Source organism: Pelophylax lessonae, assembly GCF_965119305.1.
Source record: "Pelophylax lessonae genome assembly, chromosome: 11".
NCBI lineage: Eukaryota > Metazoa > Chordata > Amphibia > Anura > Ranidae > Pelophylax > Pelophylax lessonae.
In genome coordinates this window covers 4,010,855-4,155,033 of record NC_138778.1, presented here as the reverse complement: position 1 = coordinate 4,155,033, position 144,179 = coordinate 4,010,855, and the positions used below count along the sequence as shown (strand labels likewise).

The 144,179-nt window shown below is 47.6% G+C and overlaps 6 protein-coding genes across 7 annotated transcripts; 3 read left to right on the top strand and 3 right to left on the bottom strand.

The window, feature by feature from the left end:
* Window positions 1–21,000: 21,000 nt before the first annotated feature.
* On the bottom strand, window positions 21,001–31,683 carry LOC309567299 (Golgi apparatus membrane protein TVP23 homolog B-like). Its single transcript, XM_082272705.1, has 7 exons — window positions 31,601–31,683; window positions 29,329–29,411; window positions 29,010–29,154; window positions 24,746–24,835; window positions 24,328–24,456; window positions 22,685–22,813; window positions 21,001–21,078 (listed from the first exon to the last, which is right to left on the bottom strand). Exons 1-7 carry the CDS (start codon window positions 31,610–31,612, stop codon window positions 21,046–21,048), a joined length of 621 nt encoding a protein of 206 aa, XP_082128831.1. The 5' UTR covers window positions 31,613–31,683; the 3' UTR covers window positions 21,001–21,045.
* Window positions 31,684–38,164: 6,481 nt separating this feature from the next.
* Window positions 38,165–66,651, bottom strand: FBXW10B (F-box and WD repeat domain containing 10B; the record flags this gene model as incomplete). The annotated part of the gene is made up of 13 exons (XM_082272658.1): window positions 38,165–39,054; window positions 41,014–41,214; window positions 43,995–44,284; window positions 44,409–44,567; window positions 47,087–47,229; window positions 49,000–49,148; window positions 49,536–49,657; window positions 50,670–50,873; window positions 55,148–55,257; window positions 57,746–57,865; window positions 60,330–60,457; window positions 62,199–62,378; window positions 66,150–66,651. The coding sequence occupies 13 exons, from the start codon at window positions 66,649–66,651 to the stop codon at window positions 38,177–38,179; spliced, it is 3,186 nt and encodes a 1,061-aa protein (XP_082128784.1). The 3' UTR covers window positions 38,165–38,176.
* An 8,678-nt stretch (window positions 66,652–75,329) lies between these two features.
* On the bottom strand, window positions 75,330–100,613 carry LOC309567287 (cytochrome P450 2H2-like). Of its 2 annotated transcripts, XR_014225931.1 has the most exons (10): window positions 100,387–100,613; window positions 91,978–92,140; window positions 90,625–90,774; window positions 89,332–89,492; window positions 87,459–87,635; window positions 86,143–86,284; window positions 85,134–85,321; window positions 80,156–80,297; window positions 76,546–76,786; window positions 75,330–75,716 (listed from the first exon to the last, which is right to left on the bottom strand). XR_014225931.1 is itself a non-coding variant. In XM_082272689.1 (9 exons), the coding sequence occupies exons 1-9, from the start codon at window positions 100,546–100,548 to the stop codon at window positions 76,608–76,610; spliced, it is 1,464 nt and encodes a 487-aa protein (XP_082128815.1). In that variant the 5' UTR covers window positions 100,549–100,613; the 3' UTR covers window positions 76,519–76,607. The 2 variants fall into 2 exon arrangements, 1 of the variants encoding a protein (XP_082128815.1); XM_082272689.1 differs by lacking the exon at window positions 75,330–75,716 and having other exon boundaries at window positions 76,519–76,786.
* Window positions 100,614–110,334: 9,721 nt separating this feature from the next.
* LOC309566979 (E3 ubiquitin/ISG15 ligase TRIM25-like) lies at window positions 110,335–111,891 on the top strand (the record flags this gene model as incomplete). The annotated part of the gene is made up of 1 exon (XM_082272299.1): window positions 110,335–111,891. The coding sequence occupies one exon, from the start codon at window positions 110,335–110,337 to the stop codon at window positions 111,889–111,891; it is 1,557 nt and encodes a 518-aa protein (XP_082128425.1).
* A 9,857-nt stretch (window positions 111,892–121,748) lies between these two features.
* On the top strand, window positions 121,749–125,309 carry LOC309567283 (E3 ubiquitin/ISG15 ligase TRIM25-like). The gene is made up of 2 exons (XM_082272682.1): window positions 121,749–123,658; window positions 125,165–125,309. Exon 1 carries the CDS (start codon window positions 121,766–121,768, stop codon window positions 123,329–123,331), a length of 1,566 nt encoding a protein of 521 aa, XP_082128808.1. The 5' UTR covers window positions 121,749–121,765; the 3' UTR covers window positions 123,332–123,658; window positions 125,165–125,309.
* A 10,204-nt stretch (window positions 125,310–135,513) lies between these two features.
* LOC309567284 (E3 ubiquitin-protein ligase TRIM39-like) lies at window positions 135,514–137,151 on the top strand. Its single transcript, XM_082272683.1, has one exon. The coding sequence runs from the start codon at window positions 135,547–135,549 to the stop codon at window positions 137,071–137,073; it is 1,527 nt and encodes a 508-aa protein (XP_082128809.1). The 5' UTR covers window positions 135,514–135,546; the 3' UTR covers window positions 137,074–137,151.
* Window positions 137,152–144,179: the final 7,028 nt, after the last annotated feature.

Sequence of the window (144,179 nt, the reverse complement as noted above, 5' to 3'; positions counted from 1 at the left end):
TCCCACTGACACCAATGATGGGGCACTATTCCTTCCACTGACACCAATGATGGGGCACTATTCCTCCCACTGACACCAATGATGGGACACTATTCCTCCCACTGACACCAATGATGGGGCACTATTCCTCCCACTGACACCAATGATGGGGCACTATTCCTCCCACTGACACCAATGATGGGACACTATTCCTCCCACTGATACCAATGATGGGACACTATTCCTCCCACTGACAGCAACGATGGGCACGGTTCCTTCCACTGCCCACTTACACCAATGATTGGGCAGCATTCCTTACACTGACACCAATGATTGGGCAGCATTCCTCACACTGACACCACAGATGGGGCCCCATAATTGGTGTCAGTGAAAAGTATAGTGCTCCATAGTTGGTGTCAGTGGAGGGAATAGTGCTCCATCATTGTCAGTGGATGGAGTGGTGCCCCAAGGGCTGGATAAAGGTGAGCAAAGGGCCGCAGTTTGAAGGCCACTGGTCGAGGGCAAAGCCACTTGGTTGGAGCTCAAGGATGGCTTTGTAATGATAAAAGATTGAGCATTTCTGATACGGTTCTCTATATTTTGACACGGCAGGAACATGCTGGTTTATTTCTAAGATTAGGACGTTCATTTTAGGATTAAAGGGTAAATTAGAAGTTAGGTCAAAGATTTGGGTTTGTTCTCCAGGTTGAAATCGTTTTCTATAATAATTCTTCATTGTGATGAATTCTGCTTGGCTTTGGTCTCACCCAAACTTACCATGCCGGGCTTATGGTGGATCCAAGGAGGATGAAGACACTTTGTATATCATTGACAAGGAGGATGAAGATACTTTGTATATCATTGGCAGCCCCAAGGAGGATGAAGAAACTTTGTATATCATTATAATCCTTGTATTTCATATCCTGTAATAGTAATGAGTTTATTATTATTTTTCCTTCTCTTACATACTTTTTTTTTTTTTCATGAAATCATCAGACGGCGCAGCCTTGAGATCTGTCCGTAGTCACCGGATTGTTATTCCATGAGTAAATGTCATCTAGGTGTGTCCCACACTTCCAAGGGCTCATCCAGGAACCGCTCCCAAATGACGGAAGTCGTTTTCGGAGAAGAGCAAAAAAATGCAGGCCGGCCCCAGGAGAGCAGAAAGTATTCTCTTCCGCTCCGGAGTTCCCTATTTCCGCCCCGGTTTCCAGTGAGGTTTCAGTGACCTTTTCTCCTCGCTCCGTGTCGGCTTGTTTACCCAAAGCACAAGGAGTCGGCTATTGAGAAGCCACTTCAGCAAAAGGCAATCTGTTTCCTGAGCAGGCACTTCAATTTGGAGTCAGTCATCTGTAAATAAAGAACTCTGAATGCTAAAAACCGGACAGATATTGATGTCCATCTTCTCCACCCATGGGTTGAACCATTTGTCCAAACCAAGCAAATATTTTTTTTTTTTTTATATATATATGTGTATATTCCAAAGGAGCTCACACTCTAAAATCCAAAACACTTGCCATGTTTTCTTCCAAAAGTAGGATTCTTGTACTCACTGTAAAATCCTTCTCTTGGAGTTTATTGAGGGACACAGACAAAGTCTTAAGTCTTTGACTTTTGAGTTATACTGCCATCTACAGGGGGATTGGACACTGCCAAACAAATAACTGCAGGCCAGCCCATGTGTCAGGACCCAGGTCTAAACCTGGGACCTCTGCTGTGTCTGGCAAGACCTCATTCTGCTAAGCCACCTGAGATGCTGGACAGAACCTTGTCTGATTTATTGGGCAATCCTGCCTTGTCCCTTGATTCTGCTGATTCTTGAATAGTTTGCTCCTCCCATGAACTTCCTATTTAAGCCATGTTTCTGCACTTCCTGTTTGCCAGATTATTGTGATCTCTCCAGCCCTTATCTTACTCTGTTCACTCCAACTGCTGTCTGTATCGCCACTACCACTCGTTACCAACTTTGGGCTTGTTCCTCGACTATGCTCCAGCTTGATCCCAACCTACAACCACTTGTTTACTGACTATGCTTATTCTTAATCCCTACCTGCTATATCTGCTACTGGACCCCAGCTTGCTCACCTCCTGGTGGGGCGATCCTGAGGATCGCGACCTGGTACTAACACACAGCAAAACCCATCTCCACCATCAGGAGCTCTGGTGAATACCAAGACAAACAGAGGCGCCTCTAAGTGTAGACTTTATGCAACAGGTTTAATGAATAAAATTATGCACTCACGTTAGTAAGCATATATTCATGCCCATAAAACAAGGTTCCAGTGTAGAGAAGTGTACATCATCCGGTCATGGACATCCATCCTGCTGGAGCCGAAATCCTTTCGCCGTGACCGGCTTGTACAGCAAGGTTAGAACCAGGAAGTAGGCTCGGTGTATTTGCTTGACAGCGAGGCTTGGTGGATTGTCGAACCTGGATGATGTCATCTGCATGCGATGCGTTTCCGAGTGTTCTTGCTGCCTGGGGGAGGGCAGCAAGGATACTTGCCGTGAAGAAGGAGCGCGGCTGCCCTCCCCAAGGCAGCAAGCACGCTCGGAAACGCGTCGCATGCAGATGACATCATCCAGGATCGACTATCCACCAAGCCTCGCTGTCAAGCAAATACGCCGAGCCTACTTCCTGGTTCTAACCTTGCCGTACAAGCCGGCCACGGCGAAAGGATTTCGGCTCCAGCAGGACGGATGTCCATGACCGGATGATGTACACTTCTCCACACTGGAACCTTGCTTTATGGGCATGAATATATGCTTACTAACGTGAGTGCATAATTTTATTCATTAACCCTGTTGCATAAAGTCTACACTTAGAGGCGCCTCTGTTTGTCTTTGTTTTAGCCCTGTGGAACCCCTGGCTTTGGTTTCTGGATGGCTGCCCTACATGGTGGACTTTTCTCCCCCTGTGCCATTAATGACTTTTAACTCGATGGACTTTTGGTTCGATATGTGATCAAGCGCCTGTTAACATTGTGTATTTCTGGTGAATACCAGTTAGTGCTTACACGAAGCACCTTGGGTGAGTCCATGTCATCCGCCAGGGTGACCTGCTTGTGTACCTATCCTGCTGGTCGATGGGAGCCTCTCTACTATAGTATAGATACTGGTCTCCGAGCCTGACCCCTAATCACAACACAAGGATATCCCTCCTACGACCACCATGCCTCAGTTCTGCTGCAAAAAGTAGTACCAATAGCATGATCAAAATCAGAGAGGGGTGGAGGGGTGGGACCCGTGTCCCTCAATGGATTTCATGAAAAAGAATACAAAAATCCTTTTTCTTTTCTTGTCCATTCAGGGACCCAAGAAGAATTTAACCTTCATGATGTCCAAAAGCTGTCCAACTGAGTGTTGGGTATCACAGCAAACAATCGCCAACACGCCCAACATGAATTACAGAAAACTGGGGGGTGCCTACAGCTCAGAGCCGCCTGAAAGATCCTACACCCAAAGCTGCCAAGAGATGAAACCCAAAAGTCCACCACCTGGTAGAACTTGGGAACAGAAGATCAGATTGCAAATCTGGGAAATAGAGCCTTGATGCAAAAAGACCAAAAAGCATGCACATATACAATAGAGTTTGCCTTAACAGAATTGGGCGGAACTCCATTCTTGAGAGCATAAGCTTGGATGATGGTTGACCTGAGCCTGGAAGGACGAGAAGCCAGTCATTCTCACAGGCTGAATCCAAGATGGCAAAAAGGGAATCGATCTCCCTGAAAGAAGCGGTGACTAAGAGAGACTCTCACAGCCTGAACCACAGACAATGGAAGGAAATTTCCTTTTGATAAACTGGAACCCGACAGAGAAACAGAAGAGCAATGTCCTGTTTTAGCCTTTCACTTTAAACAACTTAAGGAAAAAAAGAAGTCCTGGGCCTCAACATAACTTTGCCCCTATGCAAAACCAGAAAGGATTCCTTACAGGGTAAGGCGATCAGTTCAGATAACCTCCTCACAAAAAGGTGATACCTACAGGGTCTGGTTTGGATTTTAGGGGGAACCCTATGTGAAGATCAAGAAAAAGAAAAGTGAGATTCCCTAAAAATCCTTACCAGACCTTTATCTGAGCATGGAGCCTGGCAGACCAGGAAAGGAGAGGATGAGCGTGCATTCCCTAATTCTGAACCATACCAGGCGGCCGCATGCCCTCAGAATGGACATGACCATATTAGGTCAATGATGTGACGCGAGAGACCCCCCGCCCTTTTGTTTATACTCAGTCATCTGCTACTAGAGTGGTCTTTCATGGGCAAGCAGGCATTGGGATCAGACATGTTGGTGGGTGTTGGGTTTATTTTTTTTTTTAGGCGGGTGCCATACACTATGAGTGATGTGAATCTGCATCGCTCGACAATGTGATTGACGATGGATTGTATATGGCATATGGTTGGATATTCTCATTTCAAGTACTTAAAATTGTGTAAGTATTTTATTTACTCTTTTCTTTTTTTTCTTTTGTGAATGAGTAGGGGGTACTATGTACCCCTTCTCATTCACATGGGGGCTCCATATCCGGGTGCCCTTTTTTTGTCAAAAAAGGCTTCCAGATTTCAATAAGCCTGTAGACCCACCTAATGCACCAGGATTGTGGGGCAGAGGTAAGGGACTAGTATAGAATTTGAAGGAGACCCCCAAAAAATCCATACCAGACCATTATCTGTACAGTCCCTCCCATTTCCCCCCTGAACCATTCCAAGACACATGCCCTCAACATAGGAAAGGCACCTCGTTGGGAGGAGGAGGTGGTAAATGTTCATTTGTACAAGGTGTCAGGACTCGGATCTAAACCTGCAACCTCTGCTGCGTCTCTTCTTGCTGAGCAATCTGAGATAGTCCTAGGAAGGAACCCCCCCCCCCCCATATTGAGGGCATATGGTCCTGTATGGTTAAGGAGGGAGGAGGGGCACGCTCACCCCATGCCCCCCCCTTCCCCAGTCTGCTAGGCAGCTTGCTTGGATAATGGTCTGGTATTGACTTTTGGAAGGACCCCACACTGTTTTTTTTTTTTTAATTTTCTGTAGGATTTAGTCTTTACATCCATAAAAGACTCAAAAAGGGTCTTTTAGAAAGAAAAAAAAAAAGACCCACAATGTTTTTATTTTGTGGGGTCCCCCTTAAATTTATAGCAGACCTGAAGGGCTTGGAATGAACTATGGAGAGAACCTACAAATGTTTTGTTTACATGGCTGGGAATTCCCGGGCAGTACATGAATGGGGCGGGAGGGCCTTACTGGTGGCCAAGGACATGGCAGATTCCAGGCACCCACCGCTTCCTAAGCAACCACTGACAGCAGAAGGAAGCTGTCATAGTGGGAAAAAACAGTTCTGCTCTTGCCAAATGGGCTGAAAGTCTGATGTTTGGATAGAATCGGGAGCTCATCCTTGTTTCTCAAGGGGTTATTGTCATGGACTTGCAATAGTGTTTGGCAGCTTACCTGCTCCTTCATGTCTGCATTAGAGGCCAGATTCCCCTTCTGGCTCCTTTTTATCTTCTCTCCTTCCTGTTCGGCCCCACCCCAGGCCATCCCAGGAAGTCTATATTAACCAGTGCACTCCAGGTCTGCTTTGCTGTTCAACAGTGTTTGTTAGTTTGTGTTCCTGTCTGCCGTGTGCTTGATCTACCTTTCAGTATACCGACTTTGGCTTGTCTCTGACTACTCCTGTTTGCCTGTGACCCTGACCTTTGGCCTGTCCCTTGGTTACCCTCGTCTGCCTGTTGTCCCGACCTCAGCTTACCCATCACTATCCCTTGTGTCCTGAGTGGCTGCTTCCCCTCTCTCCCTGCGGAGCGTGACCAGGTGGACCCCAGGGGCCGCGACCTGGGCCCAGCTGCAGCCAAGTCCATCCTCACCACTAGAGGCTCTGGTGAACACCTTCTGGGTCTTAGACTCCGCGCCCTGGGGAATTCTGGGTTCGCGTTTCTATCCATCCGCAGCAGTCACTACCTTGCGGTGCACCCCTGCCTCCAACAGGGTGCAGTTGTCACCTGGCCACAGGTGACCTGACAGTTATGTCTATATTTTCGACTTTATGTGTAATTACAGTCAAAACTTTTTTTTGTGAGTAGGGAAGTTTTAGAACCCCTGTAAGACTTTAAATGTTTGTCCACTTTAAGACAAACTATCTGTGTGGCAGCCAACATTTTTCCATTCATGTTATTATTTTACTACAGGAACTGCAATGAAGGGAAAGTTCTGCCCCACTAAGTTGGGTTCTTTTTCTCCTGAGCTGAGAACAGACTTATTTCATTCATAAAGGGGTCTATAGAACGTGTTAACAGTGAGAGGTTTATCTGCATCCAACAGCTTCCGAAGTCTTCTCCCGGGAGGATGCTCACAGCTCCGCTCACATCCTGTACGACCACTCCCTGGGGGGTGAGGAGCGCTTTAACCTTATCTACAGGAAGTGACAACCGTTTCTCGTGCGATCCTTCAATTTCTCCTCCCCGACTTCTCGGAGTCAGCCGGCATGAGCGGGTCATTTGACGAAGGGACAACTCCAGAACCAATTTTTTTTTATTTCCAGGAGACGTGTATACCAATTTACTAAAATTCTTCCCACACTTTCCGAAGTCACCATACTGCAAGATCCCGATCAATTAGAAGGACCTTACTGTCTTTTCTCATTTGTTGTGTCAAATTCTCTGATGCTGTGTAGGGATCAGGGGTGGCCCGTCCATTAGGGGCACAGGGGGCGCCCCCCCCCCCATCCATGCATCCGGACCCCTAATCTACATGCAGGGCACCGAACGCATGGATTCCAATGGGGGATATTTTTTTTTTTGAAGCACATGATTCGAGCCAGAGGCTCTAATTGGCTTTAAAAAAGGGTGGGCTCAGGGAGCAGAGCCCTGAGCCCACCCAGTGACAATAGCGAATGAATATTCTCTATTGCCACACTGATTCTCCTCCTGGCCAATCAGGAAGCGGGTCCTGGGACCCGTTTTACGATTGGCCGATAGAAGCCATCCTATTGGCGGAGAAGGAGGGAGGAGACGCAGGGGAAGCCCGACCAATGAAGGGGGACACGGAGGACACTGAGGGGGAAGCCGCCGCCTCCACATGTCAGTCCAGGGGGAGTGAGCCGACGACCGGGAGGTATGGTGTGCGGTGCGGGCTGGCTGGTGCAGTCCGTGGTCAGGTCCGTCTGCCACCCCCCCAACCCATGGAGCACCAGCCGCCACTGCTAGGGATTCTTCAAATCTGGTATTACCGCAAGGAGATTGGGGGCAGGGAGATGTGTGTTAGGAAGAGGAATTTGGCAGATGGCAGGGGGAAAAAATTGTTCTAGGAGGGGAAATTTGGTGGGTGTGCCAGGAGTGGTGATTTGGGGAGATTTGTGTTGGGGGGGGGGGTGAGGATTTGAGCTAGAAGGGGGGATTTAAGGGGGGGTTTGTGCTAGAAGAGGTTTTATGGTAGATGGGGGGAGGGAATTTGTGCTACGAGGGGACATTTTTTTTAGGGGGTGGAATTTGTGCTAGTAGGGATGATTGGGGGATAGATGTGCTAGGAGGGGGAATTGAGGGGGGGGGGTGGATTTGTGCTAGAAGGGGGGAATGGGGGGAGAATTTGTGCTGGGAGGGGGCTTTGGAGTGGGGGAGAGAGGATTTGTGCTTGGAGGGGAATTTTGAGGAGTAGAGGATCGGGTGCCAGGTGGGATGATTTTTATTTATTTTTGGGGAGGAGGGGGATTTGAGCTGAAGGGCATTTTTCCGAGAGAGAGGTTTTAAACTGGGAGGGTGGATGGGGGGGTCAAGGTTTCTGCTGGGAGGGGGGATTTTAGCAGGGGGGGATGCACTTTGGCATGTTCGCCCTCGGCTCTAAATGACCTTGTCCCGCCACTGCATTGGTCACATGATCAAGAGCCAATCCCATCAGCAACCTATCATTAATAGAGGCTGGGAGTTGTCTAGCACAGCTTGATCAAGGAGGTGGGATCACACATGGACACATGAGGGTGTTAAACCCCGCCCCCCTTTATGCTGCCATACATATGCATTACATGGGTGGCAAGAAGTTACAGTGGTTATAAAACCTTTCATATGCTCAGTGACGTGACTGGCCTCAGGTGATACACAGAGATTAAACAAATCCTATGTAAATTGTACCGGTTTATCTGCAGTCTTCTCTTCACTACATCCGTTCAAAGTCTAGAATTTATAAAGCTTGTATGAGCTTTCAGAAAGCAGGAGGTGGAGAGCTGAAGTTACACACTGTAGAGCTCGGTGAGGAGAGCTCTGAGAGCTGATTGGAGGGAAGGGACACACCCCCCTGTACACAGGAACAGAGGTGAGGCTGTCAATCACAGGCGGTGTGCTGAAGCTCCCTCCCCTGTCACCATTTTTTCTCTTGGTGTTAGGAAAACCTGACAGAAGTGACTCATATCTTGGCCTCATCAGAGCACAGGAGATGGTTCCAGTAATCCATGTCCTTAGTCTGCTTGTCTTCAGCAAACTGTTTGCAGACTTTCTTGTGCATCATCTTTAGAAGAGGCTTCCTTCTGGGATGACAGCCATGCAGACCAATTTGATGCAGTGTGCGGTGTATGGTCTGAGCACTGACAGGCTGACCCCTCCCCCACCCCTTCAACCTCTGCAGCAATGCTGGCAGCACTCATACGTCTATTTCCCAAAGACAACCTCTGGATATGACGCTGAGCACGGCACTCAACTTCTTTGGTGGACCATGGTGAGGCCTGTTCTGAGTGGAACCTGTCCTATTAAACCACTGTATGGTCTTGGCCACCGTGCTGCAGCTCAGTTTTAGGGTCTTAGCAATCTTCTTATAGCCTAGGCCATCTTTATGTAGAGCAGCAATTATTTTTTTCAGATCCTCAGAGAGTTCTTTGCCATGAGGTGTCATGTTGAACTTCCAGTGACCAGTATGAGAGAGTGAGAGCGATAACACCAAATTTAACACACCTGCTCCCTATTCACACCTGAGACCTTGTAACACTTACGAGTCACATGACACCGGGGAGGGAAAATGACTAATTGGGCCCAATTTGGACATTGTCACTTAGGGGTGTACTCACTTTTGTTGCCAGCGGTTTAGACATTAATGGCTGTGTGTTGAGTTATTTTGAGGGGACAGTAAATTTACACTGTTATACAAGCTGTACACTCACTACTTTACATTGTAGCAAAGTCTCATTTCTTCAGTGTTGTCACATGAAAAGATAGAATCAAATATTTACAAAAATGTGAGAGGTGTACTTACTTTTGTGAGATACTGTAACTATGTGTATTAAAAAGGGCGGAGTGTAGTTTCCATCAGAAGTCCCATCTGGTAGAATGACAACGCAGTACAGCTGGGAGACGGGGACAGAGCGTTGTCACTCTATACCATAATAATATGAAACGTCAAGCATATAAAAGTCACATAAAAACAATATTACGCTAAATAATGCAAACGTGCCGAATAAACGTCTGACTACAAATCTGCTTTGTGAAATCTTTTCGTTTCTTGTACTGAAGAGGACATTTGTGTCCAGGAGACAGCAGCCAATTGGCTGTGTGCAGATCCAGGATACCCAGAATCCCTTGCATTCCTCTGCTCGGGGCACAGGATAAAGTGTTTCACTCGCAGTTCCTGTATGAGGCTCCGCCCTTCCAACTGCATGACTTCACCCTGGGCACCGCGAGCGCTGAAATCACTTTCCCATGTCTAACACAATGACCGTCCCAAGACGCCAGTAAAAGCCGGAGCAGCCGACGACTCCGACTCCAACAGTCTGAGCCGCCTGACAACTTCATTTTATTCTTTTTTAAAGCAATGGAGACCTCTGGGCCGACCCCTACATTATACAATCTCCTCTCCTGAAATACTCTGCACTGCTGGAGGACTCTGCTCCTTCCTCTATAACTCTCCTCTCCTGAAATACTCTGCACTGCTGGAGGACTCTGCTCCTCCCTCTATAACTCTCCTCTCCTGAAATACTCTGCACTGCTGGAGGACTCTGCTCCTCCCTCTATAACTCTCCTCTCCTGAAATACTCTGCTCTGCTGGAGGACTCTGCTCCTTCCTCTATAACTCTCCTCTCCTGAAATACTCTGCTCTGCTGGAGGACTCTGCTCCTTCCTCTATAACTCTCCTCTCCTGAAATACTCTGCTCTGCTGGAGGACTCTGCTCCTTCCTCTATAACTCTCCTCTCCTGAAATACTCTGCACTGCTGGAGGACTCTGCTCCTTCCTCTATGACTCTCCTCTCCTGAAATACTCTGCTCTGCTGGAGGACTCTGCTCCTTCCTCTATGACTCTCCTCTCCTGAAATACTCTGCTCTGCTGGAGGACTCTGCTCCTTCCTCTATAACTCTCCTCTCCTGAAATACTCTGCTCTGCTGGAGGACTCTGCTCCTTCCTCTATAACTCTCCTCTCCTGAAATACTCTGCACTGCTGGAGGACTCTGCTCCTTCCTCTATGACTCTCCTCTCCTGAAATACTCTGCACTGCTGGAGGACTCTGCTCCTTCCTCTATGACTCTCCTCTCCTGAAATACTCTGCATCGGTCCCGGGGGTCTCAGATGGAGGAAAGCTGCAGAAGGCAGAGAGTATAAGGTGGTCGGTCCAGCGGCGGGGGAGGGGGACACAATAAAGTGAAGGCATCTCCCACCATTAGAATGATTTTCCCGGAGAAATGAGAATCAGAGTCCTCCCGGAGCCTTTAGACTCCATGACTGTTATTTCCTGCAGTCCCGGGGACTGGTGGACAATCCCGGCACAGAACTCACACATTGCGGGGCGGCGGCCTCTCTCACCGGATCTCCGATTCCCGCAGCTCTGCTTCACATTACGCCTCACCTCCGCCTTTCTCCTAAAAACAAGGAAAGAAAATACTGGAACTAAAGAACATCACTAAAATCTCATCTAATCTTCAACGCTTTCCGGGTGCGTCCATCATTGTCCATCTGCAGCGCTCATTACCATCCCCCCTGGTGATCCTGCCATGACACTTCCTGTTGTCCGGTGACAACGCTCCAAATGGTGGACCTGCGTTGTCACCCTGGCTTCATATGGAGACTACAAGAAGCCGATTCAACATGCATGACAGAGGCCGGGTCCAAAAGGAAACGCACTGAGAAATGTTATTTTATATTTATTTCAGGTTCTTATATAGCGCTGTCAATTCACGCAGCGCTTTACATATACATTGTACATTCACATCAGTCCCTGCCCTCAAAGAGCTTACAATCTAAGGTCCCTAACTCACATACATACACAGTAGGGCCAATTTATACAGGATCCAATTACCCTACCAGCATGTCTTTGGAGTGGGGGAGGAAACCGGAGTACCTGGAGGAAACCCACGCAGGCACAGGGAGAACATGCAAACTCCAGGCAGGTAGTGTCGTGGTTGGGATTCGAACCAGGGACCCCTTTGCTGCTAGGTGAAAGTGCTAACCACTACACCACTGTGCCGCCATCACTGAGTGCACAGACAGGAAGAGGGTGCCGGATATTTCTGCCCCAGCCTGACGCTCCCTGGCTCCGCCCCTTTCATTGATTGGATTTCAGTTCTTCCAATCATGAAGGCTCAGCAGCACATGTGGGGGGTTAGTTATGGCGCTCTGAATGTGGGGAGGAGGGGCGGCTGCCCTGGGCACTGTGGTATCATGTGAGGTCGGGGGGGGGGGGCTTGGGGTGTTCCATGGAGAGTACCTACCAACAATACTGGAAGGGGGGGGGGCATAGGTGTGCGCAGCCCTATTGCAATAAAGCGGTTGTAAACCCTAGAAAAAAAAAAAACCTGCAAGACAAAGGCATAATGGGCTAGTATGCATCGCATACTAGCCCATTATGTGTAACTTACCTTAGAACGAAGCCCCGACACGGACCCCCGGACATCGCTGCGGGCGCTGCCATGATCCCTCGCCGTCTCTTCCTGGTACGTCGGTTTCCGTACCCACTGTAGATAGATACGATAGATAGATAGATACGATAGATAGATAGATAGATAGATAGATAGATAGATAGATAGATAGATAGATAGATAGATAGATAGATAGATAGATAGATAGATAGATAGATAGATAGATAGATAGATAGATAGATAGATAGATAGATAGATAGATAGATAGATAGATAGATAGATAGATAGATAGATAGATAGATAGATAGATAGATAGATAGATAGATAGATAGATAGATAGATAGATAGATAGATAGATAGATAGATAGATAGATAGATAGATAGATAGATAGATAGATAGATAGATAGATAGATAGATAGATAGATAGATAGATAGATAGATAGATAGATAGATAGATAGATAGATAGATAGATAGATAGATAGATAGATAGATAGATAGATAGATAGATAGATAGATAGATAGATAGATAGATAGATAGATAGATAGGATAGATAGAATGTTTGGGGATGTTAAGTACATTTTCTAGCAAAAAAATACTGATTTAAAAACTTGCAAACAAAAAGTAGCAGAAAGGGGCGGGTCTTCTGCTAACTAGCGCTCATAAAGCCTGCGTTCCATAAATTGGAAAAGAAAGCGAAGGTCGCGGTGGATGAGGGCAGTGACAACTATTATTGTATTGATTTGGTTTTGTAGTCGTAGCGCTGTTCTGATTGGTCGGGTATTTCAGGATGTTTTTGTCACACCACATTGTTCAGATTAGGAAGAGATGAGAAGTTATTCTTCCTAATCATTTGCTCTCAGCTAAGAAGATAAAAAATGATCCAGGTCGGGGGGGGGGGGGTTGGGATTGGGGGGCGGTAACAGCAAAGCACGCCGGCCAAATACAATCCTAAAATTCTTTTTTTTTTTTATTTGCTTTTATACTTTTGTGCAAAGTTCAGCAGAATCCAAAGAGAGAACTGTAAATGTGACAGCAGGAAAGAAAAAAAAATGTTGGCCAGTCCACAGTGGGCGATGCAGCAGCCATCTTGAACAAACATCAACAGAGGTACTTTAGCTCCCCCTTGTGTTTACAAACAAGATTGCGAAATCTTACATTTTTAGCCTTGCGCCTCCCCAAAACTGGTTTTATTTATTTTTATTTTTTTTAATTTATGTCAGGTACTTATATAGCGCTGTCAATTTACGCAGCGCTTTACATATACATTGTACATTCACATCACAACATTTTATACATATAAGTTACAGCGATCGATCGCAAGCTTTTCCACCGATTTGTACACTGGAATCTTCTCGCTGGAGATAAGTGAGGTGTTGGGAGCGAATCGCTGACTCCGCGGTCGGTTTCCAGTCTGTGGTGAACAGGAGAATTCCTCGAATTTCTGTGGTTAGATGCACTTTCACCGGTTCCTAGCGGTGTGAGGGTGACATCCAATCCCCTCCGTCATCTCCACGCCCGCTGCGCGCAGGCATGCGTCCGCCAAGATATTTACACCGTACAACCTGCCGCCCCATGTGACCGGCCGCTCTCCATTATTATTATGGTAACCAACGATTTGTAAAAAGAATGCGAGGATTGTTCTGCGCTCCTTCTACTGCACCAAGCGTGTCATTACCGGGCGAGGAGACGCTCCGATAATATGATGTCCATTATGTAGGATAGAATTACAGAAATAAAGGTTACTTTGTATCTTTTTACACTTCTATTGTTATAATGGATAGAGACATTTCATGCACAAAGGGGGGATTTTCCTCTTCAAAAATGTTTTTTGCAATTCGCAAAAAAAAAAAGCTCCTAAAATAACATGCGGTATCATAGAAATATGCGGTATTTATCTCATGAAACCATGCGGTATTTTATATCATAGGATATCCAGGGGAGGAGGATTAGAAGCCCAATCAGTTTTTAGTACTAATACTGCCATCAGTGCTGACCATCAGTGCCACTCATCAATGCCATCAAGGCGGTCCATCAGTGCCCTGATTACCAGTGCCTTAATACTGCCCATCAATGCCACCTATCAGTCCCCACCAGTGCCATCAAAGCAGGCCCATAGGTGCCATCAAAGCGGCCCATCGGTGCCCTGATTATCAGTGCTGCCCATTAGTGCCTACTCATCAGTGCCATCAATGCTGCTAATCAGTGCCATCAATGCTGCCCATCAGTGCCCTGATTAGTGCCTACTTCTCAGTGCCATCAAAGCTGCTCATCAGTGCCTACTCAGCGTCGCCCATCAGTGCCATCAATGCTTCCCACCAGTGCCGCCTACGAGTGCTGTCCAATCCGTGCCATCATTGCTGCACATCAATGCCCTGAATATTAGTGCCTACTCTTCAGTGCCATCAAAGCTGCTCATCAGTGCCTACTCAGTGTCTCCTATCAGTGCACATCAGTGCCATCAATGCTTCCCACCAGTGCTGCCTATGAGTGCTGTCCATCCGTGCCATCAATGCTTCCCACCAGTGCCGCCTATGAGTGCTGTCCATCCGTGCCATCAAAGCTGCCCACCAGCACCGCCTACGAGTGCTGTCCATCCGTACCATCAATGCTGCCCACCAGTGCCACCTACGAGTGCTGTCCATCCATGCCATCAATGCTGCCCACCAGTGCCACCTACGAGTGCTGTCCATCCGTACCATCAATGCTGCCCACCAGTGCCACCTACGAGTGCTGTCCATCCGTACCATCAATGCTGCCCACCAGTGCCACCTACGAGTGCTGTCCATCCGTACCATCAATGCTGCCCACCAGTGCCACCTACGAGTGCTGTCCATCCGTGCCATCAATGCTGCCCATCAGTACCCTGGTGGTCGGGCAAGTGGTTCATTTACAGGTATTTCCTCTCACTTCCTGTTTGGCTATGGGACAGGAAGTAATGGCAAATCTCTGCAATAGTATACAGATGGTGGAAAGAAGAAGAAAAAAAATCTGCCAGGGGATATAACCCCCCCCCCCCCCTGCTCTATCCAAAATGAAAAAAAAAAAAAAAAAGTTTTGCTTATAGTTAACACTTTCATAGTGTTCATGCCATTAAACATGTTCTCACCTTGATTGGCAACACTCACTGCACTGTATCTATGGAGAAGCAGGGTTGTCACCCAAGGCTGCTCTCCTTATCTGAACTATAAGCACCTCCTCTTCTGAATTATAGGGGGGCGCTATAATCCATAGAAAAAAAAAAAAGCCCAGGCTGATACGGTTTAAAAAGGACACTGAATTGTTGGCAGTTATTTTTCTGTATTTGTAGAAAATGTACCGGTGCAGCATTTTTCATTTTCTCCTTGGGCAATAAAAATGCTGTTAGGCTTTCACAAAATGTTTTCTTCCCTTTTGATTGTGAGGTCATCAGTTCTCTACAGTGTCCAGATGCCAGGGGGGATGGAAATCTTTGACATGTCTGGGCACTGCTTATGGCCGCTCGCCGGCTGTGGGACCCGTTGGTGGGCACTGCTTAGGGGCCGTTCACCTTCTGTGGGACCCGTTGGTGGGCACGGCTTAGGGGCCGTTCACCTTCTGTGGGACCCGTTGGTGGGCACGGCTTAGGGGCCGCTCGCCGGCTGTGGGACCCGTTGGTGGGCACGGCTTAGCCGGCTGTGGGACCCGTTGGTGGGCACTGCTTAGGGCCGTGGAACCTGCTGGTGGGCATTGCTTAGGGCTGTTTGCCTTCTGTGGGACCTGGTGGTGGGCACTGCTTAGGGCTGGTTGCTGGCTGTGGGGCCTGTTGCTGGGCATTGCTTAGGGCTGTTCGCTGGCAGGTCAAGACTAGGAGCTGTGTAATCATACCTGCCCACAGAAGGAAGTGCTGACTGCCGATCTCCCTCAGGAAAGTATGGATAGGAAGAAAACACAACAGAGAGCCGTTTCTCCTTCTGGTTACACAAACAGAAGTTAAAAGCAACATGGGGCATAAGGGATCTGCTTGAATTGAGCAGTGCACAGGGCAGGGCAGGGCAGGGCAGAGGCTGCATTTGACCTGCTTTGCACTTCATTTCTTTGTACACAGGGGGGGGGGGGGAGATTTGCTAAAACTGGAGAAGACAGAATCTGGTGAAGCTCTGCATAGAAACCAATCAGCTTCCAGGTTTTCTCAAAGCTTAATTAAACAAGCTGAAATTAGAGTCTCATTGGCTACCATGCAGAGCTGCACCAGATTCGGAGTGCTCCAGTTGGAAGTAAATCCCCCCTCCCCCCAGTGTTTCCAATTGAAGTGTGATTTTTACAAACACATGAGAATGAGCAAATTATAAGAGGTGCCATTTGAGAAGTTCTCTATAAGTTACCTCATCATCCAACCCCTTCTTACTGACTGTATGGACATATGTGGAAGCACAGCAGTGGGATGAAGATCCCTTTCACACCGGCGTTCCATTGGTCCGTTTTCCGGCCTTTTGGCTAAGCTGAAGTGTAGTATCTGTTCTTATCAGTTGGTATGGACCTTGATGGTTAGTATCGGCAGGGGCTGAAATGAACCGGGGCGCCCTGGGCGTAACTGCGGGACCGGGAAGTAGGCCATGTCAGAGAAAGCCGGATGGGTCCGCTGCCTTCTGATTTGAATGGGTCCGCCCCTATCAGTTTGAAGGGAGCGAGAAAGCCAGCTTTTCCGACTGGTTAGTACTGCTCCTGGATGTGATTGGTAAGGAATGGCGGATGGCGGTGGGAGAGCCTTTCCTCCTGGGTTGAATCTGGCCTTGCAAAAGGCTTGTCCCCAGTTGAAGGCAGGTTCTCCCTAAGCTGTCTAAAGTTCTGATGCCTCCTGGTAGGATGGGCTACACTGGGTCTGGCCGGGGGACGAGACCGGAAAAGCCCATGGTGTAAGTGCCCCTGGGGTGGCAGCCCAGGGGTGCCTTAATTCTCACTGGTGAGGGGCAGCTCGCCTTGAGTTTTTCAGCACCTTGGTCACTGCACCATACACACCTTTTTCGCACCTGCCACTTGGGCCAGGCCTTTTGGCTTAGACCAGAGGAATTTTTTTTTTCCGGCCGAAAGGCCTGCCTTTGTATTGCACATCGGCACCTTGCACTTTCTCCACTTCCCTTCCTCCACCTTTTTGTTTGTGTGTGTTTTATTTGGCGTGTGTCACTTCACTATCACTCTTTTTCTTCCTGCACAACAAGTATGGTGTGGGTCTTCGGGCCTACCTTGAAAGTCTTGGGAGGGGGTGGACATGGCCTTCTGGCTTAGTTCGCCCTCTCTCATGGGGTCTCCCTTCGGGGGAGCCCCACCTAGTACTTGGGGTGGGCTGTTTCGGCAGTCCCCCTAGAGAACGGGGTTTGCCTGGTTTCGGCCAGGCAAACCATTGGAAGTGCCTCAGTCCCTGTCAGGAGTCTTGCGCCCCGGGGTATCAAGGTATAGGTCCAACCTCTTCGGAGGCCAGACCAATCGCACACCCTGTGCAGTTTTTGCGTTTTCACGTTTGCGTGTGTGCACTTTTTATGCACCGGGGGTAAGTCTTTTGAGTGTGATTCACACACCACGGGCTTTTAAAAAAATTGGTCCGTTTTTCATCCATCAGTATGTGTATTATTATTATAGAGGATTTATATAGCGCCAACAGTTTGCGCAGCGCTTTACAATGTGAAGGAAGACAATACAGTTCAAAACAGGAGGAACTAGAGGGCCCTGCTCGTTAGAGCTTACAATCTAGAAGGGAGGGTCAAGTGAAACAAAAGGCAATAACCATGGGGGGTGGGTTAATGGAGAAAATGGAGGTATATTTCTTAGGTGTGGGTAGGATAGGCTTCTCTGAAAAGGAGGGTTTTCAGAGATCGCCTAAAAGCTAATAGAGTAGGAGATAATATATATACGAGACCACAGCGTGCCCCCTTTCAATGCCAGAGTGACCACAGCGTGCCCCCTTTCAATGCAAAATGACCAGCGTGCAGAGACTGCCAGAGAGACCAGTGCACTTACTTGCAGTGGCAGGCGGCTTCTCCTCAGTCCCCCGCGTCTCCTCGTGTCCTCCCGCCTCCTCCTCGGCCAATGGCATGGATTCGCCTTTTGGCCAATCTGATTGGCCAGGAGGATCCATGTGACAATAGCGAATTTTCATTCGCTATTGGCACACAAATGGGTGGGCTAGGGCGCAGTGCTCTGCGCCCCGGGTCCACCCTTTTCTGAAGCACATTATAGCTTCAGTGAGTGACCGACAGTCAGCCCTATTGAGGACCCCTGCCTTAGACTTACCGGGGACGGTATTTCTAGGAGCCTTTCAGGACAGCACCTGGGGAGAGCAGAGCTCCACCCAAATTTCCCAGGAAACACTGCAGCCTTTTAAACCCCTCCTTTTCTACCATGCCTTTAGTTAAAGAGTAGCCTGCGACATGCTGGAAAAAAAGAGCACAAACAACAATACCAAGGCACTAAGATATTTTCAAAAAAAAACCCAGGGAGGGTAGCAGCTGCTGTCCTGAAAGGCTCCTAGAAATGCTGTCACCGGTAAGGCTAACTAAGGTCAGGACAGCACCTGGAGAGGATAACCAAGAAACTAACGCTAGGGTGGGTCCACTGCCTGCAGCAACTTCCCACCGAATGCCTGATCTGCAGCTGACAGTAAGTCTAGAGTAGACTATAATGCCGAAGGAAAGTAGAAAAGCTGGACCAGGTAGCTGCCTTGCAGATTTGTTCAGGTGAAGCACCGCCCTTTCAGCCCAGGAAGCTGCCACAGACCTTGTAGAGTGGGCAGCAATACCCTCAGGAGGTTCTACCCCCCTGGGCTATGTAGGCTTCTTTGATTGCCCACCTTCCTAAAGTACTCTTGGAGGCTTTTCCTCCTTTGCGGGATCCCGTGAAGATTATGAAGAGTGCTTTTGATTTCCTGAATTTTTTGGTTTAAGGGTAGATATTGTATCAGGCATCTTCTCACCTCTAAAGTATGGAAGCCACTCCCACTGCTGTCAATCACAGCCAGTGAGCCAATGAGAAGGGGCGGGACCAAGCCACAGCTGTGTTTGAACGGACACACAGAGCAGAGGCTCAGGGGCCCCCCACAACAAGCAGTTTGCTCTTGGGGCACTTGGCCAGAGGGTGGAATCGGGAGCACTGATGGGGAACTGAGAAGAGGAGGATCCGGGCTGCTCTGTGCAAAACCTTTACACGCAGCAGGTAAGAATAACATGTTATTTAATAAAAAAAATTCTGTATTTTCTCAGCGCAACTCATTGTATAGATTTTACTAAAAGTTAGGTAATATATTGCATTAAAAATAATTAGTTTTACTAAAATAATGCTTTTAGTAAAACATTGCGCCAATACCGTGACATAAGAAAATTGTACTTACCGTATATACTCTAGTATAAGCCGAGTTTTTCAGCACATTTTTTTGTGCTGAAAACATCCCACCACAGCTTATACTCAAGTCAAAAAAAAAAATGCCCCCCGGCCAGCCCGACACGCTTTAGATTTAAAAATGGCGCCGACACGTCATTGCGCATGCGCCACGGCCGCTTGGGACAGGCTGTACACGTTCGGCTATTCCTGGGAATAGCTGAACGTATACGAGCTTTCCCAAGCAGCGGCGGCGCATGCGCAATGATGTGTCGGCGCCATTTTTAAATGTAAGGCGCCTCTGGAACAGGTAGGTAAAACAGCCGCACTACCTGCTATTATGCAGGGATACTACAAGGGATGCAGTGCTGCGAGCATGGTACACCTATACCATGCCTGCCGCCCCGCATTCTCCTGTACCATGCCCGCCGCCCCACATTCTCCTGTACCATGCCCGCCGCCCCACATTCTCCTGTACCATGCCCGCCGCCCTGCATTCTCACCCTAGGTTGGTAAAGTGCAATAGTGTATATTAAATAAGCACAAGTGATAAAAAATATAAAATCAATATTACAATTGTGAATAAAACCGTGCATAAATCTTATAAATAACCATTCATCAGATAATAATTAGTAATAAAAATAATGGTGTCCTTTCAATAAATGTCCACAATTCATATAAAGTGCTTCTGTTCAGACTTGATATATAAGGCTCAGATGTTCCTTGTTCCAAATAAATAAGAAGGTTGGGTCTCTTACCAAATGTGGTGGGTCCTGAATGCCTTATGGCACCAGAACAATCAGGCTTAATGAGCCCCCTGGGCTCAAACGGGTCTCCTCAAGATATCCCCTGGGCTTGCAACAGTCCCTCAGGATCCGGTTGTGTGCATAGGAAAAAGAAGAATGCTCCAGATAGTGCAGTATAATAGTGAGTTTATTTATCCTAAATAGGGTTAGCAGCTTCCGACTTCCGGTTCCGGCCTGTGAACCACCCTAACGTAACGTGCCCTCGCTATGCGTTCCAAGCTAACATGTTTCGTCACATCCGGTGACGTCTTTAGAGCTTCTCTGTATTTTGGTCTCTAGACCAAATACTCACCAACACTATTTCACAAATTCATACAGCAGCTGCTATTTCACTAATTTATTTATTTATTAACACTAGATTGCACGATATCACTTTATTCAACCTTTTCCAAAGGCGCGTGGAAATACACTTGTATTTTTTTGCACTATTCTCACCCTAGGCTTACACTCGAGTCAATAATTTTTCCCATTTTTTGGTGGTAAAATTAGGGGCCTCGGCTTATACTCGAGTATATGCGGTACCACCATTTTATTCCCCAGGGGTGTCGGCTTTCAGGAAAATGATGTAAATAAAACTCAAAATGTTGGGTGAATTTTCCTACTGGCCTTTGGCGTCAAGTATCTAAAAACATCCAGAATCATCCAATCAGGTCAGTTCTATTATCAGACATCGAAGCTCCAGCAAACATTTGTAAATAACTTTTTTTTTAATTTTATTTTTAACCTGTTGTCATTGTAATTCATAACTCCTCTATAAATAGATATTTACATTTCTTACCCACAAACCAAAACCATTGCAAAAGGTTTCCCATTTGTTATGGTGGAAATTAAAAAAAAAAAACAAAAAAAAAAAAATAAAAAACCCCCACAGAACGGTCATCTCTAACTGGTGATGTGAAATCTTCAATGGTTCAATTTGTCAGGAGAGCAGCGCCCATCCTCAGCGTGCGGCGGTGCAGAGATTGTGTACCAGTCTATTTTATAGCCAAAATTATGCAGATAAAAAAACAAAAAAGGAGAGTTTCCAACTAAGTAGTGATAACAATGAAAAGAAAAGGAGTCCCCCTTCTGCAGTAAAAATAGAATTTTAGTGTAATTTTCCAAGTGAGGGCTAAGATTCCGCTTCCGTGGTCCTTGAAAATGTCTGAAAAATAAACGCAGAATGACAATGTTAAAAAAAAAAAAAAAAAAACTTTAATATTTGGATCACAAGTCACAATGATGATATTAAAATAAAAAAGGAATTTGTCCTGGCTCTCTCAGAAAGTCCCCTCCCCCACCCTTTATCCCTTCTTGCCACACCCCCTACCTCCAACACTGACGCCTTCCCTATGTCTCTTGTTCCATGGCTCTATTTTCCATTTATAGAAGCTCTTTCACAGCTCTGTGTATAACTTCTGATGGATCTATGAAGTGACATTTGCTAGAACAGGTGTCACCGGAAAGCGAAGGCGCGCGCATTGGGAACCCTCCCGAGGTCTGAAGGCGCACGCACTGGGAACGCTCAGGAGGTCTGAAGGCGCACGCACTGGGAACGCTCCCGAGGTCTGAAGGCGCACGCACTGGGAACGCTCCCGAGGTCTGAAGGCGCACGCACTGGGAACGCTCCGGAGGTCTGAAGGCGCACGCATTGGGAAGGCTCCGAGGTCTGAAGGCGCACGCACTGGGAACGCTCCGGAGGTCTGAAGGCGCACGCACTGGGAACGCTCCGGAGGTCTGAAGGCGCACGCATTGGGAAGGCTCCGAGGTCTGAAGGCGCACGCAGTAGATGACACGGCTCCCCAAATCATCACTGACTGTGGAATATTTAGCATTTGATTTGGAAATCAATGTCCCAGAGTCTGGAGGAGGAATGGAGAGGCACAGAATCCAAGTCACATGAGGTCCGGGGTGAAGTTTCCACAGTCAGTGATGATTTGGGGAGCCGTGTCATCTGCTGGTGTTGGTCCACTGTGTTTTATCAAGTCCAAAGTCAGCGCAGCCCTCTAGCAGGAAATTCTAGAGCTCTTCATGCTTCCCTCTGCTGACCAGCTTTATGGAGATGCTGATTTCATTTTCCAGCAGGACTTGGCACCACCCACACTGCCAAACCTACCAATACCTGGTCACATGATCATGGGATCACTGTGCTTGATTGGCCAGCAAACTCGCCTGACCTAAACCCCATAGAGAATCTGTGGGGTATTGTAAAGAGGAAGATGAGAGACACCAGACCCAACAATGCAGAGGAGCTGAAAGCCGCTATCAAAGCAGCCTGGGCCTCCATAACACCTCAGCAGTGCCACAGGCTGATCGCCTCCATGCCACGCCGCATTGATGCAGTAATTCATGCAAAAGGAGTCCCGACCAAGTATTGAGTGCATCCTATACTGTACATGGACAGACTTCTCACTAAGACAACATTTCTCTATTATAAATCCTTTTTTTTTTTTTTTTTTTTTTTTTAAATATTGATCTTATGTAATATTCTAATTTTCTGAGATACTGTCACTAGCTGGAAGCCATAATCATCAAAATAAAAAGAAAGCAATGCGTGAAATATATCACTGTGTAACACATCTATATAAAATATAGGAGTTTACCTTTTTGAATGGAATTACTGAAATAAATTAACTTTTTGATGATATTCTAATTTTATGAGATGCTCCTGTATGTGTATATATATATATAATGAATTTCCTAGGTTTAAAATGAATCAAATAGTAATGTATACAGAAAAGTATTAGGCTGGGCCCTAGCCTGGCACTTACCTGTCTGAGGAATTGCCCCCCCAGGTAGTTGCTGGCAATACTGGTCAGGTTTTTTGGAGAGCCCACTTTACACTTGATGTAGCCATACAGGTTCGCTCCTTGAAGGGTGACACCCATAATAACAACGGCCTGTAAGAAACAGCAAGAGAATACATGACTGGAAGTACTGCAAGATTCCCAGCTCAAGAGAAGGTCACCTGTGTATAAAAATGGACCTACAGTCATGGCCAAAAACACTGCCCCCCCCCCCCCCTGCATTTCTGTCAGATAACGCACCAATTTTTTTGTTTAACTTATTTTTTTTATTTTTACCTGACGCTATCACAAGGGGTTAATAAACCCTATGTGATAGCATTGGACAGGTGCTCTTTATTGGGACAATATTTAATCACGGAGGAGAGTGAATTATATATTTCTAGATTGTAAGCTCTAATGAGCAGGGCCCTCTAGTTCCTCCTGTTTTGAACTGTATTGTCTTCCCTCACATTGTAAAGCGCTGCGCAAACTGTTGGCGCTATATAAATCCTGTATAATAAAAAGAATAATAATATCTGGCACAGCACTATATTTTTTGATTATTGATTCACTACAGCTGACCGCCGATTGGCTCTTTACTTCAATCTGATCAGCAGTTTTCTCTGGACACAGCAATCAGAGTGCGCCGCCCACTCCCTGCAGCGGGCATGATCATGGCACGCCCGTTATACGACGCCCTCTCAGGGCTAGCCGGCTGCGCTGTAGCAGTCAATCGGCTATAGTGTAGTCGGCAAGTGGTTAAATATCAACACATTTCTGTAACAACTATTATTATATTATTAATAAATAATAACTGACTCTTCATATTAAAACAACGATACTCTGATACCAATGGCGATGAGATAGGCCCCCCCCCCCCATAACAGGGTTGTGTGGGGGTACCCCAGTGTCCTGATTAATATAATTTGCTTATCACAACACATATCATTACACCTTAAATGTGCTCGGAGTCAAATGTCACAATGCTCCCCTGATACCCCTACCCTCAGACGGCTACAGTGCTACGCTACACTTGACCCCCCCTTTTTCCCTCCTACACCATTACCCCTGGTTTTCTAATATCAGAACCGGATCCTAGTGAAATGATTGAAGTGAGTTCACTACTAACTCAGTAATGAGCTCTTACCAAACCGGATGTACTTTTGCCTCAGAAAATGCTTGAGACATATTAGGTGTCAGGTATGTCCTGCCTGGACCCCCCCCAAGCTCGTACTTTCTCCCCTCTCCAGCTTACGCCCAATCTCATTAATCAGCCCATACCCACTATTATCTCACCAGGGGCCTTAACCTACAACCCCTGTGTTCACTATTCATAAAAATCTGACCGGGAGGCAGCGCTCTGCCCTACAAGACTTTGGGTTCTGGGCAGGTCCTGGTAAAAAATGCAGACTATTCCCCCTTCATTGTACTGGATGTCAGCATGCGACCGCTGGCTTAAGTATCTTAGAGAAGAGGCTTCAGGGGATCATTTGAAGATTGGTGAATATTTTTTATTTACCAGGCTCCTTTATTTAAACAGGTGCCAATGATGACATTGTTGAATTTTGGTGGCAGGTTGCCTGTATCACCTAGCTGTACCTGGAGATGCCGGCTTCTCTTTTACTCACCAGCCACTTCACTTTGAATGAGAAGAGGGCGCTGAATGCAAAGATGACCCAAATAATTGGACAAGTGATGAGGCCCAGCCAGAAGATCCTGGACTCTGCGTCGGAGGCGCTCTTCTTTCCCGGGCCTGCCTTTAAAAGGGACACAGCAAGGATTAGTTATGGTGAGATATGCAGATGTACAACTTCCCGTTCTCTTCGCTAAAAAGTAGGGATGGGGTCAGGTGAGTTCGGAAAATACCCGCCAGGAAGCCATCACTGCACACAGCCAATCAGAGGGGGTGAGGCATTTCCCGGCCCGCAGCTGCACATACACACGCTGCCTACGAGTGGCGGTGTGCAGCAATGGCTTCCTGGCGGGTACGTTCCGAACACGCCTGAGCCCTTAATTAGCTATAAGCAGTCAACCAATCAGCCCTACCTTCCTGGATTCGTACACCCAATGGCTCTTCCCATCATCGTCCACCTGGTTCCACCATCGCAGTCCCACCATTAGCCTTCCTGTGATGTTCTACGAGAGGGAAGAGAAGAACAGCTTTAACCACCTTCATACTGGGCCGAATCTGACACTTCTCATAAGAATGTAAGAATTTACTTTTTCAAAAACAGTGGAGTTAGCCCAAATAAATAGATACCCAACATGTCATGCTTTAAAGTTGTACGTGCTCATGGAATGGCGACAAACTGCGGTACCTTGAATTATCCGTAGGCGAAGCTTTAAAAGCCCTTGCAGGTCTCCCATTTACACAGGAGGTCAGGTGCTGGAATTATTGCTTTCGCTCTGATGATTGTGATGATACATCATGTGTGGTGACTGTTTACATATGTGTGCGGGACTGATGTGCGCGTTCGCTACTGCATGCGAGTGAGGGGTGGTGGGGGCGCTTTAAAAAAAATAAAAATGTATCACTTTTATTGCTGTCAAAAGGAACGTAAACATTCCTTTTGACAGCAATAGCAATGACAGGTACTCTTTGGGGAGAGAGATCTGGGGTCTATTAGACCCCCCCTCCCTCTCTCCTTTGGGCTCCAATACACGAGATCAGACTCCGCGTGTAAACAAATGGCGCTTTTCCACTGCATGGAACCGAATGGTTCGGCTCGCTTTTGTGCTTTTCCACTGCATGGTACCGCATGGTATAGTGTAGGAACGGTTCGGTACGGCGGCGCTTTTCCACTGCATAGAACCGAACGGTACGGCTCTCAAAAACAGTACCACCTCGATTGTGGTTCCAAGAGGTACCATACCCGGTACCATATCCCACAATCCTTTGCATGCAGTCACTACTAGCCACTGATTGGTCAGAGAATCGTTGTTATCCCACCCACTTTAGTACTACTTTAGTGGAAAAGCAAACCATACCGTACCGTACCGAACCGTTCCAACACCGTACCATGCGGTACCAGCAGTGGAAAAGCAAACCGGGCCAAGCAGGGCCAAGTAGAGCCGAGCCGGTACTTGCAGTGGAAAAGTGCCAAAAGAGTCGGAACCAGAAGTGACGAAGTGGGATAAACAGCTTCAGTTCCCCTCATTGTGAGGCTTTACATGGATGGCGCCGGCCATATCGTTACTGGGCTTCCCAATCATTCGGGAAAGCCCGGTAATGGCGGTGGCGGGAGGGGGGTGGGGCTACTTTCCGCCACCTGTAAAGGTATTCAGTGGCTGCCAAGCTGCTTGGAATAATTTTACACGAAAAGAACCGACAGCTCAAAAAAAAAAAAAAAAAAAAAACACAGGATCCTTTCCTTCTCCCCAGCAGTGTAAAGTCATTGATTGGCCATTCAGGCACCAAGGGCTGTCACATGAAGTGGGAGGGAAGTGAATGCATTTATTTCTTGCCTGGTTCCTCCTCACGCCCCTGGCTGTACCCCCCACCCCAGTACCCCTCACTGCCGTACCCCCCACCCCAGTACCCCTCACTGCCGTACCCCCCACCCCAGTACCCCTCACTGCCGTACGCCCCACCCCAGTACCCCTCACTGCCGTACCCCCCACCCCAGTACCCCTCACTGTCGTACCCCCCACCCCAGTACCCCTCACTGCCGTACGCCCCACCCCAGTACCCCTCACTGCCTTACCCCCCACCCCAGTACCCCTCACTGCCGTACGCCCCACCCCAGTACCCCTCACTGCCGTACGCCCCACCCCAGTACCCCTCACTGCCGTACCCCCCACCCCAGTACCCCTCACTGCCGTACGCCCCACCCCAGTACCCCTCACTGCCGTACCCCCCACCCCAGTACCCCTCACTGCCGTACCCCCCACCCCAGTACCCCTCACTGCCGTACGCCCCACCCCAGTACCCCTCACTGCCGTACGCCCCACCCCAGTACCCCTCACTGCCGTACCCCCCACTCCAGTACCCCTCACCCCAGTACCCCTCACTGCCGTACGCCCCACCCCAGTACCCCTCACTGCCGTACCCCCCACCCCAGTACCCCTCACTGCCGTACCCCCCACCCCAGTACCCCTCACTGCCGTACGCCCCACCCCAGTACCCCTCACTGCCGTACCCCCCACCCCAGTACCCCTCACTGCCGTACCCCCCACCCCAGTACCCCTCACTGCCGTACGCCCCACCCCAGTACCCCTCACTGCCGTACCCCCCACCCCAGTACCCCTCACTGCCGTACCCCCCACCCCAGTACCCCTCACTGCCGTACGCCCCACCCCAGTACCCCTCACTGCCGTACCCCCCACCCCAGTACCCCTCACTGTCGTACCCCCCACCCCAGTACCCCTCACTGCCGTACCCCCCACCCCAGTACCCCTCACTGCCGTACGCCCCACCCCAGTACCCCTCACTGCCTTACCCCCCACCCCAGTACCCCTCACTGCCGTACCCCCCACCCCAGTACCCCTCACTGCCGTACGCCCCACCCCAGTACCCCTCACTGCCGTACCCCCCACCCCAGTACCCCTCACTGTCGTACCCCCCACCCCAGTACCCCTCACTGTCGTACCCCCCACCCCAGTACCCCTCACTGCCGTACGCCCCACCCCAGTACCCCTCACTGCCTTACCCCCCACCCCAGTACCCCTCACTGCCGTACGCCCCACCCCAGTACCCCTCACTGCCGTACGCCCCACCCCAGTACCCCTCACTGCCGTACCCCCCACCCCAGTACCCCTCACTGCCGTACGCCCCACCCCAGTACCCCTCACTGCCGTACCCCCCACCCCAGTACCCCTCACTGCCGTACCCCCCACCCCAGTACCCCTCACTGCCGTACGCCCCACCCCAGTACCCCTCACTGCCGTACGCCCCACCCCAGTACCCCTCACTGCCGTACCCCCCACTCCAGTACCCCTCACTGCCGTACCCCCCACCCCAGTACCCCTCACTGCCGTACGCCCCACCCCAGTACCCCTCACTGCCGTACCCCCCACCCCAGTACCCCTCACTGCCGTACCCCCCACCCCAGTACCCCTCACTGCCGTACGCCCCACCCCAGTACCCCTCACTGCCGTATCCCCCACCCCAGTACCCCTCACTGCCGTACGCCCCACCCCAGTACCCCTCACTGCCGTACCCCCCACCCCAGTACCCCTCACTGCCGTACCCCCCACCCCAGTACCCCTCACTGCCGTACCCCCCACCCCAGTACCCCTCACTGCCGTACGCCCCACCCCAGTACCCCTCACTGCCGTACGCCCCACCCCAGTACCCCTCACTGCCGTACCCCCCACCCCAGTACCCCTCACTGTCGTACCCCCCACCCCAGTACCCCTCACTGCCGTACGCCCCACCCCAGTACCCCTCACTGCCTTACCCCCCACCCCAGTACCCCTCACTGCCGTACGCCCCACCCCAGTACCCCTCACTGCCGTACGCCCCACCCCAGTACCCCTCACTGTCGTACCCCCCACCCCAGTACCCCTCACTGTCGTACCCCCCACCCCAGTACCCCTCACTGCCGTACGCCCCACCCCAGTACCCCTCACTGCCGTACGCCCCACCCCAGTACCCCTCACTGCCTTACCCCCCACCCCAGTACCCCTCACTGCCGTACGCCCCAGCCAGTACCCCTCACTGCCGTACGCCCCACCCCAGTACCCCTCACTGCCGTACGCCCCACCCCAGTACCCCTCACTGCCGTACCCCCCACCCCAGTACCCCTCACTGCCGTACGCCCCACCCCAGTACCCCTCACTGCCGTATCCCCCACCCCAGTACCCCTCAGTCCTGGTGTAAGTGGTGGGCTGGCATGTCTCAAACATAAAAACTCCTTGTGGGCGTCGGTCTGGAAGAGTGGGCTGGCTGTATTTGCATAGGTAACGCCCAACCGTGATGCTGAGCCTCCATGATTGAAAGAAATGATCCAATGAAAGGGGCGGGCCCGGGGACAGTCAGGCTGGGGAGGAAACCGCAGCTAGATGATGCTGCAGCCAGGAAATGAGGCGGGGTCTATCTGACTTGCTGCAGCTTCTAATGCACATGGTGAGAAGCTCACAGTGTGCGGTGATATCAGAGGAAGTCATTTCTGTCCAGGAGAGGAGCCGCTACACCTGTGCAGGACTGAAGGGAGGGCCGGGGGGAGGAGTTACACTGAAGCTGTTGCTTTTCCCTACTCAGCCATAGGAGGGCTCACTCCAGGCTGGATGTCTTTTATCAGCCAGTTCACCTCCTGTATGTAAGCATCTATGGACGCACAGACGGGTCACTGCGAGCCGCGTCACTCACCTTTACCGCCCAGAAGTCACATGACAGAAGCAGGATGATGGTCACCATACAGGCGATGAAGCTGGAGGAAACCAGTTCACACAGGAGATATACAAAGATGGCGCTCACCCGGAAGAACAGGTGGAAAAATGAAGCCAGGGGGTGCCTAGAAAACAAGAAAAAAAGATTAATAGGTAACGGATCACTAGAAGGCAACTGGTAATGACACTGAGCCCAGGCCATTGTGATGACACACCCCTAGGGGGCGGGCCCATAACGCCCTGGGCTCACAGGAAGTAGGTTGAATGCCAGCACATCTCAGGACTTTCATCACACTTACTTTATTTTCTTTGCTTTCGGCCTCCTCGTGTTTTCATCATCCGCATCGAAGAGAGAGACGTCCTCCGTCTCGTCTATACTGTCCTAGAAAACAGGAGGAGCGGTCACACAAGGAATCGGGGTCCTCCATCAGAGTCTCTCCCCCTTACATCAGTGTCCAGCCCCATTAGAGCCCGTCCCCCTTACCTCCTGCTTCTCTTCCAATTTTAGTGAGTCGCCGCGTATCTTTTTATATCTCCTTTCTCTGAATAGTTTGTTCCTTATGCTCGGGTCACCAGTACAGTATTTGTACATTGATATCATATCCCCCCTCAATCGTCTCTTCTCCAGAGAGAATAGGTTCAGTGCTTGTAGTCTTTCCTCATAGCTGATGTCCTCCATTCCCCTAATTATTTTTGTTGCCCTCCTCTGGACTCTCTCCAGTTCCAGCACATCCTTCCTGAGGACCGGTGCCCAGAACTGGACAGCATACTCCAGATGTGGCCGGACCAGAGTCTTGCAGAGCGGGAGAATAATCTCTTTATTTCTGGAGTGAATCCCCTTTTTTATACATCCCAGTATTCTGTTGGCTTTGCTTGCAGCGGCTTGGCATTGCATGGCACTGCCAAGCCTGTTGTCTACCAGTACCCCCAGGTCCTTTTCCATCCTAGACTCCCCCAGAGGTTCCCCCCCTGGTGAGTAGCTTGCTTTCTGGTTTCTGGCACCCAGGTGCATTACTTTACATTTTTCTACATTAAATCTCATCTGCCATGTAGTTGCCCCCCCCCCCCCCCCATTATTTTGTTCAGGTCTGCTTGTAAGGTTTCCACATCCTGCATAGAAGATATTGGCATGCTTAGTTTAGTATCATCTGCAAATACTGATCCAGATACACCACATCCACAGGCTTTCCTTTATCTAAGTGGCAGCTCACTTCATCGTAGAAGGTTAATAGATTGGTTTGGCAAGAACAATTTTTCATGAATCCATGCTGATTACTACTAATAATACCGTTTTCATTACTAAAGTCTTGTATATAATCCCTTATCATCCCCTCCAATATCTTACATACTATTGATGTTAGGCTGACCGGCCTATAATTCCCCGGGATATATCTCCGCCCCTTTTTTAACCACTTCCTGTAAAGTCACGTCAATATTAGATAATTACAAGTCCCAGCACCCCCGCCCCCCCAGGTACCAGAGGACTACAAGTCCCAGCATCCCCCCCAGATACCAGAGGACTACAAGTCCAAGCATCCCCCCCAGATACCAGAGGACTACAAGTCCAAGCATCCCCCCCCCCCAGATACCAGGACTACAAGTCCCAGCATCCCCCCCAGACACCAGAGGACTACAAGTCCCAGCATCCCCCCCAGACACCAGAGGACTACAAGTCCCAGCATCCCCCCCAGACACCAGAGGACTACAAGTCCAAGCATCCCCCCCAGATACCAGAGGACTACAAGTCCAAGCATCCCCCCCCCCCCAGATACCAGGACTACAAGTCCCAGCATCCCCCCCAGACACCAGAGGACTACAAGTCCCAGCATCCCCCCCAGACACCAGAGGACTACAAGTCCTAGCATTTCTCCCAGATACCAGAGGACTACAAGTCCCAACATTCCCCCCCCCCAGACATCAGAGGACTACAAGTCCCAGCATCCCCCCAGAGGACTACAAGTCCCAGCATCCCCCCCCCCAGACACCAGAGGACTACAAGTGACAGCATCCCCCCCCCCCAGACACCAGAAGACTACAAGTGACAGCATCCCCCCCAGACACCAGAGGACTACAAGTCCCAGCACCCCCCAGACACCAGAAGACTACAAGTCCCAGCACCCCCCCCCCCCCAGACACCAGAAGACTACAAGTGACAGCATCCCCCCCAGACACCAGAGGACTACAAGTCCCAGCATCCCCCCCAGATACCAGAGGACTACAAGTCCCAGCATCCCCCCCAGATACCAGAGGACTACAAGTCCCAGCATCCCCCCCAGATACCAGAGGACTACAAGTACCAGCATTCTCCCAGACACCAGAGGACTACAAGTCCCAGCATCCCCCCACAGGACTACAAGTCCCAGCATCCCCCCACAGGACTACAAGTCCCAGCATCCCCCCACAGGACTACAAGTCCCAGCATCCCCCCCCCCCCCCCAGACACCAGAGGACTACAAGTCCCAGCATCCTCCCAGAGGACTACAAATCCCAGCATTATCCCAGGCTCCAGAGAACTACAAGTCCCAGCATTCCCTCGCAGGGCCCGGTTTTCTCCGGTCTCCCCTCACTCACCTGCCGCATCATATCACCTCACTGCGCAGCTCCTACTTCCGGGACACGACTCACTTCCGGCATCTCCGCACGTCCCCGACTCGTGCACCCGCAGATAGGAGGAGCGTGAAGGCGAGATGTCCATTCCTCCTTCTAGGGGCGGGGCCGCGGGGAAGAGATACCCTCCCACCGTCCTAAATCTCCTCCTACCCTCCGCTCTCTTACACGAGGGGGGCGGGGCCATAAAGATGGATAGGCTGACCGCGGGAGGAGACAAGGTAGGGGCGGGGAATCAATAATAAACAGCAGAAAAGGAGCAAAAGTGGGCGTGCAAAATAAGTTAGTGGGCGTGGAATAGACGGAAAGTGGGCGTGGAATAGGTGCAAAAATTGTATAATTATATTTAACAGGTGGAGCTTCACTCAATCAACAAAGAGATCATTTCTAAGAGTCCCCCCTTTACATCAGAGTCCCCCCTTACATCAGAGTCCCTCCCCATCAGAGTCCCCCTTACATCAGAGTCCCTATCAGATCCCCTCCATATCAGAGTCCCCCCTTACATCAAAGTCCCCCTTACATCAGAGTCTCCATCAGAGCCCCTCCCCATTGGAGTCCCCCTTACATCAGAGTCCTCCCTTATATCAGAGTCCCCATCACCCCATCAGAGTCTTCCTTACATCAGAGTCCCTTCCCATCAGAGTCCCCCTTAAATCAAAGTCTCCATCAGAGCCCCTTCACATCAGAGTTCCCAAAGGAGTCCGACCTTAAATCAGGGTCCCTATCTGAGTCGACTTACTTGAGAGTCCTCCTCATCATCCGCGTACATCAGAATCCCCCTTTAGAGCAGGGTCCCCATCAGAGTTCACTTCGGAGTCACCACTTACATCAGAGCCCCTCCTTACATCTGCTTCCCCATCAGAGTCCTCCCTTACATCAGAGTCCCCCTAGATCACAGTTCCCAACTGAGTCTTCCCTTAAATCAGAGTCCCCATCAGAGTCTATTTATTTGAAAGTCCCCTGCAGAGTGCCCTCTTCCAACAGGGTCCACATCAGAGTTCACTTCAGAGTCCCTCTTACATCAGAGTCCCCCCTAAAATCAGAGTACCTATCACCCCATCAGAGTCCCTCCTTAAATTATGGTCCTTATTAGAGTCCCCCTTACATCAAAGTTCCCAACGGAGTCTTCTCTTAAATTAGGGTCCCCATCAGAGTCCCTCCTTACAACAGGGTCCCCATTAGAGTTCACTTCAGAGTCCCCCTCCCCTTATATCAGAATCCCTATAAGAACCCCCTCATAGGGGTGGGACAATGACACCTCCTCATAGGGGTGGGACAATGACACCTCCTCATAGGGGTGGGACAATGACACCTCCTCATAGGGGTGGGACAATGACACCTCCTCATAGGGATGGGGACAATGACACCTCCTCATAGGGGTGGGACAATGACACCTCCTCATAGGGGTGGGACAATGACACCTCCTCATAGGGGTGGGACAATGACACCTCCTCATAGGGGTGGGGCCATGACACCTCCTCATAGGGGTGGGACAATGACACCTCCTCATAGGGGTGGGACAATGACACCTCCTCATAGGGGTGGGACAATGACACCTCCTCATAGGGGTGGGGCCATGACACCCCCTCATAGGGGTGGGGCCATGACACCTCCTCATAGGGATGGGGACAATGACACCTCCTCATAGGGGTGGGGCCATGACACCTCCTCATAGGGGTGGGGCCATGACACCTCCTCATAGGGGTGGGACAATGACACCTCCTCATAGGGGTGGGGCCATGACACCCCCTCATAGGGGTGGGACAATGACACCTCCTCATAGGGGTGGGACAATGACACCTCCTCATAGGGGTGGGACAATGACACCTCCTCATAGGGATGGGACAATGACACCTCCTCATAGGGGTGGGGCCATGACACCTCCTCATAGGGGTGGGACAATGACACCTCCTCATAGGGGTGGGGCCATGACACCCCCTCATAGGGGTGGGGCCATGACACCTCCTCATAGGGATGGGGACAATGACACCTCCTCATAGGGGTGGGGCCATGACACCTCCTCATAGGGGTGGGGCCATGACACCTCCTCATAGGGGTGGGGCCATGACACCTCCTCATAGGGGTGGGACAATGACACCTCCTCATAGGGGTGGGGCCATGACACCCCCTCATAGGGGTGGGACAATGACACCTCCTCATAGGGGTGGGACAATGACACCTCCTCATAGGGATGGGGACAATGACACCTCCTCATAGGGGTGGGACAATGACACCTCCTCATAGGGGTGGGACAATGACACCTCCTCATAGGGGTGGGACAATGACACCTCCTCATAGGGGTGGGACAATGACACCTCCTCATAGGGGTGGGACAATGACACCTCCTCATAGGGATGGGGACATGACACCCCCTCATAGGGGTGGGACAATGACACCTCCTCATAGGGGTGGGACAATGACACCTCCTCATAGGGGTGGGACAATGACACCTCCTCATAGGGATGGGGACATGACACCTCCTCATAGGGGTGGGGCCATGACACCTCCTCATAGGGGTGGGACAATGACACCTCCTCATAGGGGTGGGGCCATGACACCCCCTCATAGGGGTGGGGCCATGACACCTCCTCATAGGGATGGGGACAATGACACCTCCTCATAGGGGTGGGGCCATGACACCTCCTCATAGGGGTGGGGCCATGACACCTCCTCATAGGGGTGGGGCCATGACACCTCCTCATAGGGGTGGGACAATGACACCTCCTCATAGGGGTGGGGCCATGACACCCCCTCATAGGGGTGGGACAATGACACCTCCTCATAGGGGTGGGGCCCTGACACCCTACATTTATTGTAGAGTCCTCTGAGAGTCATTCAATCCAGAAGACTGAGGGCATCTTGTGGCCAAGAAAAGGCATTGCAGGGGACAGCTCTGGATTTAAAGTGGGAATTTCAAATTTTTTTGGGAACAATTTTTATTAGAACTAAGTTTAGCCCAGCGTTCGCCTTTTAAAGCGACCCGAATATCACAAATGGCTTCAGATTTTCCACATTTTTTTTAAATGAATGTTGCCAAACAGTTCTGCAAGGAGAAATTAAAAGTCATTTTCCCCTCATTTCTAGTGAATGTGAAATTGGCAACTCTGTGGTTCATTTAAATATAGAAAAGAATTCATGCATAGGAAAAAATAACACAACATGCATTTTTATTTTTTTTTTATTCACATTAAAAACAGATTGTGAAACAGGGGAAAACCTAACTATTTTCCAAACCCAACCAGAGCAGGGAATTGTACTACCCCCCCCCTCCCCCATATATGGAGGACTCTTTACATTTAATTTATACATATATATATATATATATATATAATTTTATAATTTTAATTTCCACTGTCATGATAATTAAGATAATTTGTCACCTCAAGAAACGTAGAAAAAAAATTATATATATATATATATATACATACATACAGTATAATATATATATATAGTATATACATATAATGTGTGTGTGCATATACACTGTATGTACACAGTAAATATAATTATTACAGTATGTATAATTTTATATATATATATATATATATATATATATATATATATACCGTATATATAATTATTATTTTAGTATTATGATTTTTACTGTTATGTTATTTAAGAGACATTGTCACCTTGCCCACTCAGGTATTGTGACATAGTCCCTTTAAAGCCCACTTAGGAAAAAAAAAAAGAAAAAAAAATATATTTATATATACAGTACACATTATTTATACATAGTTTTATTTATTTTTCTATATTTTTATTTTTTGCTAGGTGATTGAGGGTGAGCTTTTAAAGAGACCCCGTCACATTTCTATAAATGTCTTTAATTAATATATTATATCTATCAGTGGACAATAACATATATATATATATATAATCAGTGCAATCAAGCAGGAATTTCAATGGTAGAACTAAAGATTATAGAGTTAAATGTATCCGATGTAATCTGTGTGATGAGACATAGGTGGTTATGTATTTCATGGCGGTGTTATAGTGAAATGTTTTACTGGTGCCGCCATCCTTCCCCATTGGGGAGATTTCTCCTCACTTTCTTTCCATAGATTCAAACAGGAAGTGAAGGGAAATGTCTCTCTGACTGCTGCCATTGAAACAGGCGACCCCATCAGCTGATCATTTTAGTTGCCCAGACTTTGAGCTGCATTGCGGCTATCGCTGACTCATTTAAAGGGGAGCACCTCCCCCCCCCCAAGAGGTGCCAAATATGTGGGGGGGGTGGGGGAAGCAGACAAGCGGAACTTCCCCTTTTGGTTGGAGCTCCACTTTAAACTCCGCTGCGGCTGTTGAACTACCGGTGCCACAAAGTTAAAAATTCAGTGCGAAACAGTTGCGAAAAAAAAGGCACAAACTGCAACAAATTATTTATAATGTGACCATAATTCCGCACCCCTTAGGGCTCTTTCACACGGGCGGTCCGATCTGATCCGCCTGTCAGTTTTTTAGGCGGATCTGATCGGATCCTCCATGCAGCTCTATGGGGCAGCGGATGTCAGCGGAGACACCTCCGCTGACATCCACTGCCATCCGTATCCGATCCTGTCCGTGAAATCTGGACGGATTGAAACCCTATTTTTCCATCCGTTCAGGGATTGGATCGGATCGGATGAGAGCGGACAGGCGGTCCGCTCTCATCCGATCCCCCATAGAGAGCAGCGGGGGCTGTGACATCTCCCTCTCCGCACTGCAAGCGGAGACGGAGCTGTCATCCGCCGGCTCAGCGGGGATCGGCGGATCGATCCCCGCTGAGCAGCACGGATCCGCCTACGGAGGCGGACCGTGTGAAAGAGCCCTTACTGCTTGGACCACAAATATGCTTATTCTAGGCACTCAAAATAGATATCATTTAAATTATATGGCGTACAAATTGAGATGTTCAGTCCTTTCACAAATAGGGATTTTCCCATTTCTGATGCATTCCACAGAAACATGTATTGTGGTTCATTGAAGCAAAAATGAGGGGGCCAGACTAGGGCCAGTGGGAGTAGAAAATGTCCTGGCATCCAGTGGGAGTAAACAATGCCCTATCTTTGGTGTCAGTGGAGGAATAGTACCCCATCATTGGTGCCAATAAAATAAATAGTACCCCATCGTTGGTGTCAGTGGGAGGAATTGTGCCCTTTTTCTGGTGTCAGTAAAAGGAATAGTGGCCCATTTTGGGATCAATAGAAAGAAATAGTGTCCCATTGTTGGTGTCAGTAGTAGGAATAGTGGCCCATCGTTGGTGTCAGTGGGAGGAATTCTGCCCCATTGGTGGTATCAGTGGGATGAATAGTGGTCCATTGATGGTATCAAAAGAAGGAATAGTGCCCCATCGTTGGTGTCAATGGAAGGAATGGTGTCCTATTGTTGGTGTCAATGGAAGGGATGGTGCCCCATCGTTGGTGTCAATGGAAGGGATGGTGCCCCATCGTTGGTGTCAATGGAAGGAATTGTGCCCCATCGTTGGTGTCAATGGAAGGGATGGTGCCCCATCGTTGGTGTCAATGGAAGGAATTGTGCCCCTTCGTTGGTGTCAATGGAAAGAATGGTGCCCCATCGTTGGTGTCAATGGAAGGGATGGTGCCCCATCGTTGGTGTCAATGGAAGGAATTGTGCCCCATCGTTGGTGTCAATGGAAGGAATGGTGTCCTATTGTTGGTGTCTGCGAAAGGAATAGTGCCCCATCATTGGTGTAAGATGAAGGAATAGTGCCCCATTGTTGGTGTCAGTAGAAAGAATAGTGCCCCATCATTGTTGTCAGTGGAAGGGCTATTGCCCCATCATTGGTGTCAGTGGGAGGAATAGTGCCCCATCATTGGTGTCAGTGGGAGGAATAGTGCCCCATCATTGGTGTCAGTGGAAGGAATAGTGCCCCATCATTGGTGTCAGTGGGAGGAATAGTGCCCCATCATTGGTATTAGTGAGAGGAATAGTGGCCCATTGTTGGTATCAGTGGGAGGAATAGTGCCCCATTGTTGGTGTCAGTGGGAGGAATAGTGCCCCATTGTTGGTGTCAGTGGGAGGAATAGTGCCCCATTGTTGGTGTCAGTGGGAGGAATAGTGCCCCATCGTTGGTGTCAGTGGGAGGAATAGTGTCCCATCATTGGTGTCAGTAGGAGGAATAGTGCCCCATCATTGGTTTCAATGGAAGGATTCGTGTCCCATTGTTAGTATCAGTGAGATGAATTGTACCCTTTTGATGGTGTCATTGGAGAAATAATGCCCCATTGTCAGTGTCAGCGACAGGGATTATACCCTATTATTGGTGTCAGTGGAGTAACAGTACCCTAAGGGCCAGGTAAGGGCAAGCAAAGAGCTGCATCCAACCCCTTTGGCTGCAGTTTGGAGACCATTGGTCTAAAGCAGGGATCCTCAAACTACGGCCCTCCAGCTGTTGCGGAACTACACATCCCATGAGGCATTGTAAAACTCTGGCATTCACAGACATGACTAGGCATGATGGGAATTGTAGTTCCTGAACAACTGGAGGGCCGTAGTTTGGAGACCATTGGTCTAGAGCCCTGGATATTGAAACCATGGTCATAGATAAACATCCGGCCCAAATTCAGGTGCAGCAATTTTTCCTTCCTTTGTGAAGCCATCGATGTTCTTCCCTTGTATTTTCATCAGCCAGGCCTTCTTGCTCTCCTTGCTTTTCATTGTCTGGGTCAATGCCTCCACTTCTTTATGCTGCAGCATCTTCTGTGCTTGAAACTCCTTCAACTGCTTGACGGTGAGGAGCTGGAACCCTCCCCGCTCTCGGTACGGGTCCACCGATGCAACCTGCGTGGTCACCCCCCGCTTTGGGGCAGCCTTTTTTGGCCGTTGACCCATGATCATTCGTGAAGGCTGGAGGATCTCGGGGCTCGTATACAAGCCAATCTGCTTTGCGGTGGTTTCAATGGCGGAGGTTGACCTTCTCTGCAAAGCCAAACTTCGTTGCTTCTTCCTATAAGTAATACTGGTCTGGGGCCGCACGATGGCCGGGATCGGTATGGTGGACTGAACCCCCGGTCCGTGTATGGACTCATTTCTTTTAAGGCCCAGCTTTCTCATTTCGAAGGCAGTCATGATTTTCCTCATCTCCGATGGGGCAGCGGAAGACTTCAGATACTCCAGAAGGGCGAAAAGGTCAACTTGCTGGCTTTCTTTGGAGTTGACGTTTTGGATGACCACCTTTCTGTCTTCGTTCTTGGACGATGGAGCTCCCCATTCGTCCCGGATCCTTGAGTTGTGCTCCAGGTTGGTCCCAATTTCGTCGGCCTTCTGTAAATTCTGTATGGTGCTAACTTTTAAAAGGATTTGGTTGGGACTCATTGGCGTGTGAGGGCCGCGTCTTTTCATGCGGCGCAGAGTTGCACTCTGGCTGGTGGAAAGGACTGATTTGTGACCAGGGGAACCATAACCCGACTCTCCATCTCCATCTGGAATTAGAAGGAAGATGTATTATTAGTATTGTTATGAGGAGTCGTTCAATGAATGACATTTACGCCAATCAATTTGCATCTGTTCAGGTAAGCTTTACTGAGATTACTCGCGCAAGGACCACATCTCATACAGAGAGAGCATGTGATGGCTTATACATTTTTGATACATCCTTTTATAGTTATTACATTAAAGCCTATGGCGGGCATAGGTCCAAAAACATGGTCATACAAGATTACACAATATTTCATAATTCATCCTTTGTTGATTATTTGCAAAGTTCTTGGTCATCTTGCCCTAAAAGCAGGATGGGTGTATGACAATTAAAAATGATGGATAATATGCAATTAATGGCCGGTTACTGGAACTATAATTATCTAAGCCAATATATTTTTTTATCTGTTATTCCGGAAAGTTTAGGGAAGCTCTTTTGGCAGAACATTTCATGTTATACTTGACATATATTCATAATAAAGACAACATAACAGACTCAGACTGAATTTCTAAAACTATGATTTTTAAGTACATTCAGGGATTAAGAGGGGACTCTAGACTGCTATACTGAATATGGATATATGAATATGTAATATAAAAGTCTTTAAGAGTCCTCAATATGTTCTCATATCTCGACAGTATTAACTGGGTCATAATCCCTGACCTATTCCTGATCTCTTTGTGCTGAGCTCTATTCTATATGCTTTGTGTACACCCCGAAAACCTGCATGGTTCCCCAGAACTAAGACGTTTTATTTTGATGTATATTTCAGGTGGATCCTTTTTTCTGGCCTCAGGATTGGTTAGAACCTCTGGTCAGGGTACATAGCTGTGACCATGGACACACTATGGACAGAAATACAGGTTTACAGATGTCACAAGAAGGGAAATGGAGAGGAAATTTCCCATGTGAGGACACTTGTTCTAGAGACAATTGGGGGATCCCCCCCTTGCTCCAAGGAGATGTCCTCTAACTTCCTGTCATTTATCGTAGACAGTAAGTAAATATTTCTTTCTTTTATATCTATCCATCCATCCATCTATCAATTCACCTATCAATCCATCCATCCATCCCCCTATCCATCCATCCCCCTATCCATCCATCCATCCATCTATCCATCCATCCATCTATCCATTCATCCATCCATCCATCTATCCATCCACCTATCCATCCATCCACCCATCCATCCATCCATCCACCTATCCATCTATCCATCCATCACTCCATCCATCCATCCATCCATCCACCTATCCATCCATCTATCCATCCATCCATCCATCCATCCATCCATCCATCCATCCACCTATCCATCCATCTATCCATCCATCCATCCCCCTATCCATCCATACATCCATCCACCTATCAATCCATCCATCCATCCACCTATCCATCCATCCATCCATCCACCTATCCATCCCTACATCCATCCACCTATCAATCCATCCATCCACCTATCCATCCATCTATTCATCCACCCATCCAACTCTATCTATCTATCAAGATGTGGCCGGACCAGAGTCTTGTAGAGTGGGAAAATTATCGTTTTATCTCTGGAGTGAATCCCCTTTCTAATACATGCCAATATTCTGTTGGCTTTGCTTGAAGCAGCTTGACATTGCATGCCATTGCTGAGCTACTAGGACCCCCAGGTCCTTTTCCATCCTAGATTCCTCCAGAGGTTCCCCCCCTAGCGAGTAACTTGCATTCATATTTTTATCACCCAAATGCATTACTTTACATTCTTCAACATTAAACCTCATCTGCCATGTAGATGCCCTCTCCTCCAATTTATTGAGGCCTTCTTGTAGAGTTTCTTTATCCTGCTGTGAAGTGATTGCCCTGCTTGGCTTTGTATCATCAGCAAATATTGAGATTGTGCGATTTATCTCATCCTCTATATCATTTATGAATAAATTAAACAGAATTGGTCCCAGGACAGATCCAAATATATAATTACCGGAATCCTCCTTGGTCTTCATGGCAGGTGCTGTGCTCGCTCGGCTGAAGACTCCTGGATTGCTTTGGCCGGCTGTTTGTGGTCTGCAGGCTGATGGAGGCTTCTTGAAAAACTCGGGCTGTAGGTCAATGTAGGCAAAACTCCTGCGGTAATTTGTCAGCTCAGGCCATGTCGCCGGCTTCAGAGAGTTCAAATGTAGATCTTCAGAAAAAAAAGGCAACGGTTTACCATTAACGTGAGTCATCTTATGTATGTCTAATCATCAATTTAATCTCAAACCCTGGAAGAGCCCAGTCCATCCTACATCTGGGAAGAGCCCAGTCCATCCTACATCTGGGAAGAGCCCAGTACATCCTACATCTGGGAAGAGCCCAGTACATCCTACATCTGGGAAGAGCCCAGTCCATCCTACATCTGGGAAGAGCCCAGTCCATCCTACATCTGGGAAGAGCCCAGTACATCCTACATCTGGGAAGAGCCCAGTCCATCCTACATCTGGGAAGAGCCCAGTACATCCTACATCTGGGAAGAGCCCAGCACATCCTACATCTGGGAAGAGCCCAGTCCATCCTACATCTGGGAAGAGCCCAGTACATCCTACATCTGGGAAGAGCCCAGTCCATCCTACATCTGGGAAGAGCCCAGTCCATCCTACATCTGGGAAGAGCCCAGTCCATCCTACATCTGGGAAGAGCCCAGTACATCCTACATCTGGGAAGAGCCCAGTCCATCCTACATCTGGGAAGAGCCCAGTCCATCCTACATCTGGGAAGAGCCCAGTCCATCCTACATCTGGGAAGAGCCCAGTACATCCTACATCTGGGAAGAGCCCAGTCCATCCTACATCTGGGAAGAGCCCAGTCCATCCTACATCTGGGAAGAGCCCAGTACATCCTACATCTGGGAAGAGCCCAGTACATCCTACATCTGGGAAGAGCCCAGTCCATCCTACATCTGGGAAGAGCCCAGTCCATCCTACATCTGGGAAGAGCCCAGTACATCCTACATCTTGGAAGAGCCCAGTCCATCCTACATCTGGGAAGAGCCCAGTCCATCCTACATCTGGGAAGAGCCCAGTCCATCCTACATCTGGGAAGAGCCCAGTACATCCTACATCTGGGAAGAGCCCAGTACATCCTACATCTGGGAAGAGCCCAGTCCATCCTACATCTGGGAAGAGCCCAGTACATCCTACATCTGTACCTAAAAGGGACAAAGGCTGAGCAGCACTGACTTCATATTGGGAAGAACAAAGGATTCTGGGACAGAACGTAGAGGGAGCTCCACAAGTTTCACCCCCTCAGGATTATGGTAAGAATGGAAGTTGGAGCCATGTTGGTTCACAGCTTTACCCACTTGCCATCGTTTTACCCCCAACAAGGATTCAATAAGGAATGGATCTTTGCTCTTGCAAGGCTCTGATGTTTTAAAGATGCCTTAGAAAACAAACCACATGGGACCTTCAAACCCCACCAGGAGAGCACTTTATTCCTGACTTTAGTCAATATTGCTGATGACAACTGTTTTGTTCCTAGATCTCAGCTGCAACATAACCATCTGGTTCTGCTTTCCCTGTGTTGGCAATTGCAAGGGCCTTCCACCTCACCGGATATTAGTATAACTCTAATTTTCACAAAATCTTGTCAAATTTTCATAAGGTAGGACGTCCAGTCTTTCCTTTATTTCTTATAACTATAATAAATTATTATAAACAGGTGTAATAGAAAATCAAAAAATCATATAGATAAATCTACAACACTAACAGCGCTCATAAAACAAGTGAATTGACATGAATAATAAGGTCACTCTCCTACAAGAGGGATGGTGACACGAAGTAAAGTTTGTAACAGTTCCAATGAGAGACAATCCAAAACTTAGGGACAAGGGTGTGAAAGATTCCTTAATCGTCACCAACCAATCACCAATCACCGGTGCTCCCCCCTCTCTCTTGGAACTCACCAGACAAATGGTCAAGGCTCGCCTTCAGAATAAAATCCAATCATCCTATGGCTGTCCCCGAACTTGTATGGTCATACTCCTTAACACTTTAATAGCCTTCACATAGAACTCCATTCAAGATGTCATGTAAAATGAAGAGTGGGGCACATAGTGTAATACCGCAATATAATGAATCAAAATAAAATACACAGGCACCCCACGCTCTCAGTGGAAGTCCTTACGACGAAACGCGTCAGAGCGTGTGTGCGCGGTCGCCTGCTACTACGCTGGTCTACGCTACGATCTCCTGGAGGACAGGTGTGAATCAAGTGGTGGACATCAAGCGTGCATAATTTATTGAATGCCTTCATATCATGTTTTGTCTGTAAGTAGAAACCTTGAGGGGAACAGGGTGCCTGTGTATTTTATTTTGATTCATTAAATTGCGGTATTACACTATGTGCCCCACTCTTCATTTTACATGAGATCTTGAATGGAGTTCTATGTGAAGGCTATTAAAGTGTTAAGGAAGGAGTATGACCATGCAAGTTCGGGGACAGCCATAGGATTATTGGATTTTATTCTGAAGGCGAGCCTTGACCATTTGTCTGGTGAGTTCCAAGAGAGAGGGGGGAGCACCGGTGATTGGTGATTGGTTGGTGACGATTAAGGAATCTTTCACACCCTTGTCCCTAAGTTTTGGATTGCCTCTCATTGGAACTGTTACAAACTTTACTTCGTGTCACCATCCCTCTTGTAGGAGAGTGACATTATTATTCATGTCAATTCACTTGTTTTATGAGCGCTGTTAGTGTTGTAGATTTATCTATATGATTTTTTGATTTTCTATTACACCTGTTTATACTTATTCGATTATAACAGCAGCTGAAACCTCACTGGTCTTGTAAGTTTTGTTTTTTTATATATATCTCTGACTTTGATAGAGCGCGGGGTGAGTGTTGAACTTGCAAAGTAGCATTTGTACAAATTTTCTTCACTCCTTTATTACTATAATAAATTATTATCTTAAAACATTACAATACCATGGGCTCTCTTTGTGCTTCTAGCAGACAAGCTTCGAGCGTGGTGGGAGAGTTGAGTCTTGGCCTCCACCTCTTCCTCCTCATTCATCTGGTAGATCTTCCGGTTGCTCGATCCAACTCGTTTCATTCTTTGTGCTCGGATATAACTGTAAGGCCTGACCCGGATGGGGGAGGAATGAAACCTTTCCCGTTCTTTCATGGTGTCCACTCTTTCTGATGTCTGTGAGTAATCCCATGACACCTCCTCAAACTGGAAGATCATGATGCTGGTCAAGACATTTATGACCATTCTGCAAAGGAAGGATAGAAGAAAAGAAAGTCTGCTTAGGACACAGGCGCAGTGTTCTATAGGGATTATTACCATTTTTTTTTTCTTTTTAGAGTTGTCTGATGAAAGAGAAAACAAACTTTCACCTGTTATCGCGAATGCACATCGTGGCCACCGGGTCCGCTCTGCTATTGGCCCTCATAACTCGGAGGCAATCTCCATTGAGGAAGTTAAACACGCGGATTTTGCCATCAGCACAACCTGTAATGACTCTGAGGTAGAGGAACTCCAAACACATCACCTCCCTAAAAGACAGAAAATGCTTAAAGTGGACTTCAAAGTAACTTCATGTCTGCGTGGATAAATTCCTAACATGTTGCAATATATTGTTGGAGTGTACACTTAATTAAAGCAGATCTTACCCCTCCACCCCCCCCCCCCTTTTTTTTTTTATAACCACTGCTTACTGGGTTAGAGGTCGGGGAGGACTGGGCCAGGGGGCAGGGGGACAATTGCCCCCTGGGCCGCTCTGATGCCCTGTAAAAAGGCTGCACCCACCGCTTCTGCCACAGACATGCCTAAAGGATTCCTGGTGAAGAGGAATAAAAAGTCCCCACTGCTGACCTACTGAGTGCGGGATAAAGACAAGGACAGAGCGCAGCCCCCCCAGCATGGATGGTGCTAATTGTGTCTGAGCAGAGGCCGGTTCAATGCCCCATTGGAGACTCTCCTCACCTGGCCAGCCCCAACCAAGCAGTCCCAGCTCCCCCCAACTGCCCCCTGCTGGCCATGTTGGGAACCAGGATTCAGTCGATGAGTAAAGAGTATCAGGAGCAGAGCTTCAGCCTGGAATGGGGGTCAGGAGGAGGACAGGAAGAGGGAGAGCGGGGGGGGGGGGGGCCTTTTCGCTGCACCATGGGCCTCTGGTTTGTACTTACCCCCTGGACTGAAAGTAGCCAGTATGCCCCTGTTAGGGGTTATACACAATTCAGATACTCGCCCACTCAGCGGATCCAGCATTGAACTGCTGAGATCCTCTTCTCTTGTGCTACAAAAGGAGGAGGAGGTGTGGAGGCCCACCCAAGAGCTGGCAGCTTCCTGACGATGTCACACATAAACATGGGGTCCCACCCCTCCATGTTCTTATGTGACGTCACTGGGAGGCTGCTGGCTCCTCCGGGCTCAGCCGATGGGCATCCCGAAGACGTACCACAAGGCACTCCCCCTCCTCCTTGCCTGAAAAAAAGACATATGCATGTCACAAAACCCAGGAGGCATAGTCTATCATTCACAAAAGGAGGAGGGGGGTGCCCAGTGCCGGGACAAAGTCATCTAGAACCCAGGGCAAACATACCAAACTGCACCCCCCTACATTGTATGAGCATTGTGTGTCAGCAAAAATCCCCCCCCCCCCAAAAAAAATAAACAAATCGAGCACTAATCTGCATGCTTACCCCCTATGCATAAATTCCCTTTCCTCCCAACACAAATCTTCCCTTCAAGCCCAAATCCTCTCTTTCTAAACCCTGCCTAAAAAAATCCCCCAACCTAGCACAAATCCTCTACCCCAACCCCAAATCCCCCCCTCCCAGCACAAATTCTCCCCCCAATCCCCCCCTCAAAAAAATAATTTCCCCTCCTAGCATAAATACCCCACAATCATCCCAACTAGCACAAAAATCCGCCCCCCCCCCCGCCAAATATCATCTCTTCTAACACAACCCCCCTTGAAGCACACATCCTCTTTCCCACATCCCCCCTCCTAGCACAAATTTCCCCTTTTAGCATAAATACCCCCCCCAACCATCCCTCCAAGCACAAAGCCCCCCCCCCCTCCCAGCACAAATTCTCCCCCCAACCCCCCCCCCCTCAAAAAAAAATTCCCCTCCTAACATAAATACACCACAATCATCCCAACCAGCACAAAGCCCCCCCCCCCCCCCCACTATATCACCTTTTCTAACACAACCCCCCTTGAAGCACAAATCCTCTTTCCTCCACCCCCCCCCCAGCACAAATTTCCCCTTTTAGCATAAATACCCCCCCAATCATCCCTCCCAGTACAAACCCTCTTCCCCCATCCCCCTGCCCAACACAAATCCCCCCTCCCTCCCCTCAAATCACCATTCCTAGCGCACACCAGCTAATTAACCCTCCCAGAACAATTCTTATCCCCTGCCACCCTCCAAATTCCCCCACACAAATCTCCCCCCCCCCCCACATCTCCTTGAAGTGCCCCCCTACACCTCACATAATACCACAGTGCCAAGGGCAGCGGTCCCTTTTACTCACCCCTTGTCCTGGCCCTGGGGGTGCCTAGCAGTTTGTCATTACGAGGCCTGCTGGGTGAGCCTGGAGGAGCCAATGACATCACACAAGAACACGAGGTCCCACGCCACCATGTCCTTGTGTGACATCATCGGAAGAATGCCGACTCTTTTGGGCTCCTGATGACCCCCTCCTCATTTTATGAGTGAAAGATTATACCTCCTAGATTTTATGAGGTGCAAATCCCAGGAGGCACAGGGAGGCACAGGAGGCACAGAAGGCACAGGACATCTCATTAAAGGTCTTCCTCTTTCCCATATCAGAAAGCTATAAAGTTATACTTAGTTTTTATTGTTTAATCTCTAAATGTGGTGGCGTTTCCCTCTCCATTATTACCACCGCATGTCCTTCATGGGATTCAGTTGCCAAGTTCATTCATCTCACATTGCCAGCTATAAATATCAATTCATTGATCAAATCTTGAATGACTTTGCTCAGTGTATAGCAATTGTTGCCTTCAATGTAAACGAAGAAGGATGAAGGATGAACCCCTTACTTGGGATGCCTGAAGGTCATCAGTCGCTTCTGAAAGTTTCCCAGCATGCTCCAGGCAATGGCGTATCCGTCTGCGCCACCTGATACCAAATGCCATTGGTCAAAGGAAAGGCACTTTATCGCTCCCTGGTGGCCTGATAATGTCTAAAGGAAAATATTGGAAAATGAGAATGAATTTCAGAGTAAAGATTTTTGGGCCGATTTCTAGTCAATTTATTTTTATTTTTTTATGTAGCACCGCCCCTATATATAGGTGACTGGATAGGTGCTGAATATAGTCCTCCCTGGGCTTCCCTCTGATTATTCTGCAGCCAGACACTTGGGTACAGTGGCTGGTGCTCCATGGCCCGGGGGGGGGGGGGGGGACGACGACAGCAGATGGACCACACCAGCCCGCACACCATACCCCCCCCCCCCCACCGGACCACACCAGTTCCAGCCCGCACACCATACCCCCCTCCCCCCCCGGACCACACCAGTTCCAGCCCGCACACCATACCCCCCTCCCCCCCCCCCCGGACCACACCAGCTCCAACCCTGGACAGACATGTGGAGGGCAGGCAGCGGCTTCCCCCTCAGTCTCCTCCGTGGGTCGGGCTTCCCCTGCCTCTCCTCCCTCCTCCTCCTTGGCCAATAGCATGGCTTCTCCTTTCAGCCAATCGGGAAACGGGTCTCAGGACCCGCTTTCTGATTGGCCAGGAGGAGAATCAGTGTGACAATAGCGAATATTCATTCACTATTGTCACACAACTGGGTGGGCTCAGGGCGCAGTGGGAACCATGATATAAGTGGGGCTATAATGGGACCCCTTGTATAAGAAGGGGTTATGATGGGAATCATGGTATATGGGGGGTTATGATGGGAATCATGGTATATGGGGGGCTATGATGGGAACCATGGTATAAGGAGAGCAATAATGGGAACCATGGTATAAGGGAGGCTATGATGGGAACTATGATATAGGGAGGGCTATGATTGTAACCATGGTATAAGGGGGGCTATGATGGGAACTATGATATAGGGAGGGCTATGATGGGAACCATGGTATAAGGGGGGCTATGATGGGAACCATGGTATAAGGGGGCGATGATGGGAACCCTGGTATCAGGGGGAGCTATGATGGGAACCCTGGTATCAGGGGGAGCTATGATGGGAACCATGGCATAAGGGGGGCGATGATGGGAACCATGGTATCAGGGGGAGCTATGATGGGAACCATGGTATAAGGGGGGCCATGATGGGAACCCTGGTATCAGGGGGAGCTATGATGGGAACCATGGTATAAGGGGGGCGATGATGGGAACCATGGTATCAGGGGGGCTATGATGGGAACCATGGTATAAGGGGGGCTATGATGGGAACCCTGGTATATGGGGAGCTATAATGGGAACCATGGTATAAGGGGGGCTATGATGGGAATCATGGGATAAGGGGGGCTGTGATGGGAACCATGGTATAAGGGGGGCTATGATGGGAACCATGGTATCAGGGGGGCTATGATGGGAACCATGGTATAAGGGGGGCAATGATGGGAACTATGGTATAAGGAGTGTAATGATTGGAACCATGTAGGGGAAGCTATGATGGGAACCATGGTATTAGGGGGGCTATGATCATGGGAACCATGGTATTAGGGGGGTTATGATGGGAATCATGGGATACGGGGGCTATGATGGGAACCCTGATGTAAGGAGGTACTCTGATGAGGATTCTGATATAAGAGGAGACTCTTAAGGCAGGCTCTAATGAAAGGAGGGTTTATGACGAGAACCCTAAAGTAAAGGGGGACTCTGATACGGACCCTGATGTAAGGGGGAACAGGGGCTCTGATGGGAACCCTGATGTAAGGGGGACTCTGAACCTAGGACTCTTGGCTAACTCTGAATCATAACACGACGTTAGTGATTTCCTCACCTTGATTAATTGTGCCGATTCATTGTGCCAGATTTTCACCAGCCCATTCTCACAGCCGCTAATCACAGTCTGATCCTTCATTTTCACTGCCAGTATGGCGTCTTTGTGCTTAAAGGTCCGCAGGCATTTTCCGGTGGTGATATTCCACACTAGTATGAGAGAAAAGTAAAACAATTATTGGATGCTGAGGAAAGGCAACAGCCTACGGTGGCAAAGAGAGATATTTCTGTGGGCCGAGTCACCCAAGGTGTCTTTTGGTTCACTTGGGGACTTTGTTGCCCTATGTTGGTTCTGTTACCACCAACCTAGGAATTTTGGCTGTTTCTGCCCACCTTTGGGTATCGGATCCAGCCTACCGTTTGCATTGCAGTATAACATATTGAGGGCCCATGCATAATAAAATGTTCCATTATGGTTAACACACGTTGTGGCACGTCCATTAAGGCCCCTTTCACACTTGTGTGACTTGTCCTGCGATTTGGGACTGCAAAGTCGCAGAATTAGAAGGTATGTATCCTTTATATCTCCCATCTAACCTTTGGCATGGCCGTCTTTAGCTCCAGAGACCAACAAATCCTCTTGTACATTCAGGCACGTTATGGTCTTCATGTGCCCATGAAAGATTCGGAGGCACACCCCGGTCTGGAGGTTCCACTGCCTACAATAGAATATATGGTAATATACAATGTACAGGAAGTAGGTGACACCCCCAAAATTCTATGTACCAATGGCGAAGGAGAGTGTCCAGGAATGGGGGGGGGGGTGTTAATGGTTAAGCAAAATATAGAAATAGTAGATAGCTATGACATAAAACTCAAATTAAATTTTTGTTTGTGTCAGCCCACCCCAACAAAAAATTTCCCCTCCTAGCATAAATACCTCATAATCATCCCAACTAGCAAATCCCCCCCCCCCCCCCCCACTATATCACCTCTCCTTACACAAACCCCCTTTGAGCACAAATCCTCTTTTCCCCAACCCCCCTCCTAGCACAAATCTCCCCTCTTAGCATAAATACCCCCAATCATCCCTCCTAGCACAAACCCTCTTCCCCCATCCCCCTGCCCAACACAAATACCCCCCCCCCCCCGAATCACTATTCCTAGCGCCCACCAGCTAATTAACCCTCCTAGAACAATTTTTATCACCTGCCACCCTCCAAATTCCAACACACAAATCTCCCCCCCCCCCATCTCCTTGAGGTGCCCTCCTACACCTCACATGATACCACAGTGCCCAGGGCAGCCGTCCCTTGTCCCGGCCTTGGGTAGACGGGCTCCTGATCATGTGACCACTGTTACAGCCAAGCACAGTGGTAATGTGATTGGGCAGTCTTTCCCGTCCACAGGGTGTAAACCCCCTGTTAAATGGGACACCAGGGCTGGGTAGGAAGGGGTTAATTTCCACACTCCACTCCACAGTCCCCAGCCAATGGTGTACATCCTGGCAATGATACATTGTAACCCAATCACAGCTGCAGCAGACTTTTGCAATCTGTGGAAAGCAGCGGTATCACAGTTGGTTGGATTCCATGCACACTGTTCATTTTGAGTTTATCTCTCTTTCAAAGTGCTTCAGAAAAATGCAACCAGCAATAAGATTTTTAGTACAATGATTTTAGTATTGGCAGCAGAGCTTCCGTACCCTCTGTATGATAAATAATTTCACACCTGATACTGAGATCGAATCCCCCGCTGAACACGAAGCCTCTCTCCTCACATAAATGGACGACGCGAATGCTTCCGCTGTGCCCTTGGATGAGAGGGGGGACCTGGGCCATCTCCACCATGTCATAAATCTTCACTTTCCGGTCTGTAGAGCCAGCAACAACCAACTGCCCGCCGTCAAAATGGATCACCCGGTGTGAGTCGCCTCTGCAGAGAGAAAAGTCAGGATAAGAGGGTGAATCCTCCAATGGGGACATCTGCTCTGGGGACAAGGATAGAGGGGGAATCTTACAATGGGGACATCTGCTCTGGGGACAAGGATAGAGGGGGAATCCTCCAATGGGGACATCTGCTCTGGGGACAAGGATAGAGGGGGAATCTTACAATGGGGACATCTGCTCTGGGGACAAGGATAGAGGGGGAATCTTACAATGGGGACATCTGCTCTGGGGACAAGGATAAGAGGGGGAATCTTACAATGGGGACATCTGCTCTGGGGACAAGGATAAGAGGGGGAATCTTACAATGGGGACATCTGCTCTGGGGACAAGGATAAGAGGGGGAATCTTACAATGGGGACATCTGCTCTGGGGACAATGATAGAGGGTGAATCCTCCAATGGGGACATCTGCTCTGGGGACAAGGATAGAGGGGGAATCTTACAATGGGGACAAGGATAATAGGGGGAATCTTACAAGGGGACATGTGCTCTGGGGACAAGGATAAGAGGGGGGATCTTACAATGGGGACATCTGCTCTGGGGACAAGGATAGAGGGGGAATCTTACAATGGGGACATCTGCTCTGGGGACAAGGATAAGAGGGTGAATCCTCCAATGGGGACATCTGTCCTGGGGACAAGGATAAGAGGGTGAATCCTCCAATGGGGACATCTGCTCTGGGGACATGGATAAGAGGGGAATCTTACAATGGGGACATCTGCTCTGGGGACAAGGATAGAGGGGGAATCCTCCAATGGGGACATCTGCTCTGGGGACAAGGATAGAGGGGGAATCTTACAATGGGGACATCTGCTCTGGGGACAAGGATAGAGGGGGAATCCTCCAATGGGGACATCTGCTCTGGGGGACAAGGATAAGAGGGGGAATCCTCCAATGGGGACATCTGCTCTGGGGACAAGGATAGAGGGTGAATCCTCCAATGGGGACATCTGCTCTGGGGACAAGGATAGAGGGGGAATCTTACAATGGGGACATCTGCTCTGGGGACAAGGATAAGAGGGTGAATCCTCCATTGGGGACATCTGCTCTGGGGACAAGGATAGAGGGTGAATCCTCCAATGGGGACATCTGCTCTGGGGACAAGGATAAGAGGGTGAATCCTCCAATGGGGACATCTGCTCTGGGGACAAGGATAAGAGGGTGAATCCTCCAATGGGGACATCTGCTCTGGGGACAAGGATAGAGGGGGAATCCTCCAATGGGGACATCTGCTCTGGGGACAAAGATAGAGGGGGAATCCTCCAATGGGGACATCTGCTCTGGGGACAAGGATAGAGGGGGAATCTTACAATGGGGACATCTGCTCTGGGGACAAGGATAGAGGGGGAATCCTCCAATGGGGACATCTGCTCTGGGGACAAGGATAGAGGGGGAATCTTACAATGGGGACATCTGCTCTGGGGACAAGGATAGAGGGGGAATCCTGCAATGGGGACATCTGCTCTGGGGACAAGGATAAGAGGGTGAATCCTCCAATGGGGACATCTGCTCTGGGGACAAGGATAGATGGGGAATCCTCCAATGGGGACATCTGCTCTGGGGACAAGGATAGAGGGGGAATCCTCCAATGGGGACATCTGCTCTGGGGACAAGGATAGAGGGGGAATCTTACAATGGGGACATCTGCTCTGGGGACAAGGGTAGAGGGGGAATCTTACAATGGGGACATCTGCTCTGGGGACAAGGATAGAGGGGGAATCTTACAATGGGGACATCTGCTCTGGGGACAAGGATAGAGGGGGAATCTTACTATGGGGACATCTGCTCTGGGGACAAGGATAAGAGGGTGAATCCTCCAATGGGGACATCTGCTCTAGGGACAAGGATAAGAGGGTGAATCCTCCAATGGGGACATCTGCTTTGAGGACAACTTTCTAAGAGGAGATCATTGTGTCTCCTAGACAGGAAACAAAGGAAATTCTCCCACAGTGGGACACAGGCAGCAGGCGTATGGCTGCTTCTCTTTTTCCCAGTCTGAGCTCTGCTGTACATGGATTGCAAGGGGCTGATGGCAAGTCAAATTCAGGTCCTTGCATTAAGAAAATGTAATAATTATTAACCAGTTCCGGACCGCCTGCTGCAGATTTACTGCGGCAGGCAGCCCCTCCTGCACGAACCGACGTAACTCTACGTCGGTCACGCGCCTGCAGCTAGGGGGCGAGCGCGCACCGGCGGTGGCGTGCTCCCGCCCCCAATTGGCAGCAGGGACTCCGATGCACGGGGCGGCGGCTCCGATTGCCTCCTGACACCCACAATCGCTCCCCGCTGAGACAGAAGAACAGTCGGATGTTGTAAACACAACTGACCGTTCTTCTCCCTGGAATGATCACAGAGCGCCTTCTATATAGGATCACAGGTCTCTATGATCATTTCACAAGCCACGCCCCCATACAGTTAGAATCACTCCCCTAGGCTTATATTTAACCCCTTGATCACCCACAATGCTAATTAACCCCTTCCCTGCCAGTGTCATTACAGTAACGGTGCATATTTATAGCACTGATTACTGTAGTAATGTCACTGGTCTGCCAAAAGTGTCAAAAATGTCAGTTAGGGGTCCGATCTGTCCGCCGCAATGTCGCAGTCCCACTAAAAATCGTAGATCGCCGCCATTACTAGTAAAAAAAAAAAAAAAAACAATAAAAATGACATAAATCTTTCCCATAGTTTTTAGATGCAATAACTTTTGCGCAAACCAATCAAACTACGCTTATTGCGATTTTTTGTATCAAAAATATGTAGCAGAAAACAAATTGGACTAAAATGTAAAAAAAATTTGATTTTTACATTTTTTTTTGGGGGGGGGGGGGATGTTATACATCAGAATGTGAAAAATATTGTTGTTTTTTTTTTTTTTCAGAATTGTCGCTGTTTTATTTGGTTATAGCGCAAAAAATAAAAATCGCAGAGGTGATCAAATACCACCAAAAGAAAGCTCTGTTTGTGGGGAAAATGGACATCAATTTTATTTGGGTGCAGCTTCGCACGACCGTGCAATTGTTCGTTAAATAACGCAGTGCTGAATTGCAAAAAATGGCCTGGTCATTAAGGGGGAAAATCTTCCGGTCCAGAAGTGGTTAATAAATGCATAGCTGCAATAATTTGTATCTTTTATGTCAACCCGGAATTCAACCTAAATTTCTCTGTTGCATCCACCAGCAGTAATCAATTGACAAGTGAGATGACTAATGATTACTAATGATTATTAATGATTATTAACCGCTTGCCGACTGCGCACAATATATTTACTGCGGCGGTCAGCCCCGGCCAGGCAGAGTGACGTAGATCTATGTCGCTAGCCTGTGACTGGCTTTTGAGCCAATAGCGGGCGAGCGCGCGCCCGCCCTGGCTCGTTCACAGAGGAGTCCGCGCGTGTGACCGGCGGACCCGATGTCTGCCGGTCACACTACGATCGTCGGTAGAGCGGGAGAAAGGCGGGCGGCTTATGTAAACAACCCGCCTGTCATTCTCCCCTGTGTAAAAATGGAGATCAGAAGGTTCTACTATGTAGGACCGTTGATCTCTGTTCTTACACATGTAGCCACAGCCAATCACAGTTAGAAACACGCCCCTAGGACACACTTAACCCCTCCCTCTCCAATACAGTTAACCCCTTCCCTGCCAGTGTCATTTTTACAGTAACAGTGCATATGTATAGCACTGATTACTGTAGTAATGTCACTGGTACCCCCAAAAGTGTCAAAAATGTCAGTCAAGGGTCTGATCTGTCCGCCGCAATGTCGTAGTATCGCAAAAAAAATCGCAGATCGCCGCCATTACTCGTTAAAAAAAAAAACAACAAAAATTACAAAAATCTTTCCCTTAGTTAGTAAACGCAATAACTTTTGCGCAAACCAATCAAAATACGCTTTTTGCGATTTTTTTTACCAAACATAGGTAGCAGAAAACAAATTGGCCGAAAATTTTGATTTTTACATTTTTTTGGGGGGGAATTTCATATAAAAAAATTTTAAAAATATTGTTATTTTTGCAAAATTTACGCTCTTTTTTTGTTTATAGCGCATGATCAAAAAATCGCACAGGTGATCAAATACCACCAAAAGAAAGCTCTGTTTGTGGGAAAAAAAGGACGTAAAATTCGTTTAGGTACAGCGTCGCACGACCGTGTAATTGTCTGTTAAAGTCACGCAGTGCCGAATTGCAAAATAGGCCCTGGTCAGGAAGGGGGTAAAATCTTCCGGGGCTTAAGTGGTTAATGATAGGCAGGTAGGTGACTTACTGTCCAGTAAGGATGAGAACGTTGTATGATCCACAGAAGACGTTTCTTTCCTCCAGGAACATCGTCTCAGTTTCAGTATCACCGTACGCCGCTTCCACACATTCCCCGGGCTGCAGAACAAAACACATGAGAAGCCACAGATGACCAAAATCTCCCAGCATGCTTCACCTTCTTTTGTTTTTTGTTGTTACACACATTACAACCTCCACCAGCATTTCTCAATCATGGAGGAACCCTTCAAATAATAATGAAAATAGAAAAAACCTATGAGCTTGACCATATACCAGATGTTATAGATAAAAATGAGTGGTAGATATAGAGTAATATGTAGGGAATAAAAGAAATTAGCGGCCAATTCTGTATAGTGTCACCACATACATAAAATAGATAAAAGGCAATAAAATCGGCGCTCAATTAATCCCCAATACAACCAGATAAGAGAATTCACTTAAAATATACACATCAATAATAAATCCCTTGATAAAGATCCCTTGATAAAGTCACGCTGCGCTGTGACGCAACGCGTCGGGAGAAGCCGTCTGACGTCATTTCCGGTCCGCGGCCGAGACCAGAAGTCTCTGTATTGAAGCGCCATACCGCTTGCCACGCTACTGATTACATGCTGTTTTTTTATGAAGAAAAATTTTTGCACATCAGCACTTTTATGGAATTTCCACTATTTATGAACTTATGAATCATTCATGAACATTTGCTCATACGTTATTTAATTTATGTGCTTTTACCCTCACTTTTTTGAGTATTTGGGTTTATTTATTTGCTCCTTTTGCTACAATTACTTCAAACAGTCACAGTTTATTTATTACACAGATATTTACTGGTTCCTTTTTTTTACTGTGTATTATCTGTTATTTTTATTTTTCACCTCTAATCATACCTTGTTGGTGGCTTTGATCAGTTTACCATCACTTGGCACTTCAATTCACTGTCACTTTTTTCTTTTCAGTGACATTTGTTTGTTATCATTGGTTTTAGCTCTTTGCTGCTATCCATTGGAGTATTTTTCACTTGTTTATGCATTTTTATGCACTTTTGGCACTTTACATTTTATCACATCATTATTATTTATTTTGATGTCACATATTTTAAGTGAATTCTCTTATCTGGTTGTATTGGGGATTAATTGAGCGCCAATTTTATTGCCTTTTATCTTCAAATAATAATATTTACTTCTTGGGGAACTCCTACTGGAAATGATTATAGCTACACTTCATAGTACATTGGCCACACCATACTGGTGGTCAGTGGGAAGAATGTTCCTTACATTGGTGATCAGTGGGAAGAATGTCTCTTACATTGGTGATCAGTGGGAAGAATGTCCCTTACATTGGTGATCAGTGGGAAGAATGTCCCTTACATTGGTGGTCAGTGGGAAGAATGTCCCTTACATTGGTGATCAGTGGGAAGAATGTCCCTTACATTGGTGGTCAGTGGGAAGAATGTCCCTTACATTGGTGGTCAGTGGGAAGAATGCTCCTTACATTGGTGGTCAGTGGGAAGAATGCTCCTTACATTGGTAATCAGTGGGAAGAATGTCCCTTACATTGGTGATCAGTGGGAAGAATGTCCCTTACATTGGTGGTCAGTGGGAAGAATGTCCCTTAAATTGGTGGTCAGTGGGAAGAATGTCCCTTACATTGGTGGTCAGTGGGAAGAATGCTCCTTACATTGGAGGTCAGTGGGAAGAATGTTCCTTACATTGGTGGTCAGTGGGAAGAATGTCCCTTACATTGGAGGTCAGTGAGAAGAATGTCCCTTACATTGGTGGTCAGTGGGAAGAATGTCCCTTACATTGGTGGTCAGTGGGGTGAATGTTCCTTACATTGGTGGTCAGTGGGAAGAATGTCCCTTACATTGGAGGTCAGTGGGAAGAATGTTCCTTACATTGGTGGTCAGTGGGAAGAATGTCCCTTACATTGGTGGTCAGTGGGAAGAATGTCCCTTACATTGGTGATCAGTGGGAAGAATGTCCCTTACATTGGTGATCAGTGGGAAGAATGCTCCTTACATTGGTGGGCAGTGGGAAGAATGCTCCTTACATTGGTGGTCAGTGGGAAGAATGTTCCTTACATTGGTGGTCAGTGGGAAGAATGTTCCTTACATTGGTGGTCAGTGGGAAGAATGTCCCTTACATTGGTGGTCAGTGGGAAGAATGTCCCTTACATTGGTGGTCAGTGGGAAGAATGTCCCTTACATTGGTGATCAGTGGGAAGAATGCTCCTTACATTGGTGGGCAGTGGGAAGAATGCTCCTTACATTGGTGGTCAGTGGGAAGAATGTTCCTTACATTGGTGGTCAGTGGGAAGAATGTTCCTTACATTGGTGGTCAGTGGGAAGAACCTTCTCCTTAGAGACAGTGAACATGATCATTGGGGTCAGTAGTTACTTACCTGAGAAATTACAGGAGAAGCTCCACTGGTCCCATTTCAGTGGTTTTGCTGGGTGGTGTTGGTGGCAGAACTATGTGAGCACTACCAGACAGGAAATCAATCCCTCACTGCTAAAGTAACCCCAATAAATCTCTGGGGGAACCCTATGATTCTACAGAACCCTTGTTGAGAAAGGCTGACCTCCACTTACCTTTACATGTTTGTAATACTTCTCCAGCCTTGGTAGGACATTGCCATCCTCTCCGACTTTGGGCACTGGCACTGGTTGCACTTTAGCATAGGAGACACTGACTCCTTTGTAGGATGTCCCCTGGGATGAAACAAAGATTACAAGTAATTTAACAATAAGGATCTCTTCTACTTCATCCGAAAATTTAGTCCATGAATGAAATTTTATTTTGAATTAAGATTTTTGCAAAAAATAAGGGTTGAATTAATTTTTGGTGGGAAACAGACCAGCAGAAGAAGCCTTCTTGTCTAGACCCTGCACAGAAGACTTTGTATTTGCACATTAATTGGAGCTGTGCACCCCCCAACTCTATTGGAGAGGGAAGGGAAGCCACAGCCCCTCTTAGTTGGGAAGAGTAGAGTATGTATAGGGAAGTTTATGTAACGTGTAGACATGGGTCTCTCCAAGGAAGCTTGGTTGTTTGGAACTTTACAAAGAGTATATGCCAGAGAAGTAATGGCTTCCAAAACCACTTCTAAGCCAACGACACCCAGATTTATCTCTCCTCTCCTCAACTCACCACCTCAATCCCCCTCCCATATAACAAAATTACTGAGTGACATATCAGTATGGATGTCACACCACTTCCCCAAACTGTAATATTTCCTCCTCCCCCGATCCCCTCCCCATGATTTTACCATTGAGATTAACAACATAACTGTGATGGATTAGGTAAAATGTCTATTTTTGTACATGTAAATATGCTTTTTTATTCCTTACTCAAAATTGCCGCTAGCAGCTCCCCCTCCCATCGAGTGAAGCTCGTGTAACTAAGATGGCGCCTCCATCTAGGACTACACCCAAGATGATGACAGCTAGATCCTAGAGGAAGTCTACCTTATATGGACATGACCAATCAGAAGCTACAAGCAATCAGATAACGCTATGCTTATGACGTACTTGCCCACGACACTAGCCGCTCACCTATATAACCCCACGTACCCAGTAGGAATAAAGGAAGTATCACCTACCTGAACACGTTTCAGTGTGGTTCTTCTCGTGCATGCACCAGATTATATAGGCCAAATCAGGAAGGGGGCAGATACTCAACAGACGATTGGTCTGATCCAAAACACAACCATTGGTCCCTCCACTCATGCCAAGGTGCTAAGATGAGGTGTATAGTAATCCTAGACTCTGACCTTTCCTTCGGGCCCTACAGCCCATAACTGGCTACATCTTGCCGCCTTAACCTCCACATGCTTTCTAAAATTCCCCCCCTTCCTGACTAATGACACCATAAAACAACCCATTCACTCTTTGGTTATTTCCCACCTCGACTCCTGCAACTCTCTCCTCGCTGCCCAACCTCAACACAGGCTATCCCCACTCTAGTCTATTATTAATGCTGCTGCTAGACTAATACCCCTTACTAACCAATGCGTGACTGCTGTTCCTCTCTGCCAATCCCTTCACTGGCTTCCCCTACCCACTGTGTAAAATTTAAAATACTGACACAACATATAAGGCCATCCACAACCTCTACATAACCAACCTCATCTGCAGATATCGTCCAAATCATCCTCTCCGCTCCTCCCAGGACCTCGTGCTCTGTAGCTTCCTTGTTACCTCCTCCCACGCTTTCCTCCAGAACGTCTCCAGAGCCTCTCCCATCTTCTGTAACTCCCTACCCCAGTATGTCGGGTCAGCTCCTACCTTGTCCGCCTTTATCCTTGAAAACTCATTTATTTAGGAAAGCCTACCCCACCTCCACCTAAAAAACTGTTCTGGAGCCATCTCCGTCATATCACCCCCTGCAACTATTACCTTTTGTACCACCCCCCCCCCCCGTCCTTTAGATTGTAAGCTCCTTGTGCAGGACTCTCCTATTCCTTTTGTATTGAACTGTATTGTAATTGTACCGTCCCCCTTTATATTGTAAACTGTTGGTGCTGTATAAATCTTGTAAAATATCAATAATAATCTCTTAATACAAGCCAAGTGATATGGCGAGTTTTTTTTCTTAGCGAGAGATCCATTCACTGGCTGGGTTTCCTCCACTGTCCAACAGGCTCCCCTATTGGACACAGTGGGGGCACTCCCTCAGACCAGATGAATTACACATGGACACATGCAACAGGCCTGACTAGAAATCCTGCTCCCCTTATAAGCAGACAGAGCAACTATGGTTTTACCTGCCACTCTCCTGATAAGCAGACAGAGCAAATTACACCCCCTACCTCCCTACCTAGGAGGGTGCTACGTGTCTCATTCCTTTTTACCCCAATAGGCCAACTGCAACTCCAAAAGTAAATACAAAAACGAATTTTGATTCTTATGGAATAATGATGCAGTTTGCAAATATTTACATTTTGGGATAAGACAGATAATTTCTTTTACTTTGCTTGTGGTGACCACTAGTGGAACCCTCCAGAAACTATGTAGGGATTACTCCCCAATTCGAGAAAAACTCCAATGATACGGCACCTCGTAGCTCCACCTGGTTTACAAGCCAAAGAAATAGCAGACCACCAGCACCAAATCTTAATTGAAAAAAGCCATTTCGACTAAATAATCCACCAGTCATGACGTTGAAGACCCTTACCTGAAGGATCATGGCTTCATTCCGCACCAGCGTCTCAGCTTCTAGATCCAGGAAAAGCTCCTTGGTAACATAACACCAATGATGGGACACGAACAAACAGCTGAAGAGGTGCTTCTTCTTCAGGTATCCTGTCATCAGAATGAGACGGAAGAAGGTGACAACAATCCATACCGAACTTAGAACACAGAGATTCTCTAAAATTGGGCAATTCCTAACAAATAATCCGTTCTGCCTTATGGGTAGCTCTGGGCATTTCTACAGTTACCCTCATCAACATAACTCCATATATTGGCCAATGTCCATTGGCCACCAAGATGTGTTCCCAAGACTTATGTTCAGTTGTCAAACCACCATAAGACTGCAGGGGATTATGGGAAGAAGAAAAGCCACGAGGGGCATTTTCGCACTTCCTGTGGGCACAGGGGGGACTGGGCATGGGAAGGCTGTGTTATGCGGCTGACGGAAGCCTGTCGTGCAGAGAAGGCTTACGGTTGCCGGTGGGCGGAGCTTGGATGGAAACCCCTGAGGTGAGTAGCACAGGCTAGCCTGAGGTGCGGGGTCTAAGCCTCCACCGGTCTTCACCAGAGCCTCTGATGGTGAGGATGGATTTGGCTGCAGGTGGATACCAGGTCGCGATCCTCAGAGTCGCCCCACCAGAGGGTAACCGGTCAAGGTCCGAAGATGGATGAGCCGACAAGGAGAATGCCGAAGAATAGTCAAAACGAGCCGGGGTCAGGACGGGCAGCAAACAAGCGAGGTCAGGGACGAGCCAAAGGTCAACAGGTATCAGACAGGAATCAACAGGAAGCAGGTTCGGGAACATAGGAGAGCTGAAGACAAAACAGCAAAGTGCAAATGCACCAGCTGCCTTTAAATAGGCCTTCTTTGGCGCCAAACGTCCGGGTCAACGTGTGCGAACATAAGAACGCATGATGTGCGTGGGGTCGCGCATGTTAGCGAATGCGCATGCGCATTGGCTAATGCGTATTAGCCAGGCGCTAATTCGCGCATGCACATTAGCCAATTAGCATTTTCTAAAAGGCTGTTAGTTGTAGGCTGTTAGTTAAATCTAATTGGCTTCCATTTATTCAATGAAGCAGTGATTGATTTTTCAGGTCTGCTCAGTTTCTCACAAGCTGCTTCCCTGATTGCCCACCCTGTATTATAGAGAATTTCCAGAATTATAGTGGGAGGAAGCACAGAGTAAGCAGCCTGAATGTTTATGGCACTCCAGCCAATCCCTGGGGAGGCGTGCCCAGTAGGTGATGGGGAGCCCATAAAGAGTCTGGGTCCTGAGAGAGGAGCAGCATAGTTCCTGGATCCAGTCCTGCTGGAGGAGACCCCTGGGGCAGGAATACTGGAGGTGCTGTTTAGAAGACATTGAGGTCCCAGCTGATGCTTCTGCTGAGGGGGGGGCCTATATGGAAGGTTGGAACTTCCCTGTCCCTGTGCTGGAAGTTAGTGTGTGTGTAGCATCCGGTCTTTTGGGACAAGCCCCAGTCTCCTGCTAGCATTAGAGCTTCTGTGGGACATTTTTGTGTAGCTCAGCAAGTTAGAGGAGAGTCCTTAAGTGTTCAGCTGATCAGTTTTGGGGTATCCCATGATCCCTTCATCCCATCCAAGTCTATTGTTCCAATAAAACCCCAAAAATACACCCTTAGACTGTTCGTTTGAGTCAGTTAAAGCAGAAGAAAATGCAGTGTGCCTGGCTGTGCATGCACTAATCAGGGTTCGCTACACTTCCCCACTCCATCCTACACTTGATAAAACTACACATTAATATGAACATAAATGTTGTGCTGCCCTTTGCCAGTGCCTAGGTCTCCTGTCTGGTAGGCCCAGCCTTGGCATGGCAATTGATAGACATACCCAGGATCTTCTTGGAGAGGTGCACTGGGAGGCAGCGGATGAAGTCTTTGTACTTTCTGACTCCTGATGTGGACTGGAAGGAGGTGGGGACCACCATGAGCGACGGGTCATCTTGTGTAGGGTAGTCAGTCTCTTCCGAATGGCCCATTTTATCAGCTCCGAACGTTTCCTTCTGGCAGTCTGGTGAGGCAATTACAAAACATCTGACCTGTGATTGGACCTCAGGTGAAGTGCAGGTTACAAACTCATATAGAGTGCCTTGAAAAAGTATTCACACCCCTTGAAATTTCCCACATTTTGTCATGTAACAACCAAAAACATAAATGTATTTTATTGGGATTTTCTGTGATAGACCGACACAAAGTGGCCATAATTGTTAAGTGGAAGGAAAATGATAAATGATACAAATAAATCTGTGAAAAGTGTGGCTGCATTTGTATTCACCCCCCCCCCCCCCCCCGAGTCTATTTTGTTGAACCGCCTTTCCCTGCAATTACAGCTGCAAGTCTTTTTGGGGATGTCTCTACCAGCTTTGCAAAAATAAAATTAATTTATGTTATTGGTTGTAACATAACATGACAAAATGTGGGAAACTACAAGGGGTATGAAAACTTTTTCAAGGCACTGTAGCTCGGCACTGTTTATATACTGTATGAACCCATAAGTCACCGTCTCTCAGCCTGACAGGTGCCGTCCTTTAGTTGGCTTACAAAGCAGCAGGCTGACAACACTGCTGCTAATTCACAGGCAGTGGCTTAACGTTGTCACCCTGTGACAGGAAGTTCTGTATCTGGCAGGATCTCCAGGTAAGAAACTTTGTAACAGATTCATGAAGACAATGATTTCATTCAGAAAACTGGATATAAGGAGACATGAGGCCAATGTTACTAGAAGCAAAGATTTAGGGATTACATTCACATGAACGATCTGGGGGTCTGAGCACCCCCCCCTCCCCCCCGGATGACGATTACCCATATTCTGGGGTACAGCTTAGCGGTACAGAATGGGCAAACGCAAGAAGATAACATGTCAGGGGAATATTTTCCTTTGTAAGAGTGAAATTCGGTCTACCAGAAAGGTCTGCGGGTCAGGGAACTCATCAAACATTCATGAGCCTCTAATATCCGTGCCGTATATGGCGAGAGACACCGACCGATCGCTTTTCATTCCTGCAAACCTCTGAAAGCAACGGACGCGGCTCTTTGCCTGGATTGGAACTGGACCTGACAGTAACTTTACAGCAGGCAGGAGGAAGCATTTCCTTAGCCCCTCCCCCCAGTGATCAGACTGTACATTGTAACTTTGTAGATAGAGGAGGAAGCATTTCCTCAGTCCCCCCTCCCCCAGTGATCAGACTGTACATTGTAACTTTGTAGAAGGACCAGGAAGCATGTCCTCAGTCCCCCCTCCCCCAGTGATCAGACTGTACATTGTAACTTTGTAGAAGGACCAGGAAGAATTTCCTCAGTCTCCCCTCCCCCATTGATCAGACTGTACATTGTAACTTTGTAGTAGGCAGGAGGAAGCATTTGCATCGATCAGTAGCACTGAGATGCCTTAGTCATGAATTTGATAGCTTTTTACCCGATCGCAGGTTTCAGCTGGTATGTGGCAGTTGAGTATAAATCCCGATTTCAGGAATGTGCGCAGGGGATTAACTTTCCGCCAACTTCCTGGCAAGGAACTCTGAAGGTCCGCCGGACCTAAAGAGCGCATGCGCCACTCGCGTCAGCGGCTGCATGCAGGGTGAATATCTCCTAAACCGTGCAGGTTTAGGAGATATTAATTGTACCTACAGGTGATCCTTATTATAGGCTGCATTATAGGCTTACCTGTAGGTAAAAGTCACAAAAATCGTTATACTACCGCTTTAACTCTAAACCTTAACCCTAACCCTAGCCTATAACACTAACCCTAGTCCTTAACCCTAACCCTAGCCCTTAATCCTAACCCTAACATTTAACCCTAGCCCTTAGCCCTAACATTAAGCCCTAACCCTAGCCCTTAATCCTAACCCTAACCTTTAACATTAACCATTGTTAGTAATGCTAACCCTAGGCCCTAACACTAACCCTAAGCCTTAACCCTAATCCTAGCCTATAACACTAACCCTAGTCCTTAACCCTAACCTTAGCCATTAACCCTAACATTAAACCCTAACCCTAGCCTTTAACATTAACCTTTGCCAGTAACGCTAACCCTAGCCCTTAACCCTTATCCCTAACATTAAACCCTAACCCTAAGCCTTAACCCTAATCCTAGCCTATAACGCTAGCCCTTAACCCTAACTCTAGCCCTTAACCCTAGCATTTAACCCTAGCCATTAACCCTAACATTTAACCCTAACTCTAGCCCTTAACCCTAACATTTAACCCTAACCCTAACATTTAACCCTAACCCTAGCCTTTAACATTAACCATCGCCAGTAACACTAACCCAAGCCCTTAACCCTTATCCCTAACCCTAACATTTAACCCTAACTCTAGTCCTTAACCCTAACCCTAGCCTATAATGCTAACGCTAGCCCTTAACCCTACCATTTAACCCTAACCCTAGCCATTAACCCTAACATTTAACCCTATTCCTAGCCCTTAACCCTAACATTAAACCCTAACCCTGGGCCTTAACTCTAACATTTAACCCTAACTCTAGTCCTTAACCCTAACCCTAGGCTATAACGCTAACGCTAGCCCTAAACCCTAACGTTTAACCCTAACCCTTCACCCTAACAATAATCCCTAGCCTTTAATCCTAGCCCTAGCCATGAACCCTAATATTAACCCTAACCCTTAACACTAACCCTAGCCTTTAACATTAACCCTCACCAGTAACGGTAACCCTAGCCCTTAACCCTAGCCATTAACCCTAACATTTAACCCTAATATTTAACCCTAGCCCTAACATTAAACCCTAACCCTTGGCCTTAATCCTAACCCTAGCCTTTAACCCTCGCCGGTAATGCTAACTCTAGCCCTTAACCCTTATCCCTAACATTTAACCCTAACCCTAGCCCTTAACCTTAACAATTATCCCTAGCCCTTATTCCTAACCCTAGACTTAAACATTAACACTCGCTAGTAACGGTGACCCTAGCCCTTAACCCTAACATGTGACTTTGGTCCATGCAGTACTTTGATGCGCCTTTGATGCTACTTGAGAGCCAGAAAGTGTAAAGTCGAATACTTTATGAACAGAACTGTCATACTTTCCTATTAGCCAAACCCCCACCTCGCAAAACGCATGAAAAACAGGAGTTCAAAAATGCAAAATGTGCCGGAAAAACGCACCAACTGCAACCTGTATAGATGTGAGCCTCGCCTTAGATCACTGTGGATGGAGTTGGGTTCTGATTTACCTCCCCCGCCGCCTCTGGGAGACAACAAGCATAATCACATCCCTATTCCCACCATGTAATCTCCAAATCCGATCAATCACAAATACGATCGTCTTTACAAAGTATCTCAGCGCTTCTGATCCATGGAAAACAATAGATCCCTTTCTGTCCTGGCCGATCGATGCCATTCAATCGAATCCGCTTGGAAAGGAAGTTACGGCTATTTGATTTTTTTGTTTTGCTAATTTAATCATGTTGATCGAATCACACATTGATCGGATAGTAAAAATCGCAGAATACATGGCCACCACAAGGCGCTTTATTTTCAGTGATGCAACATTTTTTATGCTGTTGGACCCAACTGAAAATAACTGTCACTTTTTGTTAACTTTGGATCCTGTCCCGGCACATGTAAAATAAGCGCGTGCTCTTTGGACTACCAGTGAGCGTCAATATGCTGGGGGTTCCCTCATCCCTGTCCACCCAACTAACTGACCCCCCTCCCCACCAACCCACAATCCCTCTGCAAGCCTGATTTTAACCTTCAGCTGGTGTGCAGTATTTCAGTATAAAGTGGGATTTCAGGAAGCAGGTTCCATAACCGGGTTCGTATTTACCTCCTCGCTGCCTCTGCTGGATGATAAGCACGGGGATTAAGTTGGCGGCGTTGTGCAGCAGGTGCGGGTCGCACATCTGAAGCAGCTGGAGGGCGTAGTTGGCTTTGGTCCAGTATGACCCGTCCTTCAACCAGTCCCAGGTCTCCGCCATGAACTGCCGCAGCTGCTGCCTGCCCAGGGCCCGGTCCGAGCTGGCGGTGGCGAGGTCCCGCGCCAGGCTGGGGTTGATCCGGGACCGGCTGTAGGTGAAATCTTTCCCCAACGCCGGCTGCAGCGCCTTCTCCACGTACGCCAGAAGGTCGGCGCTCTTCATCCGCCGGACCACCCCGAACAGGAACCTCCTTTGGGAGTGGTCGCCGGCCCGCGGGAACCATTCTTTAGTTGCGGCCACTTTGGCGGCCAGGACGCAGGTCTCGCACGCCTGGCAGAGGGGCACCTTGGAGGTTCGATTCTCGCAGCGAAGGTCCGGGGCAAAACGCAGATCCAGTTCTGAGACTTCCATGGCGTTCACCGCATTTAAAGGGGAAGGCTTCTCTCTTTCTTTCTTTAATTCTCTATTTTTTTTTTGCAGAGATGGTGAGCGTGCCCATTGTGCCCAAGGAAATCAGTGCTGTAGGCCGGCTCTGCCTGTCACAGATTCAATCCTGGAGCTGTTGCTGCTGTTTTCACAACTTTCTCCCTATTGTTGTGTGACTCCAAGGAGACGGAGAGTGCTGCCATTGTTCCAGTGCAGGCGCCCCGCCAGGGGAGGTACCGTAATTACTGGAGTACAGGGACCAGTCCCATTCCAAAGGAGGAAGCAGGAGGCATCATGTGACTGGTGTATTAAAGTATATGTGACCCCTCACCTTGTACAGCAACCCAGAGGAAAATACAAATGAAAGGTAAGACATTTGTGTGTGTATACAGTGAGGATCGAAAGTTTGGGCACCCCAGGTAAAAAATTTGTATTAATGTGCATAAAGAAGCCAAGGAAAGATGGAAAAATCTCCAAAAGGCATCAAATTACAGATTAGACATTCTTATAATATGTCAACAAAAGTTAGATTTTATTTCCATCATTTACACTTTCAAAATAACAGAAAACCAAAAAAGAAATGGTGTCTGCAAAAGTTTGGGCACCCTGCAGTGTTAATATCTTGTACTGCCCCTTTTGGCAAGAATCACAGCTTGCAAACACTTTTTGTAGCCAGCCAAGAGTCTTTCAATTCTTGTTTGAGGTATCTTTTCCCATTCTTCCTTACAAAAGTCTTCCAGTTCTTTGAGATTTCTGGGCTGTCTATCACGCACTGCTCTTTTAAGGTCTATCCATAGATTTTCAATTATGTTGAGGTCAGGAGGTTGTGAAGGCCATGGCTGATGGGAGATTGTGAAAACCTTCCGTTTACGCCTCTTGATGTAATCCCCCCTGGATTTCGAGGTGTGTTTAGGATCATTATCCATTTGTAGAAGCCATCCTCTCTTTAACTTCAGCTTTTTCACAGATGGCATCAAGTTACCATCCAAAATTTGCTGAAATTTTATTGAATCCATTTTTCCTTCTACTCGTGAGATGTTCCCTGTGCCACTGGCTGCAATACAACCCCAAACCATGATTGATCCACCGCCATGCTTCACAGTTGGACAGAGGTTCTTTTCATGAAATTATGTGCCCCCCTTCTTCTCCAAACGTACCTTTGCTCATTCCAGCCAAAAGGCAGGGCCGGCGCCCGCAATAGGCAGGTTAGGCGGCTGCCTAAAGCGCCAGGGTAGGGAGGGCGGCAAAATATTTTTTTTTTCCAGCAGTGGCATGGTGTGGCAGTCTCCTGCGACTTGCGGGAGTCTCCCGCCTTTGGCCGGCGGCTCGCAGACACCCGCAAGTCGCGTGTAATCTCCCGGCTGCCGCGGGAGTCTTATGATACCTGACAGAGGGGAGACTGAAGCGATGGAGCCGAATGCTGTAGCCGGAGGATGACGTCAGCGCTGTGAGCCGACTGACACTCCGATGCTATGGGACTGCTTGTCCAAGCACCGTGACCACACAGTGCCTTCAGTAGCGGTGTGCGCCCCGTCCCACTGCCATACCAATACCATCGGAGTGTCGGTCGGCTCACAGCGATGACGTCATCCTTCGGCTGGACATATTCAATGGAGCTCTTGTGGAGTTCAGTCCTGAAGAGGCGCGCAGAAGCATCCGTGGAGTCCCAAAGCCTGAACTCGGTCCCCTCCAACCTCCTCTCTGCTCCAGCAACAGCAGTAAGGGAGCTGCTGGAAGGAGCAGCAGAGCACCTTCAGTATCAACAAGGTATTAAGCATCATACACTGAAACAGACCTAACTGCACATACAGACTGGGATGAGGGGGCAGAGGAGGGACTGTGGTCAGGGACAGGTTTTGAGGTCTCTCTCTCATCTTCCCACCCTCTCTGTCACCCCCACAATCTTTGTCAGCCCCCCCATCTCTGTCAACATCCTTTCTCTCAGCCCCTCTCTCTATCCACCACCCTCCATCTGTGCCCCCCAATGTCTCTCTCAGCTGCCCTCTCTGTCCACCACCCTCTCTCTAAGCCCCTCTGTCTCTCTCTCTCTCTAGGCCTCCCCTCTGTCCACCACTCTTTCTCTGAGCCCCCTGTCTCTCTCTCTCTCTCAGCCCCCCTCTGTGTCCGCCACCCTCTCTCTGAGGCCCCTCTCTCTCAACCCCCCTTTCTGTCCGCCACCCTTTCTCTGAGCCCCCTGTCTCTCTCTCAGCCCCCCTCTGGGTCCGCCACCCTCTCTCTGAGGCCCCTCTCTCTCAACCCCCCTTTCTGTCCGCCACCCTTTCTCTGGGCCCCCTGTCTCTCTCTCTCTCAGCCTCCCTCTGTGTCCACCACCCTCTCTCTGAGGCCCCTCTCTCTCAACCCCCCTTTCTGTCCGCCACCCTTTCTCTGAGCCCCCTGTCTCTCTCTCTCAGCCCCCCTCTGTGTCCGCCACCCTCTCTCTCTGAGGCTCCTCTCTCTCAACCCCCCTTTCTGTCCACCACTCTTTCTCTGAGCCCCCTGACTCTCTCTCTCTCTCTCTCAGCCCCCCTCTGTGTCCGCCACCCCCTCTCTGAGGCCCCTGTCTCTCAACCCCCCTTTCTGTCCGCCACCCTTTCTCTGAGCCCCCTCTCTCTCTCTCTCAGCCTCCCTCTGTGTCCACCACCCTCTCTCTCAGGCCCCTCTCTCTCAACCCCCCTTTCTGTCCGCCACCCTTTCTCTGAGCCCCCTGTCTCTCTCTCTCAGCCCCCCTCTGTGTCCGCCACCCTCTCTCTCTGAGGCTCCTCTCTCTCAACCCCCTTTTCTGTCCACCACCCTTTCTCTGAGCCCCCTGTCTCTCTCTCAGCCCCCCCTCTGTGTCCGCCACCCCCTCTCTGAGGCCCCTGTCTCTCAACACCCCTTTCTGTCCGCCACCCTTTCTCTGAGCCCCCTGTCTCTCTCTCAGCCCCCCTCTGTGTCCGCCACCCTCTCTCTGAGGCCCCTCTCTCTCAACCCCCCTTTCTGTCCGCCACCCTTTCTCTGGGCCCCCTGTCTCTCTCTCTCTCAGCCTCCCTCTGTGTCCACCACCCTCTCTCTGAGGCCCCTCTCTCTCAACCCCCCTTTCTGTCCGCCACCCTTTCTCTGAGCCCCCTGTCTCTCTCTCTCAGCCCCCCTCTGTGTCCGCCACCCTCTCTCTCTGAGGCTCCTCTCTCTCAACCCCCCTTTCTGTCCACCACTCTTTCTCTGAGCCCCCTGACTCTCTCTCTCTCTCTCTCAGCCCCCCTCTGTGTCCGCCACCCCCTCTCTGAGGCCCCTGTCTCTCAACCCCCCTTTCTGTCCGCCACCCTTTCTCTGAGCCCCCTGTCTCTCTCTCTCAGCCCCCCTCTGTGTCCGCCACCCTCTCTCTGAGGCTCCTCTCTCTCAACCCCCTTTTCTGTCCACCACCCTTTCTCTGAGCCCCCTGTCTCTCTCTCAGCCCCCCCTCTGTGTCCGCCACCCCCTCTCTGAGGCCCCTGTCTCTCAACACCCCTTTCTGTCCGCCACCCTTTCTCTGAGCCCCCTGTCTCTCTCTCAGCCCCCCTCTGTGTCCGCCACCCTCTCTCTGAGGCCCCTCTCTCTCAACCCCCCTTTATGTCCACCACCCTTTCTCTGAGCCCCCCTGTATTTCTCTCAGCCCCCCTCTCTTTCTGCCCCCCTCTCTCTCTGAGGCCCCCTGTGTCTCTCTCAGCCTCCCTCTCCATCCACCACCCTCTCTATGAGCCCCCCCCTCTCTCAGCCCCATCCTCTGTCCACCCCTCTCTCTCTCAACCCCCCTCTCTGTCTGCTACCCTCTCTCTGAGCCCCTCTGTCTCTCCCAGCCCCCCTCTCTGTCTGCCACCCTCTCTCTGAGGCCCCCTGTGTCTCAGCCACCCTCTCCATCCGCCACCCTATCTCTGAGCCCCCTTCTCTCTCAGCCCCACACTCTGTTCACCCTCCCTCTCTGCCCCTCTCTCTCTGTCTCCCTCTCTCTCTGCCCCTCTCTCTCAGTCTCCCCTTCTCTCTCAGTCCCCCCTTCTCTCTCAGTCCCCCCTTCTCTCTCAGTCCCCCCTTCTCTCTCAGTCCCCCCTTCTCTTAAACACAGCCCTCCTCTCTGTCAGTCACCCCTCTCTGTTAGCCACCCTTCTCTCTCAGCCACTCTCTCTCCAGTAGAGATGTAGTGCTCTTCTGTGTGTAGAGAGGTATCTAGAGGTGTAATCAGGGTAGGGGTATCTAGGGAGATGTAATCAGGTTGGGGTGGGTAATCTAGGGGTGTGATCAAAGTGGGGGGGGGTATCTGGGGGTGTAACCAGGGTAGGGGTATCTGGGAAGGTGGGATCAAAATGGGAGTATCTGGGGGGGGGGAGGTGATCTGGGAGTTTGCTTATGGGGGGGGAACCCAGCCATTGGAAGTTTAGTTGAACTCAGCTGCAGTGAGGGGAACTGAGGAATGCATAACACCACCCCCTCATTACACATTGCCATTTGGTGGAAGTTCAGCACAGCTCCATTTTCAGTGGTATGTGACCTCCTTCACATCGCGCCCCATCACATTACAGCGGTGATGTGAGAGGATGGTGTGGATGGGTTCGGGGGGGGGGGGGAGGGGGAATCTTCGCCTATGTAGTCAAAAATCCTTGCAATGGCCCCGTCATACTATGCCTCCTTTTCTTCATGCCTTGTTTCCTTCTTATTATAAATATACTGGTTTTCATATACATATACATGTGAAACTGGTCTACTGCTTTTCCGGGGAGTTGGGGGGGCAAAGGAGGTGGAGTCAGGGGCGGAGCCACAATGGGGCGGCAAAATGAGGTTTCGCCTAGGGTGTCAAAAATCCTTGCACCGGCCCTGCCAAAAGGTTAAATTTTAACCTCATCGGTCCACAGAACTTGTTTCCAAAATGCATCAGGCTTGTCTATATGTTCATTTTTCAAACTTCAAACGCTGATTTTTGTGGTGAGGACGTAGAAGAGGTTTTCTTCTGATGACTCTTCCATGAAGACCATATTTGTACAAGTATCTCTTTATAGTGGAATAGTGTACCACAACTCCAGTGTCTGCCAGATCTTTCTGGAGGGATCGCGCAGTCAAACGTGGGTTTTGAATTGTTTTTCTCACAACCCTGCGAGCCGTTCTGTCTGATATTTTTCTTGGTCTTCCAGATCTTGCTTTAACTTCCACTGTTCCTGATGACTGCCATTTCCTAATTACATTCCAAACAAAGGATATTGACATCTGAAAACGCTTTGCTATCTTCTTATAGCCTTCTCCAGCTTTGTGAGTGTCAACTATTTTCAGTTTCAGTTTTCTAGACAACTGCTTAGAAGATCCCATGGTGCTGATTGTTGGGGCAAGGTCAGATGAGTCTGGGCATTTAAGACCTTTGAGATTGACATCACCTGGTCTTCCCAGACGATGATTGAGAACAATCCATGACACTGGCAGGTCTCAGCCTTGCAAAGGGGGCAGTGCATGCTATAAATTCTGCAGGGTGTCCAAACTTTTGCAGATGCAATTTTTTTGTTTTCTGTCATTTTGAAAGTGTCAATGATGGAAATAAAATCTACCTTTTGTTGACATATTATAAGAATGTCTAATATGTAATTTGATGCCTTTGAGATTTTTCCATCTTTCCTTGGCTTCTTTATGCACATTCATACAAATTTTTACCTGGGGTGCCCAAACTTTCGATCCCCACTGTGTGTGTATATATATATATATATATATATATATACACATATACATACATACACACACACACACACACACACACACACACACACACACACACACACACACACACAGTACCTCACAAAAGTGAGTACACCCCTCACATTTTTGTAAATATTTTATTCTATCTTTTTATGTGACAACACTGAAGAAATGACACTTTGCTACAATGTAAAGTAGTGAGTGTACAGCTTGTATAACAGTGTAAATTTACTGTCCCCTCAAAATAACTCAACACACAGCCATTAATGTCTAAACCGCTGGCAACAAAAGTGAGTACACCCCTAAGTGATAATGTCCAAATTGGGCCCAAAGTGTCAATATTTTGTGTGGCCACCATTATTTTCCAGCACTGCCTTAACCCTCTTGGGCATGGAGTTCACCAGAGCTTCACAGGTTGTCACTGGAGTCCTCTTCCCCTCCTCCATGATGACATCACAGAGCTGGTGGATGTTAGAGACCTTGCGCTCCTCCACCTTCTGTTTGAGGATGCCCCACAGATACTCAATAGGGTTTAGGTCTGGAGACGCTTGGCCAGTCCATCACCTTTACCCTCAGCTTCTTTAGCAAGGCAGTGGTCATCTTGGAGGTGTTTGGGGTCGTTATGTTGGAATATTGCCCTGCGGCCCAGTCTCTGAAGGGAGGGGATCATGCTGTGCTTCAGTATGTCACAGTACATGTTGGCATTCATGGGTCCCTCAATGATCTGTAGTTCCCCAGTGCCGGCAGCACTCATGCAGCCCCAGACCATGACACTCCCACCACCATGCTTAACTGCAGGCAAGACACACTTGTCTTTGTACTCCTCACCTGGTTGCCCCCACACACGCTTGACACCATCTGAACCAAATAAGTTTATCTTGGTCTCATCAGACCACAGGAGATGGTTCCAGTAATCCATGTCCTTAGTCTGCTTGTCTTTAGCAAACTGTTTGCAGGCAATTTTGTACATCATCTTTAGAAGAGGATTCCTTCTGGGATGACAGCCATGCAGACCAATTTGATGCAGTGTGCGGCGTATGGTCTGAGCACTGACAGGCTGACCCCCTACCCCTTCAACCTCTGCAGCAATGCTGGCAGCACTCATACATCTACTTCCCAAAGACAACCTCTGGATATGACGCTGAGCACGTGCACTCAACTTCTTTGGTCGACCATGGCGAGGCCTGTTCTGAGTGGAACCTGTCCTGTTAAACCGCTGTATGGTCTTGCCAATGTGCTGCAGCTAAGTTTCAGGGTCTTGGCAATTTTCTATTAGCCTAGGCCATCTTTATGCTTTATGTAGAGCAACAAATTATTTTTTTTCAGATCCTCAGTGAGTTCTTTGCCATGAGGTGCCATGTTGAACTTCCAGTGACCAGTATGAGAGAGTGAGAGCGATAACACCAAATTTAACACACCTGCCCCCCCTTCACACCTGAGACCTTGTAACACTAACGAATCACATGACACCGGGGAGGGAAAATGGCTAATTTGGCCAAATTTGGACATTTTACTTTAGGGGTGTACTCACTTTTGTTGCCAGCGGTTTAGACATTAATGGCTGTGTGTTGAGTTATTTTGAGGGGACAGTAAATTTACACTGTTAAACAGGCTGTACAATCACTACTTTACATTGTAGCAAAGTGTCATTTCTTCAGTGTTGTCACATGAAAAGATATGTAATAAATAAATAAATAATAGAGTAAAATATTTACAAAAATCTGGGAGGTGTACTCACTGTAGTGAGATACTGTATGCCACGAAGGGTGTACCTAATAAAGTTGCCAGTGAGTGTATATAGACTGATAATGATTGCATGTGAGCACAGAGATGGGGGGGGGGGGGGGGGGAGCAATCTCCTGGAGGGGGAGGGCAGGTGCAGGGTGTAAGTTAATGAGGTCAGCTGGAGGAGTGCTTCCTTCTAGTGCTTTTTACACCCCAAATACCAAATTTCAGGGTGGAGCAGGAAGTAATGGACGAGTTTTCTTTGACCACACTGGAAGTTGAGGTAGGGCGGCCTGTCCTAAAAGACAGAGAGACCTTTTTTTCATTAAAAAAGGTGAACTTTTATGTCTTTAAAAATGGGGGGTGGGCTTTGAGGGTGTGGCTACAAATGGTGGTGTGATTTTGGAAGTATGTGGTTAAAAGTGGGAGTGATCAATGGGGACATTCCTGGATTTAATTTTGAAAATCTGGTAACCTTATATTGCACTGCTGAGACTGATTATGTAACCCTTCCACCTAGCAGTCAGCTTGAAGACTGTGGAGAAGACTGAATCAATATTTACCAAACAGAAGCAGGTAAAAATCTATTGTAAAACTTGTCAAATCATCGCACTATAGTTGCACTGGATTTAGGTGCAGATATTTTCTGCCTTAATACAGATTATTGCTAAAATGTACAGGCCTATCATGTCACACATGCATTGTTGTTTGTTTAACTTTAAATTACTTTCACTCACTCTGCAGCTAGGGGGTGCTCTATGTAGATAATCCCACCCTTATTTTTCATGCTTAGCTTCTATTCACCACATGTGTTGTATTCTGCTGGAGCTACACACACTGATTTTTTTTTTCTATCTGATGTTTTTCTGTTATGATCTGCACAAGTTTTTGGATTAAAGTTTCCTACGATCTGCAGGATGTCATATGGATCGAGTCACTGCCTGCCAAGCTACTGAGACTTTAAGTTGAGCTATCTCACCACCACTGAATCAGTTATAGAGATCACACTTTCAGTGCTTAGATTGCTGAAGCAGAACAAGGTCTGAACCAATATCAAATCTATGAAAAAAAAAACTAGTGATACACTCGGTAGGTATTGATCCGTTTATTACAAAATAGATTAAAAACATGAACATTATAAAGGATATTGTGAGAACACCTCCTGAGTAAAAAACATTTCAGCCCAGACTTGAGGCCAGCACAAGGGGTGTACATTATATATCAAGGTCACTGAAGGACCCACTTTATAAAAAAAGCAAAACAAAAATGAAGCCATAACCCACACCAGCCAATCAAATGCTAGCTGTCATATTCAGTAGTAGCAGCAGCCAATGAAATGTGTAGTTCGTCTGAGCCATAGCCAAGATCAATCTGAAGCACAGAGTAGTCAAAGTGCAGACACACACTTTCCATCCATTCATCCCATAATCCATCCATCCCATAATACATCCCATAATCCATCCATCCTACAATACATCCCATAATCCATCCATCCCATTATACATCCCATAATCCATCCATCCCATAATACATCCATCTCATAATCCATCCCATAATCCATTCATCCCATAATACATTCCATAATCAATCCATCCCATAATAATCCCATAATCTATCCATCCCATAATACATCCCATAATCTATCCATCCCATAATACATCCAATAATACATCCATACATACATCCCATAATCCATCTGTAATGGAACCGAGACCCCACAATGTACTTGTGTGCTTCCGGCGTGAACATAGATATCAGATATTCTAGCCGCCCCCATACAAAACTAGCCGAGAATAGCTTGTATAAAATCTGGAAAATTTATTGAACAAACTCACACCAAATATATACCCCACCAGGTCAGGTGCCTGATTACATCATCCTATGCAGATGAAATTGTGTACAGAAATATAAAATAACATATCTAAGGAACAACCAACACAAACAGTATTCTTCTTTCCCACTAGCAACTATTAGATGACAGTAATTTAATTAACTTGAGCTAATTAACTAGCAGACTTGCCGTCATCGAACTCATGAAATACAATACACATTATTGTAAGTGTAAACACATCACACCTTAATACACAGATAATAGCAGGAGACCACCAGTAACAGACTGTCCGTCTCCTACAGTGAAGAACATGGAACAGAGGCCAATGTGACCAGCTCTTTCAATGAACATGTTCAGAATCAAACAAACCAGGAATAGTCCCATTTGAAGTAATCCAAACCATATTCTCAGTGTCCATTAAGTAGTTGTCCATCATTTTCCTGGTCACCCTGTGCCCCTAATAGACACAGGGTGACTTACACATAAGAGGGGCCTAGGGAGCTGAGAGAGGGATTTTCCAACCTCTCTAATGTAAACTGGGTTCCACGGGCCCCCCAACCAAAATGACTCCAGTCACACCATCCATCCCATAATCCATCCATCCCATAATCCATCCCATAATACATCCATCCCATTACCCATCTCATAACAGATTGTGTTCCACACAGCCTCCAGCCAGCCAATCAAGAGTGCTGCTTTATTAAATCCTGCTTTGGGCACACATGGTGAAAGGTTTAGGGTCCCGCGTCCCGCCCTCGATCAGTCTGATGGGCCCCTTTTCGCCGGGAGGAAATTCCAAGTTGAACTTCTGGAGGAAGCTGATGAAAAAGATGAAGATCTCCGTCTTGGCCAAAGCCTCTCCGATGCACGCCCTTTTCCCTGGAGATGGGGGGAGGGGAAGAGGTTAATCGCATACACAGGGCAAAAAAAGTAAATTTGTGAATTGGAAACACCAGCAACGTTACTGTCTCGGGACTCGCACCATCGTACTTCCTCTTACACAGATACAATGTTACTGTCTCAGGACTCGCACCTTCGTACTTCCTCTTACACAGATACGTTACTGTCTCAGGACTCGCACTATTGTACTTCCTCTTACAGAGATACAATGTTACTGTCTCAGGACTCGCACCATCGTACTTCCTCTTACACAGATACAATGTTACTGTCTCAGGACTCGCACCATCGTACTTCCTCTTACACAGATACAACGTTACTGTCTCAGGACTCGCACCATCGTACTTCCTCTTACACAGATACAATGTTACTGTCTCAGGACTCGCACCATTGTACTTCCTCTTACACAGATACAATGTTAATGTCTCAGGACTCGCACCATCGTACTTCCTCTTACACAGATACAACGTTACTGTCTCAGGACTCGCACCTTCGTACTTCCTCTTACACAGATACAACGTTACTGTCTCAGGACTCAGACCATCGTACTTCCTCTTACACATATACAACGTTACTGTCTCAGGACTCGCACCTTCGTACTTCCTTCGTACTTCCTCTTACACAGATACAATGTTACTGTCTGAGGACTCGCATCATCGTACTTCCTCTTACACAGATACAACGTTACTGTCTCGGGACTCACACCATCGTACTTCCTCTTACACAGATACGTTACTGTCTCAGGACTCGCACCATCGTACCTCCTCTTACACAGATACGTTACTGTCTCAGGACTTGCACCATCGTACTTCCTCTTACACAGATACAACGTTACTGTCTCAGGACTCGCACCATCGTACTTCCTCTTACACAGATACGTTACTGTCTCAGGACTCGCTCCATCATACTTCCTCTTACACAGATACGTTACTGTCTCAGGACTCGCACCATCGTACTTCCTCTTACACAGATACGTTACTGTCTCAGGACTCGCACCATCGTACTTCCCCTTACACAGATACAACGTTACTGTCTCAGGACTTGCACCATCGTACTTCCTCTTACACAGATACGTTACTGTCTCAGAACTCGCACCATCGTACTTCCTCTTACACAGATACAACTTTACTGTCTCGGGACTCGCACCTTCGTACTTCCTCTTACACATATACAACGTTACTGTCTCAGGACTCGCACCTTCGTACTTCCTCTTACACATATAGAATGTTTTTATGTATGAAATATTTTTAAATAGCTAAAACTAAAGCTGAACTCCATGCAAACACCTCCCTGCGCACATACAATTAATATAAGGGTCAGCCAATTGATTTGTATTTCTGCCCGCCCAGTTCTCCGATTTGCACAGCTCTGCCACATAGCACAGGCCTGTCTGTCAGGAGGCTTGATTTTCCTCTGCAGTTCAGTAACACTTACAGATCTTGTCCCTCCCCCAGCCTGTGATTGGACAGTGAAAGGAGAAGAAGCAGACTGGTAAGGTCATCTCTCTGTCACTCTGCTTTCTCCTATCAGCTTATCCTTTCTTAGTAAATAAGAAGAGCAATACATCTGACTGGCTTCTTATGCTGTCTCTTTCTCTCCCAGTCTGAGCTTTGCTGTACAGTGACTGCTGGAGTCAAATTCACTTTTACTCTTACATTAGAAAAATTCATGTAAAGCGGACCTTCGCTCTAAAGCCTAGTACACACAGGGGGAATAAAAACTGTCAAACATTCAGCCTGTGTGTATGGAAGCCGGTCCGACAGAAGCCAATCGTTGGGGGGGGACGTCCCCTTGTCAGAACACAATAGAATAACAGGGTAGATCGCTGTACTAAAATTGGATTGTTAGTACAGCAGCTCCAACCGGAACGGTCAGTTTTTGTACAAAAAAAAAAAACTTGTGCGTACCAGGCTTAAACCCAATCTTCTCTTACATTTCTGCAATTTTGCCCCCCTTCCTTCTGGATTCTGTTTGTGCGCAGATGTACTATAGATCTTTGGGTCCTGTTTCCTTGTACATCTGTGCACATATGGGTTTCCCCTTACACCTGCGCCTGAGTGGTGTTTCTCATACATTTGTGCCCGTGCAGGGTTCCCCATACATCTGTGCCCGTGCAGGGTTCCCCATACATCTGTGCAGGTACAGAGCTCCCCATACATCTGCACATGTGCAAGGTTCCCCAAACATCTGCACATGTGTAGAGCTCCCCATACTTCTGCGCACATGCAGGGTTCCCCATACATCTGCGCACATGCAGGGTTCCCCATACATCTGCGCACATGCAGGGTTCCCCATACATCTGCGCACGTGCAGGGCTCCCCATACATCTGCGCACGTGCAGGGCTCCCCATACATCAGCGCACGTGCAGGACTCCCTAAATACATCTGCACACTTCCCATACATTTGCGCACATGCAGAGTTCCAAATACACCTGCACACATGCAGGGCTCCACATGCATCTTCACACGTGCAGGACTCCCTATATACATCTGCACACGTGCAATATTTTCAAAACATCTGCACACATGCAGGGCTCCCCATACATCCATGCATGTGCAGGGTTCCTCATACAATACATCTGCGCACAAACAGGGTTCCCCATACATCTGTGCATGTGCAGGGCTCCCCATACATCTGTGCATGTGCAGGGCTCCCCATACATCTGTGCATGTGCAGGGCTCCCCATACATCTGTGCATGTGCAGGGCTCCCCATACATCTGAGAACGTGCAGGGCTCCCCATACATCTGAGCACGTGCAGGGCTCCATATACATCTGCGCACGTGCAGGGCTCCCCATACATCTGCACACGTGCAGGATTTTCCTATACACATGTACTGAAGTGCTCTACCAGGACCTGGGCTGAAGTACCTCTTTAGGGATGTATTAGCCCCGTTCACATCTCGTGTAGTGGGAATGGTCATTTCCGCTCGTGATTTATTTTGTGGTTTACACTTAAAAAGGCTTCCCTAAACATGTTTGCCAGGCAAAAGAAGCCCATGCATCTTTATTGTCGCAAGTGTTTTGGCACAATTGACGCCACTGCATTTGGGGTGCCATTAAAAAAAGGAATGGCACCCAAATACACGCAGACAGTTTCTGTGCAATTTGGAATTGCAGCACAATTGCACTGAATCTGCCCATGATTCTAAACCGCTAGGTGTGAATGGGGCCGCAATGATTTCAGAGTTCCATTCATTTCTGTCTTTTATATCTGCCTGGAGTTCAGCTTTAATTAAATGACACATACAGTATGTTACATTGTGTACAAAGAGATACCAATAAACACACGAGACATATATCAGTACAAAGAAATTCAGTAGATTGATCTCTGATCCGGCTTCTACCTACCTGCCCCGAATGAAATGTGGGCCTCATTCTTCACAAACTTGCCATTTTCATCCAGGAAACGATCAGGATTGAACTCTTCAGGTTTATCCCAATATTTCTTATCGTACAGAGCAGAGTGCAAGAATGTGATGATCTGCGTGTCCTGAGAAAACATGGATTGGTTTTATTTGTATAGCTCTGACATATACCGCAGTGCTGTACAGAGATCACTGAGCCAGTCTCAGCAGTCTCTGTACCAGAGGAACTTACACTCTAATGTCCCCTCCCCCACAGTCACACACTATTATTAATATACATTTATATACTTGGCAAGTATGGCCTGGAGGGGACTTTATCGATTGGCTAAAGACTTTGTACAGAGGAGGAGCTGAAAGCTTGATGCTTGTGAATGGTTGGATCATACAGCCCTTTGAGGTTGGCCTGGGTGTGCATCTGGGGTGTCCATTGAGTCCTCTGCTATACGTGTTCGCAATTGATCCCTTCATCAGGAGTTTAGAGAGCGGACCATTGTGCGGAGTGCTTTTGTGCATTCCTGGTGAGCCCCCTTTGAGGGTTGTGAACTATGCTAAAGACGTGTCCATTTTCAACTCTGGGACAGAGGAAGCGGAGGAGGAGGTGGTCTCGGTGATGAGCCGGATCCCTCAGCATACTGCTCCAAGGATCAATCAGGATAAGAGTGAAGTTTTCTGGATGGGAGAGGAAGGTGATAGCTTCGAGCTTCTGAACACCTTCCCAGAGCCCTGGCACGAATAAAGTTTTAGGCATCAAATTTGGTCCCGGCGATTATGGCCTTGCAAATTTGGGAAAGCAGGCTACAAGATGCCGATGCCAAGGTTGCCAGCTGGAAGGAATGGAAACTCTTACAGAGAAAAAATTGATCCGATTAAAACCTACCTGATCCCGGTATTTCTGTATGTCAGCTTTGTCTGTGATTTGCCAGTGTCTCTCTATGCAAATATCTACACCTGTTTCTTCAAACTGTTATGGGGGAACAAACAACCTCATCAAGAGGTCTGTAACCTACCTTCCCAGGCAGATGGGTGGCCTAGGTATGGTCAACCCGGTGGTATTTTTTTCTCTGATCATTTTTAAACATAATTTTGGTAACATGCTGGCAGAGGAACCGCCTGGGTGGGTTGGTATTTTTCAGTCCTGGTTTAGGCCTTTTCTTGCGAAGCTGGGAGAATGGTGGGCCAGTAAAAAGCCTGAGGGTCCGACATAATTAGCTGTCGGCTTACGTTGCGCCATGCCTGAAAACGCTTTGACAGTGGCGAGTGACGGCGGAGGAAATTAAATATCTTCCTAGGAAGGCCCTGGAGAAGCGTTTTGTTGAATCTGCCTTTAGCGAGCCACTGGCCTTGAGGGATCGTTCAGGTCCTGTTATGAGAGAGGGTCTGCGTTTGATTAATCTGGAGAGAATCCCTTTAAAGTGTTGGGATTTGGCCTGGCTCTCATTTTATGGCAGACTCTATGTGAAGGGCAACATGAAGCGTCGCTCTGCCGAGAGCCGTGGTTGTCCAAGAGTGGAGTGTGGCGGTGTGGAGGAGACTATGAACAATTTCTTGCTTCAGTGCTCCTACAAATTAGAAAGTTTAAGGGTGGGTGGGTGGGGCTCTGGGTATCCCTTTCCTTTCCCACTTGAGTTACATAGTTACATAGTAGGTGAGGTTGAATAAAGACAATAGTCCATCCAGTTCAACCTGTGTAGGTGTGTGTGACTGTAATCATCTAACATAGCCCTTAATCTCCTGATCCTTGAGATGTAAGTCTAAGAGTCTTTTGAAAGTCACCATGCTACCCGCAGAAACCACCTCTTGTGGTAGACAATTCCACAATCTTGTAGCCCTAACAGTAAAGAACCCTCCTCGTTGCCTGAGGTTAAAACGCTTCTCCTCTAATCGCATTGTATGTCCTCGAGTCCTCATGCAATTCCTTCGAATGAACAGCTTTTTTTCTAAGCTGAGATCCCCATTAAGATATTTATAAATTGCTATCATGTCCCCTCTCAGTCGTCTCTTCTCCAGAGAAAATAAATTCGAGCGATTGCAGCCGCTCTTCATAGTTAAGGTCCTCCAACCCCCTAATCAGTTTAGTTGCCCTTCTCTGGACTTTCTCCAGCTCCAACACATCCCTCCTGAGGACTGGCGACCAGAACTGGACAGAATACTCCAGATGCGGTCGGACCAGAGTTTTATAAAGTGGAAGGATTATAGTCTTATCTCTGTAATACATCCCTTTCTTTATGCATGCTAATATTCTGTTCGCTTTGGAAGCTGCCGCTTGACATTGCATGCTGTTGCCTAATCTATCATCAACCAAGACTCCCAGATCTTTCTCCATTTTTGATTCCCCCAAGGGTTCCCCTCCTAATGTGTATTGTGTTTTTATGTTTTTAGTCCCCAAGTGCAAAACCTTACACTTCTCCACGTTAAACCTCATTTGCCATGTCGTTGCCCACTCCGTAATTTTGTCCAGGTCATTCTGTAGGATATCTGCTTCATGCTGTGCATTGCACTGAGTTATGCGGAGTGGTCGTACGGGTCTTTTGAGACACATTGGGATTTTGATTTTGAGACACTTTTTCTAGTTAAGTTTAGTAGTCCGTTACTTCACGTGGAATGCATGGTGTCAGGTTTCCACTCGGAAAAAAGTCCTTCCTGTCAAGGTGGTTGTGCACAACATTCTGGGTGAGGTTGGGAAGATTCGGGGTCTTGAGAAGGACAAGTGGCCGTCGGGAGCCTAGACAATGGCGTGGAGTAATGTCAGGTCCCCGTAGCTGCTGTCAGTCTCTGGGTGTGCGACTTTTCTTTCTGTCCTTTCACGTCCCCTAGATTTTTTTTTATAAGATCGGATTTTTGGAAAAAGGCTGCATGCATGGGATAAATGTGTAATCGTTTCTTAGCCTGAGGGGGTGTTTAGGGGGAGTTTAGGGCTTTGTTGAGTTGAACCATGCTAATATGAAAATGTGTCTTGGTTGGTATATTTCGTTTTCTTTATGGTTTTTTTTTTTTTTTTTTTTATTTGCCAAAAAGCATTTTTTTGTTTATATGCTGATGTAAGCTATTTTTCTTTATATATATTTTTATTTATTTTGTATATATGTAAATATGTTTTTATTATGTTTAGAGTAGTGAAGATCAGGGTAGACTAAGTGCTGGTTCACACTGCCGCTACCACTAAAGTAGCGTCGCTTCCAGCGCGACTTTGACGCGATTTTGACGCGACTTTGGCGCGACTTTGACGCGACTTTGGCGCGACTTAGCGCGACTTAGCGCGACTTTGACGCGACCTAATCGCGAGGCAACTTTTTATTTGGCCAATCACAGAGCTGAAAATTGACAGGTACACTTAGACCCCCCAGACACTAAATACAAAAAAATGACATGCCTGCCTAAAAAAATGCCCGCTAAATGCCTGCAAGAAAAAAAGACAGCTGGTAAGACACTACAAAAAATTATAAGAAAAATGATTTTTTTTTAGGGGTTCTGGACATGCTACATAGCTGAAACTTGACAGGGACACTTTTTTGACCCCCCAGACACTAAATCCAGAAAATGATATGCCTGCCTAAAAAAATGCCCGCTAAATGCCTGCAAGAAAAAAAGCCAGCCGCAGAGAAGCCGTATCCCTGAAAATATAGTAAAAATGCTGTTTTTTAGGGGTTCTGGACATGCTACAGAGCTGAAAATTGACAGGTACACTTTTTAGACCCCCCAGACACTAAATACAAAAAAATGACATGCCTGCCTAAAAAAATGCCCGCTAAATGCCTGCAAGAATAAAAGACAGCTGGTAAAACACTACAAAAAATTAAAAGAAAAATGATTTTTTTTAGGGGTTCTGGACATGCTACATAGCTGAAACTTGACAGGGACACTTTTTTGACCCCCCAGACACTAAATCCAGAAAATGACATGCCTGCCTAAAAAAATGCCCGCTAAATGCCTGCAAGAAAAAAAGCCAGCCGCAGAGAAGCCGTATCCCTGAAAATATAGTAAAAATGATGTTTTTTAGGGGTTCTGGACATGCTACAGAGCTGAAAATTGACAGGTACACTTTTTAGACCCCCCAGACACTAAATACAAAAAAATGACATGCCTGCCTAAAAAAATGCCCGCTAAATGCCTGCAAGAATAAAAGACAGCTGGTAAAACACTACAAAAAATTAAAAGAAAAATGTTTTTTTTTAGGGGTTCTGGACATGCTACAGAGCTGAAACTTGACAGGGACACTTTTTAGACCCCCCAGAAACGAAATCCAAAAAATGACATGCCTGCCTAAAAAAAATGCCCGCTAAATGCCTGCAAGAAAAAAAGACAGCTGGTAAGACACTACAAAAAATTAAAAGAAAAATTATTTTTTTTTAGGGGTTCTGGACATGCTACAGAGCTGAAACTTGACAGAGACACTTTTTAGACCCCCCAGAAAAGAAATCCAAAAAATGACATGCCTGCCTAAAAAAATGACCACTCATGAATGCCAGCAAGAATAAAAGACAGCTGGTAAAGACACTACAAAAAATTAAAAGAAAAATGATTTTTTTTTAGGGGTTCTGGACATGCTACAGAGCTGAAACTTGACAGGGACACTTTTTAGACCCCCCAGAAACGAAATCCAAAAAATGACATGCCTGCCTAAAAAAATGACCGCTAATGCCTGCAAGAAAATTATGCTCTTTTCTTGTTCACTACCATTTTTTAGCAAAGTCGGATGACAAGTCGGATTACAGGTCGCTTCAATTAAGATAAGGAGGCGACTCCCATTGAAGTATATGGGACAGGTCGGATCACTGGTCGCCTGAAAGTAGTACAGGACCCTTTTCTGAAGTCGGAGCGACCTTAATAGCGGCAATTAAGACGGCACTGATTCATTTACATTGGTTTGGTCATGTCAAGCGACCTGGGGCGACCTGGGGCGACACAAGTCGCCTCGTGAGTCGCCCTAGTGTGAATGGGGGCTAAAGGTTGTATTTATGTACCTTTGGTATAGTGTAGCCTCTAAACTTGATGTCCCGCAGAGCGGCGTGCGGCAGACCGTTTGGCACTACACTGGCGTATCTTTCCGCCTCGTGAATCACGGCGTCCGTGTACGGTAAGGAAACGCGGTGCTCCAGGGATGGACATTTCTCCGTGCCGATAACGTTATCAATCTCAGCCTGAACTTTCTCTGCAAAAGAAGCCACACATATGTCAGATCACTACCCCCGGGAGACCCCCCCCCCCCCCACACATGTCATATCACCACCACTGGGAGACCCCCCCCCTTTCCCATTCTCTGATTGGTGCAAACCAACTGCACAATAAAGTGGATCTAATCTCTCTGTGTAGGAGCTTCCTGTAATAAAGACCGCTGCTCACTGCTGCTCTCTCTCCCCTTGTACAGGGTGACTGGTCTTGTCTCAGCCCCCTCCTGTATATTTCTGCAGGGCCACTCCCACAGCTCTGCTCTCTCTCCTTGTGCAGGGTGACTGGTCTTGTCTCCACCCCCTCCTTTAATTTTCTGCAGGCAGCCTGTAGTGGGTGGAGTCTGCTGGACCACTCCCACAGTTCTGCTCTCTCTCCTTGTACAGGGTGACTGGTCTTGTCTCCACCCCCTCCTCAAATTTTCTGCAGGCAGCCTGTAGTGGGTGGAGTCTGCTGGGCCCATCCCACAGCTTTGCACCCTCTCATTGTTCAAGATAACTGGTCTTGTCTCCGCCCCCTCTTGTAATTTTCTGGAGGCAGCCTGTAGTGGGTGGAGTGTGCTTGGCCACCTCCCACATCTCAGCTCTCTCTCTTAGTAGAGTGTGGCTGTAATTTTATGTAGTCAGCCTGTACTGGGTGGAGCTTTTGGACTCCCATGGCTCTGCTCTCTGCACAGGCTATGTACAGCACAGTGATGATGTCACTGCTACCTTTACACGATAATATCTGGGTTTGCAAACACATATGGTGAACACCAACATTTTTTATTCGACTCTCTATCAGAAATATGAATATAATCCTTACTTTGGATTTCGGGATACTCCATCATAAATTTCAGCAGCCATCGGAGGGTGGAGGATGTGGTGCCGGTCCCGGCAATGAAAAGGTTGAAGGTGGTCATTGTCAGGCTCTCTATGGTAAAATGGGACCCCGGGTTATCAGCTTCCTGAAGGGGGGAGAAGGGAAACAACAGAATAGTGTGAGACCCAACTGGCCATATTTAACCTCTTCCTGACAGCATAACATGCATGGGGCGGCACAGAGGTGGGCCTTAACACCACGCCGCTGCATATATGCGCCGCTTTGTTGTTCTGCGGGCGCAATCCACCTGTGCCCCCAAAACAGTGATGTACTGGATAGCTCAGTGTCCAGTACCAACGACTGGGAGGGGGGGTTGTCAATTATGTCATCACTGCATGCCAATCACAGTGAGCATATAATCACAAGCCCCGCCTACCAGCATCACAGTCTGTTTAAAGGGGATTTAACCCCATATTTTCTTGGTCTGGTGTGGAGAATAGAGATAAAAAGGGGTCTATTTATGAATGTTTTCACCCAAGATTCACACATTTTTTAAATTGGATTCAATTAATTTCCTTTTGGTACCTTATTTTAGACCCAATGATGTAACCACTGGGTCTCTGTGCCTCTCTATGCAATGCAAGCAGATCATGGCTGGTGGAAGTGGCCGGTAGGGTGCTGTACCTTGCTTCCTGAAAACATCACAGCACCCGGCCTCAGTACTCCTCTCAAGAGCCCTCAGTCATGATGCAAGCAGTAGGCTGGATTTTGGGGGGATTTATGGAAATATCAAAATGCCTTGATGGTGTGGGTGTCAGTCTGGAGGAGTGGGGGTTTCTAGGCAGGCTGTATTTGCATAAAGACCCTAGGTAACACCCACATGTGATGCCAAGCCTCCATGAGAACTAAAATCCAATGAATGAAAGAGGTGGGCCAGGGTCAATCAGACTGGGGAGGAAAGGGCTAGGTGATGGAGGTCCTCCAGTCTTGCTTCAGATTACAATGCACATTGCTAGTAGCTCACAGTGTGCAGCGAAATCAGAGAACGTAATTTCAGTATGCAGGCAGGTGCAACCTGGCCTCCGTTCAGTGGGTGGCGCTGTGCCATTCCAGTCCAGGAGAAGAGCCAGTACAACCGTGCAAGAAGGGAAAGGCTGGAGGTCCAGCGGATTGATAAAAGCTGCTCAAAGCTTTGATAGTGGCAGCTGTACACACTGGTCTTCAGAGTAGAGTTTATAAGCCCAATGCACTAGGTTGAAGCCCCCTATGAAGAACATTTTGTCTCCCACCAACAAAAGAGCTGTTTTTTTGGGTTTTACCTCATCTATTTTATTTAGGAAAGAGTCCACAAAGTCTCGTGGGCAGTTGGGGTCTCGGGTTTTGACGTGATTTTTGATGAGGTTGCCCAGGAATTCCTGCAGCATGGTGCCATTCAAGAAGATCTTGTTGTGTTGACCTGGAAGCCACCTTAGAATTTCTGGGAAGGCGTTGTAGAGCTGGGAAATGGAAATAGAAGACAGATTTGAAGCTTCAGATTTTCTTGCAACAACTCGAAACTAGCATGCAGTCAGGGCCGGTGCTAGACTCTTTTGCGCCCTAGGCAAGACCAGCTACTTGCTGAAATTTTGGGGCCTCTTACACAGCTTTAGGCCTGAACCCCTTTTACCCCTTACATTAGGGTTCCCAAAGCCCCCCCCCCCTTACATCTGAGTTCCCCCTTACAACAGAGAACCCAATTTCATTAGAATCCCCCAAATCTTCCCTTTACATAAGGGTCCCTATCGCCCCACTTACATTAGGGTCTCCAGAGTCTCCCCCTAGCTGTGGCTGCTCCCTAGGCAGCAGTGCGCCCTAGGCGGCTGCCTAGTTTACCTAATGGTAGCACCGGCCCTGCATGCGGTATAGTTTCCATTTCATTAAACCTTTAACATTGGTGTAAAACCCGACTGAAGGACATTTAGTTTGCTCTGTTGTGTCAAAAACACCAATAGACACCCTACAGATCATGCCCACTTTCAACCACAAACCCTAAAATCCCACCCTCATTTGAAGCCACACCCACAAAATCACGCCCCCATTTTTAACATCCTCCGACAATTGGTCAGATATTCAAAGTATAAAGACAAATAGAATTTAAGGCCCAATTCAAAACCGATCAGGTCCGCCTGTTTTTTTTAGGTGGACCTATCAGGCCACCCATTCTCCTCTATGGCTGACACCCGTCTGCCATCCGATCTGACAAGATCCGCTAAAATCAGACGGATGGCGATACGTTCGCCTTCCGTCCAGCGGGTCGGATCGGATGAAAACGGACATGCTGTCTGTTTTAATCCGATCTCCCCATAGAGGAGTGCAATCCTCTGTCAGATCCCTCTCTGCACAGTGAGCGAAGATAGACCTGTCATCCGCCTGCTCAGCGGGAATCAATGGAGCGATCCCCTGCTGAGCTAGAGGAGTCCGCTGAGTGCCCTGAAAATACCAAGAACTAAAAAGTGCAAATGGCTCCAGTAGCTGCACTTTGGGTTGGCGCCCCTGCAGCGGGACTAATGGGTTGGCACTTGTGTAGTACAATGTATATGCTACACCGGTGGGCTACACTGATGTTTCCCAGGGACACACACCTGAAAACGGGGACATATGGTAAACTTATGCTATAGAGCAGGGGTGTCAAACTCAATTTAATTGCGGGCCGCATCAGCATTATGATTGCCCTCAAAAGGGCCGGTTGTATCTGTAAGACTAGATGTCAAGAGCACCCCCTACCCTTACATAAGACGTCAAGAGCCTCTCCACCATCAGAAGTTGAGTCCCCCACCCTCCCTTACATCACAGTGCACCTCTCTTACCTTGTGGTGCTGCTGGGAAGATGCTGGAGGCATTGCTGGAAAGCAGAAAGTATAAGGTCTGGAGGAGGACTGGAGCTCTCCTGCAGCTACAATAGAGGTGTGAGGGGCACATAAAATGGCCTGGAGGTCCGGATTCGGCTCGCGGGCCTTGTGTTTGACACCTGTGCTATAGAGTGACAACTCTAACCCTTTCATATGGTCTTCCAACAGACTAAAAGTGGCCATTTTGAACCCAGTACAGGTATGGTCCACCATTGTTACCATCAAAAAATGGCAATGCTTTACCATGCACAGTACACAGACCAAACTGAATGTCATCCATTTAGGATTTACTGCTCCAGCTCACCTGGAAGCCCCGTGTGCCCAAGAAGGTTAGATTTTCAAGGATCATATTGTGCAAGGTCTGGAAAGTCTTGTCTTCTGTATCAAAGCGATCTCCAAACACAATGGAGCAGATAACGTTGGACACGGCAGCGGTAAGCTCAGGGCCCGGGTTGAAAGGTTTTCCTAGTAAAGGACAACATAAAATAAGGTCATAAAGGGAAATGGTCTCTGAATTAATGGTAACCCTTGTCAAGTTTCTAGCACAGGTTGGAAAAAGAAAACTAACTTCAGGGCAGCTGGTATAGATAACACCCCCATTATTTCTTTACCTCAGACTTTATCAGTCCATCCTTTGTGTATAGTATACCTCCATGGTCGTCCTTGTAACTCCTTCAAACATTAGTTGCAGGACAACTGTCCTCCTCATATGAGTCAACAGGTCAAGCAGTCAGGTGTCCCTTGAGTCTAGAGGACCAAGTAAGTCAGGTATTTCTACAGTCAAGTGGGTGAGGTGTATCTTGATTCAGGTGTTCCTACAGGTAAATGGAGAAGGTATCTCTTCATTAAAGTGGGCAATGAAATTCAGGTGATGCCTACAGTCAAGTTGGTGAGGAGTCTCTTGAGCCAAGTGTGCCATGGGAGTCAGGTATTCCTACATTTAAATGGTCAAGTGGATGAGGTATATCTTAGGTCAGGTGGTCCAAATGAGTCAGGTGTTCCTACAGTCAAATGGGTGGGGTGTCTCTTGAGTCAAGTGGGCCAGATGAGTCAGGTGTTCCTACAGTCAAATGGGTGGGGTGTCTCTTGAGTCAAGTGGGCCAGATGAGTCAGATGTTCCTACAGTCAAGTGGATGAAGTATATTTTGAGTCAGGTAGTCCAAGTGAGTCAGGTGTTCCTACAATCAAGTTGGTGAGGTGGTGTCATTTGAGTCAAGTGGGCCGCGTAACTCAGGTGTTTCCTACAGTCAAGGGGGTCAAGTCTCTCTTAAATTAAGTGGGTCATATGAGTCAGGTGTTTCTACAGTCAAGTGGGTTAGGGTTCTCTTGAGCCAAATGGGCCAGGTAAGTCAGGAGTTCCAACAGTTAAGAGTTTGAGGTGTCTCTTCAGTTAAGTGTGCCAAATAAGTCATATGTTCCTACAGTAAGGTGGGTCAGAAATTGGCAAAATCAGATAGGTCCGATGTATGTATGTATGTATGTATGTATGTATGTATGTATGTATGTAGGAGATACAAGGCAGACAAAAAAGATATGTCTTATAATACACATGATACTTGTGTTTGGACACCTGGGTGTGAATCAAGAAGTCCATTACCATTTTTTGATCTGAAGAAGTCCACCAGAAACTTGGCCTCTTCAGTCACTCGTTCTTCAATGCTCCTCTTTCCCATCCCAAAGCTCCTCAGGGTGGTCAGGGAGAACCTTCTTTGTTGAAACCAGTGAGGTCCATTGGAGAAGACCACTCCTGAAACAAAACACAGATATATACTTCACTCAGAGAGCAGAGGAGGCCAACATCAGCTCTTGGATGTCCACGTAGCAGACCAGGCAGTACCTATTGAGCTTAAGCCAATCAAAATGGCTCCCTCCTGCTGCCCAGCCTATTTAAACTGGCACAGCTCCCTGCTCTTTGCCTGTGCAACACTGTCACAAGCCCGCTGCTGAACTCCTGGTGAGCCTTCCTGCTAACCAGCCTGCTTCCTTCCATTGGTTCCTATGTACTGACCTCTGGCTGATCAATAGCTTGTCTACCGAGTCCGCAATCAGCTCCACCATCTCGACTGTTACTTTGAGTGCACCTACCTGTTTCTAAATCTACTTTCTGGTGCCTTCCTGTCTCTTGGTCAGTGATGTTGAGTTGGGTGAACCTTGGGGTCGTGACCTGGGATCAGCATGCAGCAAAGCCTGATAGTTTCATGAGGGATCCCTGGTGGTGAGTACTGACTGGCTCTAAGACCCGGTGCCCTGGGGGATCCCACGTCACCTGTTCTCACATGAGACCATTCTCATACTTGGTGAGCCTCTTTCCAGTTCTTCACTCTCAGGGGTTGTATTGCGTTCCAGTGTGGTTTCCACTCAAAAGAGCCAGGTCCCAGGTCTAACATGTCCTGAGGGACTTGTCCTACAAGAAGCCTTCTGTTGGCCTACACTTCATAGGTGCCATTCAAGGGCTATCTCTTATAGTGTAGCTGGAGGATCCATCTTGTAGCAGCTGCTGTACTGACACTTATTATCTAACACCTTTACAAGCCCTAAAACCAGCTCTTAGCAACCAGCTCATGGTCAACTACTGGTTGAAGCTGGTAAGACAGCCCCCGATGACGTCAGTGCTTTGCAAGCAATCCAAGTGCCTCAAGATCCAGAGCCTCACATACTAGCCTTGGGTGTAACGGACAATTTAAAGCATGGCTCCTGCTGGAATAGAGGGGTTAACCTCTCCACAAAACTTATACTGTCCCTTAACAATTGATCCCCTTTAACTCTAGCCCTAAACACACCTTAATATTTAATCCCTATACCTAACAAAAACTTTACCTCTTATCTTAATGGGAACATAAGCAAACAAGTTGTAGTGGCCCAAAACCTCTACTAGATTTGTGGTTTTGCAGCCCAGGAACTAAAATATGGTAATTACAGCCCATTGGCCGTGCCTGGTATTGTTGTTTACCTTTTCTCCTGGCGACCCGTGCAAACACAGGAAGGATGGCTCTTCCGCTGAAATCGTCCGCCTGTCCCAGCAGGGCCTCTTTGAGCGCGTCGTATCCATACAGAACCACCGTTGGTTTCCACCCAAAATAGATGGTGTAAACATTCCCGTATTTCTCTCCAAGCTGGCACAAAGAGGAAAAGAAAAGAACCAATTGAAGGCGTTTTCTGGCAAAGCCCCGGTGAGGGATTCATAAACCGGAAAGTAACAAACGCAACCTGGCGGCTGCTCGTTCCATCTCATCTGATCTCAGATCTCATCTGAGCGGCGCCTAAAACAACATTCACAATTCTGTTTTGTGCAAAATCCATCCTAACCACTTTAAGACCGGAAGGATTTGCCCTCTTAATGACCAGGCCACTTTTTTCAACTTGGCACTGCGTGACTTTAACTGACAATTGCGCAGTCATGCGATGCTGTACCCAAACTAAATTGACGTTGATACAATTCCCGTGATGTTATACCCAAACCCCTAAATATTGTGTACAGAAGGCTAAGGAAAAGATGGGGCTTTGTATGGGCAAATGGAGAGAGGATGATCACAATTATCACACCATATGATTAAAAATTAATCTCTTTATTGAACAGACATATATACAGTCAGGTCCAAAAATATTGGGACATCGACACAATTCTAATCTTTTTGGCTCTATACACCACCACAATGGATTTGAAATGAGAGAGTATTCTTGATCTGACACACATACACCTACCTCCTGGAGAGTGATCTTGATCTGGCACACATACACCTACCTCCTGGAGAGTGTTCTTGATCTGACACACATACACCTACCTCCTGGAGAGTGATCTTGATCTGGCCAACTGTTGTGAAGGGTGTTTTCTTCACCAGGGAAAGAATTCTTTGGTCATCCACCACAGTTGTTTTCCGTGGTCTTCTGGGACTTTTGGTGTTGCTGAGCTCAGCGGTGCGTTCTTTCTTTTTAAGGATGTTCCAAACAGTTGATTTGGCCACACCTAATGTTTTTGCTATCTCTCTGATGGGTTTGTTTTGTTTTTTTTCAGCCTAATGATGGCTTGCTTCACTGATAGTGACAGCTCTTTAGATCTCATATTGAGAGTTGACAGCAACCGATTCCAAATGCAAATAGCACACTTGAAATGAACTCTGGACCTTTTATCTGCTCCTTGTAAATGGGATAATGAGGGAATAACACACACCTGGCCATGGAACAGCTGAGCAGCCATTTGTCCCATTACTTTTGGTCCCTTAAAAAGTGGGAGGCACATATACAAACTGTTGTAATTTCTACACTGTTAACCTGATTTGGATGTAAATACCCTCAAATTAAAGCTGATAGTCTGCAGGTAAAGCACATCTTGTTTTTTTTTTATTTCAAATCCATTGTGGTGGTGTATAGAGCCAAAAAGATTAGAATTGTGTCCATGTCCCAATATTTATGGACCTGACTGTATATAAAAAGAGGATATACTATAAATACATAGAAAAATTGGATAAAAGAAAAACGCATGTGTAGAAATATTTCCATTTCAAACTCAAATGTATTTTCAAATTGGAAAGCTTTATCAACATTCCAGTTCTAAGAATTTGTTTAGTTATAATTTATTTCAGATTTGTCGGAATTCATTACTATTATGATTTGGAAATTCAGATACATTTGACTCTCCAAATAATGAATATTTCACCCAAATTTCGATTCATAATGAATTGCACACGTCTATAGTAAACTAGAAAGGTGCATTGGATGAAATATTCCAGTGGTATTTGTAGCATTGACACCCAAAGGAGAATAGTCTCAGGGAAGTTTTTGGAAAGCAGTGCTTTCTGTATTCACTAGAGCAACCAATCCCAACCAGGGTTCCATAAAATCTTAGGGTTCCTCCAGATGTTTCTTGGGGTTCCTTGAGCTGTGGCTGATGGACTTTATATTTGATTGTGCCTGCAAAGTTTCAGAGGTAACGCCACCTGGCAGAGCAAGCAGCATGACACCCGAGGTCTTTTTAGCGGTCAGTAAGTTTGGCACTCTTCCAATCACTAACGGAAGAGGCATTTTTCCCACTCACCCCCAATGATTTGGTTTTGGCAGGGACTTTGAGACCTGCAAATTGTTTCAAGGGTTCCACTGGGGTAAAAAAAAGTTAACAAAAGCTACACCAAAGTAACCTTTCTCAACCAGAGTTTTGTGGAACCCTAGGGTTACTCCAGAGTCTCCCAGGGGTTCTTTGAGAAGAAAGCAACGATAGGAGTGATCTCCTGCCAGAACTGGCCTCCAATGGACACTTCTACACTGGGAACCAATGTAAGGGGTCACTTCTGCACTTGCCACTAATAAAAGGGGTCACTTCAACACCTGTCACCAATGCAAGGGATTACTTCTACAGTGACCAACAATGGAATAAATTAACTCTACACTGACCACCAATGGAAGGGGTCACTTCTATACTGGCCACCAGTGTTAGGGGGTCACATTTACACTTGCTTCCATTGGAAGGGTCACTTTTAAACTGGCCTCCAATGGAAGGGCTCACTTCTACATCAACCATCAATGTAAGGGGTCACTCCTATAATAACTAGCAATGTCAGGGGTCACTTTTATGCTGGCCACCAGTGTTAGGGGGTCACTTTTACACTTGCTTCCAATGGAAGGGGCCACTTTTACATCAACCAACAATGGAAGGGGTCACTTCTATACTGACGGCTAATGTAAGGGGTCACTTCTACTGACTGCCAATTTCAGGGGTCACTTTTATGCTGGCCACCAGTGTTAGGGGGTCACTTTTACACTTGCTTCCAATGGAAGGGGTCACTTTTACATCAACCACCAATGGAAGGGGTCACTTTTATACTGACTGCCAATGTAAGGGGTCACTTCTACACTAACAACCAATGGAAGGGGTCACTTCTATATTGACCGCCATTGTAAGGGATCACTTCTACACTGGCCACCAATGTAAGGGGTCACTTCTACACTAGCAACCAATGGAAGGGGTCACTTCTACACTAGCAACCAATGGAAGGGGTCACTTCTACACTGGCCACCAATGGAAGGGGTCACTTCTACACTGGCCACCAATGTAAGGGGTCTCTTCTACACTGACCACCAAAGTAAGGAGTCACTACTACACTGACCACCAATGTAATGGGTCAATTCTACACTGGCCACCAATGTAAGGGGACACGTCTACACTGGCCACCAATGTAAAGGGTCACTTCTTCACTGGCCACCAGTGATTGGGGTCACTTCTACACTGGCCACCAGTGATTGGGGTCATTCTTACACTGACCACCAATGGAAGGGGCCACTTCTAAACTTAAGATCAATGTGAGGGGCCACTTATACACTGGCCACAAATGGAAGGGTCACTTTTATACTTTCCACCAATGTAAGGGGCCAATTCTACGCTGACCACCAATGTAAGGTATCAGTTCTACACCAACCAGTAATTGAAGGGATCCCCTCTACAACACTCCTTCCCTCCTTCATAGGCTCAAATATGCACAGTCATCCTACCTGAACATTATTGGCTGCACAGTGATCATTATAACAAGGATCAATCATTAACCAAATTGTGCATGTACGGCCAGCCACCATAGTAACCTTGAAGGCCTATTCACATGTGTCCTTTATTCGGCAATAAAAAATAAATAAATTCACTGTATATCAATGCATTTCGAATAGAAACCCCATTTTTTTCTATGTAGCCACTTAACATCTACATAATGCAGTTTGGTGTGTTTTTAAAGGGAAACAATAAGGGCCCCCAGTGTAGATGCGAAGGGGCCCTTACCCATTCACCTTCTTCAGACGGAGATTGAGGTCTCATACTAGTCAGACATTCAGCTCTGAATCTCAACTGACGGATCCGGTTTTTCCTGTATCTCTGAGCCTTTATACACCCCGGGGTCACAGCCAAGTAGAGTGACACTCACTACCATCATCCTATAATAAAGCACAAGGGGGGGGGGGGGGCAGGGGGGAACCGACTGGATAAAAGCATACTGCCCAAATGGTAAAGTTTATATCCTTTAGTACCCTTTTTTTTTATTTAATAGCAAATCAATACATTTTAGAATGTCATTTTTCTTACCAGTATTTCTGCAATTTGTACCCTTTTGTCTGTGCACTGCCCGGGACATTGAAGAGGAGCTCTGGTCATTTGTACCAAAATTAGCTGACTTAAAGTTGTTGTAAACCCCCATCTCTGACTTGTACCTATAGGTGAGCCTATAATAAGGCTTACCTACACAGTGGCGTCACTAGGGGGGGCAAAGGGGACCATGGCCCCCCAACATTATGCTGTGCCCCCCCAGCAGGATCCCACCTCCTGCTCTGGGATGGCGGGTCGGTAAGCCCAGAATGCGGGATCCTGACCCGCCATCCCCGAGCATTATTGTGAAGAACGGAGCCGCCACTAGAGGAAGCGGAGCCGATGCTTCCTGTATAGTTCCGGCTCCTGTCACAGGCGGAGTGATATGAAATGCACTCCGCCTGTAACAGGAGTGATACAGGAAGCACCTGCTCCGCTCTCTACTGCAGCCACATGCTTCCTCCAACACCGCTCCTGTCACATCTCTATTGGTGTACCAGCCAGCAGTACCCGACAACAGTACCCACCAGCAGTAACAGATAGCAGTACCCACCATTAGTACCCACCAGCAGTACCCATCAGCAATACCCGCCAACAGTACCCACCAGCAGTACCAGCCAGTAATACCCACCAGCAGTACCAGCCAGCAGTACCAGCCAGTAATACCTACCAGCAGTACCAGCCAGCAATAGCCATCTGCAGTAGCCGCCAGCAGTACCAGCCAGCAGTACCAACCCTGGGGGACAGCCAGCAACAGCCGCCAGCCATACCCGCCAGCGATACCTGCAGGAATCCTAAGGAAGAAGTGAAGATTGAGGTCAGTTTAGGAGCAGGTAAACTGCAGTGTATCCGTGTGAAAGCAGCCTTAGGTCCCTTTCACACAATCAATCCAATCGTGTCTGTTATTTTATGTGGACCCAATCGGATCCTCCATTCACCTCTATAGAGCGGCAGATGTAAATGGACTTGTTCCCGTTTACACGCGCCTATCTCCAGTCCGATCCACTTAAAAAAAACAGAAGGATGATCCGTCCCCTTCTGTCTGGGCGGTTCAGATTGGAGTGCCCATAGAGTAGAGTGGGCTGTGTCCCTGTCTGCTCTGCACATGCGGAGTGGACACGGACCTGTCATCTGCCCGCTCCACTCATTGTGGCCCACGACTGGTTACCAAATCGTTAAAGTGGCCCTTACTTCTCAAAAGGTTGGGCACCCCTGCTGTAGAGGCATGAGTCCCGGATTTAGAGGTGCGCTGTAGCAGCCTTCCCCCTTAGTTTTGTCACGGTGTGGCGGAGGGAAGGAGTCTCGGATGGAGAGGTGCGCTGTACTGTAGCGCATCAGGAGACCCACGGGGAAATCATAAAGACCTCCCATGAAGTTGATAAAAGTGTTAGGACCACCACCACTGTCACAGCCGGCCTTAACACCTTCATCGGTGTGGTTGGCAAGTCTCTTCTTCCCTTCCTCCTCCACGCTGAGATCATGGCATCAATACTAGGCCTTATTACTGCATACACTGGCACCAATACTAGGCTTCATTACTGCATAAACTGGCACCAATACTAGGGCTATTACTGCGTAAACTGGCACCAATACTAGGGGTTATTACTGTGTAAACTGGCACCAATACTAGGGGTTATTACTGTGTAAACTGGCACCAATACTAGGGGTTATTACTGCATAAACTGTTTGCTGAACTTGCTTTAAACTATAAAGAAAAGCTTTTAAGAGTTTTTCTCTCTCTCGGGTTTGAAGCAATACCTGAGGAGGAAAGGAAAACTATATAAAGCTTGTCTTTTAGTTGTTAGGTGTTTAGGTGTCTGCAGTCTCTGACCCTCTCCTGTGTCTGCAGTCTCTGAAACTCTCCTGTATCATGTCTGCAGTCTCTGACCCTCTCCTGTATCATGTCTGCACTCTCTGACCCTCTCCTGTATCATGTCTGCACTCTCTGACCCTCTCCTGTATCATGTCTGCACTCTCTGACCCTCTCCTGTATCATGTCTGCAGTCTCTGACCCTCTCCTGTATCATGTCTGCACTCTCTGACCCTCTCCTGTATCATGTCTGCACTCTCTGACCCTCTCCTGTATCATGTCTGCAGTCTCTGACCCTCTCCTGTATCATGTCTGCAGTCTCTGACCATCTCCTGTGTCTGCATTTTCTGACCCTCTCCTGTGTCTGCAGTCTCTGACCCTCTCCTGTATCATGTCTGCACTCTCTGACCCTCTCCTGTATCATGTCTGCAATCTCTGACCATCTCCTGTATCATGTCTGCAGTCTCTGACCCTCTCCTGTACCATGTCTGCAGTCTCTGACCCTCTCCTGTATCATGTCTGCAGTCTCTGACCCTCTCCTGTACCATGTCTGCACTCTCTGACCATCTCCTGTATCTTGTCTGCAGTCTGACTATATTCTGTTGAATCAGGTGTGCACCCACACATGGGTGTATATGTATATACAGGTTGGTGTCAACTGCTGAGTCATCTGACCATTGCTGTGCCACATTGCCACCTCCTCTGCTGTGCCCGGAGTACCGCCCTGTGTGCTTAATTTAACCCTTGCTGTGCCACATTGCCACCTCCTCTGCTGTGCCCGGAGTTACGCCCTGTGTGCTTAATTTAACCCTTGCTGTGCCACATTGCCACCTCCTCTGCTGTGCCCGGAGTTACGCCCTGTGTGATTAATTTAACCCTTGCTGTACCACATTGCCACCTCCTCTGCTGTGCCCGGAGTACCGTCCTGTGTGCTTGATTTAATCCTTGCTGTGCCACATTGCCACCTTCTCTGCTGTCTCTGGATTACAGCCCTGTGTGCTGGATTTAACCCTTGCTGTGCCACATTGCCACCTACCTGCTGTGTCCGGAGTACTGCCCTGTGTGCTGGATTTAACCCTTACAGTGCCACATTGTTGCCTACCCTGCTGTGCCCAGACTGCCGCCCTGTGAGCTGGAATTAACTCTTACTGTGCCACATTGCCACCTCCCCTGCTGTGCCTGGAGTGCTGCCCTTGTGTGCTGGACTTAACCCTTGCCACATTTCTGCCTACCCACCTGTGCCCAGAGTACTGCCCTGTGTGCTTGACTTAACCCCTGCTGTGCCACATTGCTTCCTACACTGTTGTATTCGGAGTGCAGATCATGTAGGGATCATGCCAGTTTTTGCACCATTATCTTCATTTGCAGTCAGCAGGAGGCAACTGTCCCTTCTTGCAGCCATCCTCCTATGTCGTGCCGTGGAGCATGTACAGAAGTGTACCCTGAGGACCTCTGGGCAGTTGGTATTACAGCCACCGGCCACCAATGTTAGGGGGGTATTGTTGCAGCCAACCACTGACCACAAAAGCTAGGGGGGTATTGTTGCAGCCAACCACTGATCACCAATGCTGGGGGGTACTGTTGCAGCCAACCACTGACCACCAATGCTGGGGGGTACTGTTGCAGCCAACCACTGACCACCAATGCTGGGGGGTACTGTTGCAGCCAACCACTGACCACCAAAGCTAAGGGGGCATTGTTGCAGCCAACCACTGACCACCAAAGCTAGGGGGGGTACTGTTGCAGTCAACCACTGACCACCAAAGCTAGGGGGGGTACTGTTTCAGTCAACCACTGACCACCAAAGCTAGGGAGGTATTGTTGCAGCCAACCACTGACCACCAAAGCTAGGGGGGTATTGTTGCAGCCAACCACTGACCACCAAAGCTAGGGGGGTATTGTTGCAGCCAACCACTGACCACCAAAGCTAGGGGGGTATTGTTGCAGCCAACCACTGACCACCAAAGCTAAGGGGGTATTGCTGCAGCCAACCACTGACCACCAAAGCTAGGGGGGTATTGTTGCAGCCAACCTCTGACCACCAAAGCTAGGGGGGTATTGTTGTAGCCAACATCTGACCACCAATGCTGGGGGGGTATTGTTGCAGCCAACCACTGACCACCAAAGCTAGGGGGGTATTGTTGCAGCCAACCACTGACCACCAAAGCTAGGGGGGTATTGTTGCAGCCAACCACTGACCACCAAAGCTAAGGGGGTATTGCTGCAGCCAACCACTGACCACCAAAGCTAGGGGGGTATTGTTGCAGCCAACCTCTGACCACCAAAGCTAGGGGGGTATTGTTGTAGCCAACATCTGACCACCAATGCTGGGGGGGGGGGGGGGGTGTCCAAAGTGCTACTGATTGCTCAGCAGTCTATTTTATACAGGGTTCGATCTTATTATCTTGCACAGGGGCCGCTGCATTCAGAAGACGCCCCAAGGCAGGAGCAATGTTCCAAGTTTGCGCACTTCTGCTGCGACTGCAACTCACCTCTGTGAAAGTGTCGTATGGCGCCACCTTGTTGATCTGGTGCAGATTGCCAATGATGGGCCACGGCGTGGGCCCCGGGGGCATGTTACGTCTCTTTCTCCATGATGAAATGTAGAGGTAAGCCAGCAGAGCCAGGATCCCGGCCACAAGAACAGGCAGCATGGTGTCAGCCTCTCCTCCCTGAACTCACACACATTCCTTCCCAGCTTATTTATCAACCATAGCTCCTCCCCTGGGCGTGGTCTGCGCTCTGTAATGTGATGTAACCATTCAGCAAGAAGAGGGGAGAGGCTCACACCTCACCTGGGGTTTATCATGTAACACAGGGATAAGGAAAGTTACAATGTAGTTAGAAAAAATATAAAAATGGTCCAACGCTGTGATTTGCACACGCCTCCGTCCCCCAGCAATACAAAAAACTGAAAAACGTCGCCCCGGTGGGACTTTAAGTGAGGTGAACGCCATAGTCACTTCGTTGGTGAATCCTTTTTTTTTTTTTTTTAACAATGTAGCGAAGCTGATATCTCGTGTGCGGGAAGATATTTGACGCACAAACCTTGGAAAACGCTCGGCTTCCTGTTTCAGCAATCATTTAATACAAATAACCTAAAGCTGAACTCCGGGCACAAAAACCTTCATGTAAATATATTCTTCAATTGCCACAAATAATTAACCTAATTAATTACCTTTGCAATCCCAGATATTACCTTGTAAAAGCATAGGGTTTCCATCCGCCTGAATTAACTTAAAAAGAGTTAATGAATAAAAATTAAGATGAGATGAAAAAAAATATACAGGCTGGCCAGTGGGAGCTCTGGGATCAGAGAGACAGAGGAAGAGAAACAAAGTTACAGATAAAGTCAGGAGCAGAAATAACATTAGAGCCAGAGCTTGGAGGGGGGGGGGCACACAGAGAGGGGGATTAGTGAGGGACAACTCTACCTTTCTCAGCAGATAAAAGCTGTTGCTCTTTTTTTGTTTATAGCGCAAAAAATAAAAATTGCACAGGTGATCAAATACCACCAAAAGAAAGCTCTGTTTGTGGGGAAAAAAGGACATCAATTTTATTTAGGTACAGCGTCGCATGTCTGCGCAATTGTTTGTTAAAATAACGCAGTGCCGAATCGCAAAAAATTGCCTGGTCATTAAGGGGGGTAAAACCTTCCGGTCCAGAAGTGGTGAAGTTGCCCTTTGTGCTGTGATGTAACCGCTCAGCAATCAGAAGGGAGAGGCTCACAGATTGCTCAGATTTTATCATCACAGTTGGCAGGGCCAGGGCAAGGATTTTTGCAGCCCTAGGCAAAATAAAAATTGCCGCTCCCCCATATGCTCTCCCACCCCAAGTTGCTGAAGGGGTTAAAACCAGTAGCGGTTGGTGCTCGGGGGGGGGGGTGGGGGCAGCAGGCGGACCTGGCCATGGGCCAAGCCCCCCCCCCCCCATCACTCCAGAGTCCGGTTTAGAGAGACAGAGGAAGAGAAACAAAGTTACAGATAAACTCAGGAGCAGAGATAACATTAGAGCCAGGGCTTGGAGGGGGGGGGGGGCACACAGAGAGGGGGATTAGTGAGGGACAACTCTACCTTTCTCAGCAGATAAAAGCTGGCAGCAGGGAGAGAGTTCAGCTTTTAGCTGCTGGAGGAAGAGTTCTGTATTTGTTGTCCATCACTAATACCCCGGTGTGCTCGGCCCTTTTCAAGAGGACCAGTAGCCCCCCCTATCAGCAGCCCTGCCTATACAGTCTATCTGACAGCCCCCCCCCCCCTGTCCGAAAATGACTGAGGACATAGATTTATCAGTCCCTTTCTATGCAGTCTCAGCTGCACAAATACATGAATAGGAAGCGTTCTGAGGCTTCTTGCTTCATTTACTATGCTTCAGTGATGAATGAACACAGGAGTGATTGGTACCGATTGCTCCCCTGCTCTCTGTCTTGACACATCCCCCTGTGCCCACAGCAGCTGCTGAGAGGAGAGGAGGGAAGCCAGCAGCGCTGCGGGGGGAGGGGCACACAGGAGGGTCCCGGACAGCAGATGGAAGGGGCACATGTGCTAGGACCAATCCCCCTGCAGTGCAGCCGGAGGGAGAAAAAAAGGAGGAGAAGCTGGCAGAGCTGCAGGGGGAAGCATAAGAGGTCTGCAATAAGACAGTACAGCAGATTGCCGGGCCCCGCTGTTGAACTGATGGGGCCGGGGCCCAGTACAGAAGGGCCGGCTGTACTGCCTTATCAGCGGCCCTGACTATGCACATTATAAGGACAGCGCTGGGAATGATTTTGCTTTTTAGTATCATACGTTTAGTAACAGCGGCAGCCCGGCGGATGTGGCTTTGGCTCAATATGTAGAGCGCAGGTTTATTGTAATATTTATATTGGTGACAAAGTTCATTGTTTGACAAACAAAGATTACAACAATGTTGCGAATGTTGGAAGGAGCGATATCAGATCACCTAGTAAGTGCCGGGTCACACTTGTGCGATGCGGGAAGGCTGCGAATTCACAGCCTGATCCCGCATCGCAAATGCACATCTGGCAGTTCACACTGCCATATGCGATACGCAGGGGGTGTCAATAAAATGTTAACGACACCCCCAGTTTGATCGCATATCGCAGTGCGATCTGACAGTTCGCACAGGATCGGATCGCACAAGTGTGAACCACTGTGCGATCCGATCCTGATGCGGCTGAAAAAATGCCTCCTGTGCGTCTTTGGTGCGGGTGCAGTGCGAATTTCAGCCATACAAAGTGTATGGCTGAATTCGCATCCGCACAGGAGATCGCATGTAATGAAGGAGCAGTGCTCTCCGAATTACATGCGATTTCCGCAGCCGCACAAGTGTGAACCGGCACTTAAGCCCGCATTCACACTGAAGCGGCACGACTCTGTACTACTTCGGGGGCGACTTGTGAAGTCCCGTGCACCGCGACTTCGGTGCGACTTGCACGGACTTCATGTAATGAATGTCTATGCAAGTCGCTCCAAGGTCGCCCCGAAGTAGTACAGGATCCTTTTTCTAAGTCAGAGCGACTTGTGTCGCTCCTATTAGAACGGGTCCTGTAGCGGTCAATGGACCGCGAGGGACCGCGACTTGTCAGGCTGACAAGTCGCGTTAGTGTGAATGGAGCCTAAGGACCGCGGCAGAATCACCGTGAATCAGCTGTGAATTTGTCTTATTGAAGCGCGCGCATTTTTGCGCTTATGCATTTGCGCAAATGTATTCTCGCGGTTGTTTTTAAATATGCAAATTAGCATTTTTCAGATCAACAGTATGTTCATGTGTATTCGTTTGTGCGCAATTGCGTGTCTTAGGCGTAAATTACTGTCCAAAAATGCAGATTTTTCTATTTTGTTCTTACTGAAGAATGCACGGCGCTCATTTACCCGCCTGTGTGCACAGGCACATTACAATGAATGGGCTGTATTTTAGCTCAGAAAAAAAAAAAGCTGTACTGAGCATTTTTAAGCTGCAGTGTGCAAGAGGCTTTACCGACCGTCCGCCCGCCGCAGATGTACTGCGGCAGGCTGGCTCGGCTGCGCTAATCGCTGTATCTGTACGCGAGTGGCAGTAGCAATCCTGGGGGTGCATGCCTGCGCTTCCATTAGACAGCGGAGAAGCTGATTCAAGGGGCTGGCGGCCGCGATTGCCACCGGGCATCCACGATCGCGGTCTGCTGTTGTAAACACAGCAGACCGTTGTTCTCTCAGGAATCAGCACAGAGCTCCTCCTATTTAGGAACACAGGTCTCTGTGTTGATTCCACAAGCCCATCCCCCTCACAGTTAGAAAGCACCCCCTAGGATCACACTTAACCCTTTGATTGCCTCTGGGTTAACCCCTTCCCTGCCAGTGTCATTAGTACAGTGACAGTGCATATTTTTAGCACTGATTACTGTAGTAATGTCACTGGTCCCCCCAAAAGTGTCAGTTAGGGGTCCGAGAAGGGTGGCAAGAGAGAGGGGGAGAGAGGGGGGATGAGAGAAAGAAGGGGGCTGAGAGGGAGGGGGTGAATGAGAAGGGAGATGAGAGAGGAGGGCTGAGAGGGAGGGGGGCTGAGAGAGAGAGAGGGGAATGTGACAGAGAGGGTGGCTGAAAGAGAGGGTGGTGAGGGGGTAGGTGAGAGAGAGCACTAGCCCCTACAGGGATAGAGAGAGAGGGAGAGGGGGGGGCTGAGAGAAAGAGGGGCTGAGAGGGAGAGAGGCTGAGAGGAAGGGGGGCTGAGAGGAAGGGGGATTTGACATAGAAAGTAGCTGAGAGAAAGGGTGGTGAGAGGGACTGAGAGAGAGATGGGGGCTGAGAGAAAGAGGGGGTGGGGGAGAGAGGGGGGCTGACAGAGTGAGAGGTGAGGGGGAGATGAAACAGAGACCTCAGGAGACAGTCACACAGAGCACGCCAGGCAGCGTGACAGAACTCTGGGAGCAAGCGGCTGCACATGCGCAAACTGCGCTCACGCACAGGCCAGCCCCGCCCCACCCTGCCTCCTCATGTGACCAGCTTGGTCAGCCCAAGCACAGGACGCCCATGTCCACCACACGCACATGACCCCATTCGGCCAATCACAGGGTCCCCCTTCCCTCGCCCAAAACTGAGCTCGGACAGCCCCTTTACCACAGTCCCACACTATTTTTTTACATGGCTCAGTGTCCTCTGTACAAAGGATACTGAGCCATTTACATCAGTCTCTGCACCAGAGGACCTTACATTAGGGTGACCAGACATCCCCGGTTTCCAAGGACAGTCCCCAGATTGAGGACACTGTCCCTGGTCCAAGTCTGTCCCCGGTTTTGTCCCCGGATTCAGGGCCGGATTAATGTAGACAAGGCATCCCATGCTGGCTGGGAAACAGCTTGGTGGCTCAGATGCAGACGCCCCCTGCTGGACGATCTCACTGTTGCTGCTGTTCAGTGGAGGAGAGGCAAAGCCAAAAATTGACTGTGTGGAGGGCTGAGCCCGGGAGGTGAGCAGATGGGGGGGGGGGGAGTTTGTGCACAGGTGAGGGCAGTGGGGGAGGAGGGGTCAGAGCTGATGCAGCTGCATGGAGAGATGGAGAGTTTAGCTGTTGTGGGGGAAGGGATAAGAGGTGGCTGCAGAGATAATCTGTGAGAGAAGGGTGCAGAGGTGAGCTATGGATGTGGGGGCAGAAGTGTCCTCTGTGCATAGCAAACCTCTGAACCCTGTACTCTATGCCTAACACCCTCCTGTATATTATGTAGTCCTGTACCCAGCGCTCTGTGTATTATGCAGTCCTGTGCCCAGTGCTCTGTGTATTATGTAGTCCTGTACCCAGTGCTCTGTGTATTATGCAGTCCTGTACCCAGTTCTCTGTGTATTATGCAGTCCTGTACCCAGCGCTCTGTGTATTATGCAGTCCTGTACCCAGTGCTCTGTGTATTATGTAATCCTGTGCCCAGTGCTCTGTGTATTATGTAGTCCTGTACCCAGTGCTCTGTGTATTATTTAGTCCTGTGCCCAGTGCTCTGTGTATTATGCAGTCCTGTGCCCAGTGCTCTGTGTATTATGCAGTCCTGTGCCCAGTGCTCTGTGTATTATGCAGTCCTGTACCCAGCACTCTGTGTATTATGTAGTCCTGTACCCAGTGTTCTGTGTATTATGTAGTCCTGTACCCAGCACTCTGTGTATTATGCAGTCCTGTGCCCAGTGCTCTGTGTATTATGCAGTCCTGTGCCCAGTGCTCTGTGTATTATGCAGTCCTGTACCCAGCACTCTGTGTATTATGTAGTCCTGTACCCAGTGTTCTGTGTATTATGTAGTCCTGTACCCAGCACTCTGTGTATTATGCAGGCCTGTGCCCAGTGCTCTGTGTATTATGCAGTCCTGTGCCCAGCACTCTGTGTATTATGCAGTCCTGTGCCCAGTGCTCTGTGTATTATGCAGTCCTGTACCCAGCACTCTGTGTATTATGCAGTCCTGTGCCCAGTGCTCTGTGTATTATGCAGTCCTGTACCCAGCACTCTGTGTATTATGCAGTCCTGTAACCAGTTCTCTGTGTATTATGCAGTCCTGTACCCAGTTCTCTGTGTATTATGCATTCCTGTACCCAGTGCTCTGTGTATTATGCTGGCCTGTACCCAGCGCTCTGTGTATTATGCAGTCCTGTACCCAGTGCTCTGTGTATTATGCAGTCCTGTGCCCAGCGCTCTGTGTATTATGCAGTCCTGTACCCAGTGATCTGTGTATTATGCAGTCCTGTGCCCAGCGCTCTGTGTATTATGCAGTCCTGTGTCCAGTGCTCTGTGTATTATGCAGTCCTGTGTCCAGCGCTCTGTGTATTATGCAGTCCTGTACCCAGTGCTCTGTGTATTATGTAGTCCTGTGCCCAGTGCTCTGTGTATTATGTAGTCCTGTACCCAGCGATCTGTGTATTATGCAGTCCTGTGCCCAGCGCTCTGTGTATTATGCAGTCCTGTGTCCAGTGCTCTGTGTATTATGCAGTCCTGTGTCCAGCGCTCTGTGTATTATGCAGTCCTGTGCCCAGTGCTCTGTGTATTATGCAGTCCTGTACCCAGCACTCTGTGTATTATGCAGTCCTGTACCCAGTTCTCTGTGTATTATGCAGTCCTGTACCCAGTTCTCTGTGTATTATGCATTCCTGTACCCAGTGCTCTGTGTATTATGCGGTCCTGTACCCAGCGCTCTGTGTATTATGCAGTCCTGTACCCAGTGCTCTGTGTATTATGCAGTCCTGTGCCCAGCGCTCTGTGTATTATGCAGTCCTGTACCCAGTGATCTGTGTATTATGCAGTCCTGTGCCCAGCGCTCTGTGTATTATGCAGTCCTGTGTCCAGTGCTCTGTGTATTATGCAGTCCTGTGTCCAGCGCTCTGTGTATTATGCAGTCCTGTACCCAGTGCTCTGTGTATTATGTAGTCCTGTGCCCAGTGCTCTGTGTATTATGTAGTCCTGTACCCAGCGATCTGTGTATTATGCAGTCCTGTGCCCAGCGCTCTGTGTATTATGCAGTCCTGTGTCCAGTGCTCTGTGTATTATGCAGTCCTGTGTCCAGCGCTCTGTGTATTATGCAGTCCTGTACCCAGTGCTCTGTGTATTATGCAGTCCTGTGCCCAGTGCTCTGTGTATTATGCAGTCCTGTGTCCAGCGCTCTGTGTATTATGCAGTCCTGTACCCAGCGCTCTGTGTATTATGCAGTCCTGTGCCATTTGCCCAAAAAAAATAAATGTCCCCGGATTTCATTTTAAAAATCTGGTCACCTTACCTTACACTCTAATGTCCCCTCCACATCATATTATTATCATTTTACTTTTATATAGCTCAAACATATGCAGTGGTGGCCTAAGGACAAATCGGAAGTAATATTTTGTCTGACGAACGATCTGCCGATTTTTGGATTGTTAGTATGGTGCTTTCGACAGCCGATTACGATCGAAAGTTTGGGCACCCCAGGTAAAAATTTGTATTAATGTGCATAAAGAAGCCAAGGAAAGATGGAAAAATCTCCAAAAGGCATCAAATTACAGATTAGACATTCTTATAATATGTCAACAAAAGTTAGATTTTATTTCCATCATTGACACTTTCAAAATTACAGAAAACAAAAAAATGGCGTCTGCAAAAGTTTGGGCACCCTGCAGAGTAAATATCTTGTACTGCCCCCTTTGGCAAGTATCACAGCTTGTAAACACTTTTTGTAGCCAGCCAAGAGTCTTTCAATTCTTGTTTGAGGTATCTTCGCCCATTCTTCCTTACAAAAGTCTTCCAGTTCTTTGAGATTTCTGGGCTGTCTGTCACGCACTGCTCTTTTAAGGTCTATCCATAGATTTTCAATTATGTTGAGGTCAGGAGATTGTGAAGGCCATGGCTGATGGGAGATTGTGAAAACCTTCCGTTTACGCCTCTTGATGTAATCCCCCGTGGATTTTGAGGTGTGTTTAGGATCATTATCCATTTGTAGAAGCCATCCTCTCTAACTTCAGCTTTTTCACAGATGGCATCAAGTTACCATCCAAAATTTGCTGAAATTTATTGAATTAATTTTTCCTTCTACTCGTGAGATGTTCCCTGTGCCACTGGCTGCAATACAACCCCAAAGCATGATTGATCCACCCCCATGCTTCACAGTTGGACAGAGGTTCTTTTCATGAAATTCTGTGCCCCCCTTCTTCTCCAAACACCCCCTTGCTCTAAACACCCCCCCTGCTCTAAACACCACCTGCTCTAAACACCCCCCCCTGCTCTAAACACCCCCCAGTGCTCTAAACACCCCCCTGCTCTTAACACTCCCCCTGCTCTTAACCCCTCAGTGCTCTTGCCCCCCCCAGCGCTCCTTAGCCCCCCAGTGCTCTTCAGCTCTCAGCAGTGCTTTTCATCTCCCCCCTATGCTCTCTGGCTCCCCCAGTGCTCTCCACCCCCCTGTGCTCCCTGCCTCCCCCCTCAGTGAGTTCCAGTTCCCCCCCATGCCCTCCACCCCCCTGGTTTTCCCTGTCCCCCCCCCCAGTGCTCTCCACCCCTGCGCCTTCCAACCCCCCTACAATGCTTTTCAAACCCCTCTAATATTCTTGGAGACATTACAAATTTTTGCGGGTGTTTTTACATTTTAAAGTGGGGGGGGGGGGGGGTGCCAGATATAGGATCCGCCCCGGGTGCCAAATGCTCTAGGTACGCCACTGAGTATTTTGTATAGAATTTGTTAATGATAACAAGAAAGACAGTAAAATAGATCTAGCAACAATGGACACTCCAACGACCCACCCCAGCAACAATAGACTCCCAACAGCCAACATTAATAGACCCTCCAGCAGCCAGCAACAAAGACCCCTCCCTCAACAGTACATCCCTCCAAGCAACAACTGACCCCCTGCAACATAAGATTCACCCCCAGCAACAATGGATCCCTACCAGCAACAATAGACCTCCCCCTGCAAAAATAGATCCCTTCCAGCAACAAAAGTTTCCTCAGTAGCCAGCATCAATAGACCCCTTCCTCTACAGTACCTCCCTCCCAGCAACAACTGACCCCCAGCAACATACATTAGATACATTCAGTTCCCCCGCATTACCGCTGAAAAAAAGCCCTGGCTCTGACCAGTGGTGTATTTAGGTTTTGTGCTGCCCTAGGCCTGACTAAACTTGTGCACCCCCTAATTTACATATGACCAACCCCTTCCTGTAAAGGCCATGCCCTTTACTGTTAACGACCCGCACTGTCACCTGTGAACCACAGACCACAAGTCAATCAGTGCCCATCAGTGTAGCCTCATCAGTTCCCACACGTTCAGCCTCATCAGTGCCCATCTGTGCAGCCTTATCAGTGCCGCCTCATTACTGCCCATCAGTGCAGCCTCTTCACTGACCGCTTTATGGGGGTGCCAGACCGATTTGCCTCCTGGACTCTGCCCTCTGGCCCTATTCACCCCATAAGACTGGCACTATATTAAAAGTGTAGCGCAAGCCGGCGGAGACCCTTTTCTTGCGGGAACCGGGAGGAGGCTGTTTTTTTTATTTGTGCAGGGTGCAGCTTTTTTTGCTGCCCCCCTGCAAAGTGCCGCCCTAGGCCTGGGCCTTGTTGGCCTAGGCCAAGATACAGCACTGGCTCTGACATATTCTGCAGTGCTGTATAGAAAACACAGAGCCAGTCAGTTCAGTCTTTGCCAGATTAGAGCTTACACTCTAATGTCCCATTGCAGACACACGCTGAAAGAAGACCTGTCACAGTTTTGTGGAGGAAAGCTGAAGAACCACTATCAAAAAAGCCCAAAATGGATCAAACCCAAGACCTCATTGTCATAAGGCAAGGGTACTAACTGTGTATAATGCTTTGGGTTTGCATATGTGACAGGATAATTTGTTAACAAAAAGACTATGTTGTAAGGTTGGTGTCAAGTTTTATCTTCCCTGAGGGCAAAATGTTCGCACTTAGTGGGAGTTGGCTTATACTGGACACGTACACAGCTCGTGGTCTTACACTTCCTCATCAGAAATGGCTTCTCCTGCAGTGAGAAATCCACTGACATGTTCGATCTGCTGGGAAATCTACAAAGACCCTGTGACATTGTCGTGTGGACACAGTTTCTGCCAGGACTGTATTAAAAAGACATGGGACCACCAGGAAGAAAGAGAATACTTCTGTCCTGAATGCATGCAGAGGTACAGAACCAGACCTGAGCTAAAACGAAGCACAAGACTAAGGGAATTAGCGGAGGTTTGCCTGGCTGAAGATAAGAAGTCTGGGATCTTGTGTACTTACTGCGTTGACACCCCTACCCCTGCTGCTAAGTCCTGTCTGCAATGTGAAGCTTCTTTCTGCGACAAACACCTAAAAGTCCACAGCAAGTCACCGGAGCACATCCTAACCAAACCCACCTCCGACACACAGAACAGGAAATGTTCCCTCCACAAGGAGACCTTGGAGTATTACTGTGTAGAAGACTCCGCGTGTATCTGTAGATCCTGCATGCCAGAAATAATGCACCGAGGACATACTGTACAAACCTTGCCCCAGGCAAGCACCAAAATAAAAGACAAATGTAGACTCCTTTTAACAAAGTTGATCAACCAGAGGAGAGAGATTGAGAAAAGAATCCATGGTTTGAAAAAACACGAGACCAAACTACAAGAAAAAGCCAATGGAATAATGGACTGGGTTACCGCTCTGTTCCGAGCAAACCAGAGAAAGATGGAAGACTTCGAGCGCAGAGTCCTGGCTGAGATCTCCACTCAAAAGGAGCAGATTTCAAGCTTTAGTCTGATTAATCAGCTGGAAATCAAGCATGAGGAGCTGTCCAAGAAGATCCGTCATAATGAAGATCTGTGCTCCATAACTGATCCACTAGCGATATTACGGGAATCAGGCCGAGGTGACTTCTGCGGTTGGGAGGAAGATAATGAAGACGGAGCAGGAGATGGTGAATCCATCCATGGTGCTGGTGACTTAGACAATGTTCTGATTTCTCTTATTTTGCAGAAAGAGTTGGCTGATATTGTAAGCGATGCTATGAAACATCTCTCAGTGGCAGAAGTTTCAGATGTATACCTGGACATCAACAGTGCCGCTGCTAACGTAGAAGTATCTGCTGACCTAAAGGTTGTCATTGGCGTAGAAAATCATAACACTAATATACAGACATTGCAAACATTTGAGTCTTACCAAGTTTTAAGTAGCACGGTTTTTTACAGAGGAAGACATTACTGGGAAGTAAAAGTTGTAGGCAGTAACAACTTTAGAATCGGAATGTGCTACCCCAGCATAGACCGGGATGGGCCGTCATCTGTAATCGGCAATACCGGTGATTCCTGGTGCTTGGTACATTCAGATGGAAGGTTCTCTTTCAGGCATTATAATATTGATATTGATGTAAATCATGAGTCTTTTATTAACCGATTAGGGATCTACCTAGATTATGAGGCTGGGCGGTTGTCCTTTTATGAGCTGGGTGACCCAATCCGTCATTTGCACACCTTCACCACCGTCTTCACCCAGCCCCTCCATGCTGTGCTTCGAGTTGGCTTAGGTGTCTGGGTAAGAATTAGGCCCTAAAAATAAAATACATAGAAAATGTACAGAAATTATAATAAAATGTTAGAAGATTGGATTTTCATCTGGTGTGGTTGGGAGGGTTTAATCAAAGGAGTTTTTATTAGTATAATTAAATGCAGGGCTTTTTTTCAGCGGGAACGCAGTTCCGGCACCTTCAGCCTTGAATGTATGTAATGGCAAGGAGTGCTGGGTTGTGCTACACTGTCTATTGATGCTGGCTGCTGCGGAACCTATTGTTGCTGGAGGGGATCTATTCCTTCAGGAGGATTTATTGCTGCTGGGAATATCTAATGTGGCTGCTGGGGGATCTATTGTCTCTGGAAGAGATCTCGTTTTGCAGGGGGGTCTATTGTTGCTTGGGTGGGTCTTATGTTGCTGAGGAGTCAGTTGTTGCTGGGAGGGATCTACTGTTTAGGCAGCAGTCTATTGATGCTGGCTGCTGGGAGATCTGTTGTTGCTGCTGAGGGCCCATTGTTTCTGTCTGGATCTATTGTTGCTGAGGGATATATTGTTGTTGGCTGCATGGGATCTATTTTACTGCTTTTTTGTTATCATTAACAAATTCCATACAAATTACTTAGTACCACAAATGTTACTTTGTTCTGTATTTTCTAAAATGGATGGTACTGGGAGGTGGGTAGTGGGTGGAACCAAGGAACGGTTCACGGAGGTAGGTAGGGGCGGAGACAAGGTGTAAGTCCAAAAGAGGGAGTTCCTGCACCTATTCTCTGAGAAGAAAAGCCCTGATTACATGCATCTATGTTGTACATATTGGGGGGGGGGGTTTACTAAAACTGGAGCACTCTGTGCATGGTAGCCAATCAACTTCTAACTTCAGCTTGTACAATTAAACTTTGACAATAAAACCTGGAAGCCGATTGGTTACTTTACACAGCTCCACCAGATCTAGCACTCTCCAGTTTTAGTGAATTTCCCCCATTGAGTCAAAGCAATGGATAAGACAAGGCCTCTGCAATATAGCAAACCGAGAAGGAATGTATTGCATTACAATTTCCAAAGTTATCAAATTGCTGAAGACAAATGAAATGAGAGAAGTAATCAGAAATGAATGCAAAATAATAAAGCAAAGCCCGGGGCTTTTTGTTCTTATTGAATAGGTGCAGAAACTCAACCATGAGTGCAGTGGAGTATTTTGGTTTTGTGCTGCCCTAGGCAAGACTAAAATTGGGCGCCCCCCCCCCCCCCATGTAAATTTTCCTCACTCCTTTTTTAACGGATGTGACTCCATCCAAACTTGAAGGACTACAAGTCCCAGCATGAACCCCTGAGAGCTTACGAGAGGGGGTGGCAGAGAGAGAGGGGGGTGGGTGAAGGAGAGAGAGAGGGGGGGATGAGAGGGAGAGGGGGTGGGTGAGAGAGAGGGGGGGTCGGTGAGGGAGGGAGGGAGAGAGAGGGGGGATGAGAGAGAGAGGGGGGATGAGAGAGAGAGGGGGTGGGTGAGAGAGAGGGGGGCTGGGTGAGGGAGGGAGAGAGAGGGGGATGGCTCTTGGCTTGTGGTGGGGATTTTAACCACTTCCCGCCCATCTATAGTCAATTGATGGCTGGGCGGGACACTCGTTGTTCAGGGTGGACGTCATATGACGTCCTCCCAAAACAAGTCTCGCGCAAAGGCCATGGGGCCGCGCTCTGGCATGATCTGTCACCGGCTCTGTCCACACAGCAGATGACTGTTCAGTATACCGACTCGCTGCCGGTACCATGTGATCACTGTAACCAATCACAGCAGATCACATGACAATTGTAAACAATGGATGGCTTCCTTTCATGCCATCCACTGTGTACCATTGTGTTGCTAGCTGTGATTGGTCAGAGTGATCACATGGTACAGACAGGGCCAATCACAGCCCATCTGTACCATGTGATTAGCTCTGGCCAAACACAGCTAATTACAACAATACACACTAAATATATAAAGGGACACACTAATCAAGATTAATCAATGTATCCACCCAGCGCCAATGCCAAAGAGTGAATGTGGTTTTATAATACAAACAGGAGAAAACAAAGTTCAAAAACACACTATGCCAGATGGTGATCAAGTCCAGGATTAGCAGCGCTTAAATACAACTCTACTTAAAATTGCACATCAAATAAATGTCCGTTATATAATAAGTACATATGACGTGAACTGATGACGTTGATGACGTATGACGTAAAGTGACAGGGGTGATAAATGTGGTCGATAAGAAATAAGCTTGTAAAAATTGTAAAAAAAATATTTTTGTACATATTGTCACCAGTCAGTGTCCCTGTTATATGATGATGCTGTACTGCACTAGTGACAGTATGTAGAAAATAAAATTGTGAAAAAAATATTTTTTTTTTCAATTTCTTCATTTTCCAAAAAAAATATAAAAAAAAATTACAACTTCAAAAAACCTGCCATGCCTCTTACCCAATACCCTGGACTGTGCACTTTCCAAAAAAGGGTCATTTGGGGGGGGGGGGGTATTTGTACTGTCCTGGCATTTTCAGGCCTCAAGAAATTAGATTGATCAATTTTCAGATATATATCTCATAGTTTGTGGACTATTATTTCTACAGACTAAATAATATACACTGATTTAGGTTGATTTCTCCAATGAAATGTAGCAGAATTTGGAAAAATTGGACCAATTGGGAACAATACCTACCTGTTAACAGACAGCTGGATAGTCCCATAGCATAAGAAAAAACTCCCCCTGGTATCATCTAGGGCACATGGTGGGGGAACGGGAGGGGTGATAATATCTGGCAACATGTTGTATAGGGGTCACTTAAGTTTAATGAAAAATATAAAGCTGTATAAGATGATCAGAGATCTTAGTGGATACCAGTCTGCCTATAAAGTGTGGGTGAACTTAAACTGTATGGCTATGCTGTGGTTCCTGTAGGCTTTGCGTGTGTGCAGGGGGGCCTCCATGTCCATTTTGCTTGGGGCCCCCAAATTCCTTCAAATGGCCCTGCTGGGAAGACTGCCGAAACAGCCCACCCCAAGTACTAGGTGGGGCTCCCCTGAAGGAAGACCCCATGAGAGAGGGCACACCAAGCCAGAAGGCCATATCCACCCCCTCCAAAGATTTTCAGTGTAGGGCTTCAGAAGAAGCTATTGGGCCATTTCGTAATGGTGGCCACCACAACTATAGCAAGACCCTGGAGATCAGAACATACCCCGCCTGTTGTGGAGTGAGTGCGTGAAATTATTAGGATTTAACCTTTTGACAAAATGTTCCCCCAGGAAGAGAATAGGCTTGAGCTGTATCAATGTTCATGGTTCCAGTAGGAACCATGACTTCTCCATGCTCCAAGGACACGTTAGGAGCCTGATTGGTGGAATGCCGGCCTGCTGGGATTAGCCTGGTGAAGGGTCATGCTCTCCTTCTTTGATTTTCCTTCATCTCCTTCCTCTGTTCTCTTTCCTGATTGGTTCTTTTTCTTTGTCTTTTGCTTCCTTACCACTTTTTTTCTTCTCTTCTCTGAAATCCTTGTAGACCAGGGGTTTCCAAACTGTGGCCCTCCATGTTGTTCTGGAACTGCAATTCCCATCATGCCTAGTCATGTCTGTGAATGTCAGAGTTTTACAATGCCTCATGGGCCGTGTAGTTCCACAACAGCTGGAGGGCCGTAGTTTGGAGATCCCTATTGTGGAGGAATGAGCTGTAAATGGCACCAAAACATCAATGTTCATGAAGTCCCATGGTGCTTCTAGCTGAATGTTGTCAACGACTCCTCCGATAACTAAAATACAGTGCCGGGACAAGGTCATCCAGCGCCCAGGGCAAAGATGCCAAACTGCGCCCCCCCCCTTCCCTTAGGGTTAAGGCGCCCCCATCCCTGCAATAAAAAATTGCGCCCAGGGCCGTCCCTCCTGCCCACCCCTTGTCCCTGCCCTGCTAAAATATATTCCTGTGTGTTTTCCAATGACACTTTTTTTGTGACACGTTGTATTATGATTTTATGATAAATGGGACTTTGATCCGAATCCAAGCTGAATGCAACGCTCATATATAAATATATATATATATACAGTACATATTGATATAAAATGATATTTTCTGGGAATTTTCTATTGTATGCCTTCCATTCTGCTTTCTGTATAATAATTTTTCAACTTAATAAATACAGATTATACCTAACAGGAAGACACTGAGTGCTTGCTCACAATAACGTGCAATACCACCATAGACATGCACTGCATATGCGTGTTTCAGATTGGTGCAATTTATTCTTACCAACCCTTAGATGTGGTGGCTGCATTCGTTTTCCTTTCTTTTTCCCTTTATTTTCACCTGGTGATCTGGCCAGTAACACACCTCCTGTCCTAAGTTGGCCATACATGATACAATTTTCTATTCAACTTTAGATTTACCTTCACTTATGTAGTGCAAGGGCCTGAATTCATTCACATTGGAAGTGTTTGACCTGATATTATATGGTTTTGGTAAATCTAAAGGAAAATTGTAAAAGTCTTAGGGTGGCTCCATTCTTGAACGAGGAACAACAGAGACATCCATTTAATTAAAATCAATACAAAACATTGAGTATGAAACTTCTTATGGCAAAACCCACAATAAACATCTAAGGTTGGCGTTCCAAATCTGCATGTAAATGTTCATAAACGATGTAATGGATCAACCAGCACCACGACCGGTTACCTCCGTTGACGGATGCTCCTAGTGCTTTCCAAGGACTCCAAGCACTCCACCAGACACTGTAACCACTTCAGACCCCACCGCAGCTTGGTTAGGGTCTCGCCGTCTCCTACCCACCCTGGACCTATGACAAGGCTCCAGGTTCCCGTGGGTGAACCTCTCTTTCCCCAGAGAGTGCAGCAGAACAAGCTCTTACAAGAGCTTAGTGATTATCCAAGGGAGTATGGAAGACCATAGCAATCCCTTGTAGCCGATTCCCCCAATGAGAGACAGGACTCTAGATTGAGGGTGAAGTATATCTCTTTATTGAACAAGAAACAGACTTTTATACAGTTTTCCCCACAAGGTTACCGCCCAGGTGGACCTTGTTGGGGACAGAACATGACATTCACAATCCAATAGGAACAGTGTTTTACACTCAGTCATTCCCATACAATGTACACAATCCCTCCCCTCTGGCTGAATACATGATCTTATGCAGATGAAAGTGTATACAGGAACAGAATTAAACCTAAACGAATTATCTGGCCATGTGAGGTCATTAGAATTAGACAATGGGACGGCACAATCCACATTCCCTCCCAATACACAAACAATAGGACAAGGCTGCCAGTGACAGTCTGTGTGTCTCTCTCACATTGAAGCTGGAATACACATTATCCCAATCCACAAACAATAGTGAAAACCTGTCTGACATTGAGGGATATGTAATACACACATTATTTAGGAATTACAGATTTCATGGCAATGGGAATAAATCTTTATATTTCTATATGGAGATATTGCTGACAAATATCACTGTCCCATCTGAAGCAATTCAACCATTAATTATCTGTTTTTCACTTCCGGTGACGGTGAATACCCTAACAAACGATCTCCTGGAATACACCCGGATATAGAAGGATATGAAGCCTCTCAATAAATAACATAAATATTACCACCGTAAATAATTGTTCTCAGGTCCGGGACAAGGGGTGGGCAGGAGGGACTGCTGCCCCGGGCACTTTGGTATCATGTGATAGGGAGGGCCACAAGGACAATCGGGGGGATGGGATTTGTGTTGGGTGGGGGAATTTGGGGGGCAGCAGGTGGTAAGAATTTTTATAGGAGGGGAATTCTGGGGGTGTGTGTGCCCCTGGTAAATATGTCAGTTGCTATATGAGTAAGATCGGTTTTTCAGGGCCAAAGTTGAAAAAAATGTTACATTTCGTTTCCTGCAGCTGCGGTCCCCAACGAAGGCTTAAAAAAAAAAAAAAAAAAAAAGCTGAACTACTCCATCTGTGTGGAGGGTTATACAGGCTCTAGAACAGACTTTCTTACCCTTTTGAACACAGAGGAACCCTTGAAATAAATTTCTGGTCTCGGGGAACCCCGGCTAAAAATGAAAAATCTACAACTCATGACACATTAGTGTGACAGTCAGTGGGAAGAATGCTCCTTACTCTTCTCATCATTGGGAAAAATTACCCCCCTACAGATAGCTAAAAGGAACAATGGTGTCATTGGGAACTTATCTGAGAGGCAGAAATTGCCCATTTCTCAAGGAATCCCCAGCAACCTCAGGAGGAACCCTGGTTGGGAAACCCTGGTCTATATGTTTGTAGAACATTAGTCAGTCATATAGATTAGCCATCCATCCTCTCACCCATGCACCCGTCCATCCATTCATCCATCTATACAACCTGTAAATGAGAAAATATGAGGAATGCGGCAACACTTGGGCGTGGCTAGATTGTGTTGGATATTGGGTGTGTCATAGGGGGAACATCCACCCATCCATCCATCAACCCACCCATCAATCTATTCATCAACCTACTCATCCATCAATCCATTCACCCATCCATTCAGCCAACCACCCACCTATTTATCCACCCACCCATCCACCTACCGATCCATCTATCCATTCATCCACCTATCCATCCATCCATTTATCCATCCACTCATCTATCCATCTATCTATCCATCCATCCATTTATTTATCCACTCATCTACCCATCCACCTACCCAAACACCCATCTAGCTCCCAACCCATCTATCTATCTATCTATCTATCTATCTATCTATCTATCTATCTATCTATCTATCTATCTATCTATCTATCTATCTATCTATCTATCTATCTATCTATCTATCTATCTATCTATCTATCTATCTATCTATCTATCTATCTATCTATCTATCTATCTATCTATCTATCTATCTATCCATCCATCCATCTATCTATCTATCTATCTATCTATCTATCTATCTATCTATCTATCTATCTATCTATCTATCTATCTATCTATCTATCTATCTATCTATCTATCTATCTATCTATCTATTCTTCCATTCATTATTTTCCTCAAAATTCTACAAACAATACCCTATAATGACAACGTAAGAGAAGTTTGTTTGAAAGCTTTGCAAATGTATTTAAGATAAAAAAGGAATAAAAAATCCCATGTACATAAGTATTCACACCCTTTACCCTGCCACTCAAAATTGAGCTCAGGTTCATCCTGTTTCCACTGATCATCCTTGAGATGTTTCTACAACTTGATTGGAGTCCACCTGTGGTAAATTCAGTTGATTGGACATGATTTGGAAAGGCACACACCTGTCTATATAAGGTCCCGCAGGTAACAGTGCATGTCAGAGCGCAAACCAAGCCATGAAGTCCAAGGAATTGTCTGTAGACCTCGGAGACAGGATTGTATGGAGGCACAGATCGGGGGAAGGGTACAGAAACATTTCTGCAGCATTGAAGGATCCAATGAGCACAGTGGCCTCCATCATCCATAATTGGAAGAAGTTTGGAACCACCAGGACTCTTCCTAGAGCGGGCCGCCCGGCCAAACTGAGGGATCGGGGGAGAAGAGCCTTAGTCAGGGAGGTGACCAAGAACCCGATGGTCTCTCTGACAGAGCTCCAGCATTTCTCTGTGGAGAGAGGAGAACCTTCCAGAAGAACAACCATCTCTGCAGCACTCCACCAATCAGGCCTGTATGGGTGTGGTCAGACGGAAGCCACTCCTCAGTAAAAGGCATCTCAGAAGCCACGCCCCCCCCCCACAGTTAGAATCACTCCCCTAGGGTCACATTTAACCCCTTGATCACCAACAGGGTTAACCCCCTTCCCTGCCAGTGTCATTATTACAGTGACAGTGCATATTTTTAGCACTGATTACTGTAGTAATGTCACTGGTCCCCCCAAAAGTGTCAAAAATGTCAGTTAGGGGTCCGATCTGTCCGCCGCAATGTCGCAGTCCCACTGAAAATCGCAGATCGCCGCCATTACTAGTAAAAAAAAAAAAATAATAATAAAAATGACATAAATATTTCCCATAGTTAGTAGACGTGATAACTTTTGCGCAAACCAATCAAAATACGCTTATTGTGATTTTGTTTATCAAAAATATGTAGCAGAAAACAAATTGGCCGAAAATGTTAAAACATTTTTTTTATTTTGTGAAAAATATTGTTTTTGTTTTCAAAATTGTCGCTATTTTTTTGTTTATAACGCAAAAAATAAAAATCACACAGGTGATCAAATAACACCAAAAGAAATCTCTGTTTGTGGGAAAAAAAGGACATCAATTTTATTTGGGTACAGTGTCGCACGACCGCACAATTGTCCGTTAAAGTCACGCAGTGCCGAATCGCAAAATATGGCCTGGTCAGGAATGGGGTAAAATCTTTCGGTCTTAAAGTGGTTAAAAATACGCTTATTGAGAATTTTTTTGTCAAAGACATGTAGCTAAATACATTTTGGCCTAAATATATGACAAAAATGTAATATATTGGATATTTTTTAACTGTCAAAGTAGAAAATGTAAATTTTTTTGCAAAATTTTCACTCTTTTTTTATTAATATCGCAAAAAATGAAAAGCGCACAGGTGATCAAATACCACCAAAAGAAAGCTCTGTTTGTGGGGAAAAAAAGGACGTAAATTTCGTTTGGGTACGGTGTTGCATGATCGCGCAATTGTCAGTTAAATTTGCGCAGTGCCAAGTTGAAAAAAGTGGCCTGGACTTTATGCAGGAAAATCCTCCGGTCCTAAAGTGGTTAAAGTAACGCAGTTCCGAATCGCAAAATAGGACCTGGTCATTAACCACTTGCCGACCAGTCATGTTGACCGTACTGCGGCAAAGTGGCTCGTTCCCGTCCAGCGACGTAAACCTACGTCGCTGGACTCCTCCCCTTGTGGGCGGCGCACGTGCGCCGCCAGAGGCTCGCTCCCACTGTATTCAGTTACAGCGGGTGTCGGGCCAGGGGAGGAGCGGCGGTGATCACCGCCGCTCTTTCCCGATCGTCGGGGAATCGAGTGTGGAGATCCGCCCACTTTGTTTATCTCCTAAGTGATAGGCAGGGTCAGATTGCAGGGTTCAGCATAGCTGAACCTGCGATCTGTCCATGACTCACTCAGTCACCTCCCCCCACACACGTCAGTAAGCACCAGGCATACATTAACCCCTCCCTCTCCAATAAAATTAACCCCTTCCCTGCCAGTGTCATTTTTTTTACAGTAACAGTGCATATATATAGCACTGATTACTGTAGTAATGTCACTGGTACCCCCAAAAGTGTAAAAAATGTCAGTCAGGGGTCCGATCGCCGCAATGTCGCAGTCCCGCAAAAAAAATCGCAGATTGCCGCCATTACTAGTTAAAAAAAAAAACACCAAAAATTACAGAAATCTTTCCCTTAGTTAGTAAAAGCAATAACTTTTGCACAAACCAATAAAAATATGCTTATTGTGATTTTTTTTACCAAACATAGGTAGCAGAAAACAAATTGGCCAAAAATTTTAAAACATTTTGATTTTTACATTTTTTGGGGGGGAATTTCATATAGCGCAAAAACTAAAAATCGCAGAGGTGATCAAATACCACCAAAAGAAAGCTCTGTTTGTGGGGAAAAAAGTACATAAATTTCGTTTGGGTACGGCGTCGCACGACCGCACAATTGTCAGTTAAAGTTGCACAGTGCCGAATCACAAAAAGTGGCCTGGACAGCAAAATCCTCCGGTGGTAAAGTGGTTAAGACGGCAAATCCTTCCGGTCTTAAAGTGGTTAAAGTAGCACGGAGTTGAATAGCAAAAAATGCCCCGGTCGCGAAGGGGCGAAAACCTTCCGGAGGTGAAGTGGTTAAAATGTCTGTTATAGCTACGTCAGCAAGATTTTTTTTTTTTCAAGGCAAAGGTTGACTTTAGTTTCGTTTCCTGCAGCTCCTGCTAGCGATGGCGTCGGCTGACTTGAAGGAAGAACTGAATTGCTCCATCTGTCTGGAGGTTTATACCGACCCGGTGACTCTGAGATGTGGTCACAACTTCTGCCGAGCTTGCATCAGTCGTGTGCTGGATAGTCAGAGAAGACAAGGCGTCTTTACCTGTCCGGAGTGCAGATCCGTGTTCAGGAAACGTCCTTGGCTGCAGAAGAACGTCACTCTGTCTAACATTGCAGAGCGCTTCCAGTCTGCTTTGCCCGACCAGAAGAAGACGGGGGTCACCTGTTCTTATTGCATTCACTCTGCCATACCTGCCGTTAAATGTTGTCTGCACTGTGAGGCTTCCCTGTGCGATAGTCACCTGAAAGTCCACAGCAAGTCACCAGAACACGTCTTAACTGAGCCCACCACCTCACCGGGGAAGTGGAAATGCTCCATCCATAATAGGGTCCTGCAGTATTACTGCACTGTGGATTCCACCTGTATCTGCATGTTATGTTTGCACGATGCCAACCATCGTCGACACCAGATCCTGGCACTAGGTGATGCCTCCAAGGACAAAAAGGATAAACTGAAAAAGACCCTCACACAACTTACCTCTAGGAGGAAAGAGATTGAGAAAAGTCTCCAAGGTCTACAGGAGAAGAGAAAACAAGCCAGTGGTGCAGAAACTGCCTTCACGGCACACGTGAGTGGTCTATTCCAGCAAATCCGCCAAAGACTAGATGGTCTCGAACTTCAGACCATTGACCAAATCACCAAGCAAGCAGAAATGAATGCAAAGCCGGTCTCTGATCTGATCCGACAGTTGGAAATGAAGAAGGACGAGCTGTGTAGTAAAATATGTCACGTCGAGGAGCTGAGCCACGTGACGGACCCTCTAACGGTCCTAATGGAGAAGGAGTCAACCGAAGCCGACTTCTGTGTTACCGAAAAAGGAGGTCGCCAAAATATCCCCAAAATTGCAGAAATGGATGAAATTTTGATCTCTTTGAACTTACACAAAGAATTATCCGAAATACTGAACAATGTTCCGAAAGTGCTCAACCTTTCTGGGATATCTGACTTACGACTTGATAAGAAGACGGCTGCGAGTAACGTGGCCGTTTCCCCCGATTTATCGATCGCACACGGGACACAGGATAACGACTCTGTTGATGACACAGACAACAGATTTGAGTCTCACCAGGTGTTAAGCAGAACCGGTCTCAATGGGGGTGCATATTACTGGGAAACGGAGCTGTGTGACACCAATAATTGGAGGATAGGGATGTCCTACTACTCCATAGACAGGGATGGAGATGACGCTATCTTTGGGAATACAGACGAGTCGTGGTGCTTGTGCAAAAGCATGAAGGGATATTCCTTCAGGCATGATGGCGATCTCATACCTTTATCCTCTTCGATTAAAAGGTTTAAAAGGTTGGGAATATATCTGGATTTCAAAAAGGGGCGACTCTCATTCTACAACTTGGAGCCGGAGGTTAGACACTTGCACACTTTCTATAATAAATTCAAGCAGCCGCTTCATGCCGCCATCAGGGTGAGTTGGGGAGTCTGGGTGAAGATCGTAAACTAAAACCAAGGAGGGCTTTGGGATGGAAGAAGAAATTAGCAGAAAGCCATTGGGGTTAGTCAAGAACAAGAGAAACCAAGATGTCACCATTCTTCAGAAAATTAGGCATTAGACTTTCTAACATTGGAAAATTACTTTTTTGCCATTTCGAGCATTTTTAACCATTCTTCTACAGAAGTTACGTTTCTTAATTGCTGGCTGGTTCCCACAGGCAAGGGCCAAATTGGGATGGGAATGGGCCATTTATGCAGTACTGGGGCAGGTTTGTTCAGCGCCCATGGTAGGTATGCAGAACTGCGCCCCCTCCTACACTCTTAATCAGTGTTTTAAGTGGCCCAAAAGAGGTGCTGGTACTCTATTATAGCCTATAAATTTTATTTATATCAGGGCCCCCACAGAGCGCCCCTGCACATCAGGGTCCCCACAGAGCGCCCACCCCACATCAGGGTCCCCACAGAGCACCCCCCTCCTCACATTAGGGTCCCCAAAGAGCACCCCCCTCCTCACATTAGGGTCCCCACAGAGCACCCCCATCCCATCCCACATCAGGGTCCCCACAGAGCAACCCCCTCCTCACATTAGGGTCCCCACAGAGCCCCCCATCCCATCTCATATCAGGGTCCCCACAGAGCACCCCCTCTCCTCACATTAGGGTCCCCACAGAGCCCCCCCCCCATCCCATCCCACATCAGGGTCCCCACAGAGCACCCCTCCTCCTCACATTAGAGTTCCCACAGAGCACCCCCCTCCTCACATCAGGGTCCCCACAGAGCGCCCACCCCACATCAGGGTCCCCACAGAGCACCCCCCTCCTCACATCAGGGTCCCCACAGAGCGCCCCCCCCACATCAGGGTCCCCAAAGAGCACCCCCCTCCTCACATTAGGGTCCCCACAGAGCACCCCCATCCCATCCCACATCAGGGTCCCCACAGAGCAACCCCCTCCTCACATTAGGGTCCCCACAGAGCCCCCCATCCCATCTCATATCAGGGTCCCCACAGAGCACCCCCTCTCCTCACATTAGGGTCCCCACAGAGCCCCCCCCATCCCATCCCACATCAGGGTCCCCACAGAGCACTCCTCCTCCTCACATTAGAGTTCCCACAGAGCACCCCCCTCCTCACATCAGGGTCCCCACAGAGCGCCCCCCCCCACATCAGGGTCCCCAAAGAGCACCCCCCCTCCTCACATTAGGGTCCCCACAGAGCACCCCCATCCCATCCCACATCAGGGTCCCCACAGAGCAACCCCCTCCTCGCATTAGGGTCCCCACAGAGCCCCCCATCCCATCTCATATCAGGGTCCCCACAGAGCACCCCCTCTCCTCACATTAGGGTCCCCACAGAGCCCCCCCATCCCATCCCACATCAGGGTCCCCAGAACTGCCCAAACTCACGTTTTTAGGCTGAGGCTGACACACAGGACTCACTGTGCTGTGCTGGAGTAGCTGGAGGGAGGAGGTGGGTGGAGCCAACAATCCACTCGGCGTGCAGCAGAGGAGGAAGGAGGCTCCGTAGTGTATGTTGGGGCCTCGCTCTCCTCCTCCTCAGATGACATCACTGGTTGCTAGACGCCGGGCCGCGATAGCAACCAGTGCACTGCAGTACAGGCCAGCAGCGTGGCAGCTCTGCTGCTGCTGGCCTTGGCTGGGACTCCGGAGCAGGGGGACTCACTGGTGGTGACTGGTCTGGCTCTGGAGTGGGAAATGAGCATACTGGTACGCTAAGGCACATGGAGAGGTGGCGGTATGCTCAAGAGACATATTTGGAAGTGGTGGTACTGAGTAACGGTGCGTACTGGCCCACTTAAAGCACTGCTCTTAATATATGCAGTAGAATGGGGGTGCCGCCCTGTGCCTATTCTCAGCCCCCTTTGCACCAGCTGCCCATGGTTGCCATTGAGTCTTCACTATACTTTTGGCCAATTGCTTGCTTTCTAGCAAATAGAAGGTAGTGGCATATGCCTGATTGTTTTTTTTCGTTGTGTCAGCTGTGGGCAAATGAGGTTGAGTGGGTGAATAAAACATGTGTGGCATCAGTAGCTGTCATAGCAGACCTGAATCTGCACCCTGCTGGTTGCTGGCCACTGATCTGAGGATTGTGTGTGGTGAAGAGCCCTCCCTACTTTTGCGCCCTGGGCTGCTGTCCCTCCTGTCCACCCCTTGTCCCAGCCCTGCATGTACAGCAACAGGTTCATTTTAATGGCTGCTCCATATGCTACACATACTCATCCTAACTATTCAGCGTCCAGGAGGTAAGAAGACATCCAGCACTTCCATGTGGTACTTCTAGGTATAGGGGACCATGTGGCTCCCACCCATGTGATAGAATTAGTGCTTGTTGATTGGCCACTCAGTCAACCAGCACAGTCACCGGGGGCGGTTAGAACCCCTCTCAAGTGTTTTTCTCTCTGTGTCCACACTAAAGAGATTTACTATTCCTTATTTTTCCAGGGGACAACTGCCTCCGGTACCAGGGGCAGACTGGTAACTTTCGGCCCAGGGGGCAAGTACAAACCAGAGGCCCATGGTGCAGCGACTCGGCCCCCTTCCCACTTTCCCTCATCTCCCCCCCCCCCACACCCAATCCTCCTCCTGACCCCCATTCCAAGCTGAAGCCCTGTTCCAGATACTCTCCACTTACTGGCTGAATCCGGGTTCCCAACCTGGCCAGCAGGGGGCAGTTGTGGGGAGCTGGGACAGCTCGTTTGGGGCTGGCCGGGGCAGAAGAGTCTCCATTGGGGCAGGGAACCGACCCCTGCCCAGACACAGCTTTGCCCTTGTCTTCAACCCACACTCAGTAGGTCATCGTCAGGGACTTTTTACTTCTTTTCACCAGGAATCCTTTAGGCATGTCTGTGGCAGAAGCGGTGCAGCCTTTTTACAGGGCGTCAGAGCGGCCCAGGGGGGCAATTGCCCCCCTGCCCCCTGGCCCAGTCCTCCCCTGTCTGGTACATAAATTGATGGGAAAATCCAAAAAACAGGAAAAGTAAGAAAAGCCTCCAATGGGGACGCTGTCCAACAGTGCCTATCCTTTGCTTTAGAGAGAATTTTTCTTCACTTCCTGTTGTGTTACATTACAGAATGTGAGGACAAAGCTCCCCAATCAGACACGGATGGCGACCATGTGACATCACAGGGCTTTACCTTTCCTTACTCCATCCAAAGTCAAAACAAGTTTAGAGATTACTTTAAAGGGAGTGGCATGGAAATATATCTACTAATGTTTATTATTGCTCCAAAAGCTGTAATCCTATACATTGTATTGTCAAAAGTATTGGGACAGTACGTCTCCATTGTACTTACAGACACGACTTTTTACTCTGTAATTGATACATGGATAATTTCTGTATGGAAACAACTTTCATTTCAATAAATAAAATTTGGGACGCCTGCCTTTACACACACATGAACTTTAATGGCATTCCAGTCTTAGTCCGTAGGGTTCAATATTGAGTTGGCTCCGCCCTTTGCAGCTATAACAGCTTCAACTCTTCTGGGAAGGCCGTCCACAAGGTTTAGGAGTGTCTATGGGAATGTTTCACCATTCTTCCAGAAGCACATTTGTGAGGTCAGGCACTGATGTTGGAAGAGAAGGCCTGGCTTGCAGTCCCCGCTCTAATTCATCCCAAAGGTGTTCTATGGGGTTGAGGTCAGGACTTGTCTTTATGGACCTTGCTTTGTGCACTGGTCCAAATCATTTGGTGGAGGGGAGTGGGGTGGGGTTATGGTGTGGGGGTTGTTTTTCAGAGGTTGGGCTTGGCCCCTTAGTTCCAGTGAAGGGAACTCTTAAGGCGTCCATGGGGTCAGGGCTGTGTACTGTAAAGGGGTCCATGGGGGGGCTGTGTAATGTAAAGGGGTGCATGGGGGGCTGTGTAAAGTAAAGGGGTCCATAGGGTGGCTGTGTAATATAAAGGGGTCCATGGGGGGCTGTGTTTCGTAAAGCGGTCCATGGGGAAGCAGTGTATTGTTAAGGGGTCCTTTGGGGGGCAGTGTAATGTAAAGGGGTCCAAGGGGGGCTGTGTAGTGTAAAAGGGTCCATGGGGGCTGTGTAATGCAAAGGGGTCCATGGGGGGTGTGTAACGTAAAGGGGTCCATGGGGGGGCTGTGTAATGTAAAGTGGTCCATGGGGGTTGTGTAATGTAAAGGAGTCCATGGGGGGCTGTGTTAGGTAAAGGGGTCCATTAGGGCTGTGTAAGGTAAAAGGGTCCAGAGGTGTGGGATGGGGAGCTGTGCATTTTAAAGGGGTCCAAAGGGGGGGCTGTGTAATGTAAAGGGGTCAATGGGTGGGCTGTGTAGTGTAAAGAGGTCCATGGGGGCTGTGTAATGTAAAGAGGTCCATGGGGGGCTGTGTAATGCAAAGGGGTCCATGGGGGGCTGTGTAATGTAAAGGGGTTCATGGGGGAGGCTCTGTAATGTAAAAGGGTCCAGCGGTGTGGGGTAGGGAGCTGTGTATTGTAAAGGGGCCCATGGGGGGGCTGTGTAATGTAAAGGGGTCCATAGTAGAGGCTCTGTAATGTAAAAAGGTCCAGAGGTGTGTGGTGGGGAGCTGTGTAGTGTAAAGGGGTCCATGGGGGCAGTTTAATGTAAAGGGGTCCATGGGGGGGGCTGTGTAATGTAAAGAGGTCCATGGGGTGGGGGCTGTGGGCATGGTGCAGGAGATGCAGTGCTGTGGGCATGGTGTAGGAGATGCAGAGCTGTGGGCATGGTGCAGGAGATGCAGGGACTGTGGGCATGGTACAGAGGATGCAGGGCTGCGGGCATGGTGCAGGAGATGCAGGGACTGCGGGCATGGTGCAGGAGATGCAGGGACTGTGGGCATGGTACAGGAGAGGCAGTGCTGCGGGCATGGTGTAGGAGATGCAGGGCTGTGGGCATGGTACAGAAGAGGCAGTGCTGCAGGCATAGTACAGAGGATGCAGTGCTGCGGGCATGGTACAGGAGATTCACCTGGAGAATCTCCTGTGCCATGCCTGCAGCACTGCTTCCTCTGAGGAGATGCAGGGGCTGTGGAGGGGTCTCACTTACCGTTTGTTAAGGCGCCTTACATTTAAAAATGCCACCGCCTGGCGCCAACACGTCACCGCGCATGTGCCGTCTGCCCAAAAATAGCCGAGCTTGTACGGGCTTTCCCGAGCTGCCGCAGCGCATGCACAGTGCACCTGTCAGGCCGGCCGCAGCCATTTTTTTTTTCAGGTTCCGCTGTGAATTCCCTGCCTAAGACCATCGGAAATATGTGTTTTTCCAATGGTCTTAGGCGACCCCTGTGAAAGGGTCGTTCGACCCACAGGTTGAGCCCCACTGATCTACAAGTATCTTTCTACTGTAATGTTTCTATATTAGGGCATTAATAGAAGAAAGAACGTTACATTATATATATATATAAATTATTGGTATATGGAATCCTGTCTGATTCATAGGATATAGAAATGCTTTAACCATGTAGTTACATTGTAATTAAAGGGAGGAGATTCTGATTTCCTATTCTGTAATCTTTTGCTATTTTGTTATTAAAAAAACATTTTAATTTTTTTATGCATGAACAGAAATGTTTTCCAGGCATTTCAACCTAAAGAGGAAGCACCCCCCCCCCCCTCTTCCTAGATTCTCTTTATTGGTCCTCTGGTAATTGTTCCTGTATATGAATTTAAAAAAATACAGATATAAAAATTCATGGAGTCCAGTGCGGTCCTTCTCCCAGTCCAATGTTCTTCTGTGTCGCTGTGCTTTCATCTTGGCCCAACATGACATTCAAATGTCTGCCCATGAAACATATGGGACCCGGGGGAAGCACAAATTGACATGAAGGCAGGGCAAACAAAGCAAATAACATTGCACCTATCAGCACTGCCCTCTAGTGGTTTGTCAGATGTAGGTAAAGATTTTATTATTACAAACTTTTATTGAAAAAATAATTTGTATTACAAAGATCGCATTATATGACAAAAACTGAGACGGTTTTCAGATATAAGCAAAACATTGCAGATAGTAAACAAAATATTATTTGTACAATCTTTGGTACGGTCATACTTTCTATATCCCTGGATTATGGCAAACATATAAAGTTGTTTTATATATGTGTCATAGTTGCATAATGTAAAATGCCAATAAAAATAAAAAAATACAAAAACAAACCAAAAATCAACATTAGAAAGTAATGGGTAGGAGTATTTCGTTAGAAAAAGGGAATAAATCTAAGTTACGATATGGTGATATATAGGCGGTACGATATGGTGATATATAGGCGGGACGATATGGTGATATATAGGCGGGACGATATGGTGATATATAGGTGGGACGATATGGTGATATATAGGCGGTACGATATGGTGATATATAGGCAGGACGATATGGTGATATATAGGCGGGACGATATGGTGATATATAGGCGGTACGATATGGTGATATATAGGCGGTACGATATGGTGATATATAGGCGGGACGATATGGTGATATATAGGCGGGACGATATGGTGATATATAGGCGGGACGATATGGTGATATATAGGCGGGACGATATGGTGATATATAGGCGGTACGATATGGTGATATATAGGCGGGACGATATGGTGATATATAGGCGGTACGATATGGTGATATATAGGCGGGACGATATGGTGATATATAGGCGGTACGATATGGTGATATATAGGCGGGACGATATGGTGATATATAGGCGGGACGATATGGTGATATATAGGCGTGTAGTCTTTGCATTTTGTGAATTTTTGTAAATAAACCATGGATTCCATTTTAGATCAAAAAGTTTCTTTGTGTTATTCAATGTGTGAAAAATATTTTCCATGAGTCTAATTTCTTCAATTCTTGATAAAATCTGTGAGAATGGTACAGAAGTTTTCTTCCAATGGAAAGCAATAGTCCAGAGTGTGGCAACACATATGGTGTGAATGTAACTGCATGGGGGGGGGGGGGGGGTTGTATTTCTGGTATATTATAAAATAAAAGACAATGGAGAAGTGAGAGTGAAATTAGCAGCTAATTTATTAATCAGAGTGAATATCTCATTCCATGTATGAGAAAGCTTGTTGCAGCTCCAGAATACATGTGAGAGAGTTCCTGGGGATGCACAACCTCTAAAGCAGTCCGGAGAAGCATCAGGATAGAATATATTTCATTGAGCCGCTGTATAATACCACCGATCACACTTACCTGTAAGAAGAAATACTTACCTTGAAAAGTTCTTCTCCAGCGCTGCCATCTCAGGTGTGGGCAGCTGAAGCCGCAGCGTCCCTCTTCGGTATCCTCTTCCGTGACGTCGGAGTCCCACAATGCACTGCACCGGCCCCGCTCGTCACTTCCGGTGCGGGCGCGGCACCCCTGCACAGCTTCTGGGCATGCCCAGAAGCTGTTTAGCAGTGAATGCCGCGCCTGCACCGGAAGTGACGAGCGGGGCCGGTGCAGGCGCATTGATTCCTGGGAGCGATGACGTTCATTTCCCAGGAGTCATCGCAAAGAGACGGCGCGGGCCGCGGCCACAGAGGGAGGAAGTGGAAGGAAGGTGAGTATATTTTCTTCTATAATAAAGTAAGTGACCAAAAAAAGAAAAAATTGGGAGCATCCATTTCTTTTTCAGGTGACCCTCAGCAAGCAGATGGCCCAAAATCGATTTTGAGGTCGGAACTCCGCTTTAAGTTTATGTTTCCCATTTTTGCATAAAGGAAAGTTTATCAACATGAGGAGAGATATTGATGATAACATATAAGTGAGATAAGACCTTTTCCTCTCGGGCTTTTAACCACTTGCCGACCGCCGCACGACTATTAACTGCGGCAGTCAGCCCCCTACAGGCAAAGCGATGTAGACCTACATCACTCGCCCACGAGCCTGTAGGGGACGAGCGTGCGCCGCCGCCGGCGCGCTCCCGCCCCCGCTCGTTCCCTGGGGAGCCAGCGCGTTTGACCGGCGGCTCTGATGTCCGCCGGCCACTCGCGATCTCCCTCAGGAGAGGGAGAAAGACAGACGGCTGATGTAAACACAACAGTCTGTCATTCTCCCTTAGATCATCACAGAGGCTATGCGATCCTGCTATGTAGGATCGCATGTCTCTGTGATTACATCTCTAGCCACGCCCCCTAACAGTTAGAATCACACCCCTAGGGACACACTTAACCCCTTGATCACCAATAAAGTTAACCCCTTCCCTGCCAGTGTCATTTTTACAGTGACAGTGCATATTTTTAGCACTGATTACTGTAGTAATGTCACTGGTACCCCCAAAAGTGTAAAAAATGTCAGTCAGGGGTCCGATCTGTCCGCCGCAATGTCGCAGTCCCGCTAAAAATTGCTGATTGCCGCCATTACTAGTAAAAAAAATAAACTAAATAAAAATGACATAAATCTTTCTCGTAGTTAGTAAACGCAATAACTTTTGCGCAAACCAATCAAAATACGCTTATTGCGATTTTTTTTACTAAAAATATGGAGCAGAAAACAAATTGACCTAAATTGTTAAAAAATTTTGATTTTTACATAATTTTTTTTGAGAATTTCATATAAAAAAATGTGAAAAATATTGTTATTTTTTCAAAATTGTCGCTCTTTTTTTGTTTATAGCGCAAAAAATAAAAATCGCACAGGTGATCAAATACCACCAAAAGAAAGCTCTGTTTGTAGGGGAAATAAAGGACGTCAATTTGATTTGAGTACAGCGTCACACGACCGCGCAATTGTTTGTTAAAGTCACGCAGTGCCGAATCGCAAAATAGGGCCCTGGTCATTGAGCAGCCAAATCTTCCGGGGCTGAAGTGGTTGCTGCTGCATGTCCACTCTCCAGTTGCTGTAAGTCATAGGAGTTGAATGTTTGCCCCAACCCTGCTTAACTGCTGTGGTTCCTCCTGCCAGGTCATACAATTAAATGCTTGCTCCCCTGTCATTTGTTATAGTTCTGCTGACCGCTGTGGTTCCTCCCAACTGGCTCACATGTCCAAATGCTTGATCCCGCTGCTGACAGCTGTGGTTCTTCCCACATGCCCGCTCCCCAGTTGCTGCAAGTCAGATGAGTCATAAGTTTGCACCACCTACTAACTGCTGTGGTTCCTCTCACCAGTTCATGCAATTAAAAGCTCCAGTTGTCTTGCACCCCTAAATGCTTTATCCCCCTGGCTCCTCCCTCTCTCATATATGTCCAAGTCGTTACTCCCCTTGCTGACCGCTGTGGTTCCTCCCACTGACTTGTACATTCAATTTCTTGCTCCCCCTGCTGCTGTGGTTTCTCACACCAGCTTATATGTCTGAATGCTTTCTTCCCCTGCTTAACACCGTGGTTCCTCCTGCTGGCTGATATTTCTGAATGCTTGCTCCCTCCCCGCCAATAGCTGCATTCCTCCCATCGGCTCACATATCAGAATGATTGCTCCCCCTGCCAACAACTGTGGTTCCTCCCAATGGCTCACATGTCCAATTGCTTGCTCCTCCTGCTGGCCACTGTGATTTCTTCTGCTGGCGCGTATGTCGTAATACTTAATTCCCCCCATCGACCACTGTGGTTCCTCCCACAAGCTTGTGCATTACTAGAACACGTATGAGGTGGTAGGAGGAACCATGGAAGCCAGCAGGGGGAGAAAATATTCGACTCATTCGAACAGTCTGGCTGAGGAGCAGAGATGCAGCAGCCTTTGAAGATGTGGGCTGCTGGAAAGGTAAGTATGTTAGTGTAGGCCTCTATTGGGGGTTATGAGAAATGACCTTCTCCAAACAGGACCTTCCCCACCTTCCCCAAACAGGAAATTCCCCACCTTCCCCAAACAGGAAATTCCCCAAGTATTCCACTAAACCTGAAAGAGAAAAGAAAATAGGAGAACCAGAACCTTCACAAAGTGGAAGAATGGGTTTTATAATAAAGTTGGCAATGCCTCCTTCCAGGACAAGGCCTCCGGGAACAGAGGGGATCCCTTCCTAGGAAATTAATCAAGAATCGAATCAACGTAACTGGGAGCAGAAGAACTACTGCAACCAGCATATAACATAAGCATACACAATATCTCACAGAAGTAAGTACACCCCTCACATTTTTGTAAATATTTTATTCTATCTTTTCATGTGACAACACTGAAGAAATGAGACTTTGCTACAATGTAAAGTAGTGAGTGTGCAGCTTGTATAACAGTGTAAATTTACTGTCCCCTCAAAATAACTCAACACACAGCCATTAATGTCTAAACCACCGGCAACAAAAGTGAGTACACCCCTAAGTGACAATGTCCAAATTGGGCCCAAAGTGTCAATATTTTGTGTGGCCGCCATTATTTTCCAGCACTGCCTTAACCCTCTTGGGCATGGAGTTCACCAGAGCTTCACAGGTTACCACTGGAGTCCTCTTCCCCTCCTCCATGATGACATCACAGAGCTGGTGGATGTTAGAGACCTTGCGCTCCTCCACCTTCTGTTTGAGGATTCCCCACAGATGCTCAATAGGGTTTAGGTCTGGAGAAATGCTTGGCCAGTCCATCACCTTTACCCTCAGCTTCTTTAGCAAGGCAGTGGGGGTCTTGGAGGTGTTTGGGGTCGTTATGTTGGAATACTGCCCTGCCCCCCAGTCTCTGAAGGGAGGGGATCATGCTCTGCTTCAGTATGCCACAGTACATGTTGGCATTCATGGTCCCCTCAATGAACTGTAGCTCCCCAGTGCCGGCAGCACTCATGCAGCCCCAGACCATGGCACTCCCACCACCATGCCTGACTGTAGGAAGACACACTTGTCTTTGTACTCCTCATCTGGTTGCACCCACACACGCCTGACACCATCTGACACCAAATAAGTTTATCTTGGTCTCATCAGAGCACAGGAGATGGTTCCAGTAATCCATGTCCTTAGTCTGCTTGTCTTCAGCAAACTGTCTGCGGGGTTTCTTGTGCATCATCTTTAGAAGAGGCTTCCTTCTGGGATGACAGCCATGCAGACCAATTTGATGCAGTGTGCGGTGTATGGTCTGAGCACCGACAGAGTGGGAGGAATAGTGTCCCATCATTGGTGTCAGTGGAAGGAATAATCCCTCATCATTGGTGTCAGTGGGAGGAATAGCGCCCTGTCATTGGTGCCAGTGGGAGGAATAGTGCCCCGTCATTGGTGCTAGTGGGAGGAATAGTGCCCCATCATTGGTGTCAGTGGGAGGAATAGTGTCCCATCATTGGTGTCAGTGGGAGGAATAGTGCCCCATCATTGGTGCCAGTGGAAGGAATAGCGCCCCATCATTGGTGTCAGTGGGAGGAATAGTGCCCCGTCATTGGTGCCAGTGGGAGGAATAGTGCCCCGTCATTGGTGCTAATGGGAGGAATAGCGCCCCATTATTGGTGCTAGTGGGAGGAATAGTGCCCCGTCATTGGTGCCAGTGGAAAGAATAGTGCCCCTTCATTGGTGTCAGTGGGAGGAATAGTGCCCCGTCATTGGTGTTAGTGGGAGGAATAGCGCCCCATTATTGGTGCTAGTGGGAGGAATAGTGCCCTGTCATTGGTGCCAGTGGGAGGAATAGCACCCCGTCATTGGTGCCAGTGGGAGGAATAGTGTCCCATCATTGGTGTCTGTGGGAGGAATGATGCCCCATCATTGGTGTCAGTGGGAGGAATGGTGCCCCATCATTGGTGATTGTGGAAGAATGAGTTCCTCATAGTGGGAGGAACATTGCCCCTGGATAAAGGTAGGCAAAGGGACACATCGGGTCGCAGTTTGGAGACCACTGGCCTAGAAATTGGCTTTTGGTTTTTTTACATTCGGCTCCTATTGACTTCAAAGGAGTTGGGATTCGGTTCCACTGAACCCGCCTCCTTGCCTCTGTCTCTTTTTCCTCCCTGTTTGTCCCTCTTTCTTGCCTGATATTTGGACCTCCTATAAATACATTTATTGTTTAGTTTGATGGTATTGTTTGCATACAGCAATAAACTTTTCATCCAGCCTATAAATGATTGCATTTGTTATTTTAAAAATATTAAAGGAAAGTAGAGATAAAACAAATCATCTTTGTGTATTGGTTGTTCATGATCCAGGTAACAGGAGGCGTGTCCTTTGCCTTGTGTGCTATATAAGGTGTTCCTGTTTCTGATCTCAGAAAGTTGGGAGGTATGCGGGAGGTATGTGGGAGGCGTTGACTTCTTTGTATGGATGAAGACGTGATGAGTCAGTTCTTGGCAGATTACTTTCTGTATTTATAGTTTAGCAGAAGCCAACTTACATTCACTTTCATTTCTGGCTTCAGATGGTTCATCATGGCATCCGCTGACCTGAGACAGGAGCTGAACTGCCCCATCTGCCTGGAGGTTTATAGGGATCCTGTGACTCTGAGGTGCGGACACAGTTTCTGCTGGGCCTGTATCCATCATCTAATTAATAAAAAGGACCGGTCCAGAGTCTATACCTGTCCACAATGCAGACAACGATCAAAATCACCACTTAAGAAGAACATTGTCCTCAGCAGAATAGCAGAGAGATTCCATGCCGGCCAACCAGACGAGAGCGGGAAGGTCATCTCCTGTACCTACTGCGACTTCCATGTTCTGGCCGTGAAGTCTTGCCAGCAGTGTGAGACCTCCCTGTGTGACGATCACCTGAGGAAACACAACGAGACGGTGGGGCACACTTTACTGCCACCAACGGCTGACCTCAGAAAGAGAAAGTGCCCTGTCCATGGGAAGATCTTGGAATATTTTTGCTCCGATGACTCTCTGTGTGTCTGCGCGTCCTGCAGGTTGGATGGAGAACACAGAGGACACCAGGCTGGGTCCCTGGAGGAGGCCTCCGAGAAGAAACTGAAGCCTCTGCTGGAGAAGGTGACTTTGAAGCGAGAAAAGATTGAGAAGAAAGTCCAGAGTCTGCAGGAACGCCGGACAAAAGCTCAAGAAGTAGCCACCAAAGTAACACAGAAAGCCACTGCCGAGCTTAGCAACATCAAGAAGCAGCTGGAAGATCTGGAGAAGACGGTCCCCGAAGAGATCTCCAGATGGGAAATGCAGATTTCACAGACGGTCTCTGGTCTAAGCCAACCGTTGGAAACAAAGAAGGAGGACCTGTCCAGGAAGATTCGTCACTTCGAGGGGCTGCGTGACCTGGCCGACCCGCTAACAGTCTTACAGGACCAGGAATTAGACAAAGACTTGTGTGACACTGAGGAGGCACTGCCCGATGACCCAGAATTTCCTGATCTCCGGGAGGATCTGATTTCTAATGCATTAGGTAAATTATCGGACATAGTAACAAGTGCAAAGATGTGGATACAAAAACCTGCAGACATAATGCTGGACGTCTGCACAGCGGCCAATAACCTCTGGATATCCGACAACCTAAAAAGTGCCTTCAGGTCCAAGATAGAACTTCCTTATCCGAAAACACCAGAGAGACTTCAGCACTGCGGGGTTCTAAGTCTCAGCAGCTTCTCCTCTTGGCGGCATTACTGGGAGGTGGACACCAGTCGGTCGGATCGCTGGAAAGTGGGAATGTGTTACCCCAGCATCAACCGGAAAAACCGCATCAGCATGATTGGACAGGACAATGACTCCTGGTGCCTGCGGAGGTGGAAGGATAACTATACCATGATACATGCTGGTGAACATATCTATTCATCTTATGAGCCTTCTGGCCATAAATTCCGGATCTATCTGGATTACGAGGCTGGCCAGCTCTCCTTCTATGAGGTGGGAGACCCAATGAGACATTTGCACACCTTTAAGGCCACCTTCTCTGAGCCCCTCCATGCTGTGCTTGGAGTCTTTCAAGGGTCCATTACAATTAGTAACTAGAGGTGCAGATATGGTGACTTATGGTGTCATATGGTCTGGTGTAGGACATCCCGGTGTCCTCTAAAAATGGCTACACTTGTATGTGAATAGACCTCAAGATGTTGAGTAGATAATTATCAAAGTGATCTAGTTTTGGAATAAGCTGCTTGGGCTCCGTTTACACTTGTAGTACGACTTTGATGTAACTTTGGATGGGTGCGGCTTGGATACCTTTGGCTTTGACCAGTGATAATGGACAACTGTCACATTTTGGTACGACACGACTTTCATGCAACTTCTGAGGGTTAACATTGAATGATGTTACAGCCCTAAAATCGTGGCTTCTTGTGAGTTGCTACACTTGATGTTTATACTTCTAAATAAAAATTGTCTGCACTTGGTGCGCTTTTCTTTGTGTTTCTCAAGTTGCATGAAAGTTGGACCAAAGTAGTGCATGAACTACTTGGAAGATGCTGAAACTTTATGAATGGTTATTATTGGAAAACATGGGGAAGGACTCGTCATGCAACTATGATGTCAAAAGTTGCATGAAAAGTCACACAAGTGTGAACGAAGGTCAACTTAGACTCAATTTTGCATCTTGGATGTGACTTGTTGTCCCTCTGCATAATCCTACCCACTGTTGCACACAAGTTACATTGTATAACATTCTGGTATGACTTTCATGCAACCTCTGATGGTTAACATTGAAGTCTGTGGCCCTCAAGTTGCATGAAAGTCAGACCAAAATAATGCATGAACTACTTAGAAGTTGCTGAAACTTTAGGTCGCACAAATATGAATGGTTATTATTGGAAAACATGGGGAACGACTCGTCATGCAACTTTGATGTCCAAAGTTGCATGACAAGCCGCACAAGTGTGAATGAAGGTCAACTTTGATGCAACTTTGACTCAATTTTGCATCTTGGATGTGACTTGTTGTCCCTCTGCATAGTCAGACCCACTGTTGCACACAAGTTACATTGTATAACATTCTGGTACGATTTTCTATGCAGCTTCTGAGGGTTAACATTGTGGTTTATGGCCCACAAGTTGCATGAAAGTCGGACCAAAGTAGTGCATGAACCAATTTAAAGTCTCTGCGACTTTAAGTTGCACATAAATAAATGGTTATCATTGGAAAACATGAGGTACGACTTGTCACGTGACTCGGATGTCCCAAGTCGCGATTCCAAACCACTAAGTGTGAAAGGGGCCTTCACCTCAATGGACTGCCCTATGCACATTAGTTGTGAAAAAGAAGCCCCCGCGCCTTATTTGGGCAACGAGCTTCATGCAATTTTTTTTTCGCTAATTTTTCTGCAATTTTCATGCCTTTTTTTTGTTGTGCAACAATCACGGAAAAATTGCGGCGTGTTTGGGGTGCCATTAAAAAATGACTGGCACCCAACTGCGTGTCGCACATTTTGCCCAGATTTTAGCACAATTTTAAAATCACGGGCAAAACTGCGCTGATTCTGCCCCCGATTCCAAATCGCTAGGTGTGAATTGGGCCTGAAAGAAGCACACAGAGGAAAATCAGACCTTAAAAGCCTCCATTGTGGTAGGTTTGTTCCTACTTTTGGGACTTGCAGTTCTGCTACAGCTGGAGGAGGGCGGCCCGTTTGAAACTCCTGATTTACATAAATCAGTAAATCAAAAAAAGAAGAAAAAAAAAAAGGAAAGGTAATAAAAAAAAAAAAAAAAAGAAAGGTAATAATAAAACAAAAAGAATAAAAATAAATGCAATATAAAAAATAAATAAATAAAAATAATTAAATGTTAAATCAACATTAAATTAAATGTTCAATCAAAACATTAAATCAAATCGCGGGACGCCTGTGCGTTGCCCATGATTTGTAATGGCACCCCAACCTCTGTGGACGCGGGACGCATAACGCCCAAAAAAAGGTACAAGAGCTTCTTTGGGGCGTTATGCGTCCCGCGATTTTGTTTGCGCGATGTTACCGCGATTCGGCAGGCGGAAATCGCGGCAACATCGCACAGCGTTTGGGGTGCCATTACAAATCATGGGCATCGCACAGGCGTCCCGCGATTTGCAATGATTTCTGGATTTTGGGTTGGGAGAGGGGGACCCTGACCCTTCCCCTTCCCCCTTCCCAAAAAATGCAGCTGCTGCAAAATGCACAGATGTGAACGTGTCCCATAGGAAACCATGTTAACCACTTCCCGCCCGCCCTATAGGCATATGACGGCGGGAATGTGGTTGAGTTATCCTGACCGGACGTCATATGACGGCGGCAGGATAACACAGCTCTGGGCGCCCCCCGGGGGCGCGCAGAGCGGCGATCGGTGATGCGAGGTGTCAGTCTGACACCCTGCATCTCCGATCTCGGTAAAGAGCCTCTGACGGAGGCTCTTTACCATGTGATCAGCCGTGTCCAATCACGGCTGGTCACATAGTAAATAGGAACAGCCATTGATCGGCTTTCCTTAGTTCGTGCCTGACAGGCACGAGTAAAGGAGCGCCGATCGGCGGCTCCCCTGACAGGGGGGGGGTCGGCACTGGTAATCAGATCATTGATTACCAGTGCAGACCCTCGGGGGGGGGATGCCACTAGATCCACCAGGGATGCCCACTATGACCCCAGGGATGGCCACCAGGGATGGCAATCAGGGCTCAGGGAGCCCCCCATTGCCCACCCCATCAGTGCTGCCCACCAGTGCCCTCCCTATCAGTGCTGCCCACAAGTGCCCATCATTGCCATCCTTAAGTGTCGCCCACCAGTGCCCATTATTGCCCACCAGTGCCCTCCCATCAGTGCCGCCCGTCAGTGCCGATCAGTGCCGCCCATCAGTGCCCATCAGTGCCCACCAGTGCCACCTATCAGTGCCCATTAGTGCCCATCAGTGCCACCTATCAGTGCCCGTCAGTGCCACCTATCAGTGCCCATCAATGCCGCCTATCAGTGCCCAGCAGTGCCGCCTATCAGTGCCCACCAATGCTGCATATCAGTGCTACCTATCAGTGCCACATATCAGTGCCGCATATCAGTGCCGCATATCAGTGCCGCCTATCAGTGCCGCCTATCAGTGCCACCCCATCAGTGCCACCCCATCAGTGCCTCCTCATCAGTGCCTGTCAGTGCAGTCTCATCAGTGCTCATCAGTGCAGGAAAAAAATTATTTATTTACAAAATGGTATAACATAAACAAAATTTTTTTTTTTTTTTTTAAACTTTTCGGTCTTTTTTTATTTGTTTAGCAAAAAGTAAAAATCGCACAGGTGATCAAATACCACCGAAAGAAAGCTCTATTTGTGGGGGGAAAATGACATAAATTTGGTGTAGGTACAGTGTTGCATGACCGCGCAATTGTCATTCAAAATGCAACAGCGCTAAAAGGGGAAAATTGGCCTGGGCGGGAAGGGAGGGAAGTGCCCGGTATTAAAGTGGTTAAATGGACTCTAGTGCGTTTCTGCAAACTACAAAACGTGCTACAAATCGCATAAATGTGAACCTAGTGTGCCATGCAACATAAAAAATTACTGTGCCCACCATTTTATTTTCCAGGGCCTCTGCTTTCAGAAATTATATAATGTTTGGGGGATCTAAAGTAATTTTCTAGCAAAAAAAAAAAAATGCAGATTTTTAACGTGTAAATTTTTTTTAAGAAAACTGTCCCAGACATCCGATTGTTAAAGTGACACTACGTACTTTTTCTTACTCCTTGTAATTACCTTGGTGAGCTCCCAAACCTCTCCTTTTCCTTCCTCACTTCCATTTATAGAATAGGCAGTGCATGTTGGTTGTGCGCTGTGTACATTACATATCCAATAGTCCATCTAAGGGGGGGGGGGGGCATGAGAGGGGGGGCTACATTCCAACATACAGTGGGACCATGGAGAAGGAACGTGTCCATCCCCGAAGTCAGATCACAGCAGTAAAAAAATAAATAAAAATAATAAAAAGGAATTTGGAGTTAGGACTATGTATTGAATATAATTTTCTTTCCTTTTTTTTAACCAGAGTTTATTTTCACTCTGACATAAATCCTTTGTTAAAGATAAGTCCACTTTAAATAGCCCTACATGCTATACATAAATACTTCCAGCAGGTGTCAGCATTGGCAATGTAAAAACCTTATAGAAACAGACATGGAAGAAACCAAGTGGTCAGAGGTGTTGCTTTGCTGTGGTGGATTCCTGAACTCCAAACCCCAAACCAAAAAACGTCATCTATTTCATTTTACCAATCATTAGTTTTCTTTTTTCAGGCTCTTTTTAACTGGGGATCTGGCACACTTCTTCTATTAGAGCGCCCCACTCTGGATGAAGGAGCACAGGCAGCACAGAAGACAGCAGCATTGTCAGTCTAGGGGAAGGGGGTGTGTTAGACTTGCAGGTTTAACCACTTGCCAACCGCGCTATAGCCGAATGACGGCTACAGCACAGCCAGACAGTTCTGGGAGGGTGTCATATGACGTCCTTCCATGATAGTGCCCGCTAATCAGTGCTTACAAGGGCCACCTATCAGTGCCGTCTATTAGTGCTCATCAGTGCTGCCTATCAGTGCTGTCTATTAGTGCTCATCAGTGCTGCCTATCAGTGATCATCAGTGCTGCCTATCAGTGCCCATCAGTGCCACCTATTAGTGCAGCCTCATCAGTGCCCATTAGTGCAGCCTCATCGGGGCCCATTAGTGCAGCCTCATTGGTGCCCATTAGTGCAGCCTCATTGGTGCCCATTAGTGCAGCCTCATTGGTTCCCATTAGTGCAGCCTCATTGGTGCCCATTAGTGCAGCCTCATTGGTGCCCATTAGTGCAGCCTCATTGGTTCCCATCAGTGCAGCCTCATTGGTGCCCATTAGTGCAGCCTCATCGGGGCCCATCAGTGCCGCCTATCAGTGGCCATCAGTGCCACCACCTATCAGTGCCACCTATCAGTGCCACCTATCAGTGCCACCTATCAGTGGCCATCAGTGCTTCCTCACCAGCGCACATCAGTGAAGGAGAAAAATTACGTATTTACAAAATGTACTGACAGAAATTAAGTAAAACTATATTTATTTTTTTTCTAAATTTTCTGTCTTTTTTTCTTTTTTGTAAAAAATAAAAACCCAGCGTTGATAAAATACCACCAAAAGAAAGTTCTATTTGTGTAAAAAAAAAAAAAATGATATAAATGTAATTTGGGTACAGTGTTGCATGACCGTGTAATTGTCATTCAAAGTGTGACAGCGCTGAAAGCTGAAAACTGTCCTGAGCAGGAAAGGGGGGGGGGGGGAGTGCCTGGTAGGCAAGTGGTTAAACACTAACAAACTGAAGCTGAACTCCGGCTCACACTTTATAATCAGTTACAGGAAGAGTTTTGTTGTTTTTGGGATAAAGGTTTTAAATCAATAAATAAAAGCTGATCATTGAAGCACCCCTGCCAGTGGTAAATGGTTTGTCTCATCCCTCCATCAGATACGTTCTGCAGGACAGCGCGTTCTTTTGAAAAACAGACTTACTGGATGGATCACCAGATGAAAATAGAAGGAAAAAAATAATAAAAAGAGAAAACGAATGCAGCCGTCACATCGAAGTATTATTGAGCTGCATTATAATGAAGGTTTGCTTTTGGGTTTAATTCCGCTTCCAGCCATTCTGTATAATAAAATGTATTTAAATCCTAACAATGAATGTCTCTCATTTTCTCCGGTTTGTTACATCTCTCCCAAAAATAAACGTTGGTTCCAGTGTTCTGATACCTTCCTGTTCTGCACTGAAACCTCAATCCTGTCCTGTTCTCCTCTGAACTACAGAACCCCTTCCTCCTATTTTATGAAGGTGAGGAGAGGGGGAGGTGTTCTGCAGACCTGTACTAGGGTGACAACGCTGCTCCTTCATAGATACAATACATTGTGTGCGTGTCACCCTAGCACAGGAAGTGTCCGGCTGCTACAGAGAATAGCAGAATTTCAGGATCCTCGTCACTTCCTGTGAGCCGAACCCCGAGATGACGAACAATGTTATCTTCCCGAACCCTGAGATGACGAACAATGTTATCTTCCCGAACCCTGAGATGACGAACAATGTTATCTTCCCGAACCCTGAGATGACGAACAATGTTATCTTCCCGAACCCTGAGATGACGAACAATGTTATCTTCCCGAACCCTGAGATGACGAGCAATGTTATCTTCCCGAACCCTGAGATGACGAGCAATGTTATCTTCCCGAACCCTGAGATGACGAACAATGTTATCTTCCCGAACCCTGAGATGACGAGCAATGTTATCTTCCCGAACCCTGAGATGACGAACAATGTTATCTTCCCGAACCCTGAGATGACGAGCAATGTTATCTTCCCGAACCCTGACATGACGAGCAATGTTATCTTCCCGAACCCTGAGATGACGAACAATGTTATCTTCCCGAACCCTGAGATGACGAGCAATGTTATCTTCCCGAACCCTGAGATGACGAGCAATGTTATCTTCCCGAACCCTGAGATGACGAGCAATGTTATCTTCCCGAACCCTGAGATGACGAGCAATGTTATCTTCCCGAACCCTGAGATGACGAACAATGTTATCTTCCCGAACCCTGAGATGACGAGCAATGTTATCTTCCCGAACCCTGAGATGACGAACAATGTTATCTTCCCGAACCCTGAGATGACGAGCAATGTTATCTTCCCGAACCCTGAGATGACGAACAATGTTATCTTCCCGAACCCTGAGATGACGAGCAATGTTATCTTCCCGAACCCTGAGATGACGAACAATGTTATCTTCCCGAACCCTGAGATGACGAACAATGTTATCTTCCCGAACCCTGAGATGACGAGCAATGTTATCTTCCCGAACCCTGAGATGACGAACAATGTTATCTTCCCGAACCCTGAGATGACGAACAATGTTATCTTCCCGAACCCCGAGATGACGAACAATGTTATCTTTCCGAACCCTGAGATGACGAACAATGTTATCTTCCCGAACCCTGAGATGACGAGCAATGTTATCTTCCCGAACCCTGAGATGACGAACAATGTTATCTTCCCGAACCCTGAGATGACGAGCAATGTTATCTTCCCGAACCCTGAGATGACGAACAATGTTATCTTCCCGAACCCCGAGATGACGAACAATGTTATCTTCCCGAACCCCGAGATGACGAACA

Coding starts and splice junctions, on each gene's coding strand:
- LOC309567299 (XM_082272705.1), bottom strand. Junction 24,457..24,745: donor GGGTGTACGAATCCAGGAAG/GTAGGGCTGATT, acceptor TCCCTTTTAAAG/GCAGGCCCGGGAAAGAAGAG. Junction 21,079..22,684: donor GGGGGCAATTCCTCAGACAG/GTAAGTGCCAGG, acceptor TTTATTTTTCAG/ACATTTTCAAGGACCACGGA.
- LOC309567287 (XM_082272689.1), bottom strand. CDS start 100,548: ATGCTGCCTGTTCTTGTGGCCGGGATCCTGGCTCTGCTGGCTTACCTC. Junction 87,636..89,331: donor TGGGCACACGGGGCTTCCAG/GTGAGCTGGAGC, acceptor TCCATTTCCCAG/CTCTACAACGCCTTCCCAGA. Junction 76,787..80,155: donor CCACATTTCATTCGGGGCAG/GTAGGTAGAAGC, acceptor CCCCATCTCCAG/GGAAAAGGGCGTGCATCGGA.
- LOC309567283 (XM_082272682.1), top strand. CDS start 121,766: ATGGCGTCGGCTGACTTGAAGGAAGAACTGAATTGCTCCATCTGTCTG.
- LOC309567284 (XM_082272683.1), top strand. CDS start 135,547: ATGGCATCCGCTGACCTGAGACAGGAGCTGAACTGCCCCATCTGCCTG.